Here is a 118,062-nt window from a genome sequence, read left to right as displayed (position 1 = left end):
AAAACAAAAAACTACTTTGTTTACATTTATTAATATTTAAAGACTGAATTAACTATGTTGGCTATTTTAACTAATATTATAAAAGTAAAATTGAAATTTTAGTTTCTTTTAATTTGAAATTTGGTTTAATATTCAATTATATATATTTACATTTCAGTTAATTTAATTTTTCTTTAAAACAAATGTAAAATCAAGGTTTGAACTAAATTGCAAATCTTTTACAGGATAAAGACTAAAATTGTAAGAGAGAGAGAGAGAAACAAGATCATGGATTAAGAATTAAAAGTGAAGAAAAAACATAAACTCATCTATGTTTTTTTCTGTTTTTGAAAAATGGGGTAAATATTTTTTTTAAAACAAATTTAAGAGACTAAAAATGAGTTTTTCTAAATTTGAAAATCAAAACTACAATCACTTTACATTTCAAAAACTAAACATATATTTAAACCTTTAATATATAATAAAAACAACACTGAATGTTCTAATGATATGAGATCATGCCATGCGTGTGCAAAGTCTTATTCTATCCACACCATGTAATAAATTATGCATAGTTTGTTTTCTCCCTTGATTCTAGTTTTCTCGTGCAGAAACGTATCTAAAATAATTTGGTAGGTAGTTTAACTACTATGAAAACGTTGACCTTCTTCCATTCAACTATGCATATAAGGTACATGCAAAAATATTATTGACTCTAAATTGAATAATAGAGTAGTCAAAAATCAATGTAAACATGAATACTAATATAACCTTGTATTTGACTTGACCACTGAGGCCTATCTCCTCACATGGCTTGGCGTCATAAATTAACGTACCTTCATTTCATCCACCATTAAAGGACCAACCCATTTAAATTTAAAGATTAAATATTTTTTTTTCTCTTAACTTTTAGTAAAAATTGAAATTGGTCTTTTTTTTTATAATTTTGACTAAATATAGTCTTTAAACTTTATAAATGCGTGAATTTAATTCTTTCAATCCATTTTTGTTAAGTTTATTTGATGTTTTAAATATATTATTTGTGAATGTTAAGATGAGTAAACTTATGAGTAGTATCCATGATTCTTATATGTGATACTGAATGGAATTTAGAGAAGTGACACTAATAATATGTGATAAATGTGATTATTTTCAAAGAGAATATAGATAAATTATCAATCATTCATAAATAGATTATTTTGGTTTGACCTACTTTTTTATATTTTTTATAATGAATAAAAGTAAATTTGAATGAATGGGATGAATTAGAGATGACAAAAAACATCCGTGTTCGTGTAGGTAAACATCGTTCTCTTTGAAAATAATCACATTTATCACAAATGAGTGTCACTTCCCTAAATTATTAATCATTCATAAATAGATGAATTTGGTTTGACTACCTTTTTTATATTTTTATAATGAATACAATTAAATGTGAATGAATGAGATAGATTAGGGATGACAAAAATATCTTGTGGATATGTGCGGATAAAATCCGTGACCAATAGTTAATACTTGCAAGTATTTGATACCCGCGAATAGCAGGTAGTAGATATTTTAATATTCGTGGATAGTGGATAGCAGATATTTAATACCCGTTTATAAACGAGTCGGGAGCGGGTATCAACTATCTATACATGTACCCGCTACCCATAAAAAATTAAAATTAAAATTATGTTTTGTTAAATTAAATTTAATATTTAAAATTAAAATTTAATTTATATTTTATTAGATTAAATTTAAATTTAAATTTAATTTATTTAAATTTTTTAACTTTATTTAAATTTAATTTTAAATATTTATAAAATATATTTTTTAAACATTTACATGTTTTAAACGAATATCAACAAATAACAAAACGGATAATGGATAAATTTTTTTATTATAAATAGACATTATCCATATCTAACTTAATATGCTATCATTCAAATAATAGATGATAATGGATAAAGATAAAAATCATAATTGTTAAATTTCAACAATAGGAGAAAAAAATATATGCATTACTAGCGAGGAATAGTTTTGAATTGTCGGTCACTAAATAACGTGATAAGTCCACGTAATGATTAGAAATTTTGACTAAGAAAATATTTAATGATTAAAATATAAAAATTAAATTAAATTGCAAAATATAAAATTAATCTTTTTAAAATATAGAAGTAAATTAAATTTATAAAAGAATTGCAAGGAATTCCTTACAGATTTATCCTAACATATACATATCCAGTAAAAACGAGTTTAAACAAATTTTAGTGTATTTATAAGTGAATATTTCCATTCGTTGTAGATCGGTGATTGGTGAAAGTGATTTTAATGCATGCCTACCCTATTCTCCGGCGAGTCAAATTGCATATATAACCTGCGTCTTTATTTTATGTTTTATGTTGACTCTGTTCACATGCTATCACGTTTAAAGTATTTTGTGAAATAAATTTATCGTATTATTTAAATTATTTTAATTTTAAAGAAAAATTGTGTAGTGATTAAATATGGATAGCATTTGATTCTTTTTTTTTTATTTTAAATCAGATGTAGGGATGAATATATTCTTCAAGTTCTCATCTCATTACTTATTCCTATATAAGATTTTATTTATTTGTTCTTAAATTACTAAAAAAATTATAATTCTTTCAAATCTTACAAACTTAATTATTCATTTTTTTAATAATTATGTTTAAAATATTTATTGCATTTTATGAAATACCAAACTTCAAGTTTATTAAATAAAATATTTTTTTATAATGATTTGATTATTCGCATTTTTTTAATATCTTCATTTATATACACAATTTCAATTTTTTTTAATATGATTTCAATGTAAATATTAATAAAGGAATTTGTATTTAATTCAATCTTATAAAATCAAGTTAAGACATAAAGATTACACTTCATTTATATATAATATAATCTTAACGAAAAAACCTCCCTTTAATAAACATCTCAAATGTACAATATATTATATATAAATAGGTTAACAATAATTTGATAATAATGGTATAATAACTTCAAAAAACTTAACTAAAATAAATTATAAATAGTTCTTAGAGGTTTTCAAATATTATCAATAAGAAAGTTTTAACATATAACATTTTCATAGTGAATACAGATGCATAATACTTTAAATTAAATAACAAAGTAATTTAATTTCACACTCCAAAAGGTCAATTTTGAATTCACCCTTAGCAACAACGTGAATCGAGGTATATATATTTACTTTTAACTTTTTGAAAATTTTAAATTTGGTATAAATCTAATTTTGATTTAAATAGAAAACTTTTTTTTATCAAAGTACACTTAGATATGTTTTTAATCACTGTAAAAAAAATTAATTCCAATTTCTGTAAGAAAATTCTTTTGCTTTCAGTCTTTTTAAAACAAAAAATTACTCAAGTTAATCTTTAGTATTACATTTACACTCATTAGATCTGTTTATGTGTTGAATAAAAAGGTCAAATTAATGATGATATTAATTAGTGTTATAATATTAGCATCTCACGTCTTCAAATAGTTTTCAAGATTCATAAAATAATTATTCATATTTATTTATTTTAGAATGAATATTAGAGTTTTAAAATAGTAATTTAAATTTTCGGATGGATGAAAATAAAATATCAAAGGAGTTAAAAATTGAGTATGGTTGTCGATGGAATAAACTCAGTGTTCCTTTAATTAATAGCGAAAACTTTGAAGATTTGATTTGAACATTTCCCCTTGTTATGATTGCACATGGAGAAAGATATGTATTGGTGGAAAGTCTAAATATTCTAAGAAGAAAATTGATTTTTTAATAATATTTCAATTTATGTTCTTAAGTTTTCTGAATTTCTTCTTTAAATTTCAAACAATAAAATATTATTTTAATTCTTTTACCTACTATAATTGATAGATCACGTTAATACATTAGTTTTTCCACAATTTTTTTCTTTTTTGAAATGTGTTCCGGTCTTATCAAATTGGATTCAAATTTAGAAAAACGGCTTGTCAAAACTTTCGGCTTAATAAGGACATATGCTACAAACAAACCCTATCACTAACTTGTTAGTTATGAGAAAATTATTAACAGTTTGATTGGATATAATAAAGTCTTTAGATATAACTTACTTTTATAAAAATGTGAAGTTTTGTGATAAAATATGTTATTGGAGTAAATTTTTTAAGAAAATAAATTTTGTAAATTTGCGAAAGTAATTCAAAATAAGAACTTTCACGTTTTATTTAAAAAATTTAAATTGAAAATTCTTGTTATTATCTTTCTTTCATATTTAAGTTTTACATAGTTCTTATATTGTTTCTCTCATTTAATTCCAATATTATAAAATCAATATTGGTTAAAGTGTCATTGACCAATTTTATTAAAGTGTTTGTCAACTATGTGATAATTAATATTTTGTCTAATAAAATTTTGTGGATCTGAGTTAAAGTTTTCGATCAGCTCATTTGTCTTAGTTTGTCTCTCACTAGCTAATAAGATGGAACAAGCTCACTAATTTATAGGATGGAACAAGTTGATCCCGTGGTCTGTTTCTTTTTCAAAATTAAAATTAAAATGCAAAAGTAATGTGAAAGATTGATTTTTCTATATTATATTACTCCAAGAAGAATGTAAATGTGTAATAATATTATAATTTAAATTATTAACACTAACAAATTAAATTTTAATTATTAATTATAATAAAATAAATTAATATCTAAGTAAAATAATTATTTTAATTTATAATACATTACTTAATCAATTAAGAACTTAAAAATATTTATATGATTAAATATTATTTTAATATTATATATATATATATATATATATATATAATAATTAAAAAAAATTGTCGGCTAACATGTCAATTGTAACGTCCCAGAAAAAATAGATAAAACCTATTTAATAAGAACGTCAATACATAATATTCAGAGGGTATGAAGGTTTGGAACATGAAGTACTCCGTACTCCGACATGTCCATAAACGAAAAAGGGTCCCACACGGCCCAAACAGAAATACACTAAAAAAACAAATGATTGTACTAGGTCTTGTTCAAGCAAGGAAATCAAGGCTAATAAAATCCTTCAGCGATGGGCCCCATAGTGGCCTAGTACCGTCCAATCCATCAAGACGTAGCATTTCCATCACCGTTACCACTGCCAGGAGTCCTCCCATTTGCTCACATCAATAGAATCGATGATCATCGCAATAGGAGAAGAACCACATACAAGATAACCAAACAACAAACAAGGGTAAGCTACTGTACAAAATTCTTATATCACGACAGTCAACATGCAAATCTCAAAGTCAAACATGAACAACAAACATTCACACATGGATTACCAAAATCAATTTAGACTCCCAAGACTTGACTATCCGGATACGCATAATGAGGCACCACCACGTGACAGTGGAATTATGTCCTAGCAATGAGGCGTCACCGCGAGGCCTTCGCGGAATTATACCCTTACAAGAGGCACCACCACGTGGCCTTCGTGGAATTACGCCCTGGCCCTGAGGCACCACCACGACATGTGCGTGGAATTACGTCCTTATGTTGAGGCACCACCAGGGACTCCTCTTACGAAGGTCCATGGGATTACGTCCACCCGATGAGGCGCGACCAAGAATCTCTCACTACGAGAGTCATGAAATTACGCCCTACCCACACTTTATACATGTTCCATCCACTAATCAAGAATTTCCCATAGGAGTAATATCATGTATAAACAACAAATCATACAACTCATGCTTCCCTATTCATATCCAACAAAGTAACATACCATTTCCATCTCAAACTCATATATTACCATGGCATCATCACGCAACCCCTCAAGTACAACAATTAGACCAGACAAACAAGCCACCACAGTAAACTATTCAACGAAAACACCCAAACCTGCCCGCGGTCTCGCCCAAGCTAACAGATCTCGCCCAGGCGAGAAGGACCCTCTCGCTCAGGCGAAACCCTTCTCGCCTAGGCGAGAGCGCGATAGGGAAACAATGGGTTCTGCGATGTCTCGCCCAGGCGAGCCCCATCTCGCCTAAGCGAGCCTGCACCTCGCTAAAAAAGAAACCAGGTCGTCTGAGTGACCGCTCGCACAGAAATGCTTAGGCGAGCCTCTGTTAGTCTCGCCTAGGCGAGGCATGCTCGCTTGGGCGAGAAAACCAGTGCCCGCCACTGCTCATTCACACAACAGACATGCAAACACCAAATTCAAAGACCACAACGACATTTTCATCAAATCACAGCAGCACACAGTACACAGAATCACACAATAATATTTGTGTAAGCTAAAAACGACTAGACGCACGGACTCTAGCTTCCCTTACCTGGAAAAGGGCTTATACGAGGCCTCAACACCAACTGCGAAGAGCAACAGTCTGAGAAGCAGTCTCAGAAACTGAAAGGACAGCGGGACAACGAAAGAACAAGGTTACTATGGAACCCTAAAAGGAAGTACACGAAAAAGAGCTTCAGGGAGTACAGATACAAGCTTAAGAAACACTTACATGGAGCGAAAGACAAAACTGAGCTCGCGAAATCTTTGGCCAAGATCGAAGTCAAGCCCTTGCAGAGCGTTCTGGAAGGAAGGGGCAGCGTTTAAGGTTCTATTTTTGCAAGAATGAGTCAGAAATGGAAACCCTGGCAGCTTTAGGGCCTTAGCACCCTATGGGCCAGCCTTTAGGCCCAACAGATTAAGGTCAGCCCTTAGACATTAGGGCAGAAAATAAAACTGGGTCTTACATCAATCCATCAACTAGTTAATAATTTCAATTTGTTTTAATATGATGGACCGAATTGGTCTATTTTTTCACTGTTATTAGATGTCAATAATTTAAATTGGAGTTTTTACAACTTAAAACTCCACAAAGTTCTCATAAGGGTAACTCAGACTCCTATCAAAATTCATGTCTTCCTTGCATTATAAGTACAATATTTTTATAAGTAAAATAATGTCAAATTCTAAATTCCACGTCAATTCTTATTAAGGTGTCTTTAATGTCCACATTATATTACCTTTAGTTCCTATTAAATGCATCATTATTTTCCACCATGAAAACATGAATTATTTCCCTTCTTGTAGTTTTTTTTTTCTTCCATGTTACTATTCAACATCTTAATTGAAAGTATAAAGAAAATTGAAAATTATATTAACGCGTTAATACACACTCACACAAAAATAATTGATTATTGTTAAACAATCATTCTACTCAAGCACAACCAAGATTATAGTTAATAATTATTTGCCTCGCTCAATGAATTAAGTACATGTTGAAATTTACTTAGATAAAATTCTACTCGTTTAGCCAAAGACATCAACACAATAATGAATATTGACTCATCCAACGAAAATTCTACTCATTCAGGGAATCACCACTAGAAGATTTTATAAAAAGAGTTTTTCTGAGTGAGAAATATGACTCATCTAACTACTCCAAAGACTAGGATGGGCTCACCCAGTGAGACTTGACTTGCTTGGTGACTAATCCTTTGAACTCTCAAGTTTTTCACAAAAAACTAATTTCGCACAAGATATTGGCTCACCAAACAAACCAAAACAACGAAAGTCTTACTTAAAGACTCGCCTAACGAATTTTAACTCACCCAACAAGTTTTGGTTCACTTAGCGAGTCTATATAAATCAGAACCCATTAACAACTTATCAATTCATTAATTTGGTCTAAACTAGGTTTTTTCTACTCATTTTAAGTATCTAACATGTCATTTTTAGTTTTAAGATAACATTCAACTGAACCAATTTGACTAAATTGATATATTACAATCACTCAATAACGCACTAACACAAAACCTTCAAATTAGACTTTTCATTCAATTTTCAAAATCTTATCCATTTCCATTCAAAACAATATCACCATGAAGTACTACTTAAAACAACAAAATATGTTTAATATGCGATCATTTCAATTTCCAGAAATACACACGTTCAATAATCTAAAGAACCTGTACAAAAATCAAACTCATTTTGAACAATCTCATCAAAATCAACTACTCAAAACATACATTAAAAAAGTGCATTCATCAAAATATCAAGTCTAGAGACCACATCACTCCTTACAAACAAATCATCCCATTTAAAATGCTTATCACCAAAATTATCAACTTCCCTTACCTACACTAAACTCTATGACTCTATCATAGCTCCAAGAGTTTCCACTGTCATACCATATAATACTTGTACACAAAAAAATCATATCAACAATATAAACATACTCTAAGAGAGGTTTATCTTAAACCCTATTGAGTCACATGCATGTAACCTAGTACTCATGCATGCAAAACTTTTAGAATATCTCACTTAAATGGAATATAAAGATGAACTTATTCCGATGAAAATTCTATTATGTTAGAATTAGTATATTTTATCTTAAAAAAATATACTATGATTCTTAAAAAAGATCAACCACTTCATCAATATTTAAAGAAGATTAAGAAAAAAGAAAAATAGTTTTAAAGAAATAACTATTTTCATACTTAAATATTTTTATTTATTTATATGTTCAATGTTTTAATAATAAAATATTTAAACTATGATTATGAAAAAAAAAATATATTCTTACTTATTTTCTAAATCCTTGAACAAATATATATGTAAGCGATTATAATATATTAATATATCATTATTTTTGTTAACTTATATGACAAACTTATTTGATTTATAATAATTATTTTAAATTATATTTTAATATAATTTTAATTATTTGGTAATATGAAATTTTTTAAATTGATAACGTATCATATTAAAGTGAAAAGATTTATATCTTCCACAATATATTATATACGATTGTCAAAAGATGAATAATATGGCTAAATAACACCGAAATAATTCACGGCATTTATTAATAGTAAACATTATGCTTTTTAATCACTATTTTACTGATTAACACTTGTTTTATTTTTTATAGTTTGGTGGTGATCTAGCCAAGTTTTTAAGTTTAATTATATACAGTCTTAGTTCTAGTAACTTTTTACTCTATTATTTATTTATGATAAAAAACATTTTACCCAACATGAAATTTATAACATTAGCCCATTTAAATTATTATTTTTAACGCAACTTATTTAATAAAAAAGTAATTAAGTAAGGACTATTAATTAACATAGTATATTTAAAACATTTTACAGGTTAAATTATATTAAAAATGATTAAGTCTAATTTTCAATAAGATTATCATTAATAAAATTACTTTGTCATAAGTTCTGGTTTGACTTTTAAATTATTAAAATAAATAAATATGGTTTTTCTAATTTTACGTTAATAATTTTATGTATTAAATGACATTTCAGTTAGCATTTAGATTATTTATATTAGTCTACACATTTCAATTTAAATATTATTTAATATATAAAAAAATTTAATATCTTCTGATTAAAAAAATTATATTTATTTATTTTAAAATTTAGATAAAAATATATTAAAAAAATGAATTCTAATTCTACGTTTAAAGTTAAAGAGTACAGAGGTGTTGACCCTAAAGAAAATGTTTATTAGTTGATAAACTTTGCAATTATTTTTTATAGAAGAAACCTCTGCTACTAGACATAGACGTTATGATGATCTTGCTACTGTTTTTTTTTTTTTTTCTTTTTTTCAAGGTTATTGATTACTATATTGTAAAAGTTGTATTGTACTGTTTCTACCTTTGTCAAAAAAAGTGGGTAAACTTTCTCGTTAACGGAAAAAGAAAAAAAAAACACGAAAAATGAAATAAATAAATATTAAACCATTCTTATAAATATATAAAACATGTATTGTATCAATATTTGTATATGTTACGTTATATCGATAATATTAAATAAATAACTATTTATAGCTTTAACGTTTATTTTTTTAATTATAATAAAATAAACAGTTAAATAATAATATTAAAACAAAAGTAAAATATTGATAATTAATAAATATATTTTACTTTTTTTTTTCTTCTTCACTCTCTTTTTACTATCATTAATATTTGAATCTGTGCAGATCCAGCTTTACCCTCTTACGTAGATGAATTCAATTCATCTACAACTAATTCAAATTCAAATCCAAAGACACTTTCATGTGATAAAGTTATACTTTAATGAAATGCAGTGAACATGTCCCATTAATTGAAACTCGTTTTTTTGTCTACTAAAACATGAATTCACACAGACATGTTTTTTCGTTTTTTCAAAAAATCGATCTCTTCCTTCACGGGTCAACACGAACATGAGAAAATAATAAAAAAATGGTCGGAAACAGCACCATAGCTGGTACTATACATATATGTATATATATACAGAATCCATGCACGAATCTATCTATATTAACAAGAACAACAACAAACCTATCTCCAAACCTAAGATGGATAGTTATAACAACAGCATAACCACGAATGGTAGTTCAGGATTTGATGAGACATTATTTTCGGACACTATTGAACATTACATGGTTCATGACGATGGTTTGAACAACAACAATGTGTTTGTGTCGAACGAGGAATGGTTCTCAGGGGAAGGTGATAAAGCAGAAGAGCTAGTTGGAAGAGGGACGAGGTACAAAGGAGTGAGGCGTAGGGCACATGGAAAATTTGCTGCAGAGATAAAAGATCCGAACAGAAGTAATAGGGTTTGGCTTGGTACTTATGACACTGAAGAAGAAGCTGCTTTGGCTTATGACAATGCAGCTTTCAAGATCAGAGGCTCTAAAGCCAAGCTCAATTTTCCTCACCTCATTCCACCGTTGGATGCACCCATCGATCACCCTCCTCCTTCTTCTTCTTCTTCTTCATCATCCTCATCTCAGGATCCTTCCAAGAAAAGGAAGGGACTAGCTGGTTTGCTCAATAAATTAGCACATGAAAAAAACAGAATTTGATGCTGTCTTTCATTTTCGTCTACGAAAAAATAAATGTCATTTTATGTTGTTCGGTAGATTGATGATAATATGATACATCAGTATGTAGAATGTTACGTATATCCAGCAGCTAGCATAGTGGAGCTGAGTGAAAATGTAGCAGAGTGAGACATGTCACTGTTTGGGATGTTTCTTTAAAGGGATGTTGCTTTTTCTTACACAATTAATATCCTAAACTAAAACTGTTTGTATAAATAAGAGTTACCTATTTGTGTACTACTATATATGATTGCATTTGTTCACATTTATATTATATATATATATATATATATATAAAATTTATTACCTCAAAAACATAGTAATTTCATAGTAGAAAATTATTTAAGCAACACAATCTCAATTGACCAAAATTTAATAACGAAAAGGAAAATTAATTTCTGTCGGAACTTTTAGCTAAACCAATTTTTTTTTCTTTAAGTTGAGAATATATATATATATATATATATATATATATATATATATATATATATATATATATATATATATATATATTTGTTCTGTTGTTAAAAAGAAATGTAAGTAGTTGTAATTTTTTTGATCACAGAAAGAAATAGCTTGCATGAAGAAGTTTGCTAAATAGCTGGGTTTGTTGGCCCATGAGTGCACAGCTATTCCGGCCCATTGGATTCTCTTCACGTAGAGCTATTATATATATATATATATATATATATATATATATATATATATATATATATATATATATATATATATATATATATAATTGTAAGACAATTGCCCATGCCAACTCTAATAGAAAAAAACAAATAATAAGTGAATGTGGGAAGTGAGACCATAATAGATGAAAATCGAATATGTCGTGGAGAATAAATTGGTTTGATCGGGAGAAATCCCAAATTGAAATATTATTGGAAAATAAATTTAGCTAAATTGATATTTAAATTGGTTTTTAAATTTAATTATTAAAGAGAAAGAAATTCACTAAGTATTAGTTATCAAAATTTTTGTTACTAAATGATTTGATTTTTAAACTAATCTTTAATTAATTAGTGACTAATTTAGTGACCAATTATAATTTTTTTATTAATAGTGACTATTTTAGTAACTAATAACATTTTATTTTATAAATTGGTATCTAAATTGATCATTATAATAACTAATAATATTTTATTATTAAGATTGATTGTTTATAAAATATTTTCTTATATTATATTTTATTAGTTAAAGATTCACTACATTTACATTTATGTTGTTTATTCAAAATAAAAAATATTATTTTATTAAAAAATTTATTTTAGTATGACTTCACAATCCAAAAAATCCGATCCGACCGAATTAACCTGAAATCTGTGTCTGACTAATCTAATGAATTAAATGTTCGAATTTATTTTATATACGCACAGTTTTTTTTATCAGCAAAAACATATATATATATATATATATATATATATATATATATATATATATATATATATATATATATATATATATATATATATATAACGAATATATTAAAAAGAGATCAACCGATGTATGGAAAATTGGAAAAAAAACAAAAAAAAAAAAAGAGAAAAGAAATTATTGTGACGTTAAGGTTGATGATCAATCGAGCTTCTCTGTTTCATACATCATAATGTATTTTGTTTTAAAAAAGTAACAGAATATTATTGATTAATTTTTAAATATTATTCAGACAAAATTTAGGTGGAATTCAACCAAAATAAGGACAAACTTTAGGTAGTTCTAGGATAGTGATTGCCATGTGGGTTGGCATAAATCTGTGTCATCTCTTGTTTTGTTATTCCCTTAATTTCTTTTATAATCCTTATAACATTTTTTTAATTTATTTATCAATATGATTACGTTTTTGTCTTTCTCATATACGTAACATTTTTAAACAAATGTAATAATATATATTTTTAATGTATATTTGGCTATGTGCGTGACGTATGGAGCCTGATAGGGGCAATGTTTCATCACTCAACCCCATGCCTGTTTAATATTTTAACCTTTTTAAAATATAATTAACAACTTAATCCTGCGCATAAAATTTCCATTATATATAAGAGAGAATCTTGCTAAGTGGAATACAGGCTAACCTTTCTAACTTTAAAATTTTAAAAGTTGACACTATGTCATTGTCATTTTAAATAAATAGATAACTTTTTTTTTTTAATTTCCAATTGATAGATGATAAAACAAACTAAAAATAAAATAAGTGTATTAAGCAATATCTATTACTTAAAAAACACAAAAATCCATTTGAAGCATACTTTAGCAGTAGTTAAAAGCGTTCAATAGATGGTATTTTAACATGTGTTATGCACACATTATAGTAATCTTTTTAATGAAAAACGTAAAGTATAAATTTATAGAATTTATTCTACTTTTGTAATCAATTATTTTCTCGGCACTATTAACTGCTCACAATTTAATGATACTATTGTTATATTTTTGAAATAATAACTAATAATATTTTTAATTATTAAATTTCATAAAAAGAAAGATATACATGAAATTGTAGATTTAACTGAAATTACAAATTTAGAAAATACGAAGACCAAAAAAAGTAATAGGAGAAGTAAAAGTTAAAAAGGGAATGAAACTATAATTTATTTAAATGGGTATATAATTACACTATATTTATGCGTTCAATGATCGAAAGTAAATAATATACACATTAACGATATAAAGAATTAAAAGAAGAGAGCCAATTAAACAAGAATAATCGTATATTATACGTTTGTTAATCAACTTTTATAATATTAAAGAAATTGTGTTTGTGTCAGAAGAAACCCTTTTGTTCCCTACAATTTTAATTTTTATCATTGTGGTTGGTTCTCCTAACATATTCATTATCATTGCCTACATAACTTCTTAGGCCTCTAGCCAATCATGATCTCCACCACACACACACACCTGTTAGAAAAATGTATGGATAAGTATGGTCACTAATAATAGAGAAGAGGCATATTAAATATTGACTTATTAAGCTAACGAATCTTAATAAGGAGAAAATGTGCTACAATTCTCATGTTTAAAAATAAATACCATTGTTTTGTTTCTGCAGTAATAAAAGTGGTATTAATACTTTATATGAATCCATCTCTCTAGATAATTATTTTTTTAAAAGACTCACTCCAAACTCATATTAGGTTTATTTATAACTTTAGCAGGCTTAATGTTGACCAAAACAAAAAAAATTAATGGTTCTAGCTTTGTGTATTGTTATCAGAATCCAAATTCTTTATTTTTTTTTATCATCTGTTAGATATTAAAAATTTATTATACTGATATTTTAAATATTGTTTTAATATATTTTAAAATGTTAAAATTAATAAAAATCAGTATATTATAAAAATATAATAAATAAATAATATACAAAAATTAACAGAAAATCCAAATTCTTGTTAACGTTAACAAAGACTACTTTGACGTATAAAATTACCATTCAATATTCATGTATAAGGTGGTGCTTCGTTAGTTAGATTAGATGAGGTGTGACTCACTACAATTTAAATATAATTCAATATTTAACCATAAACTTATTGCTAAAGGTTAGAACAACAATTCCAACAGAGTTTGCTGTGAGAGTAGCATTATTTAAAGGGAAGAAAAAGGTGACGACAAATATTGCCACTTCAAAGTTCAAACCATGCCAAAATCCATGGAAGCTTCAAAGAAGCAACCATAACCATTGCAAGAATATTTAAAAAAAACCTGCACGTTGTGCCATAGTAGTTAGCAGAAAAATACAATTGTTTAAACAAATTCGATGCTATATATGATGCACGGCACCATGTAGTTGAAGGCACAAAAACCGCAAAGTTAGCTGAGCATCGAAACATGACTTCAGCCACCACAGATTCCGACTTTGCGTTCTTGGAATCCGTTCGACAGTACCTAATTGGACACGATTCCATCAATCTCATGCCTGCAACTTCTCACGATCCACTTTCAAACCCTAAACGCGATGGCGATTTCGAGAACATTGTTTTTCGAAGTGAGGACGCAACTGCTGCGGTGGCGCGTCATGTCTACGCACCACCGGCATGGAAGCATTACCGAGGTGTGAGGCGCAGGCCATGGGGGAAATTTGCGGCGGAGATAAGGGATCCAAAGAAGAACGGAGCTAGAGTTTGGCTGGGAACTTTTGACACGGAGGAGAAAGCAGCTTTGGCTTACGACAAAGCTGCTTTCAGGATGCGCGGTCAAAAAGCGAAGTTGAATTTTCCTCATCTTATAGATTCTGATAATTTTGAAACATTGTCAGAACCGGTGATGGAAACAGATCATAAGAGGAAGTTGTCGGAAAGTTTTGAAGCATGTTCACCGTCATCGTCGTGTTCAGAAGATAGTTCAGAGTCACAAGGGACAAAGAGGAGGAAGAACCTCACTGATCTATTGAATAAGTTAGCAAAGAGTAGAAGCCAAGCCAGGGTAGTGGGTTAGAGGAGTGTGTTGTACAATTTGATCAATTGTTGATTCAATGATTCTGATGCAATCTGGTGTTCATAGAATTTCATTTTTTGTTCGCAATTTCACAATTGCCAATTTGATTATCGTTATTGATGCTCAAATTCGGATGTTTGACAGTATAAACAAGAATTATTGACCATAAAACCAATAAAAGGAGTTGACATATATTTTTAACTTTTAACTTGCACTGTGAGGGATCATTAGTAGAAAAATGGAAAAGTGTAATATTATAAATGTGTAGAATCTTAATTTATTAGTTGAACCTCATCCAAAACGATATATGTGTATAATTTTTATGCAATACTTAATTGTTCTTGTAGTGTTGAGAAGCTTGATTTGAGTTTGAAAGGGGATCAAGGGAAGAGGTAAGAGGAAAAAATATAATCCAGTGTTGTAGGAGTGATACGGTGATATAGTGGTTAGAAGAAAGAAAAATGAAAGAAATATGGCATTTATGATTTGAACAAGTTCGAATAATGTGTCAAGAGGATCGTCTAGAGAGAGAAAAATATTTTTTGGTTAAAGATTTTTTTATCGATGCAATTTTAGTGTTTGGTGGAAGAGATTCTTATAATAGATGAAAGATTCTTAATATTAGATGACACCTCATCCTTCAGAGGTACCTCTAAACCTGTAACTTCATTTGCTTCTACTGAATAGGTGATCATCGCAACATTAAGAGACAAACAAACACAAAACACACAAAAGGGTAAATTAGTGTTAAAAAGGAAAATTCTAGAAATAATTAAATCATGTCAAATGCACATAACCATATATAGGTATAATAGATATACAAGGATATATGCACACAAAACAATTGAAACTAACTCAGCTATTCAGATACATGCATTTGACATCAGACTCATTAGTGGTGTGCACCTATGGTGATTTTCAAACTCTGCAGAGCTTGACCTCAAGGGATTATCACCTAACCACACACAAGGTAAATCCTAGGACCAAACAAGTTCAGTGACTAGGACCTCCTACGAGTCTCATCACATAACCTATTCTATTGTACTTGAGTGTGAATAGTTATTAAAGTACAAGATACCTCCATATTGAATCCATATGTTAATGCATACAATACAATTATCACCACATTAAATTTCTCCTTGAAATTCCTTAAACACCATCGTACATGCTCACCACAATATATTCATTTCAATTTATAGTAATGAAAATCATAAAATAAGCTTCACATCAATCACAAAACATCCAAAAACAGCCAAATAGGAAAAATAGGCAACACAGGGCACCAGACGCTCAACCCCATTTGCCTCGCAAAAACTGGCGCTCAACGTGAAAATTTGTCACTTAGTGCCCAAGGGCCAAACTGCTCTCAGACTTGCAAAGGAGCTAGCGATCATTGCCGCCTAGACGACACTTAGTGCTCATCAACTCACAAAAAGTGGCGCTCAACGGTGGAGAATGCCACTCAGTACCATAGTAGATGACAACAATTTCAATTTGTGGGTTTTGGGTAATCTGGACCTATGTCACAACTCAAATTGGTACTCCTACTTTAGGTATTGGTCCAAAACAGTTTTTAAAACGTAGTCCAATTTGATTAATGACTCAAATTTCACTTTCTCCCAATTATCACTAGATCAAACAACAACATACAACAATTAATCAAGCAATCCAAATTACTAAAAATCATACATACTAATAAGATTCATCATATAACTAAATTTCATCACCAAAAAATCAACCACAGATATGCAAAAATATCAATTTCTATCAAACTCACGCACATAGACATAACTAGCTTCCCTTACCTAACCAAGCAACTCATAAGACCTAAACAACTCTAAGAACACTAAAACACCTTTAACGCCATAAGATTGTCTATTTATACCTAAGAACAACACAAGAAGAATCAAGACATATCGTTATGATTATTGATCAACAAAGACTCAAATTGATAATTAAAACCTCACATATGCAACTAGAAGAAGGGTCATATATGCAAGCTAGGACAAAAGACCCACAAGAAAACAAGCAGAAAATAAGTTACACGATCGAAGAAACTTATCGATCCAAATTGAAGAGCTAGCCGCGACGATTACTTTTGTAGTCTTATATTTGACGATTACTCCTACGGTCTCAGATCTTCAATCAGACAAGTAGAAGACGACGAGAACTCCTAGAGAGAAGTTTGAGAATTCTAGAATAATAGTTTCTAGAGATAATGTGCTTTAAAATAATGAAACTTGTTTATAACAAATTTATTTATATTAAAATCTTTTAACAATAAAATAATCGAGTCACGTTATTTTTAAACCACTATCACTTCTAAAATACTATTTTATAGGGTTTTACATCCTTATCTTAGATTAGATTATTATATTCTTTAACCCAATAACATCATCCTACTTTAGATGACTAAAATAAAACAAAAACAAAAAACAAACTAACTAATCCAATTTAATTAACTTAATTCGATTCAACTATTATATAAAATCTTCTAAATTTATTTGTTGTTAAACCTAAACCATTTTATTTGGAGCCCACTCCTAATATCGAGCTTCCCAACCACTCCTACGTAGCTTTGCATAACCACAAAAGGAAGAACCCTTATCTTCCATTCCATTCCTTCCTACTTTCAATTTATTAGGTTTTCTTTACTCATTAAAGGTTCGATGTTGTCTTTCTGTACACTCAAGGTTTGGTTCATGTGGGAGTAGGTGTTGGGATTTGGTAATAGTATATTCTAGAAGAGGTATGAATTGGTCGAACTTATAATATTAAGGTGCTAATATTAAGCTGAATAAATAAAGAAGTATTTTGGGTAATTGAAATATTCTCTTACATTGAAGTAATATATACATATTATAACAATATAAATTACGCTTTTTTACTCTAGACCACATATTATGGATGTGTTTTTAAAAAAAATATCATTTACTGAGTATCCTAGCAATTATAAAAGTATCCTAACATGCTACAATTTTAATTTGTTATAGAATACTTGAAATCTTTCGTTTGTTAATATATTTTACTAAACATGATTAACGAGGATAATCAAATGAAAATGGTTAATGAATCAATTTGGGTGGAGTAAAAACGCAACTTATATGTTTATCATATACGATAGTTCATAGATCTTATAATCAAATGCCAAATGTTAACCAATTATAATTAGGTAAAACACAATTACATAGTGATCAATACATTTTTTTCCTCTTAAGAACCATAACTGTAGTCACATATACCCAACATCCTTTGTACTATACAAACACGACGACATTAATTCAGATGCGCATTAAGGAAAGAAAGCTCGTTAAACAGAGGATTTAAAAAGTTAATTAATTTAATTTTTTGGACTAAAATCTTTATATTTCATATTTGTAGAAGATATTACTCGTCCTAATAAAATGAAATTAATAAATAGTGAAATGATAAGAAGATGGATAATGTCGTTTTCTGTCTCCAGCAAAAGCATTCCAATCACGAGTATTCATTTTCTGTCTTTTTTAAACCATCGTTCTTTTTAAAGGAACACACTTACCTAAAATCATGTTAAGAAGATTTTCGATATAAGGACCATATTTCACTTGAATTCTCAACACATAGAAGCTGTAAACTCTTTCATCAACGACCATATTCCACTTGAATTCTCAACTATAGAACCTGCAAACTCTTTTCTCAAAGCTCAATTCTTTGATAGATTAGTAAGAGAATTAAAATGATAGAGTCCTTTCTCAAAAAAATGAAAACCCAATATCCATTAAGTTTAGTCTATCCCCGGCTAATTCTTCATTTTAAGAAAGCTACAATACAAACAATATTCATGCTAGAAAAATCTATTTAAGTATGCTATGTCCACGTTTCTTAATTTGTGATGCGATATAAAAAATTAATAAAACATAAACTAATATAATAAAGTACAAACAATATAGATTTGAAAGTTAAAATATTGATGAGAGTGGACCTAGCTAACTTTGCTAGTTTCACCCAAAATACGAGAAGAGGGCCCAATTTCGCACCCAAACGTTCACATTTTTTATTTTAAAAAGACGATGGTAGCATATCTGTTGAATGTATTGTATTTATTCAAACACTTCGCTCGTTTTTTAATTATAACTACTTTAAGTTTAATTTTAAGGTTGTTGGAGGGAATGAAATATATTGATCTATAATGTTAAATCTGACCATTTTTCTATCAGGTGTTGCAGTCATCATCGGCGTCTTTATTATATAGAGTAAATAGAATATATTTATTACCAACTTAACCATCAATTATATATATATATATATATATATATATATATATATATATATATATATATATTGTATTCTTTATTTCTATTTCAAATTTAATCAAAACTAATATATAATAACGGGATTTGGGATTAAATCTTGATATCAGGTTTTTTAAATAATATAACTTACATTTATGTAATTTTAATCCGGTGCATTAAACGCAGTAACTCTCAAAAAAAAAAAAAAATTGGTCCAATAATTATCTATTTATGAACTATATGTTAGAAATTTAAGTACCAGTCTAAATTCCTTATATAATTAAGTTCAGGTATTATTTCATTCCGTAAACTCTTATCTTTTATCTTTATTTTCATATTTTTGAATTTCGAAACTTCAAAAATATACAAAAAGTTAATTAAATTACCTATGTACAATAATGTGTACTGATTATTACTTCAGTAAATCACTTTTAATCACACAACTTCTCATTGCCAGTTGGGCTGAATGTTTTTTAGAAATAAATTATTGGCTACAAATTTTTATATATTTATTTTATCTAACGTGCAGTAATCATTACACTCACATTGTATGAAGTTATAATAGCTGAGCTAGGTTAAAAGAGTTAGGTAACCCAATTACCTTCTATTTATATATGTCTTTTTCTGGTAAAAAAAAGATTATCATTTCTTAGTACAGGAATTGAAGTACCATTTTTATATAAAAAATGATTAAATTATAGTGGTGTAATTTATATTATTTTACAGTAAAACCTAAATTGATATTTTCTTTCTCAGAGTATACTTTTTTTTACTAAACTAAAATAATTATTATAATGTATATTCATTAATAAAAAAAGATTTTTTTAGCGTTATGTCATTATATATGACATATATAACAATCGTAAAAAATGTAAAATAAAGATACAAAAAAAGTTAGAAACTAATTTTAGAACAAAAAATAGTTAATCATTTATATACCAATTTATAAAATTAAAAATTATTGGTTACTAAAATAGATACAATTATAAATATAAAATTATAATTGGTCACTAAATTAGTCATTAATCAATTAGAGATCAATTTAAAAATTAAGTCATTTTGATAATCAATATTTAGATAGCTAAATTTCAGTGACTAATTTTCTTTGATAACCAAAATCATAGTAACTAATCTTAAAAACTAATTTAGTAACTAATTATAATGTTTTATTTATAATTGTGACTATTTTAATAATCAATAATTTTTAATTTTGTAAATTATATAAATTGATTATTATAGTTAGTGATAATTATAAGTCATTAAAATTAATTATTATTTAGAAGTTTTATTATAGTAAAAGCATAAACTTATATCGTATATAATATATATAAATTTATGTCTGTTGGTCTCTTGGATATGTAATAATCATGTTTATTGTAGAGGCAACAATGATATGTTTCTTTTTTATATTTTTTGCCAAAATTTATGTTCACCGAAAATCAATATATATAATACAAAAATACATTACATAAAGTTTCATAAAGTTTCAAAATTTTGTAGTATAAATATCTTAAATAATATATAAAATATAAAACAATAGATAAAAAATATTAAAAAAATAAAAAATAATCGTAAATAATTAAATTTTTAAAATTACAGACCACTCTGGGGTTTATTATTATTATTTTCTTAAATATAAATTAAAAATTCCTTTCACTGCATATAAAAAAGAGAGTAATAGTAACGATAATCACATGGTGGCCTTGAGATTAGTTTATTGAACAAAATAAAAAAATGGCACGTGACCAAAACCTAATGAACTTTCACAGAAACAACCTTCAAAAGAAGATCGGAGGAAATAACCCTTCATTCACTGTTCCATAATCAGAAAAAAAATTGCTATATATAATCACACACAGTGTCACAGTTCAGTGCTCAAGTTCTTTCTCAACCACCAAACTTCACCTCAACACCATTGCTCCTTTTCACTAACAAATCATGTCATCCACCACCACGGATTCAGAGTGTGCATTTCTGGAACAGATTCAGCAGTATCTCCTTCACAACGATTCAACCATTGTAACACCATCTCAAGCTTTTCCTTGCCCTATGCATGACAGTTCTTCGGATGCAAGTGTCGACTTTGAGCACCCCACTGAAGCGCGTGAAGTGAACGCGTCGCCCAAGTGGAGGCGTTACAGGGGTGTGAGGCGACGGCCGTGGGGAAAGTTCGCAGCCGAGATAAGGGACCCTAAGAAAAACGGTGCTAGGGTTTGGCTGGGAACTTACGTGACTGAAGAGGAAGCAGCTATGGCTTATGACAAAGCTGCTTTCAAGATGCGAGGCCGAAAAGCTAAACTGAATTTTCCACATCTCATTGACTCCGATGTGTCATCGGAGCCACCATGTGCGGCGGCTTTGAAGCGGAACTTTCCAGAACCTTCTCCACCGCCACCACCACCATCGATGGATGATAGTTGTTTTAAGTCACAAGGGTCAAAGAGGAGAAAGAACTTACTAAATAACTTAGCCAAAAATAGAAGAAGCCAAGCCAAGGTGGTTGAAATGGCTTTGGAGGGAAATGTGGTTGAACAATGGGTGAATGATTTCAATGATTGCACTCTAATCTGGTGTTCCTAGTGTTACTCTTGTTTTTGTAGTTTCAAAAGTCGTTGTTTTTGCTGTGTCAGTGCAGTTCTTGAAACGGTTTTTGCATAACCTGGGATACTCAATTTCTGATGTTTGTAAACAATTATTAAACATTGAGAATGTTGAAAATTTTTCATTATAGAATTTTGGACTGGTTTATTAATTGAAAAATACAGTTATTTTGTTTGACTTGTGATTATTTCAAACTTATCTATTCTAAGATTTTGCCAAAGTATACATCCAACATATAAAATTAAAGATAAGAGATAAATGAAATTATCATAAGAAAGTATATTTACTTAACAATAACCTCGAAATTTATGCATCCGCGTGTAACCATCGTGTTATTATATATATACATAAATGATGACTATCTGAGAATATGTGTAGATTAGTGAGCTAATTAATAATTAATTTTGCATAAACAAACTGTGATTTGAATGGATTCTCTCTTAGAAAAGTGTGGAAAAGGGTATCGGCATGTGGTGTTGTGAGTTTAAAATGTCATTGCCCTGTGTCATCAATGATTATTATACTACTATACTAATAACACGTGAATATATTTTACTATTCAACTTTGATCCATTAATTTATTATTGCTTATGCACATCACAATCTGCATTATCAGATTTGATTCCTTATGTTATCGAGGAAATTAGTGCAACGCGGCAAAAATAAATCGATCAGGTTCTCAACCAAGGAAAAACTGTTGTCGGGATAATGTTTCTTAATATTTATAAACATAAATAATAATTTTCAACATACTTATATATTTAAAGTATTTATCCTTACGGGATACAAAATTTAGAAAGCATGTTAAGGTTGTATTTCATGGACAAAAAGAAGTGACATTTAGAAAAGTATTGTGTATTTGATAGTTTTTTCGTTGCCGACCAAAAAAAAAAATTGATAGTTTTTTCGTGAAATACTCTAAATCAATTAATAAATTGGTAGTATTTTGCAGAATTAATTTATGACTCAACTTCCAAATACATGGTTACTTGTTAAACCAACAAAAGAAAAGGGATTTGATGTAAATATTAAATTTAATTACAACATGACATTATTAAATATAATTAAGATTGTCCATAATTTCAAATTTTCCGAATAGATAAAGTTAATTTTTTGGACTCTTTAAAATTATATTCCCAAAATTGATTGAGAATATACCAAATTAATTATATAGCATACAAACATACATGAGTAAATTTACATATAATTAGTTGTACACATTCACATGAACCAACAAGATATCCTCTCAAATATATTAAAGTAGTAGTGACCATCTTACGAAATGAGAACTAAAGTTAACATTTATGAAGACGAGTGAAATTAAAATATAATTTATAAATGAATTTTTTGAAGGAAAAAAAAGGAAAGCATATGCCATTATGATAGGATCCCACCACAATAAATATACTCTTGATAAGTATTTTTAAGTCTATAATTGTGAGAGGTTACATAATAGATTGGGTGAAATTAATATATACTTACTTTTAGATTGGAAGAGGGAAAAATTGTTATACCAAATAGAATTCCAACTATTTTAAATAGGATTAAATATTAGTATTATCATTTTTTAAAATAAAGAGATCAATATCATATGGATGTGCTTTATTCTTGAGCCCAATAATGCATTTCTTGTTTCATATCAATTGTTTTATTGTCAATTGAATAATAAAATATGATAGTTTTTAGTTGACAAAAATTGATAACAATTATTTTGATAAATATGCTAGTCAAGTAATTACAATTTCAAATGGGATTCTGTGATATTTATGAAACTATCTTTGGTTCGTATGCAAGAGGAAGGAATTTGTACATTCAATTATGATTTTGGCCTTTGATAAAAAAAAAAAAAAACTTTCTACATGAGACATTTCAAGAGGTGTCACCTCTATTCCCATAATTCTCCTTATACTATTTGATATTCTACATCTAACCAAATAAGGTATTCATATGAAATCTATAAAAAACTATGACCACTAAAATGAATACAGAAGCAAAGATAGTGTGTAATCTCAATCCAAAAAAATAAAACAAAAAGCTTATAACAATTTTATTATTAGTACCCACTTCCCATGTCAGAACATGTTTGAATGCAATCCATGCTAACTTCCTCGTGCCGTCCTTGAAGCCATTTGAAGTCATGCAAATGTTTGACTAGGTACTGTGATCTTCAGTTGTAGTTACCAAACCATCAGCATGGTCCTACACATTTGAAGTCATGCAAATGTTAAGTGCCCTTTCTCAAGCCATAACTTATCAAATAGTCCTAAGGAGCCTCCAAAAGTCGATTGAGTGAAGAATAGCGTAACACGATAAATAAGATCTGTTGGAGATTGCAGCTCAGTGCAACTTTAGGTATGAGAATAATTATTTCATAATAATTAATTATTTTGGTGTAAGGTTACTTCTATAACTATTTCAAATAGCAATTCTTCTTTTACTGTAACTTGTAAGGTTAACTAAAAGTGGATAATTTGGAAAGGGACTAGTGAATATGCTTAAATTTTACAAGTTAACATATAGAATATGTACGTACAAAGTGGGTGCTTTTATCAAGTTAAGAAAAGTAATTATCCTAAACTTGACCCTTTTTTTATTCAACAATTGTGTTAACCTCAATCACTCACGGGCTTTTGGAATCAAAGAGCTTTTGCTAATATAGAAACAAGAGAGCATAAAGATCGTTATTTAGCAAGAAATAAAAAAATATTTAGAAGTGATGAAAAAATTGGGGATGAGATCCTATTGTAGGGTTCTAGTTTTAAGTATCATCGACTAAATACAAAATAATGGAGTAAATAATGATTTCACGCATAGAATACAAGTTGAGCACTCAAAATAGACAGCCATTAAGAGAATTGTATCTGAATTGACAAACCTGCAGTGGAGTTGAACGAAATATGATCGTATATAGATAGTAAGTGAGAAGTCGCCATGCAAGCCTGTGAGAAGTCTTTGGTGTCATGCAAGCAAGCCGACAGAGATCGCCATTTCCCGATTATCCAATTGAGATATCCATTTCCCTAGAATAAAGAACCGATAATCCAATTGAGATATTCGTATCCCTACTCCCTACAATAAAGAACGGATGCACAGTTGAAGAAGATTTTCAACCTTATGCAGGATGTAGGTAATCATAATTTTCATAATTATCAAACTAAAAACATGTACAAACTTTATTTTGCAGTAGTATATGTTATTCAAGCTCCATTTATGCAAAAACAATACAAGGAAAGGAAAACTAAATGACAAACTACAAGGGAATGACAAAATAAAAAAATATCTTAATTTTGAAATGAAGGTCTGCAGATTCCAAACTTACTAGAGGTAAATGTACGGTGTTACATGGCGAATCACATAATTGATGCCCTTCATGACTCCATATGTTCATAAAACACGGTAACCCAGTGCAGAAGTCAGCATCTAGATGCCACAAATCTCACATCTCCAGCAAGTATACTTCCCAAATACTTCATCAAAACCCAACTAGTTACTGATCCAGATGTAACCAGGCTTACAAAGCGTCAAAGCACATCATAAATGTGTTATTTAGTCACTTCGATTGCTAAATGGGTTTCCTTGTATAATCTCGAAGACAAATCAGAAACAAGAGCATAGTTACTGCTTTCATAGCATGCAGTCATGAATGCTGCTAATGTTACACGATTGACATGAGGATCCATGTCTAGTAATTTGTGAAAGAACAGGGCTGCCATTCCCACTTTTTTCTCACTACATAACTTCCTGACCAGAGTGTTAACTGTCCGGATCCAGGGTTTCTTTTCTAGCCTTTCAAGAACCAGCATAGCAGAGCAACTGTCCTCTATTTTGCAATATTCATGAGCCAAAGTTACTCGAGTAACTTCACATGGAGTGAGTCCCTTCTCTATCATGGCATCATACAATCCACGAGCCTCATCCAACTTTGACTGTTTGTACAGCCCACTTATAAGAGCACCATAAGTAATAGAATCCGGAGCACAACCATGGTCACTCATCCTGTGGAAAAAGTTAAAAGCTAAACTCAAATTGCCTTCTTTACAGTAACCACATATCATTGACGTATAGGTTTGGTTTGTAGGAACAAGTCCAGATCTCAGAGCTTCTTCAAAAAGCATCTGACTTTCTTTCATTCTTTTTTCCCTACAAAATACTGCAATCAACGTAGTGTATGAATGAATGTCAGGTTGAATACCGCTCTTGAGCATCTTATTGAACAACACTAACGCTTGTTTAACTTCCCCCTGTTTGCAATGTTCAGACATGAGAATAGTATAAGTAAATTTATCAGCTTCCAACCCATTACGAAACCCACTCTTAAGCACATTGTAAGCGTCTTGCACCCTTCCCTTTTTACAAAGTCCATCAATAACGGCATTGTACGTACACACATTGGAACTAGAACCTTCCTCATTCATCACATTCATCAACTCATACGCCCTTTCAAAGTTCCCCGCTTTGCAGTGCCCATCAACAAGAGTCGTGTATGTGTTTGTGTTCGGCGCCAATCCCTGCTCCTTCATCCGGCTCAGCAGCATCTCAGCCCGATTAATTTTCCCATCCCTGCAATACCCACTAATCATGGCAGTATAAGTAAGCACATTCGGCTTGTGATTCTCGCTTCGAACAAGCTTGAGAAACAGTCTAAACGCCTTCTCAGTCCAACCTTTCTTGCACAGGCCATTAATCAAAGCCGTATGGGTGTATACATTCGGTTTCCAACCTTGCCCAACCATCTCCTCCAACATCTCAAACGCCTGTTTCACGCTACCCCTCTTGCACAACCCGTCAATCATACATGTGAAGTTAATCAAATTAGGCCTCAAACCCATCTCACTCAACCTACGAAAATACCATAATGCCCTGGTCACAAAACCCTTATCACAGAACTCCCTCACTACCAACGTAAACGTCCTACTGTCAACCACAAACCCTCTCTCAATCATGGCTCTCAACCACCTATCCGCCTCCAAAACATTACCCATTCTACAATAACCGACAACCATGACCCTAAAACTAACACAATTCGGCTGCACCCCTCTCGCGGACATTTCATCAAACACGTTCTCTGCAAACTCAACCAAACCCATTTCTATCACAATCATAATTACCCAGTTCAGCGTTTTCGTACTGGGAACCAATCCCTGGTTGTGCATTTCGATGACCATTTCCACGGCCTCTTTGACCCTCCCGATTTCGGCGAAACTCTTCACCATACATTGCAACACGTCATTGGCCAACTCGAAATTTCTGTTTCCGATGAGAGACGTTGCGCACGCAATGTAGAGGCGCGTGAAGTGGCGGAACTTGGAGTAAGCAATGACCCAGTTGAAGAAACGGTGAGCCACCACTGAACCGCCATCGGAGGCGAGCGAAGCGACGATGGTGACAACTTGGTCGTGGGTTAGGGAATTGGGATCGACGTCGAGGTACAGAGGGGAGAATCTCCTTTGGCCGTGGTGGTCTTCGAAATAATCGTATACCAGTGAGCACACTTGTTTTACCTTGGACTGCACACATGATGATGATGATGATGATGACAATGACGAGGACGACGATGCGTGGGTCAGTGATCTTGTGCGGAAGATGAAAGCGGAGGCGAGAGTGTGAGGAGATGCACGAATTCTTCTGCAAATCACAGAGGAAAACATGAAAAAAGTGTTAACTGCAACACTGCAAGCCTTCCGAAATTGCACCGTTCCTCTTTCAAATCATGTGTTCTTTATTCTTACTATAAAGCTAAAAAAAAAAGTTTGGTCTTTTTAACCTAATCTCTGAAGATGAAAACACAAAGGTAGTTCTTACAGGTAAAAAAAAAAATCATTAGCTGGTTAAAGTTCATGACACTATCTCTATAAATCACATATTATCCACCAACATCGTAGTTCACATTTTATTAATGTGGTAGTTCACATTTTACACATGAATGGCATGTAAGTTAACGTTACACAATTTATTTGATTTGATTAAAATGATTTTCTTTTTTACTTTTTTCAAAATTCGTAACTTATATCTTATTTTTAATATAATCATTAAACTTAATTATTTACTATTTCAACTTCTAAAAAAAAAGGAAACTTCTAAGTTCTAATCATGGTTTTAATATTTGATTATGTGAGTAATTAACTCAATCAATAACATAAAAATTCATAGAAACGATGGCGTAGAAATTCACACTTCAAAAACAAAATTAAGCGAAGACATATAATTAATTTTATCAATTAAACTCATAAAGTACGGTTTAACAATAAGCTCTCATGCAAGTCAAGCCGTACCATGTAAATACTGTTATAAGTCAAATACGTGAAATATGCATATCGATTAACGAGAAAAATACGTATACATTGTTTTCATTATACAACAAAATAACCACTAAAACACCGGAAAACTAAACAATTATCTACTATATATTAACATTGCACACTCTAAACTAGTCAAATAATATATAAACATTTGCTCAATATTTTTACTAAATCATTCTTCATATATTATCTATTATATATATATATATATATATTAAAGCTAGACACATATTTTTTATGTATAGATTTAATTTAATTGTTTTTTTTATCTAAAAAAAACAAATAATAGATTCAATATTTGGTATGAAAATGAGCTCCAATTTGATATTAGTTAAGTTTGCATCGATTTTGATTTTGGTGTATCAATTGATAAAAAAATATTTTTAAATACATTTACATGTATATAATTGTTTTTTGAAAATAAACTTTGCAGAACACACGTATACTACAAATAATACAATAATACTTAACATAATAATTATCGTATAATAACCAAAATATTTTGTTTATTTATAAGAAATCGTTCAGTCTTCTTTCTCTCTTATTGTCTGTCCCCCTTCTCTGACAATTTTCTCAGTCTTTCTATGTTCCAATGTCTTCTACAGAGGTGGGTTTGCTTAAATTCCTATACAGTGTTATTTATTTACCCGATTCACACTAATTTTTTTTTTCTGTTTATTTTTATTACTATCTGGTATTGTGTACCCTTGCTCTCTCAGGAGGATAACCGAGGTTCCTTTAGCTCAAAAAGATTTCGCAACGACGGTAAAAACATAATCTTTGTGGAGTCTCACACTGCAAGTAGTTTCTTTTTCTTTATTGATGTATTTTTTTATATCTGGGTTGCGATAATGTTATGGTTTTGGTAATTTTTTTTTGGCTATGTGAAGAAGAATTTGCTCTACCCTTTTGTAGTCTGGGCATGTGGGTTTTAATCTATGCGGTGAAAATTTGTTTTTGATTAGGCATGCAATGTGATTTAGCGTGCCAGTGTATTTAGAGCTGTCTGTGGTTACGAAAATAAGTGTATTTTGAGCTGTTTGTGGCTATAAGGTTGACACTTGAAGGTGGGAGTGTACAAGCTGAATTTCACTTACGAAAAGTTTAAATCATTTTACCTCTTTGTCTTCTTCTTTTACAAATGCCTATTGAAGAGTTGTGTTCTTCTATATGGATTTACTGCCATAGTGCTTCATATCATGTTTTTCTTTAGAGGTTGAAGGTAGTCAAGTGAAACTAACCTGTGATCCTTAGAGGGAGAAAAAAAAAATTCTCTTCCAAAAAATATATAAATATATAAAGGGAAAACATTTGCACTAAGAGGGCTTGCATTTTTATTCCATGGTGTTTAAAGATTGCAATAACAATTAAACTATAAACAATTTTATGTGAATTGTTTTTGGTTTAAACCATGAAATCCATGCTAGTTAATTTGTTGCCATGTAGTGGATATAGAAGATAGGAGAGACCTTCTTTTTAGCTTATCTGTAGTGCATCAGAACTGCTTCTTTATGTAGATAACCTGATGCATGAGCCTACCTTCTTAACGCAGTGCTCTAGTATACAAATTTTCAGAGGTTATAACGTTAATTAGTTGATTTTTCTTTTATGGAATCAGCTTCGCGTAAAGATGGAGACTGGACCTGTCCTAATTGTGGGAACTTAAACTTTTCTTTTAGAATTGTCTGCAATCAGGGACGTTGTGGTGCTCCAAGACCACCACTAACTCCGGTGAGTGCAGGCTTGTTTAAGGTGGTCATCATGTTCTTCCTTTTTGATGAATGACTAATTTTATTTGAAAAACTATCCAATGAGCAAACTTATGTGTATGTACAAATTGACCCCAGGGACCAAAATAATAAAAACTAAAAATTTATTATATCTACCAGGCTTATTCTTGTTTTTGTTTATCATTGCCTAGTAACTTTTAATTTTGATGAGTGTTTAATTGATTGGATGTGCAGCCTGCCCTAATTACAAGTCCATATAGAAACAGTCATCCCTTCTACTATGGTGGATTTGCCATTCCTTCCCCCTCATATAGTATGCCTGGTCAGGTTGGATCTTTGGTACCACATCTTGGTATTCAGTATGATTATGGTCTGTATGCAAGGCCTGGTGCACCATATGGTCCATTGCCCATGTTCCCACCTGGAAGCTTTGGAGGTACACTTCCTATGATTGTATCAGCTATTTCTTTTCAAGCAATGGGTTTTTTTCTTATTGAGAAATTTGTTTGTGGACAACTTTTTTCCTATATAAAGAACATTGCTTTATTTATGTATGACAAAATTATTGTTGAAATAATAAAATTCAGTTTAATGTAATCAATGTTTAGCATTCTATAAGAATGGAATACTGAGCAAGTAGATAGATATTGATCCTTCAAAAGATGAGGGAGACAATAATTAGGTGAAAACATAGAAAAACTCCTCTAGGAGTGAGAACTTTCTGTTAATGTTTCAGTAAGCAATAATAAACATTTAGCAGACAGACCATTTTGTCTTTCAAATTGAAATTTCAGGTATCTTGTTTTTTAAATTTCATGTACCTTATTGTTGATTTCTTTTTGTTCACATAATATTATACTTACGGTGGAGTAGGTGACCACATGATTTAATTTCTCTTGTATTTTTCTGATGACATTAATATAAGCATATGTAAAGTGCACAATACCTTTGCAACTTGAGGCAAGCTTCAATGAAATAATTACTTATTCTATGTTCCAGTGTAGATACACAAATCTTAAATGTTACACTGATACCAAATCTTGTAATTTTATACCTGCATTTTATGTGGGAGGTGGAAAACTTAAAATTGCCAATTCATATTAAAGTGTGTAGTTGCATCATTCTTAGTTTTGAGTTAAAAATTCATTTTGATGTGATACTGTGATAGGTAGAATGATTAATTTGAATACTAAAATTCTAATTAGTTTGAATGTTTAATGCTGCTGACTAAAATTGTTTACAACATTCTTATATGATCATATTCAAGATTTTTATTTTATTCTTTCATACTTGAAAATGTCAAAGTGTAGGAATTTATCTATTCTTTAACAAAAGGAAAAATTAAAGTAGGAATGAGACAACTAGGGTTCTAGAGTTCTATAAAATAAAATCTTTGAACACAAGAGACCAGAGTGAAAATAAGGTGCAATTTTGTTTATGTTTGAAAACAGGAAATGTCTTCTCAAATCAAACAGGCTCTTAGTTTTAATGTTCTAAGGAAATTAATTGTAGACTAGGATTTTGTATTTTAGCTGGACAGGACTGGGATTTTGATTACTCATTCTATAAATGCCTATTTGGGTGCCTATGTTACTTTGGTTAGAATGTGTTTTGGTTCTTGTTCAAATCACAAAAATATGTGGTTCATTTTGGTTTTTAGTTCATTATGCATAAATATCTCTTTTGTTGTCCACCTCTAGTTAGTTAAGTTACAATGGATCAGGTGTTGATGGCTATGGATATGGCTTTCAAAGTCCTCAATGGGCTGATGGTTTAGTAGCTGATCATTTTGCATCTCGAAAACGCCGAGGAGGTATCTTCAGGATCTATTACTACTTGATCATCTTTACATACATTATTTTTTATGTCCTTGTTTTCCAACATTGAATTATTTGTTTAGTCTAAAAATACTTTAAAAGTCTCAATGTTTTGAACACTATTTACTAATTATCATGGTGTCTTTGTTTTCGTCCTGTTTCATGTGCCAATTCATCTCATGATTTATACGTGATTGCTTATTTAGAGCTTAGCCTTCTTTCTGTCCAAACTAAACTTATAAAACTTTGATGATCTAATCTCTGTCATAACATCTCTGACACAATTGAGCAGCAGAGGCAATCAGAGTGTGTTTTATTTTGCATTTACATGAAATTTTTCCATAAGATTACATCATAACCGTCTTAAAATGAAAGAAAAAAGTTGTCTTTACAGGACCTGATGGTTTATCTGAAGGGGACTGGATTTGTCCAAAATGTGAGAATGTTAACTTTGCCTTTAGAACCACTTGCAACATCAAACATTGTGGAGCTGCCAGACCCGTAAGTGTTTTCATCAATCAAACATTAAAGTTTTTGTGCCTAACTTCTCCATTTGAAATCTGTAAACAGTCTTCATTATATGACTTTGTCTATTTCATGTTTTGTTGAAGAGTTCAAACAAACCAAGTTCAACAGTTATTCCAGAAGGTAGTTGGACTTGTGAAAGATGCGGTAACCTCAACTATCCCTTTCGAAATGTATGCAACCGCAAAAACTGTAGAACTGATAAAAAGGGTTCTGTCTAGTGACATCATGTAAATACAGATTTCAGTGCATTTGTCTCTTTTTGTAAAGAAAGTTACTTTTAAATGAAGATGAAATTGGATAGCACCAACTTTACAAGGGAGGATTTCCATACAATTACTTTGCCTTGATTATTGATTATAATTCTTTTTTCTGTTCATTTAATATGACAATTTATATTGAAAGGATACCAAAAGTGGTAGCATGTGATGGCATGAAAATACTATTTGGGTTCTAAAATTTTGGTCTTTAATTGAATTCAACAACGACTTCTGTGGTCTTATGCAGAATTTCGTTCTAGTTGGAAACTTATGTTCTAGCTGCCTGTTGAATTGGAGAATTAACAGATAGTTATCTAATATCATGATATCATCTATAAATTTGGCTATTTCAATTTTTGAAGAGTTGCATAATTGCTTCTGAGTACGAAACACTGTTCTTTACCTGCTAAATCAACAATAACACATACCTGATGCACCTTAACCAGGAAGTTTGCACACTCATTATTCGTCCCATCATCTCCTTGCTCAACATCTATGATTCATAAATATTTATGATCCACAAATACGATAATTTACCAGATACGATACATGACGATATATTTATTAATTTTAAAAATAATAGAAAATGATATGTAATATATATATATATATATATATATATATATATATATATATTAAATATATAATACAAATCGAAGTATTGAAGTATCGATGTATTATTGTTCAACATTCTTCGTTATAACATCTTCACCAAACCCATTTTGATCCCACATGTCTTGATTGGGGCTGGACATCACAAGAGATTAGGGTTGAATTTTTTCAACTTTCGTGAACTTTGTCATACTTGGGAGCTCCTGCATTAAATAACTAACAACATTAAAAGCAAATTTGTTAAAAAAAAAGTAATAAATTTGTTTTACCTCATATTTGAATTTAAGTCATTTTATTCTTGTTACTCCCATTGTCCCACTTTAATTGTCCCACTTTACGATTAAAATATTTGTTTGCTAGGGTATTAAATTATCTATTTTTGTATGCATTTATGCTTATAATTATGATATTATTAAATAACATATTTAATTTAAATTTAAATTCAACATATAAAATCTAAAGTGATTAATTTTTTTTTTTTAATATTTCAGATCAATTTTATTGAATTTTATCAAATTGATGAAGAGAATTCGATCTTGATTTAAATCAATTTAAATTAAATTTTAAAAAATTAAATCTAATTAGTCTAATTAAATGAATTTGGATTATAAATCTGATATATTTTATTGGATCTAGACCGAATAATATTTATTTATTTTAACTTAATTCAATAATATTTATAAAGACACCAAAATAATATATTTTATAAAAATCTCCTCCTCTTTTATTCTATTTAATTCCTAATTTTTCTACTAAGTTTCACACTCTCTTGTCTTCTGGTTTGATTTTTCTCTATTTCTTTTAATCTTGCTCATAATTTATAAATACTTATACTATTTATCAAATTTTATCTCTAATTTTAATTATATTTGTAAAAGTAAAAGTTATCTTTCTCTTCAATAAATTCTATACTTGATTAATTTGTTTTAAAAAGATATATAAAAAAGTTTGTAATATTTAATTATATAATGAATATATATTTATTAATTACAAAAATAATATCAGTTTTCATTTGTTTCTACCGGAAAAACATGTTCTCTGATCGAAAAGAAAAATATTTTTCTAAAATCAAACTTGAATCTTACCTAGACCCTGACAAATCAAACCCATAGATATCTATTGGTAAAATATGTGAATGTTAAATAGATATATACCTAGCTAGTAGGTACAAGTATTTAATCATCTATTTGTTGATGGAACATGTATGAGTATGAATATCATCTTAATGAGACATGTATGTGTATCATGTTATCTGACCGGTGGATATTATTGTCCATTATAATAATTATTAATGAATTTATTTGAGTTTTTTTTTTTAATTCAAGTCTTCAAAATGCAATTATTAGAGAAAAAATATTAATCAAATAATTTAAAACTTGAATTCATATATTTTTATTTGTTTTATTTAGACATGTGAGATTAAAGTTATTATGTAAAACATTAATTTTTTAAAATTTATATGTTGACACAACCTATTTAACTTTTCTTTTCTAAAGACTAGAGTTATTTGCATCAATATTTTATTGAATAATTTGATTTAGACGGTAGTTAAAAATTATTCCTTTATCTAAATTTATATTTTAAAGATTTATTTTTAAATAATTTTATTTAAAATAGAAAAAAATGAAAATATTCATAGATATCTCATGGCACGTATAACAATATATTCACAAAATATTTGTTCACAAATACCCGACATATAACGAGACAAATAATATAATGAATTTTTTAAACAGAACGAGTAACAAGTAGGTATTATTCGTAACTTATGTGTTATTATCCCTAATCTCAACAAAAATTAAAAAAAAAATATATAGTTGAGTTTGAAGTGAATGAGAAAATTGAGTGGATATATAAATGAATTTATATACCTAAGTATTTTATTTTAATACTACAAGAAAATGTCTCATTAACGACAAATTTTAGTGACGAAAAGTGGTTAGTCATGACTAATTTTGATACCAATCTACATAATAAAAAATTATTGACTACTAAAATAATCACTATTATAAATACAAAATTATAATTAGTCGCTAAATTGATCACTAATATTGGATCGAATCAAGTAGAACAGATTTTTTGTCCAACCTTACTACAAACACATTTAGAGTTATTCTCAAGGTGACATCGTTTATAAAGGTATATGCCAATGAATGAGTTGAAGTACTAGAATTTTAAGTTTCTTTTTAATATTAAGAATTTATACAAATATTATCATTAATTTTTAATATTATTAAATTTCAATCTACAAAATAAAAAATTATTGATTACTAAAATAATTATTATTATAAATATAACATTATAATTAATCGCTAAATTGATCACTAATATCGGATCAGATCAAGTAGAACAATTTTTTCCCAACCTTACTACGAACACTGTTGAAAGGGGGAGCCTTTCATCCATAAATGAAGAACAATTTTGATGATGTCTACTGATATAGGATAAAACATAGCTTGGTCCAGTTAGGATATGCATTAAGCAATTAGCTTCTCTTTATCAAATGTATTTCAGGCCTGCTGTGTAATTCTATATGATTAGTTCTTTAACTAATGGATTAGCTGTGAGTATTGTATAAAGTAAGTGAAAATATACTCACGATAATCGATTAGGTAAATTGCTAATCGAATTAGTGACAGCAAAAACCTTTGTATAAAAACTGTTTTGGAATCTGTTTTGGGTCTGGAAAAATCAGAAAGATCACGCAGTCTTCATCTGAGATAGAGCCATCTGAGAGACACAAAGTTTTAGAAGATTTTGCAAGATAACTCAAGTACAGATCCAAGAAGAATTGATGGTTGATTCTACCATGATGGATCTTGCTTGATTCAAGGAGCATCAAGTCAAATTTGCACAGCTTAGGTGTATTCGTTTCTTGTTTTGTTTTATGTATTTTTGATTACAGTTGCTTCAGTGTTTGAAGTGCGGACCTAGGTGCAATTGTGTGGATGCATTGCTCCTAGGGGGAGTTCTTGATTGTTGAATCAAGTTCTTGGGTTTTGAGGTTAGAATTACATAGGTGTGCTTGTAATTCTTGGAACCTTTCTGTTTAGTGGAATTCTCCTAAGTGTGTTACTTAGGAGAAGACTGGATGTAGATTCGCCTTGAATCGAACCAGTATAAATTGTGTGTCTTGCTTCTTTCTCTTCTCTCACAACTTTTCTTAATTGAGTTAAAACAGTTAGAGATGACAAATAAACCCGTCCCCGTGGGTATTGCCCAAACCCGTCCCCGTTTTGACGGGAAATCCCCGAATTGACTGGGTATGGGTATGGGTATGGAGAATTCCCGACTTTTTCAGTTGGGTATGAGGATGGGTATGGGGATGTACATATACCCGCCATAATACCCGTCCCCGCCATATCTCCATTCTCGTTTAAATTATTAAAATATTCACAATTAATCAAGTAACTCATATATATATATATATATATATATATATATATATATATATATATTCTTTTTTCTTTTAATTATTTCATTTGTCATGAAACTCATTCTCATCTCCAATATATTTTTTATCTTATCATAACCTTTATGTAATTATGTTAAAATGATGTATGTTAATAAAAAAAAAATATTATGCCTCACATTTGAATATTTATATTATTTTTAATATTTTTATTTATTATAAATTTTCCTTTCACATGAGAATGTTTATACTCTCAATTTAAGGTAATATAAAAAAAATTCTTTACTTATTATTATTATTATTATTATTATTATTATTATTATTATTAATTTCTGTTTAATTTGAAGAACTCTTTTGTTTTATTAAAATAATTTTCGTTATTTTTCAACCATTAAGTATATATGTTGATATTTGAAAAGTTTTCTTAGTTCTCTAAGATATTTTTCGTCTTATCATACCTTAGTTATACATTTGATTTCCTTTGTGTGATTTTTTTCGATAGTCTCTCAAATTATTTCTAAAACACACATTTGTTAGTTTTTTAATATTTTTATTTATTGTTTTTATTTTTATCATGTAGAATAATATTTCGATATATTCTATCTAATTATTTTTTATTTTATAACTCATTATTAATCATAATGTAATTTTTTCACTTTAAATTCTGTTTGAAGTGGTTAAAATTATATATATATATATATATATATATATATAATGATATTTAGGAATAATATATGATAATTCACTACAAGAAAAACATGCAATGGTGACTGATTTAGTCAGTAACCCATATCAGTCACTATTTTTCGTCATTGGCGGTAGTAGTTGATTTATTGTCTGAATCAATGACTAAATTAGTGACTAATTCAATGATCGAATCAATACTTGATTTAGTGACCAATTTAATTACTAATTTATTTGTAATTTAATGATAAATTTTTTGGTCACTAATGATATTTCTATTTAATTTTAACCACTTCAAACGTAATTTAATAATTAGTTCTCTAAGGTATTTTTCATTTTATCATACCTTAATTATACATTTGATTTCCTTTGTGCGATTTCTTTCGATAGTCTCTCAAATTATTTCTAAAACACACATTTGTTAGTTTTTTAATATTTTTATTTATTGTTTATTTTCATCATGTAGAATAATATTTTGATATATTCTATCTAATTATTTGTTATTTTATAACTCATTATTAATCATACTGTAATTTTTTTCACTTTAATTGTATAAATAACTTTTATTTACTACAATATAAAAATTTAATGTAATTGCTATGAATATTTTGTTGTCACTATCCAACATATATTGAAGTTCAAAAGATACAAAATCTATGTCAAAATTTTATTATTATGTTTATTATTTGTTCTTTGTGTCATTTTGATCAAGTGATGTATTATAACTTTTATTAGTGTATAAAAAAGAGATTTATTATAATTTAAAAAATTGAAGTAAACAAACATTTAAAATATATTTTAATTTGAATATTTGTTTTCCTTTTATTATTATGTTTATTATTTGTTCTTTGTGTCATTTTGATCAAGTGATATATTATAACTTTTATTAGTGTATAAAAAAAGAGATTCATTAGAATTTAAAAAATTGAAGTAAACAAACATTTAAAATATATTTTAATTTGAATATTTGTTTTCCTTTTATATTTTTTTGAAATATTTTTTAATTTTATCAACTCAGTTCATCAATGTTGTAGTTTGCAAATTTAATAAATGTTTTGGTTCACATGAAATTTTATTTGGCATTCTAATATAAAATGTAAACAATTATAATTTATTTTAAGGTATTTGGCATCAAAGAAAATCCTCCTAATATTGAATATTTCATAATATTATGTTTTCTACCGTAATTTTTTTTCTTTTATAAAAATTAATATTGAAGTAGTTAGAACACGGGTATGGGTATGGGTACGAGATTATACCCGTTACCCGGTGGGGATGGGGATGAGAAAAAAGTTTGATACCCGTTGGGTTTGGGTATGGGGATGGGGATGAATTTTTTATGCGGGGATGGGTATGGGATAGCGAAACCCGTCCCCGCCCCGCCCCGTTGCCATCCCTAAAAACAGTCCATTAACCCAGAACTGCGAAATTGATTAATTGATCTTTAAAACCTAAAGATTTCTTCAAGATTCATCTTAAACCAGATAAAAGTGTGTTAATCAATTCTAATCCCCTTGTGGTTAAGAGTATTAGACAGATCTGTTTTTAACAATTGGTATCAGAGCTGGTTAATCGCACGCTAATCGATTAGAAAGATCCTGATATGTCTAATACATCTCAAACCTTTGCTGAAGGGGCATCCATCAACAGGCCACCTCTGTTTGCTGGTGAAAACTACCCTTTTTGAAAAATTAGAATGAAAATTTTTCTTGAATCAGTGGACAAAGGGGTCTGGGATGCTGTAGTTAATGGACCTTTTCAACCCATTAAAGTTGTGGAAGGCAAAACTGTTCTTAAAGAGTTCTCACAGTGGACTCTTGATGAAAATAAAAGGGCACACTATGATGTTAGAGCCAAAAATATTATATCCTCTGCACTAACTTTGGATGAATTTTACAGGGTATCTGTGTGTGAATCTGCCAAAGAGATGTGGGATGTTTTGGAGGTCACCCATGAGGGCACGAATGAGGTAAAAAGAGCAAGGAAGAATACTCTCATTCAAGAGTATGAAATGTTCAGAATGAAGGCTGGAGAAAGCATATGTGATGTACAGAAGAGATTTACACACATAGTAAATCACCTCCTAGCTCTTGGCAAGACCTTTGACAAAGAGGAACTCAATATCAAAATTTTGAAGAGCTTAAATAGGACATGGCAGCCCAAAGTGACAGCAATTTCTGAATCTAGAGATCTCACTAGCATGAGCATAGCCACTCTCTTTGGAAAATTGAGGGAACATGAATTAGAGCTTAGAAGACTCAAGGAAGAAGAGGATGGAGAAAAGAGGCACACTATAGCCTTGAAGAGTGCTATAAAATCTGCAGCAAAACTGAAGAAAACAGAAACTGTGGATGACTCTAATGATGATTACAAATCTGACAGTGAAGCCTTGAGACTAATGGTGAAAAAGTTCTCAAAATTTCTGAAGTATAAGAATAAACTAATAACAGTCATGCAGGAAACAAGAAGCAGTCCAGATCTGGAACTCAGACCTGCTATGAGTGTGGCAAGACAGGACACATCAAGGCAGATTGCCCTGTGCTGAAGATGAAGCAGAAACTGGAAGAGAAAAATGAGGCAGAGAAGCACCTGAAGAAAAAGAAAGCCTAAATTGCTTGGGAAGAAAATGATTCCAGCACATCCAATGAATCTAATGACAGCACTGAAGAGGAAAATAATGTGTCTGATGGCTAAAGTAGAATCATCCAAAAGCAGTGTGAGTAGTTTCACATCTGAACATGAGGAAAATAATTACTATGAACTGCTTGATGCATTTAATGAACTGCATAAGGAAGTTATAAAACTGCAAAAGTGAAATAGCAAGCGTAAAGGAGAGATTAAATGGCTTGAGGGTAGGATAAAACAGTTAGAAGAGGAAAATGAGAATCTAATAACTTGCTTGGAGAAATTAGAAAAATCTGAAAAGCATCCTAGGTCCAGATGTGAGCACTGCCCAGGACAGCTAGAAAAGATAGAGTATTTGATGAAAACTCTCTCAAAATTTACCCTAGGAAGATCCAACCTAGATGATGTACTAGGATCTCAAAGGAGTGTGCTGAATAAAGAGGGAATTGGTTACAGTGGCAACTCTAATCGATTATCGTGTAGAAATTTCCTCAACATCAGTAAACCATCCTCTATTATCTGCACTTACTGTTCTGAACCTGGCCATTTTTCTAATTCTTGCTACTTTAAAAATTGTGGGGTTCCTAAAGGAGAGTACAAATGGGTACCTAAAGGAAAACCTCAAACCACTAACATGAAAGGACCCAAGTTCAATTGGGTACCTGCATCTTCTCTTTAATCTTTGTTTCAGGTGTGTCTTGATGCAAGGAAAACAATGTAGCTTTTATATAATGGATGCTCAAGACACATGAAAGGAGATGTGAAGAACTTCTGCAGGATATCTTACAAAGCCAATTATTGGTCATGTTACAAGAGGTGATAATAACAAAGGTCAAATTTTTTATCCATCACATTAGTCTTGGTTTCTATTTGCTTTATACTTCCATAAATGTCTGCACTCTGATGTTAACCTGTGCTACTGATTTCACCTGCTGCGTTGTTAGTATTGTCATACTTTGTATGCATACTGTGTTCAAACTGTGTAGCTGCTTGCCTAACCTTGGCCTTAATCCATTATCGTGTTTTGTCTGAAGCTTAGTCTGTGTTAAGTTCTGCATCACATAGTTGCTACTTAATTTCTCAAAAGGAGCCTGCTAATCCATTATGCGAAATTGTTATGCATCCTGGTTGTTATGAATTATCTCCTGCTGCATCTCTTACATTGTTGCGCTATTTAGATACAATTTTCCTGCTGTCCTGTATTGCATCCTAAATCTGTCTGATTTTTTTGCTAATGTCCAAAAAGGGGGAGAATTTGATATATTGATGGTTTATTGGTAGGGGGAGTATGTAATGAAAATGATATATGTTATATGCCTATGCTGTTGTTTGCTTTGTGCGCTTGTACTGTTGTTGTGTTTGCTTAATGTGCTGCAGGTAGGCTTATCACAGTCCATGTTTTGGACATCATCAAAAAGGGGGAGATTGTTGAAAGGGGGAGCCTTTCATCCATAAATGAAGAACAATTTTGATGATGTCTACTGATCTAGGATAAAACATAGCTTGGTCCAGTTAGGATATGCATTAGGCAATTAGCTTCTCTTTATCAAATGTATTTCAGGCCTGCTGTGTAATTCTTGGAACCTTTCTGTTTAGTGGAATCCTCCTAAGTGTGTTACTTAGGAGAAGACTGGATGTAGATTCGCCTTGAATCGAACCAGTATAAATTGTGTGTCTTGCTTCTTTCTCTTCTCTCACAACTTTTCTTAATTGAGTTAAAACAGTCCATTAACCCAGAACTGCGAAATTGATTAATTGAGCTTTAAAACCTAAAGATTTCTTCAAGATTCATCTTAAACCAGATAAAAGTGTGTTAATCAATTCTGATCCCCTTGTGGTTAAGAGTATTAGACAAATCTGTTTTTAACAAACACACTTAGAGTTATTCAGAAGGTGACATTGTTTATAAAGGTACATGTCAATGAATGAGTTGAAGTACTAGAATTTTTAGTTTCTTTTTAATATTAAGAATTTATACAAATATTATCATTAATTTTTAATATTATTAAATTTCAATCTACAAAATAAAAAATTATTGATTACTAAAATAATTATTATTATAAATATAAAATTATAATTAATCGCTAAATTAATCACTAATATTGGATCAGATCAAGTAGAACAATTTTTTCCCAACCTTACTACAAACACACCTAGAGTTATTCAAAAGGTGACATTGTTTATAAAGGTACATGTCAATGAATGAGTTGAAGCAGTAGAATTTTTAGTTTTCTTTAATATTAAGAATTTATACAAATATTATTATTAATCTTTAATATTATTAAATTATAATATTATTATATTTTTTAATATTTTCATGTATTTATGTATTAAATTAAATAGTTATTTTATTTTTAAAAATATAGATTTAAAATTAAAATTATATTTATAAAAAAGTTAATTTAGAAGTAAAAATATGGATTTAGAATTTCGTCCAAATATTTGCATCTGAATTTAAAAAAAAAAAGAAATCCAATATGATCTTACAAGAAAATCAGATATAGATTCACTATTTAATTCAATTTTCTGGATCTGAATCGGATCTTAAAACATTTGATCGATGATCACCCTTACATGCCATTCAGAGTGGTTGGTTTCATTTTCAACTTCCTCATGTTTTCTATAACGTTTTTTTTTTGTCAATCAAAGATACTTTCCTTTGTCTGGTTTTTCATAGCTCAAATCTGAACTTTAGCCTTTAGACTTTAGACTTTCAATTTTGCCAGTTTTAGAAAATATAATATTCTTCTATGAAACTTTTCACTATTGATTCTTCAACGTAGAATAAAAACATGAATGCAGATAGATTAATATAATCTGCATTACTTAAACAAGTTATATTCTGCTTTAAGCATGTGGAAAGCTATTCCACGCCAAGAATCACACAATAATAAACAAAAAATTCATAATATATTATTAGCTTTGAAGTGTACAGAGAAATTCATACTTTGCTTTCACAACAAAGTTATGAGATACCATTAACCCACACCACACCGTTTTCTAAGTTAATCTTTGTTTACAGCTTTTTTCTTAATTCTCAACAACAAAAACAATTATGGCGATGAGCTTCATCACAGGAAAAGGTTCTTCATTCATATTTTTATTTTTTCCTTTCACATATATGTAATAATACTGATAAATGCTGCATTTCAGGTCTATCAACCACCCAGTTGTTGAAGTTGGTGGTGAATACACTGTATGATAAATTTGTTGAGAAGGATATCAAAGGATTTGATGGGTTCAATGTTGGTATTCTTGATACCTTCAAGTAAGCATGCACTTCAATTCCAATGAAAATGTTATCTTCTACCATAGTTGGTTTCCTTGGAATGATAATGAAGATGATGAAAAATAGTTTTTCCTTGGAATGCAGCACTATCAACATGGCCTTACCCGGGAAGCATTATGTTGCACCTTCATATAAGGATGTAAAGGTTGGTTATTTCCTTTCCATGCACGTCTTTATATTCTAAGCCAATACATTTAATTAGTTTAATTTTTCTCTCATTAACCTATAATATAAACTAGACAAAAACAAAACCACTATTTTTTAACGCAGAGGAGTTCATATATATTAATGAAGTGCGAATAGATATTTAACACTGGTTACTAATATTGGAAAGAGTTCTATTAGAATGTTGTTGTAGATCCCATGTCAACTAGAAATAAGGTGCAAATCTCAACTTACAAACTAGTTTTATTTGGATGAGTTAGGTTTAAAGTTCACTTTTTAACATGTCAGAGCCATGAATTAGCATCTATCCTATTATCTCACTCGTTTTCGAGTCACTGTCATCAGATCACCAATTAATATATAGTTTTACGCTGTAATTTGTTTTGTTGTGTTTTAAATTTTGAAAAAAATTGTTTTATTCCACAATGTCTCAATTAAGTTATATGTTGTTGTATATGATAAATATGTCATTAGATTACTGATGTTTATGAAATAATATTTATCAATCTACACGTATACTTTAATTTAACTATATTATAAGTTTATATGATATATCCAATACTCAGTAAGTGACATTAGATCATGTGATATGTTTGTAATCGTGGAGATAACTTTAACTTTCTTCTCCTCTAAACCAAGACTCTAATCTCTCTTCATTAACCAATTAAAACTTATATAGTAAAGTTATAACAAATATTGTAATATTTCATATCACAAACTCACCATTCTTATGTCTCAAACTGCAGGCAATTTTAAATCCCTATAATATATAATGGGTAATGTTTTTTACTGGACGAATATATCTTATAAAATCATCGATATACTCATACAATACTCATAAAAATATAAAATCATAGAATTTGATCTTAGAAATATAAAATAAATCTAGAAAAGTTAATATTTTTACTTCATGTGTTCACCTATTTATATCATTTGTTATTAGGTCTTTCATTGTTGAAGTATTTAGGGAAAGTCCAGGTATATCTTAAACATGATTAGAGTTTTGATTTGTGCATAATCTTGTTTGATCGTGCTTATACATTAACCCTTGATTGTGTTGCAATTTGTTGTTGCTCTAAACTAAACTTTCGTAATTAACTTAACTGTTTGGAGGTATGATATGTCAAATAGTCAAAATCTATCTCGGTCACTGGCACAATTCATCAGGATAAGAGGTCTAAGATACTCATGAGGCTAAAAGATTGAGAATACTCCCATAAACACCTTAGTCAAAAGTTTGGATCAAAATATTAAAATGTGAATCACCCGAGTAGTTAACCAATCATGTATCAAGTAAATACATAGGGTTTTGAAAGAAAAATTCATTTCTTTATCTAAGATCATGTCAGGACCATATAATAAAGATAGAAAAATTAAACCTTTAGATATTACATTTTCCAATTAAATACAACATGATACATGTATTATTAAATTATGAACATATAACTAATAATTATATAGTGTCATCTACAACTGTAATAGAGGAACAACCTCAAATTACACCTGAACAACAACCTCAAACTGAAACTACACCTGAAACTGAAGTAGAAGAACCTCAAACTGAAACTACACCTGAAAGTGAAGTAGAAGAACCTCAAACACCAACTACACAACCTGAAATGGAAGAAGAACCTCAAGTTGAAACTAGACAAGAACCTCCAACTGCAACTATATCTGAAGCTAAAATGGAAGAAGAGCCTCAAACTACAACTACACCTGAAACTCTGAAAGATGAACCTCAAATTGAAAGTAAACCAGAAGCTTTAAGCACAATGACACCTGAAACAGAAATAGAAAAGGAACCTCAATCTCAAACTACAACTGCGCCAGAAACTACAGTACAAGGACCTCAAATTCCAGTTCAACCAAAACCACACTTTATAACTGGGCATGTCCACAAGGACAACACCACTTGTTTCTTATGTAATGAATACCACATTTATTGAGTAACTTTCAAATACCTTTTTCTCAATAAACACACACACACATTTGTCAATCTCTATGCTCTTTTGATTATGATTAAAGGTAGATTACCAAGTTGTGAACTGAACATGTGATTTGGTTGCTTGGGTGAGGAGCTAATTGCTAGGATGAAGGAAGGACTGAAGGACTGAAGGACTAATGGTATATGACTTAAGAGAAATAATGTCAACAATGAAAATGAAGTTGTAAATAGCAAGTTTAGTGGTGCTTGAAACAAGGTAAAAATTTGCTCCTTGGACACTGCTTCAGCATAGGATATGCAATTTGCATGATATTTGGTTAGCAAGAATACTCATAGGAATGAAGACAGTCTAGCACACTGTTTTGCAAAGGATAATCATAGGCATCAAAGAAACATTAATGAAGATAGTTTTTTCTTCCTTCTTTTTTCATGAATAGCTAAATTTCTATGATGTAGTTTAAATAGATAATATGATGTACAAAAATGGTAAATGTAAATAGTGTGCTTGTATTTTGATATTTCTAATTAATTAATAATAATTATATCTTATCACTTTAGCCTCTATATTTTGAAAATGATATCTTCGATCTTTTTTTTCTTGTAATCTATGAATTTTGCCCTTTATTTTAATATTCTAATGTTTATAGCAAGAACCAAATTCATCAAAGATGAATTGTCACTTTGGTTGTAATTCATTGTTTAAGCAAGTAACAAATTTCAAAACAAGTTCTACTCGTTCATAGTGTCCATTAAAGATGAGGCTTGTATCCATGTGCGATATACACTTCTTACCATTTTAAATTTTAAAAATTAAGAAATTAGTCTCATTTTAATCTTTGGATGTAATAATTTATTATTATTATTATTATTCACTATATTTTAGTTCCAAAAATATATTTAAGATTTTAATGAAGTTTAGTAAAATGACCTTATCCGATTAAGTCAATATATTAAGAGTATTTTCAATTTGCTTATTGTTTGACCAATAAAAATATTATTTTACAGTAGATTCTACAAAGAAAATAATTTTAGTGATGAAGACTAAAAGAACATATTTTGTTTCACATTTATAAATATGTGAAGAATTGAAAGGATGCACTCTTCATTAATCTGCTGGTTCAGTGTGTACAGAAGGAGACAAGTCAAACCCTACATGAAAGAGGACGTCTCAGTCTTAGAAATGTAATGGCGACTCTTTGAAATGTAATTAACTTATATAGAATCACCACTTAAAGAAACAGATATGAAAAAATAAAGAAACTAGGAGAAAAAGAATAGAAAGAACACAATCACCTGAGTCAAAAACCATAACAGCATATGTATTGACTCTTCAAAGACAGAGAGAAAAGACTATTCTAATGCCCAAGCAAATCAGAAAAAATTGCACAAATTAAGAATTCTCCAATAATTATAAACACAAGCTTTCTTTGTACATAGAGCATGCTACTTTTTTTTACGTCATGTACAATTGAACTCATTTGTCGATGCAAGAACTCATCTTGATGACAGAAAACGTATGTCCGACGAAAACTACCATTTACACGTCATGATTGATAAATTCTGAACTCCTGTAGTTATCTAAGAAACAAATAATCAGTTCATGTAGATTCAACTTATGCAGACTATCTCCTTTTCCAACCCTTTGAGACAATTTTTCTCCTTCCCCTCCTTTTGCTCCTGCGAAGATTTAAGTTCGATGCAGAACCAACTTGCAAAGCAGAAACAGGATTCTCAGTGGACATGGATTTATGCTCTTCAACCGATTCCTTGGCTTTCTCCATAAATTGGTTTCTAATACTCTCAAAATCATGCAACTCTTCCTTAGCTGCCTGATTTTGTATAAGAATGTCATCCTTGGTCTGCATGCAAAGGATTTGACATTAGAAATTTTCAGTGTTTATCATGATCCTTAAACATACAGGTAACAAAGTTCATGATTCACATATAAACTTAGCAGATGAATTGTTTGGTACATGACTAAAATTCTTGTTATCAGCTCAAAATTTCAAGTAACAGTACATATAAAACAACACAGCAGAGACAAAACAAAGCACTCGCAAGAAGCACTTCTAAACAAGGGATGATAAACACATCATCGCATGGCAGCTAGGACTAGGGATATGCCAAATTTTAGAAACCTAGAATATGAGACGACATATATTTTACTATACAGAGACATAAGAAACATTTAAATTCAAGTTTCAAGAACATTCATCAATACGTACGTCTCAATTTTCTACTGTGAACTGCATAACAACAAATGGGAACAAAGATAAAGTGGACTACAGAAGTTCAATGACATCTCAGCTCTTGTGAACAACTTCTGTCCAGTAACAGAAACTAAACAAAACCAGCAGCCTGGTGTAAGCATTGGGCAACTCTTTCCACAACAACAATCAATGCCCCATATCAAGCATAACCACAAATTAATGCAAGCAAAATAAAAAACACAATAACGTACAAGTTGAAATTACATTTGCTTAGGAGACAAAAAACTCACATTTTCCTGGAGAAACTCATGCTGGGGCATACCGGTGGTTTCAATAAAGGGAGTTGTCATGGGGCGGGTCGGTAATGTATTTTGAGTCAAAAGTAGATCTTCTTTGTCTAACTCAGATTTATACTGTGATGAAGCACGAAAAAATCTGGCCGGAAATGTGTTGTCATTGCCAACTAAAGAACTAGAATTATGACCAGAATGATTAAGTCCATCAGATGGTCCAGTCATGCCCAACTGAGTTACAGAACAGAACTTTCCTGGATTTTCTCTAACAACATTATCAATCCGGGTTTTCAATTTCCCAACATGTGACTGTAGCTCTTCAATCCTTTTAATGACGTCAATAATAGTTTTATCATTGTCTTCAAGATCAGTAGGAGACAATGTATCATTAAACTTGACCTCCTCAGTAAAATCTGCATTGATTCCAGATAAACAAAACAGAATTCAAATTTCAGTCATGAAAAGTTGAAACATATAACAGCGGATTAAAACCTGTTTCACAAAATGGTCATTAAAATAAATAGCAAATACAGCATTTATGTAACTACAGTTACTCACTCAAGGTATCACCACAAGAATCTTCTACACAAATGCCCCGGTTTTTGTTCTCTGGAATTTCACAAAAAGGAGAAAAAGATTAGGAGTGGCATCACATTAGCAAATAGTACAACAATTAACCAAGAAATGCCATACCATAGTAAGAGAATATGTTGTGCTTAGAGACGTATGATGATAAATCACGTTCTTCAGCTTTGTTCCTTTTCTTCCTCTTCATAACTTTATTTCTGCCAATGTCATCGTATATAGGTACTGACTTCACATTAAGATCATCAATTGTGAACTTTGAAAACTCAAGCTGCTTTCTATGTTCGTATGCGGCAAGCTCTTTATCATATTTCAGTGCCAGAGTGTTAAGTTTCTTCACTTGCAATTCTAGCCATTTAGAGCGCCACCTAACAGGGTGAATGAAGCTCTTCCAATGCCAAGTTGTCGCTTTGTTCTTTCTGAATGATTAATATTGTAAATTGTTAAACAGGCAATTGATATTCTAATCAAACGCAGCCCAAGAATAAGTAATGCTGAAATATGTTTTTGCCCTTCTTTTTGTGTGTTCAAATGTGTCAACGTTTTCGTCAGACTACACAATAAGATGCTCGAGACTGAGTCAGAAACATACCTATATAAAGAAGTCTTACTTTGATCACCATCACACATTGGCAGCGATTCTATTCCATTGTTAGTGAATGTTGATGCATCCTGTGTGTCAGAATCTGTATCACCAAAAGAACTGGAACTGGAACATTCATAATCAGTGGCATCCTCACAAACATCTTCCACTGCCTTGCCACCAAATACTACGCTCCCACTCCCAACTATATTAACCTGCACATCCTCTTCATTTGCACCAGACTTAGGAATATTCTCAATTGGCTGAACCGTCTTTGGCTCTTTTGATTCTAAAATGGCTGAGACAGGAACCCTTCCATTCTCCATTTCTAGATCATCTTCTTCTAGCCTCACATCGTCAGAACTCATTTTTCCAAATCATTCAACCTTCCCTATTCAGAGATGAGAAAGACCTGACCACAATGTCAAGATGGGAATCAGAAGCATGTTAAATCGCCCACCCAATTTCAATCAACTCACCCCCACAAACCCTTACGAAGAAATTGAACGTCGCTAGTTGTGAAACTATCAACAATCTTGCAAGAAAACATGGAAAGCATAAGCAAAAGTAGTGAAATTCAATCTTTATAGAACTAGGTTAATACAAGAACGAGTCTTACCTCAAAAGGGGCCTCGAAAAATTAACACAGATAGCAAAGAATCAATAATCACACCAGAAAGACAGTGACAGAGAGAAAGACTTACACCAGAAGAGAGATAAATTTTGGTTTGTGGATTTATAATTAAATTGAGGAATAAAGCTTATTTATCTGGTGGTGCAGAAGACACAATCCAAATGGAACATGGTCTGCGTATATTAAGGTTTTGGGTATCTATATGAATTTTTTTTGCTGGGTTTCTTTCTTTCTATGTTATAATATTAATATCCTCTCTCATTATCAGAATAGTATTATTAATCGTGTTTGACCGTTATTAATTTTTATTAGATGGTCCCGATATTTTAGGATTCTGATATTAAAAAATATATATATATAAGTTTATATACTATTATATATATTAACAAATTCGAGAACTTTAAGTTAAAATTATAAAATAATAAAATTATATGTTACTGCAACTCAATAAATTAACATAATAAAATAATAATCATATCATACCGTCCACCTAACGATAAATCATTCACTTAAGGAAACAAAATTAATAGTAAGAATTCAATTAAAAAATTTAAATTTATTAACTACTCAGTAAATTATAAACTTTATTAGAAACTTAAATTAAAGTTTTCAAATTTATTATAAATCTAAAATAATTAAGTCTTTATTATATTAAACAAATAATATTTTTTTATTTATAAATTTTACAAACCTATATATTTATCTATTGATTTAATCTTTTCTGTATTTCTGGTTTCGCTCAATCCTACTATATCTCTTTCACATATAATCACATATAACTTAAATAGATATATTTTTTAACATTTTAACATTCTTAATACTGTCAGACGCGGGAGGGACGGGACATGATACGAGACTAACAGAATTTGCTTGTAGATTCCGCCAGAAATTGGTCTGATATTGCATATGTTCATGACTGTTAAGTTTTTTTTTTAACATATTCATGAATTACTCCCTTCTTTTTCTTTCTTTCCTTTGAATTTGATAAATGAAAATGGGAGTATACAGAAGAGGAAGAGAATAGTTACTCCCTTTTATTTCTTTGTTACAGATATTACATATTTTTTGTTGTAATTTTATCGATAGAAATATAATGTATTTTTTTTTATTATCAAATATTATGTATTATAATAATATTTTAGGTTTTATATTAAACAAGTTTCTAATAGATCAATATGAAAAAATAAAAAAACTCTTTAAGTTACTTTTCATCAAACACTTTTTGTACATATTTTTTCTTGTCATGATTTATACATATCTAATATGGTATCAGATGAAAAAAAATATTATCTTCCACATTTACTCATTTCTTGTTGATTTCTTGTCATGGCGAATCCTACTTCATCTTCTGGTTCATCGCCTTCCACATGTTCTCGTGATTTTTTAAAAGTTTTTGTCAACTTTCTCCATGTTCCCGTGACTTTCTTCGTGTTCTCGTCGACTTTCTACATATTCTCAACGACTTTCTCAAGGTTCTCGAATTTTTCAAAGTTCTCGAATTTCTCAAAGTTCTCGAATTTCTCAAGGTTCTCAAAATTCTCAAAGTTCTCGAATTTCTCAAGATTATCAAATTTCTCAAGTTTCTTAAATTTCTAAGTTTTCGGTCTTCTCAAGTTCTTAAGAATTTTCTTTGTGACTCTTTTTCAAAACTCCTACTTGCAAGTTGGGTCTTCATAAACTTCATGCCCATCTTGAGAGGAGTATTATTACATATATCTTGGTTTCACTAGTGCAAAAATGGGATATTAGATCAAGCATATTAGATAAGTTGTATAGGAACTGATCTAACAGATCACACGGTGGCAATTTTGAAAATAACTTCATTTACATTAGATTGGTTGTGTGGGGAACTGATCTAACATGTATACATTAGATCGGTTAGAATTATAACTGATGTAATGTTTTTCTGCACAAACCCGCGAAACCATTTTGTCGCAACCGGGATCGCGACGGGACGACGAACCGAAAAAAGAAAAACGGGGTTTGAAAAGAGATTTGGAGTCGCCACCATAGTTATTCTGGAAAACTATGGAAAACCATAAAAATAAAACAAGTCTGCGAAAAACCAGATTTTGGATCCGGGAGTCGGTTACGCGTAGGGAAGGTGTTAGCACCCTACCGCGCCCGCCCGAGGGCGGTACCTTTAATTAAAAATGCAGAGTTGATGTGATTTTCAAAATATTAATCTTCCCCAAAAATAACAAGACAAAGATGTTAAAAAGAAACAAAAATATTTTTTTAATTTTTTGGGCCCGACAAGGATTGACCTTGGTCCTACGTATTCTCATTCAAGATGAGAAATCAGGGTTACGTAGTTCTTTAAAGATATTTAAAAAAACAATTGAGAAAATGATTTGATCTTTTAGAGGTGAACCTGACAAGGACTGGCCTTGCTCCTACGTATCTCACAGGGGAGAATCAAGGATCACGTAGTTCTTACAAAAATGTTTGTTTGAAAATGTTGATATTTTTATATTTTGAAATTTATATTTTTTTGGTATTTTTGAATTACTTGAAAGTATGTGTCACACGACGCGAGCGGTCGAACAGACACGAAAAGAGAAAGAAAAACTATTTTTGGTGTTTTTGAAAATGAGTGTCACGCGGTGCGAGCGACCGGAAACACACAATAAAGTGGAAGAGAATATTTTTCATTTTTTGGATTTATTCTATTTTTTGTAATTTTTTGTAATAATTTTCAAATATTTGGTTTTTTTGAAATAATAAATAAAAAATATGGAAAACGAAAATAAATGAAAAAAGAGTAAATAAATACAAGAAACAAATTAATTAAGAAGGACGAAAGTGTAAAACAAAACATGGAGGTACATGAATAATTAGTGAGAGGGACAAAACAAATACAACAACAAGCCCAAAAATAAAAGACAAAGGAATGGGGTGCAGGAGTATCACATGTGGGAGGTGCATGTAGTAACAGGTGGGGTGCGTGCAGTAAATAAAAGGGTGTGCTAAGGAAACACAAAATGGAGGTGCAGGAATTAAAAATGGGGGTGCACGAAAAGAAAGGAGGAGGGTGTGGTTGAAGTAAGAGAGGGGTGTATGTGGTAAATCTTAATAGATCCAAAACAGGAGGGGTGAAGCTGAAAAGAGGGGGTGCACGGAGAGTGTTCAGCCCCAATTTCCATCCGAACTACCCCTAATTAAAAGCTTCTTCTCTCCACCGTGCGGCAGCCCCTTCCCCTCGACACCACCGCAGCTCCGACCTCCGGGACCACGCCTGCACCGCCTGAATCAACGGCGACGATGCTGACCACAGTCGCGAGCCCCGCCGGCGACGACATCGCTATTCGATTCACGCGCCCCTGCACCAACGTCCGCAACGCCCACAACGTCTTCCCCAGCGCGTTCCAAACAGGGGCTGCACCGATCCCCTTCACGGCCGCAAGGTTCAGCTCGCCGGAGGTCGCCGCAGGTCGCCGTCAGCAGCTCCGGCCGTCGCAGACGCCCACGTCGCAGCCATTCATCTCCAAACCTTGATCCACTCCTTCCGCAACAGAGGAAAAACGCCCTAGACCCCGTGACTCGCTGCCATCGTGCCACCGTCACGCGACTACACTCCCATTCAGAGCTTCAAATTGCCGACGGCCTCGCTTCTGATTTCTTTGTTTCGATTGGATATATGTGATTGGGAAAAATGTGAGGGTTTGTGTGCTGCTTGGGGTTTAACAGAATATGAAAAGCGGTGATGAAGTGCGTATGCTTGATCTTCTGAGTGCAGGTTGAAGGTGATGGTTAAGGAAATAGGTTCAGGATGAAGGTCGGAGGTTGTTGATGGTGGACAAAATGTGTGTTTCGTTTTTGAATATTCCAGCAACAACAATGATCACATACAAACATATAACTAGGTTCAAATAAAGTTAAAGCATCGTGACGCTTACCTCCTATCTTCGTTCACGCTTACCTCCCATCTTCGTGCAGTGATTTTGGCCTCGCATTGATTCTTTCCTCACCTTGGCTGGCTTCCCTTCTCTATCCTTTTTTTCTTTCTGTGCTCTCACCGTGTGTGCTCTTTTGATGCTTGGAAGTTGTGTGTGTAGGTGGAGAAGGGGAGAGTGGGGCTTTTGGTGTTCACATGAATTGATGGTGTTTTCTCTCAATTCCGTAGAGGAAGAGAAAAAGTAATGAATGAATTCTCCCCGGTGGTTCTCTGTGGATGGGTTTTTTTTGAAAAAAAAAATGGAGAAGATGAAGTCCCCTTTCTTATTTTTAGATATGTGATGGTGATAAAGGAGAAAAAGGAGATGGTGAAAAAGTGAAGGTTACGTGTTGAACAGCTTTGTAAAAAATTGATGGATTGATTTTGGTTGTAGCGTGTAATGGCTAAGGGAATAGGCCGTGATGATTGGGAAGGGGCGTGGGTTCCCTTTTTAGGGTTGCAGGTGCATGAATAAAATAAAAGTAGTGGTTTGCTTGTGGGCCCGGATGTGATTTAATTTCTTTTTTCAATGAAAACCTCTTTCTTCCTTTTTTTTCAATTCGGTGCAGGTGAGTAATGAATTGGTGAACCATTAGAAGGAAGAGTGACACGAGTCACTTCTTGAATGGAGGAGAATGGGGGGGTACGAATAGAAAAAGCATATGAGTGAAATATTGGACTATTAAACCATTAAAGAGGAAAATAGAGATTCGTCTCTTTGTCTTTTATTTTTTATTGTATTTTTATGTTTTCTTTTTTCTTTGTTTTTCTTTTACTTTTTGTTCTTTTTTTCAAATATGTTTTTTTTTCTTTTTCTTAAAAAAAATGAAAAATAAAATAAAATAAAATAAGATAAAAAGATGAAATAAAACAAAGTAAAATAAGAAAAAAAGAAAAAGAAATATATATATATATATAATAATAATCCGGACGAAATTGGGTGTTGACACATTTCCTCTCACTCGTGCCTCACTGTGCATTTGCTCTCCATTATTCATCTTCTTCTCTGTTCTGCTCTGCACATTTACAGTTGCTTTCTTCTCTGTTTGCGAACCACGAAACCCTCTCTGTTTTGCTCTACTAGCCCCCACGCCACAAACCACCACCTCCATGTCACGAACCGTCGTTGTCGCTGTCGTCGCACCATGAGCCTCCATTGTCACCGCACCACGAACCACCTCGACGACATTCTAAAAGACCACGAAGGACCTCGACGGAAATCCTTGTCTCGCGTGGAAGTTGTCGCACCTTAACATCACCGTCGCCGCACCTCCGTTGAAGCTGCTTGAGCTACTGTCGTCGTTGCTTGACGTCCTACATCCATTTTGAAGTTGCTTGAGCTATTACCACCACTGCTTTGTTTATTCCGATTTTCGCCGCTCCTACCTCCATTGGAAGATTACCATCACTTGCATTGATAAAGGTCAGTTCCTCCAAACTTCATTCATTACATTGAAATTGTTGGTTGCCGTTTTTGGGGTTTTGAATTTTGGTGAATGCGTTAAATTGGTTCTTGTAATTTTAATGCACATAAAATTGGTCGGTTCGTCCAAACAATTTACTTTGAAATTCAAAGCATAAGAGTGAATTTTTTGCTTGTGCCTGGTTTTATGAACTTGATCTTTTATCAAGTTCATTATTTATCTGTTTGCAAAAGCAATTAAGAGCACTGGTTGAGTAACTAAATATAATAAAAGTATATCGTAATTATAGTCACTAATGAGAGCACCTATTTACAGAAGCAGTTAAGTCTTTATCACATCAATAATATTTATTTAAATCAACTTCTCATGTCGATGAATGCAATTCAAATCAGTGATGTCTATGAGAATGACGTTGAAGAGTTTTTAAAATTTGCTGAACAACACGGGACTGCATTGATTGGAAAATATTATTCTCCTTTATTATTATTATTATTATCAAATATTATGTATTATGATAATATCTTAGATTTTACTTTTTCCTTTATATCATGGGATATGGTACTCTATATATTAAACAAATTTCTAATAGATCAATATAAAATATGAAAAATCAGAAAATTCTCTAAGTTACTTCTCATCAAACACCTCTTATATATATATTTTTCCTTCTCATAACTTATTCGTATCTAATATTCTTTCCTTTAAATTTGATAAATGGAAATGGCAGCAGTATAGAGAGAAAAGGAGAATAACTCCTACTTTATGGACTGCATGAAAATATTATTTTTTTACCAAATAATATTATTTAATGTTGAGTCTACAACTAGTCTCATGCTTATATAACAAGCAAGCTATAAAAAAAGATATTTCATAAATTTTTTTTAAAAATTAAATAAATTTACAAAAAAATATAAAGTAAAATATAAAATAAATTTTAATAAAATAAAATAAAATTTAATAAAATATAAATAAAAATTGCATTTTAATTAAATTTAACTTAGTAAAACATAATTTTTTTAAAAAATATTTCTAGGTATGGATAATATGATAATCGCACCTGATCCATTTATAAACGGGTATTAAAATACCCGTTATTCATGAAAAATAATTATCTGCTACGAATTCCTACAAACACGATTATTTTTGCCATATATATATATATATATATATATATATATATATATATATATATATATATATATAAAAGTTTATATACTATTGTATATAAAAGTAAACATCAAACTCCATTAAAAATAATATGTTTATTATATTAAACAAATAATATGATTTATAACTTTTCCAAACATAATTTTGTAAGTATATTTATGTACACATATAACTTAAATAGACACAATTTTTAACATTTTTGGAAGATATTTTATGTGCTAATGTTATTTTTAAAAAAATAAACATAATAAATAAATAATTTTTACGGATTTCTAAAATAAATAATAATAATAATTTTTCACATCAATAATTATGTTCAAATATATAGCATCCCATTTAGTAGTATAAAACTAATAAAATAAGACAATTTTATAATAACATTCAAAGAAAGATTAACAGAATAAAAAAATATTAATATAGTGCTTTTAAGAGTTCAGACTAACACTATAAAAATATATCATTTATACAACAACATTAAACTTACAAATATATCCCATATACCGAACATATACAGACTTTTTATCCTTCATATGTGTCTCTAAATCTACATCTTCATCTACTCCCACAAAAATTATGATCATCGTAAGAGAAGAAAACAACACAAGACCACACACTGCAAGGGTAAGCTACTATATAAAAGAGTTATTCTAAGACCATTATAACATATCAATTATAAGCCATACATAGACAAAATACAATAATTCACATAATTACAAATATATGGTATACAATAAACAAATATAATAATATTAAATTGTAAATGCAAGAGAGTGACTCTCTCAAATATGATTTTTACCATAACTATTTTAAAATTGTAGTTTTTCATGAGTTAAATATATTTTTATTCTCTTAATTTTAATTTAAAATTAGAATTAATGTCTCTTTAAATTTTTGAATCAACTTAATTTTCATTTTTAGGAATACATAAATTTAGTTTTTTTTACCAAATTTTGTTAAATTTATTTGATGTTTTAATTTTTCAACGAATATTGGATGTAAAACGATGTAAATAACTCAAATATTGTCATGAAATGCCTTTAAAACTTCAAATAAATTTAATAAAATTTAATTAAAATCATTAAATTCACAAATTTAAAAAATTTGGACACTACATTTGGCCAAAGTTATATTTAAACTTTTTTTTTAATAATGTACATCTTTGTTAATCTTATTACTTCTCTCTATTATCAGTGTGGCTCACTTTAACTAAGATAAGTATGAGTCTTACTTAGAGTGATAATGTTAATATTATAAAGTATTACTTTATTCATTCAGAAAAACTTAAATAAGAAAAAAAAAAAAATATATATATATATATATATATATATATATATATATAAAAGATTGAGGAGATTATGTCCCCAAAAATTAATAAACGAGTCATATTTGAGTATTTTTCCAAATTTAACAATTAAAAATTAATTTAATATTTGTTTCCTTAATACAAACAGTTTTTTAGTTGAACAACTGAAACTGCGCAGCATGACTTGGTACATCGAAAAACTACTCCCATTGCTTTCGGAGAGTTATGAGAACAATAATAATCTCTCAATCAAATCACATCACAGTTCTTCCTCACACACCAAGGTTTTGGAACAGTTTCCTTTGTTCAGGTAAGAAAGAAATTGAGGCACTGTTTCTTCCAACACTTTTCTCATTTTATATGCAATAGTTTTTTATGTTCACAGTTATAAGAGGTTCTGTTATTCATAATTTTTGTTGATACACAGCTATCATGGATCCCTTTAAAGGACAAGGAGGCATTCAGATGCTGCTATCTGCTGAACAAGAAGCACAACACATTGTTTCCAATGCAAGAAATTGTAAGACCTCAAACTCTTTCATACAATGTTGTTATCAACGTTTTGAAAAAAGAAAAAAGAAAAATGTTTCTTGTCAGCATTTAATATGAATAAATGGATGAACGTTGTGTTCCATTGTTCAGTGAGGACCCAAAGGTTGAAGCAGGCAAAGGATGAGGCTGAGAAAGAGGCTGCACAATACAGATCTCACATGGAAGATGAGTATCAAAATTCAATTTCAGAGGTAAAAACTGAAGTTTAAGGTATTATAGGTCAAAATTGAAAGATACGATGTTTTGATTCGATTAACGATGTTTTGGTGTTGGGTGAGTTTGCTTAGACCACAGGGACTTCTGGATCTAATGTAAAAAGGCTTGAGGAGGAGACAGAGGACAAGATTAAACATTTAAAGAAAACAAGTTCAGAGGTCTCATCAGAAGTGGTTGAAATGCTGCTCAAGTGTGTTACAAATATCAAAATATAATGACCAAAGGTTAGATTTCACAGAGATCAGATAGGGGATTCTTATTTATCATCTCTTTCATTTGATATGGTTTGTTTTTTATGGTTCAGTAATTGCTGAAGATGCAAACACAAAGGGTTATCATCAATAAAATGAAAAGACAAAGCTATGAAGATTCATGTTAAGGTTGTTTTTTTTTTGTCTAGGCTACAAAACTTCTGCTACAAAAGTGATCAGAAGCAATTTTTTCTCTCTCATTTGATATAATTAAATGCTTTAGTGATATCATTATATTGTTAAGAATGTATATGGGAATATGAAACTCTTTTATCATTTCTGTGAAATAACTGTAATCATCTGGGTCAGTGGTATTACATTTGTTGTAGTACAAGTCCATTCATTTTTCTTTCTGAGAGTCGAGAAATTTCATGAGAAAGAGATAACCAGCAAAAAGAAATCAAACATTGGCTCAATTCTAACACATATATATTAGATTAAAGAATATTTTCGGTAATCTTGCATGCTTTGAAATTAATAAATAAAAATTGTTTTTAATTTCCTACAAATTGATCCCTTTAAATATTGTGAGCATAGCTTCATCAAAGAAGCTTGTGATATTACCTTTTCAAAATATAACATGAGAAAGGAAGTTTATGATATAGTACATAATATGATACCATTATGCATTAGAAAAACTACAATGGCAAATGTACTTTTAATAAGCATCTCTCTCTATTCTATATATATATATATATATATATATATATATATATATATATATATATATATATATATATATATATATATATATATATATATATATATATGTATGTATTTTTTTAGCTTAGAGAGACAACTGTAAAAACAGTAGTTAAAAATGTTACACAATAATAATTGCATTAATTTTATTTATTAAAAATAATTTTAGAAATATATTTCAGACTATAATAGAATGTGTTTTTACTAATAACTTAAATAATAGTTTGTTGGACTAACTTATAAGTTAATTTTACTAATATATTAAAGTGATTGATTTTAAAAATTGAGTTGCTTATTTAGTTTTTTTTATTGCCTATAATGTTTTGATATTTTTTTATTAACCTTAATTTTTTTCTCTTTTTTTATCATTAGTGTTTAGTTACACAATATTATATGAAAATTACTTATAAAATAATAGTTAATGTTAAGTAATAAAAAATTTAAAATTAAATTAAATTAATATTTATTAGAATGATTTGTCCAAAACAAATTAGACAGATACAACTTTTAAAAATAAATTTAACTACTTTTCTAAAAGCACTCAATTACAATTACATAATATGTCTTTATATTGAAAATATAACTTTTATTATATAGCAAAACTTACATCTATAAATCACTTTTCATTTTTTTCAACTTATCAAATAATCTTAATCGGATAAAGTAGTTTATTACTTCTGCTATTTTTCCCAAACACATTCATAATCTAATTTTAATCATTCTATGTAAACATTTTAGGAAATGATGATCATCCCACTTTTGATAAGAAACATTTTCCACAAACTAACTCTGTTCCTGTCTTTTATATATGAAAAATATATGCTTTTAAGAAAATAAAAACCAAATACAATATTTTCATGAGTCAAAATAGAAAATTCATTTCTAAAAAAACAAAAGTAAACATTGGTCTCTCTAAGGTGCAAGTGAAAGACCTACTCTAAAACTTCTTATTTAACAACTCTATAGACTAACATAATATGTTGCAAATGAAGGAGGAAATGATATCATAAATGTATTTAACTGAGATTCTATATATTTCAAGGTGGTAACTGAAGCGAATCGAAACTCTAACAAGTCTCTCTAAAATAGCTCTAAAAGTTTAATTATACAGAATGCTTAAGAATAATACAAAAAAAAAAAAAAAACCATCAAGGCAGTGAAATTTATGTCAGTGTGCCTATCTGTTGCAGCCTTGATATGAAAAGATTGATACAAGGGAAGAAATACATCTGAAAACAAGAACTGTTTTTGTTTCTAAGCAGTTCCAAAGATGATGAAAAATGAGAACCAGTTAATGTATAACTTGCTTCACATCACATGCATCACGCTCACCTTGAAGTGTTCTTATGACACTGTGCAGTCCAAAATGATTTGAGAAAGAGGACTGTAAACAACAAATGAACTGATCTACACTGTATGCTCTATCTGGTGATGCTCAAGATTCCGAAGAACAATTCGAGCAAAGATTTTTGCTTCAAGTGGTGCGGTTGCTGCTGCAGCCGCACCACGCAGAACTCGGGATGCTCCCAAGTTCTGCATCAGGTTAGCGTGGTGCATGGCATGTCGTCCGCCAGGAATTGTAAACTGTAATTGAAAGATCAACACATAACAACGTCAGAGTTCAAACTGGAATTGGATAAAAAAAAAAAAAAAAAGCCTATGCTGCTACTTTGCTGTAGTTACCTGGAGAAGTGCAAATGCTGCACAAGCCTTGAGTATAGATGATGAATTTCGTAGCATAGCTATGAATCTTCCAATTTCAGCACCACTGAGAAACAAGAAAAGAAAAATTGGTCAAATTACCTATATATGCTCATACTAAATATATATAGCTGAAAAGAAAAGTGTTAAAAAATTAAAATTACATGCACTATTGCAACATCAAATTTTGATGCCAAAACAAAGAATACAGGAGAAGCAAGCAACTGACAATGACTTTCTATCATCAGAAAACAAGACCATACATGTGGTAGTAAGGTACAACAATACTGAAAAAGAGCAACTTTTACAAGGTATAAGGAGGAAAGGAAACCTGCATCTTAGATGTCCTGCTTCTGGAATACGTGCACCTTCAGTAACCTGTGTTAATGCAGCAGGGGCAGATGATGCAGCAGCAGCTGCAAATGCTTGTGGATCAGAGAACATAAGAACAAAAGCTTCAATGTGTTTCAAAGCCATCCTTCTGGCTCCATCCAAGCTCACACTCTTAGAAGTACTTTCAGATGGAGTGCCTACGAGAGCATATTCATCCATTCTGCAAAACATGTCATGATGCTCAAATGTTACGCATAAAATGATCTCTCATACCAAGTTTCATTGGTTAAGCAATTATTTTACAGTAAAGTCATTTTCATTTTTTTCATATATTCACACTATAAATACAGAACAGATCAAATTATAACAGAAACAAAATAAACCAAAGATCCACCATGTCTTCAAATAATACGAATGAACAAACTTCAATATGGGACATTAACCAAATATAAAAAACAAGCATTCTAAGAAACAAAAAGAAAGAGTAACAGGGACATAGCCGATTTTAATCAAATTAATTACCTCCCGTCAAACATGTAAGCCAATGCCAATGCAGCCATGAAGCGTGCCATTTTTGATACCGATGAAGAACAGAGATCAACAAGTGCAGATACTCCACCTTCCTCTACTATTCGTAGAGCATTACTAGCATTGAAAGCAAGATTCCATAGTGCCCCTGCAGCAGTTTCATGAACATCCTGAAAGTGGAAGGTGATTTTGAATTTAATCAGAATTTTACATATATAAATATAGATAAAGATGTAAAAAAAATAGAGACAAAAAGGCATGTAAATACTTGTGGGCAAAGTATGAAGGAGCCAAAATTCACATAGTATACAAGACAAAGTATCTCCCACAAGAGGCTAAGATACAAATAATGAAAGCTTGAAAACAAGAAGACCAGATATTCCTTTAGTAAAATGTTCAATTCAACACATGATAGGCCTGTGAATTATACGCACTTCATGCCCTAACAACTCTTGCTTGAGAGGGAATGTGATATTCATGTGTCTTCACTTGATAGCTTAAGTCCTTTGGGATTGTTAGCTCACGGCAACAATAACTAAAGTAAAAAAATTATCATATCATAACCTAGAAAAGTCACTATTAAAAAACAAAGCATCCTAGTAGCTAGCAACAAATAATAGTTGTTCTGTTTAACCACCTACTTAACCTACATAACATATGCAGTATGAATTTATACGAAAAACTAAACCCAAAAGAGAAAAAGGCTTACGGAACCCGACCAATATAATTGCAAACAGCTACTGTAAAGCAACTTAATTAAAAGACTAAAATAATAACACCACCAACTAGGAACGAGTTGATCCACCAAAATGGAATACTTTTTTGGAATTGCTATTTACTCGTCTAGCATTGATTTATAAACATAGGCGTAAACATCAAACATAAAGGGAATAAATTACCTCTGCTTCAGACCGTGCAAGTGCAATCAGAGGTGCAACACCTCCTTCTCGTCCAATGGCAACACTACGCAAACAAAAACCAACATTAATGAATACAGGCATAATCTGATACAGAAAGATAATGAAATTTTATAATGACAACTTTTTTAACCAAGCTCAAAACCATATATTAGTCAAAGAAAAGAAACAGAAAGTTAAAAATCTTGCATTACAAGGATTAAAAACATAGAAAGGGCACATTGAACTAAAATCATTTATTTTATTAGTGAAAAACCAGAACAGGTCCTCTAATTCGTTGTTTGCTTTTAACAAAGTAGGTTGGAAACTATCTAGGATGCAGCTAAGAGGGTACATTTACACCACAGAGTCTGATGTGATGAATACACATGCAAATTACATATCCAATACTACATGAAGTTGGAGCATATATAATGAACTAATTTTAAAACCTCAGGGGAATTGATAAAGACCTTGGTTTTGCAACACATCTCACAAATTGTGGCTTAAATCGCATGATTAATTAAGTTTCTCGTTTCCTTATTTTAATTTAGTTTCTTGCAATTTGATCATAATATTCAGTTTCCTATAAGATAGCTTGATCATAATCCATAAACTTCATGGATGGATTTAGATTTTGTGCATATAAGTAATTGTACAAATCACTAAATATACAACAAGAGAAATCATCCCTTCCGTCATTCGCGTCATTCATGAATTGAGGTTTTTCGTTTCACTACACAAGACTCTCGAAACTCATCTTTCTTCTCTTTCTTTTTCTATTCTATTCTCTCCAATCAATATCTCATCGTTAACTTTGTCTAGTGCCACAAATCTATTGTTCCTAAGTGTGACAATTGTCAAAATCAAAGATTGTCAAAATCTGAGATCCTACCTAAGATCAAGAAATGAAAATTTTTAAATCTTGAGACTGTAGGATCCTCTACTAAAAATAGTCCAATTTAAAATTTAGAAAAGAAAAAAAACAACTTAAGTAACCAATACATAAAACGAGCTCACTAAAATACAATTGTTTAGATATTTACCTAGTATTTATTGTATTATTAATATCTTAATATTTAACAATGATTATAAAGGAAAAATAAGAAGAAAAAAAAAAGGGGGACCCAAAATCAGAAGACTTTATTTCAAAGGCCAAGTATAAGAAAGATCAGCACAAAACTAATTGTAATTAGAGAGGGTTAAGAACCAACAAAAATAAAAGGAAAGAAAGAGAAGAAAGACACAACTAATGGCAATGGGGACGAAAAATCGGAAAAAAAAAAGTTATTAAAAAGAAAAATATGATTTTTAAGTAGACAAAAGTTTGTACCCCGACACTATCTCTCATATATGACGAATTCCAAACAAGTCTTAAGAATCAAGATTCAGGGAGATCAAACACAAACAGAACTCTTAGAAGTACCTATTAGCTTCCGAGACTGACAATCCCCACAGAGCTCCAGCAGCCCTCTCTTGAAGTCCAGGGGAGGCATTAGCACAAGCTTGGGCAAGAGCAACCTATAGAAACCATAATGTCAAAACATAAACACACTAAACTTTTCAGTCAACCAATTCCATTCTATCTCCCAGTCTCTCTCACCCTATATATTCCTCTGCCTCCCCCTCTCTAAATTTAACAGTGGTTTTAAAGTGCAGGTTTCTCCCTTATTTTCTGTCACCGATTTGCATTTTCTTCGGGAATGTTTCTTATCATCCCTTGTATCTTTCTATTTCTATTTAATGCTACAACTTTTTCTATTTAAAAGTAATAGCTTAACCTGGTAAGAACTTACCAAGGCCTGAACTCCACCAGATGCGGCAATGGCTTCTCGATTTCTATCATCAAATGACAAATTCCAAAGTGCACCAGCAGCCTCTTGCCTGTATAAATATCAGGGTCAAAGCAAAGTTACTGCAATAATATTTTTCAAGGTACAAGATCACAGGCTAAAGAGAAAAGACATCAATTGTAAATCAATTATCCCACAAGCTTAAACTGTTGTATAAATGGTTTATGAAACCAATTTCTACAAGCAATGGCCATTTTCTTTTATCATATTGCAGTTCAGATCATTGTTTGTGAAGTCCGTAGTTACAGCTTCTAAGATTAGTATTGGTTGGCAGATCTTCAGCCAATATTTTGGAGTGCCAAAATTTTGATTGAAATACTCTTTTGGTCCATTTTTTCGTCCAAAAATGTCATATTGGTTCTCTAGTTTTTTTAGTCTCAAATTGACCTCGATCTTTTAAAAATTGATGCAATTTAATCCTTTTTATTAAATTTCTTGAAGCGAAGCAAGAATTTTTCATCAAAATTGACACTGGTATTATGTCAATTACATTAACAAAAAAAAATTATTATTCACAACTACAATTTTTATGGAAAAACATTGATCCAATCCAAGAAATTTAACAAAAAAAGACCAAATTGCTTCATTCTTTCAAAATTCGGAACCAAACTAGAACTAAAAAGAATTAGAAGACTAACTTGATATTTTTGAATTAAAATAAAAACCAAAAAAGTAATCCCAAATTTTTTCTATAAAGTAGTAAAAACATTGTATTTATTTTTGTATGGTAATAAAAAATAATAAAATTATAATTATTGTTATCGTTATAATTATAATTATAAAATTAAATAAAAGTAATTTTTATAATTTTATTATAATTAATTTTCATTTGTAGTGATTAAATTTTAAAAAATAATTAAATAAAAAGATGGTTAAATTAAATAAATGATCACTTAAAAAATAATATTAAGAAAACAATTATTTTTATTTAAAAAATATTTAAAAGGTCAAATTGAAAAATAAATATGGACAATAAAAAAAACTTTTTTTATGTATTGATATATAATTTTTTTTAGAATATTAAATATATAAAATATATTAAAAATATTAAATTTTTAAAAAATATATTTAAAATTATATAATAAATAATATAAATATAAAAAAATTTGGGGGGGCCATGGCCCCCCTATGTCACAACGTAGTGAGTTTATTTGTAGTAAACTTTAGCAGTTGCGTTGATATAAATAATTTATTAAAATAGACGTGTTAAGTCAGTGTTTTGTTTCACAATTATTCATAGTCTTATCTCATACAAATATATTCACTTGGGTTCCCTCCATCTATATTTCCCCTCTTCCACCTAATCCCTATTTTTTTTTATCAAAAACATACCTAAAAGCAATACACAGGTACAATATTACACACATGCAAAGAGCAGTTAAACATTACCTGACACCCTCGTGGGGAGAACGAGTAAGTTGAACAAGAGCCTCAAGAGCACCTGCTTCTTGTCCAACGGCAGCATTGTTACTGTTACTATCTCCATGAGCAGCTAAGTTAGCCAATGCACGAGCAGCCTGATATTTAACAGTAGTTATTTTAATAACCCCACACCAGTGCACTTGCATCCCTCCATGGAAAGTAAAAGATTTGAAAAAACATATAACACATTCTGAAGAATCACTATATAAGTTAAACAATGTTCATGCATCTGTATTTAATGTAAACATGAAGAATTCATACGAAATTATATAAAGCATTTGCAACCATGTGGCACTAGTAAACAACCATTGACAAAAATAAGACATTGTAGACTACAACACCATCAAAACCAGAAATGACATCGAACTATTCTTTTTCTCTCGATATATACAAATAAATTACATACCTCTGTGAGGTATAACTTTTAGCAGAAAACTACATATGGAAATAGATCCATGATTCTTGTTCCACTTATAAGGGTACTTATCCAGAATAGGAAAGATGCACCATTGTTCTCAATCATGGTTATCAAACTCGAGTTTTAACTCATAAAAATGTACAAGTTCACAAATCCACAACCCGTTTCATGTTAACTCATTTGTAGGTTTGTTTTTTAGAGTGGGCTCGGTGGGATCATAAACTCAGGTGAACACAGCCAAACCCCCAACTTAGAGAGTTCAACTGCCGTTTTTTAACTGTAAATGATTCTCCTTTGTGTCATTTTGGCATGCAAAAATGGAAGAAAAGGGAAGACCCACGATTAGGGTTCTCCACAATTCCTCAATTTGTTGTTTCTCTTTGCTGTTGGTGACAGAGCTACTCTTCTCGTCATGCTGCCCATCTCGCTGCTGATGACAATGCCCATCTTGACTCACACTGCATCCCTTCTCTATTCGCTATTTGTTCTTTGCACAGAAGGTTCAAGCAAGTGGCAGCTATCTTCTCCCTACAGTCTTGTGGTTTGCAAATTTCTTGAAGCTCCATTCTCTCTATACAATTTGCAGATATTTCTCTTCGTTTAGCTATTAAATGTTATCATATAAGGAACCTGTTTTGTATGAACTTATATTCTATTTAGTGTTGTTTGAACTTATTTAATAGCAATTAACTACTTGACTTGTTACTTTATCGTTGAGGTTAAATATTTTGCATTATGGAAGTAAAAAGTTCAAAGTTATTACAGTTATTTTAATAATTTTTTATATGAAGTAAATTGGTAAGAGTTCACGATTCAAGTCTATGGATCAAACTTACAAACCTTTCACTAGTTTGCATAAACTCTAGATTTTTGGCAATCTTGTTATTAATGGAAGATGGCAGAAGGCAAAAATTCTGCCATACAAACATACCATTGTAGCCTATGGCGCTGCCATTGTGAGCCTCCCTTCACAAATTGCCTATGGCAGTAGGTAAAAAATCTGCCATGACTGCCATGGCACCAAAAGTTAACACTGAGAAAAGATAGAGAATATAAGTCCAGAAATTCAAGGAACCTAGAATCAGACTGAAATTCTAGATTCAAGTAAACAACCTTGTAGTGTGATGGCACCATCAATGTCAAAAGGATTTAGCCATTGCTAAGCCTTCCAACTTCCAAACTAAGGACTTGTAGGTAAAAAAATCAAATAATACCACCGACAACACAATTTCATAGCCCCACCCCCACACCTTTTCAGGAGCAAAAAGTAAATAACAATTATTGTTGGAAAGCCGCCTTAATCATGGTCACTCCTAGCCCGCCTTAATTTCAGGTTCAAGGATGGTGTTTAGCCTTGCATCAACTAGATATATGAATTAAATAGAGTTTATAAAGTTTGGATAATCTTCCCCTTACAAACTAATTTTATGGAATTAAATTAAGCCCAAATTCTAAGAATTCCCAATCATGTACACAATCATAAAAGCATTTTTTAAATATCTACGATGGGTTCCAATATTGAATTGGCAGGTATTATCAATGAAATAAAAACAGCTTCAAAGATTTTAGTAATTGAATTGGATGGTACCCAAATACTAAAAGGTGGTGCTACCTGCTCTTGCACACCCTCAAATTTGCACTTACGTGCAAGCATCACCAGAGCATGTACACCTCCTGCCAGCGCAACCTCTGTACTACACTTGTCATCAGCTGCCAAATTAGCCAATGCACCAGCCGCCCGTTCCTGAAAAATTAAGACTATCTAATCAACCAACTGCAATACATATTATAAAACAGCAACATTACTGGATATAAGAAGTAATATAGTAAAAGTAACTTAAGAAGTTCATAACATAAAACCAGAGAACTTACTAAAACTCCATCTCCACTAGAGGACCACTTGAATATAAGATCCACTAAAGCTTGTATTCCACCAGCTTCAGCAATAGCACCCTATGATGGAAGGCTTTTAAGTTTATAATTTAAACTTTAAGCATTAAATATCAACAAATGAAAACTAAATAACATACAAAATCCAAATTCCAACCTTGTGCTCCTCTCCAACAGAGAGATTCCATAATCCTCCAGCAGCCTCTTCAGCCACCAGCTTGTTCATAGACCTGGCCAAACCAGCAAGAATCTGAATCCCACCTTCTTCTGCAACAGCTTTGGCCACATTGGCATTGACAGACAAATTTGCAATGGCCTGCAGAAATTTGAAAATTTAGAGAAATAAATCCACATTGATCATGTTAGATTGTTCTTAGCTCAGATTTATAGTGAAAAATGCATCTTAAACACACAAAATATCAAGACCACCTCAACAAAATGTAAACATTAATTTTTCTCACAATAGATCAGGTAAAAAATGACTACAAATTATCAGATAGACCGTATTTAAAAAAAGGGGTAGAAAGAGTACCTTAGCCGCCTCGGATTGAAGCCCTTCCCTCCAAGATTTTGCCAGGCCAAGTAGGAGGCGTATGCCTCCATCTCGCATAACTGCTTCAGCCCTTCCACAATCTATGCTAGCATTTTCGTCATCAATTACAACAAAAGTGGCAAGTCCTGTGGCTGCCCTCTCTTGAACATCCTCCTGAGAACTCTGCATTAGACTAAGTAAAAGTGCTCCACCTTGTTCAACCCAGAAATTATCAAGACCCTGCTGAGGACTCTCAGCAGAACGCAAAAGTGTGTGAGATAGCATCCACTCAAGCCAGGGTATAATTTCATTAAGATCCTTATCATTATTCTTTGAGGTCCTCCAGTCCAAAAACACATTTTTTCCTCTCTTTGTATTATCAAAAAATAAAGAAGCCAGTCCTTTAAAAATATCAGTATGAAGGGAAACTAATAACTTGTTTTTATATTTACTAGCAGAAAAGCTAGTGTCTTCTTCAAGGATAGGACAATTCAGAGCAATCAAAACCCTCAAATTCTGTGTTAAGGAAAGCAGTCTGAAAACAGCAGATGGTCCAATATCAGTTCTTGAAACATCTAACCCAATCAAGTAAGGAAGTTTATGCCAAAGATGGGAAACCACACCCCACTTCATACTTGAAGTCCCCGCCACAGAAAGGAAACGAACTGATAACACATTTCCCAGTGCAACCTCGTCAACATTCAGACAGTCAATGAACCCAATGTCAGTCAACTTTGGACAATACTTAGCCAAAGCATTAATAGCATCAGCATTTACATCCCTGATACCCGAGAGTCTAAGCTTATTCAAGTTAGGACAGCAATGAGCTATTGCTTTTATAGCATCACTACTTATTCTCTCACAAAAATCTGGTCCAAGCTGAAGGCTCTCAAGTGACTCGTGCCGAGCTACAATCACTGAAAGAGTTGCATCACTAATCTTCCTGCAATAGTCACCGCTCAATTCACGCAAGTTCTTAGCTCGAAGATGAATTATTGCATTAGCAGATTCCTCTCCCCGAAACCTGAGCTTCTGTAGATGCACACACCTAGGAGCAAGTGATGAAGCCATGTCAGCATCAAACCTGTGCGAACGAAGATCCAGAGAAGTCCACAGACACGGGGAGCTACCAAGAGACCTCCATGTCTTACAAGTTGACGACAAGCTAGCTCGATCTCGGTAACTCAGACAAGACAACAGCTGAATTACTGTGTCATCAGGCAAGCAGTTCCAATCAACAACTCCTTGGGGTTCCAAATGCAAAACCTCCTCCTGAACTTCAGGGGAACTAGATTGCACCACATTCCCTTTACTTTTCCTTGCCACCTTCCTCCTCACTCTACGATTCATTTCTCAACAAAATCACACAAAAAACTTCAAACTTCAAACCCCAAATCCCCAAACCACTGCAAGAATTCACCAATACAACATCTTCAGGCACACAAATCCAAAAACCATTGAAAAAGATAACACCAACCTCCAAGACACAATCACCCCTCCACCCCCAAAAAACCCTAGTCTTCAACCAAAGTTAACACATCAAAAACAAGATAACAAACAGACCTGAAACTCCACAACACAACACAACCCACCCCAGATGCCTAAAAACGGATAAAACCCAAAATTCAAATACAGGTAAGAGCACAAAAAATAGAATAATAAAATGTTATTATTTTCTCAAACCTGTGGACTCAGGGTATTTGGTCTTTGTTGAATACAGAAATCAGATGCATTCAATAGAATTTTCAATGAAACCCATCAAAGAAAAGGGAGTAAAGAATTAAGTTTGTTGAATGGGGTGCGGAGAGAAAGATAGATAATTCAAAGGGAAATTCAAAGGATGAGAAAGGTTGTCTTACATGAGAGGTCGAAGGAAGAAAATGATAAAGAAAAAGAGACGGTTGATTAGGTTAAATAAGAGGAAAATGTGAGAGAATACAATAGAATTCCAGCATTGGGGAAAAGGGAGGAGGGACGAAGGATGGGAGGGGAAGGAAGGAGATCAACAATGCTGTGAAACTACAACTCACAAAATCACCATCTTTTATATCCCTTCTTTCATAAATAATTTCATCCATTTGCATCATAAATAAAATAATATCATATTATTTCTTATTCTTAGACATCATTATTGATCTTCTCAAATTATAATGTAATGATTTAAAATATGTAATAGGATACTTAAAACTGTTTCTATATCTTAATTTCTCTTGCATGTTTTATTCTTGTACTTTCTTGCAATTGTCTAATATGTTAACTTATGTTAATATTATGACAGCCATGTCTATTAATTTCACTAAACTTTATTATTCTCCATGTAGTTATGGTGGATTAGATTCTTAAGTAGTTCATTGTGGCAAAGAACTTTAACTGTTACATTAATCTCAACACTATAGTTAGTTCAGTGTACTTCAAATGTCACATCAGTTGCACACCACCTCCATGACAACATAGCCAAACATAATTTCTAAAAGTATAACATTATCTTCAAAGTATGTGACTTTTTTTTTAAATTAATTTTATTAATTCAAATTTAAAGATGAGCCTATACATATTAAATAGATTTGATAAGATATTTGAAAAAAAAATTATAAATGTCATCCACTTCAAATTACAACAAGATTGGCTTTGGCACTCTAGGGTTGTTGCTTTAAAATACTAGACAGAATCAAACTTGTACTTAACTGAACATTACATTAATAAAATGTAATTATTTAAAAAACATGTAAATTCTATGGTTGTTTGAATTTAGTGTTAGAAGTTAAATTAATCATTAATAATTAATTTAGCTCATATAAACTCAATTTCAATTGAATATTGAAAAAGAAAAAATTTAATTGTCACCTTCCATATTAGACAGACAAAGAGAACCGATATAGTAATATAAATTATAATTGTTGTTTTAGTGATAACTTTTTTTCGTTTAGTATTACTCAAACCTAGTTGTTATAACAAAATTCATGCCCTTATAGTTTAGTTTTTGACATTTTTTTCTACAAAAAATTGTTGAATCTTCTGTATGTTAATCGTTTGAGTAGTTCAAAATTTATCTTAAGATTATATTAAATATGTCTTATATGTATTAAAAAATGTTAAACAATTATATTAGTCTTAATTATATGAAATATGATACCACTTGTAAATATATTAATTGTTCATTTTTTTTTAAGCTTTTTATTTTACTGTGAAGTATATTTAAGAGAGTGATTAGTTTGGTTGAGTTGAGTTTAGATTAGATTTCAACTCAATTCATTTAATTATATCTAGTAGCCCTACTCTTAATTGGTTGGATTAAACCAGAGTTTGAGCAGTTAAAAAAAATGTGTTACCTCTTTCTCATGTTAACAACAAAAATGTAAAAGTTAACAAAGTAATAAAAAAATTTAAAACAATGATCATAATATAAACCATAAATGTTTTGCAATTTAATGAATGGTGGATCCCACGGAAGAATGTCAATCCTATTTTCCGAATGTTGATGAGTCTTATTATTCCAGTAACACTATTGAATAAAATTTAAATAAGTGAAAACGTAATAAGTTCCTATTCATGTGATGATTGAAACAAACTAAATAATCTTTTAACCCTTATATGAATGTCCAATATGTATATGTATATAAATAAATTATGATAGTTATACCGAATTTTAACCGTTAATATTATTTAATAAGAATATTTTAAAATTAATATTTTTTTAAACTGAATTTTAATATTTTTAAATTAATGAACAAATAGTTAAACATAACTTGTGCACGCTATAAATCTAACACCATAAAACGCTTTCAATATAATATTCTTTTCAAAGTTATCACATTCTATTAAGAGTACTGACAATATATTCTTCTGAATATATATTTTAAAGAAAAAACAATTGAAATCATATTGAAAGTTTTCCAAAATATATATTTTTGTTTCATATAATCTTTCCGATGTTCAAATGATAAAGTGAACATTTCCCTTTTGTTTGGATGAAAGATTTAAATAATTTTAGGAAATTGAAATATTTTGAATTACTTATAATTGAATTCTCTCATTTTTTAAATAATTAGTTTGAATGAAGTAATTAAAATATCTTAGATTTCAATTTTGTTGTTTGGATAAGACAATTTAATTTCTATTTTAACTCAATTCTACCTTTGAGTCTAACTTAACTTAACTCGACCTTCAATTCGGTACAACTCGTCTTGACTTTTGGTTCAAGTCAATTCGAGCCGACTCGACCACAGCTAGTCTGACATGGGCCAATTTGAATCAATTCGGCATCGACACAATTTGAATCAATTCGACCTTAGCTTATTTGAACAAATTCGGCCCAAGTTGACTTGACTCAACCTTCAACTAGGGTAGATTGGTTTAAACCTTATGTCTTGGCCAACTCAACTCAACCTTCAGTCAGAGACGACTCAGCTCAGAGCCACCTCGTCTGGACCTTCGGCCCATAGCGCCTTGGCTTGAACTTCGACCCGGGTCAACTCGACTTGACCTTCGACTCAGGCTAACTTAGCTTAACTAACAACACGAGTTGAGTAGGCTCAACTTTCGGCCTAGACCGACGGTCTAGAGCCACAACGTCTCGACCTTTGGCCAAGGCCAATTTAGCTCAACCTTATGTTTGGGCCCAACTCTGTCGATTTACGGCCCCAGTTGACTCAGCTCAACCTAGGGCTCAACACGACTCATCTCGACCTAGGACACGAGCCTACTCGACTCGACCTTCAAGTCAAACCAACTAGGCTTGACCTTGAACTCAGGTCGACTAGTTTCGACCTTTGGCCTAGGCTCACTAGGCTCGACTTACTGTCTGAGCCAACTTAGTTTGACTTGCGGTCAAGGCCGACCCAACTCAAATTTGGCTTGAGCCATCTCTTCTCCACCTTCGGCTAGGTCAACTCGAGCCGGCTCATCTCGTCTTTTAATCCAGGCCGACTTGTCTCGTCCATTGGGCCGAACCGACTCGTCTCGACCTTTTGTCTGACCCGACTTGACCTTTTGGACCAATGCACTTTTTTTGTTTTAACCATTGAGGAATTCCATAACCTAGGGAATTCCAATTTCCTTCTTTTTTTAGTGAATTTTAAATTCTACTATTTTAGTTATTTGAAATACCTTTTTAAAAAAATTCTTCAATTTCAATTTACTTTTAATTTTCTCATCCAAACATTTCATTTTTTGAAAGAATTAAAAATTTTCAAATAAATGAATTACTCTCTTAAATTGTTTATGATATTTTTTCAACTTGTTGGATTCAAAAGTCTCCGTACTTAAATGCTTATTTGATGTTTGAGCCATAAAAAAAATGGTCAATTGATTACGGATAGGATATTCAAGCAAGAGAGATATCCTATAAATTATTTCTCCTCTAGAACTGATGTAATTTAAGCGATGTGAGACAGTCAAAGTGAGTTGAGTTCACTCAATTGCTCTGCACCCAATGGTGGTAATATTATTTTGGGATGTTCATGGTTGTTTTGATAAAGAAACAAAGACAGACATTTAGGAAGTGGAAAATATACTTCTTCGTTTTTAAGTATTAGGACAGATTTTGAATATTTAAATTTCATGACATTTTCACCCTGCAAACTGAGTTAACTTCACTTTGAAAAAACCGTTGAAAAATTCTTCATCCTGTGCTTTCCATATACTCAAGGACTTTGTAATTAATCATGAAAGAGGACTTAATAAGCAGTATTTGGACACCAGGATGAAAAAGGCTATATCGTACATAGTCACATGTTTGTTTTCCATAGCATTATGAAGGAGTTTTTCCTTCATATAAAAATTTGAAGTTTCATCTCAGACTCCAATGCTTCCATACCCTTTATAGTAAAGGATGATTTATGAGAAAGTAAGAGAGATAAAAAGAATGGGAATGTAGTAGACACAAACACTCAAATCAATCAAGCATCAGTTCTACCACAGGAGCAAGTAAACACATGCTACCATGATGGATGAACATGCCCAAAAAGAGAGAGTATGAATATAAAAGCATCAGATCTGTAATTTGCATAACTAGTTTGTTTCTTAATACAGTAATCTGTTAGTCCCAATTGATAAATAAATTTGCTACTTATTACTCATCTCAAGTCTCTATCACTAGACAACTGGAAGCAAGATCCTTCTGGCTGTTTGACTTTGACCTACATGAAACTATCATCTTTAACAGTGTTGCTTTATTGGAACACACTTTTACCACACACCATTATTTGATATCTATTAATTTTTTCTTTCAGACTTATTTGTAGTTTCTTAGCTTGTAAGTAAAATAATCAATTCTATCAACCAATGTTTTCATGCTGTTAAAAAATTACATGGGACACTGGATTCAGCTACTCATGTAATCTCACACAAGGTTGAAAAACAATTTTTGGTTTGACACGACATCAATCATCAAAGTTCTGAATGTTTATAAGGTACTACAGTAACCCTCTTCATTTCACTTCAAATCATTGCAGTTCTAAAAATGATTTTAATTCTTATGCTGGTAGTAAAGAAAAGTCCTAGTAGTCACTAAAATTGAATTGCAACATGCTAGACTCTAATTGCCGTGCTTTTTATCGGCTAGATAAACAGATATCAGATAGGTATTGTTTTTTGGTCACAGACTGGACCACAACTAGCATAACAAACCGTATTTGTTCTTAACACAAAGATCACCACCACCTCAGAATCTCAAACAATTGTAGTAAAGCACCTAAGTAGCTGCTAAACATACATATACACTAGAAAAAAAGACTAGGAAACAGATTCCCCAAATCCATTCCTTTGATTCTCTCTAAATCCATGCCTCCAATAGCAGTTACAAAAACGAAATGTCGTCCCAATGCTTAACCCCACATAGGCATTGAAACCACCCATCAATACATAATTTCATGCAAAGAGACACTGTAGACAAAATTTATCAAAGGCCACTGAAAAAATTATTGCACAACAAGCCATTCATTTTCTATGAACTTTTGTACTGAGTTACATGCTAGTAAATGGGACAAGATATAACATTTTCCTCCATTTCTTGGAGAAAGTACACAACATTTTATATACATTGTTCAAAGTACATAACATTTCTTTTATTTACTGGAAGACACCGCACATGAGAAATAGAAAAAAGGCTTTGCCAAACTAAAAGATAATAAAAACAAAAGCGAGCAAGAGTCAAACACGCTACTTTTCTCTTACACCAACTTATAGTAACAATTATTTTCCGAGAGGAGAACCTTGAAGCTTTTCCCACATGGACACGCAAATCCAAGGCTTAGGCACTGTTCACCCCACTCAACACTAACTGCTTCTTCAGAATCTCCTCCTCCCAAATCATCCTGCAAAAACACATGGATTGAACATAAAACATTAAAATTAATCTAAGAAGCAGTCAAGCCATATATCCAAAAAATAATAACAAGTGACAACTTTATAATTACATATTTTGGAGTCTAACTTCTGTTCTCTTTCAATATAAATATTTGTGTGGTGTCAACCCTGAAAATATCATTTCAAGTGTGATTTTTAAAACAGTTACCATTCATAGTAATATGTAATGGATTATTACAAACATGTAATTACTCTTTCTTCCCGTCTTATTTCCAACCTATTTTTCTTTGTATCCCTTTCTGTACTTCTCTGACATATCTCATTTCATTTATCACTTTTCTTCCCTACACTTTCCTTTCTTTTCTATCGTGTTATTTCCTAAACCCTATTCCCCCCACGATGGAGTGGATGTGCAATTTTTCTTCACTGATAGGATTACAATGTAAGATACTTTACAACATGTACATTCTAATTAACTTTTATATTACGTATCTTAGTAGAATTACATAACCAAACAAATTAAAGGTAACACAAGGTAAATCTATTACAGTTAGAATTGAAGGATGATTGATATTCTTGATCCATACATACACATACCTGAGGCAGGACTTTGTCTTCTTCAGCTATACACTCTTCTTCCCTTCCATTTTCTTCCTCATCATCCTTCATAACCTCATGCCACCATTGCCACATCTCTTTCAATCGCTCCTTGATCCTTCTCAGTTTCTGCAATTACACGCACAAAACAAACAAACAAAAAGCAAATCCATTATTCCAAACCCTAAAGATCAAAACTTTTTATTCCCTTTCAATTTCCCAACCCTCCATACCACTGACTCAGGAGCGGCGGTTTCCTCGTAGTTCAGACTCGGAGAAGGTGTGGAGAGATCCGAGACGCTCCTTCTGAGGCCCGGCGGCAGGGGCGGTAGCCCGGAGCCTCTCTCCGCAGGAGTGGGAGGCGCCGGAGCCGGAGGGCGGTAAGGGTCGGAAACGCAGCGGCGGAGGACGGGGAAGGAGCCTCTCTCCGCAGGAGTGGGAGGCGCCGGAGCCGGAGGTCGGTAAGGGTCGGAAACGCAGCGGCGGAGGACGGGTAAGGAGCGGCGCTTGTTGACGAGGGAGTGGAGGTTGAGCGGAATGGGGACGGCGGAGAAGCCGTAATGGGAGAGGTCCTCCTGGTCACAGGATAGCTTCTTGGCGGAGGGCTCTCCGGAGAAAGAACACGACGGGGGCGATCGGCGCTTCATGGGGTTGTTGACGGCGGAGCAGGGAGGTTGACGGTGGCAGCAGCCGTTGTTGTGATGCATCATGGACAAGAAGTCGGTGGGCTCAACCACTGTCGTGGAATCAGCGTGATCGTGCATCGCTTGTGTTGGCGTTGGTTGTGGAGAAACTGCGGTGACGGGTTCGTTCTGAGCATGAACGTTTATTTCACCCATTTTCTTGAACTCTTTCTTTCTGATTTGGCCCTTTCTTTCTCTGGTTTTGCTATGAGAAAATGGGACTCGCCACGAAGAAGAAGGAGAAGGCCTCTCGGTTTTATATATGAGTGAAGAGTATTTTGAATTTTAACGGCTATTGGCGGGTTCTGTTTAAGCTTTTAGGGTAAACACAATTTATTAATATTACACCTTTTCTAAACACAGATAATTAGTATAAATATAATTTTTTTAATAAGTCAGATTAACGATTAAATAATTCTTTTTTATTACTGAAAATTGTGAAGAGTATTTCTAGAAAACATGATTACAGAATAATCATTAATTCTAAATCTTAACAATGGATAATTCTAGGCAGAAGCATATACATGTATTTGTGTATCTTGCATAATTGCTAATTGATGAATCAATTATATTTTAAGTGTTCAAGCTGGATTCCACCAGATTCAATTTTAGTTTAAAACTTTTAATCCTTTAATAAAAATTATTTCAATAGTATTTTATTTTTTATAAAAAAATAGAATAATTTGTTTGAATATGAAATCAATGAAATTAAAATCTAAGATATATATAATAATATTTTTATTATTTAAATTTTGAAATAATATATCACTCTTATAGTATCTTTTTCACTTAATTTAATTGAGATATTTTCCGTTTAGATTTATTTAAGTATTATTAACCTAATTTAACTCAATATTTTCAGTAAATTTTTTGAAGTATCGAAAAAGAATATACAAAATTTCTTAAAATATCGTATATATATATATATATATATATATATATTATTAATTTATAAATATTGAGAGAGTCAAAACCTCTAAAAAAACTCCGGCGGCACTGAACTCAACAAAAATTATGATATCATCAACTCAATATTGGGTTGATTCAATTATAGTTTTTTAAGTGATATTGTTATGATATATTTAAATTAAAGTTGACAACTATAATGATCAAGATTATTTTAATGTAAATGAATGTTATTTCTTATGTAATGTCAAAATAGTTAGAATGTTTGAATGCTAGTAAAATGGAATTATTTTTTGGTAAAACAAATTTTTAGTGAATGCGAGGCACATTTTTTTTTTGCAGTCTTCGGGTCGTCTTTTCTTGTCTATGTCGTTTTCTGTTTGTGTACGAGATTTTTTTCCCATAAACATGTTATTTTGTGATACTTCCTACATTTAATGCTTGCTGCATTAAACTAACAAATCTACAACTTCAAATTATATTACTTAAACAATTAAACATTTAAAAATAAAAATAATTCAAGTTCTTACATTTTCTAAAATTTGTAAAATTATCTTTCCTATTACAATGATCAAATTTAAAAAAAAAATGTGGATACTTTTCAGATAGCTTATGACGAGATCAAACAAATTTAGAGTATACAAGTTAAATTACAATTGCAATTTATAAATAGCTTGTGGGGTATTTTGCAATCGATTGATATTTTTTAATAGTACAATTATGCTATTAGGCTCTTGTTTTACACGTTTCTTTGTCCTCACACATTCAAACAACAAACTTTATGAGATCATCTTAAAAATAATCGATGCAAGAGAAAGAATCACATTGAAATGATTTTAAATTAATAATAAATTAAAACTAAATGTGTTTTTATCAAATAAAATTATATTAAAAATATTAGCAATGTTACGAAAACCAATTAATATTTGAATAAAAATATTCGAATGGGAAATTGGATAACGTAGAAATCAAGTCCGTGCAATTTAAAAGTTTTTTTTTGTTTAAATTTCTATTTATTGAGAAATTTTTAAATATTGTATCATAATCTTGGAAACTATAATTTAAATGTGAAATTATGTAATTGGACTGAAATAAGGCCACATTCAAATTGACCCACGTGTTGTCTTTACCAATATAACATGTGTACATCATATACCCAAAAAAGATAATTATTGAATAAGAAAAAAAAAATCCAATTTGTCCTTTTTTAATTTATTAATAATGATAATAATAATTTTATTATTATTGTAATTTTGTTTTGAATCAGCTTCCATCTACACTCTTTTTCTATCAGTATGCAAATTTTTCATCACTCTCTCCCTCTTTCTCTCTCTCAATCCAAAATCTCTGTGAATCTGTGACACGTTTTTTTTTTTCCTGTGTTCTAGTTTGACCTTGTTTTCACCATGAGAATTGCTAGCCATCCTTCTTCTTCTTCGTCCTCCTCAGGTTGGTCGCATTTCTGGTCGTCGGCGCGCCGATCGAAGCGCCTAGCGACGCCGGCGGAGAAGGCCTATCGCGACAGCACTGAGCTCGGCCTCTCCCGCCGCCTCGGCGTCATCGACCTCATACTCCTTGGGATTGGCGCATCCATCGGCGCCGGCATCTTCGTCGTCACCGGCACCGTCGCCCGCGACGCCGGACCCGGTACACCTCTACTGTTTTAGCTTCTAAAGCGTTGTTGAAGTTTATTTATATAATTAAAGTGCATTTTTGTCTTTGAGAAGTAAATTAATGTCTGAAGTTACATTAGTTTAATGAATTATTAATTACGGGCATAAAGGAGGTTATGAAATAATAGTAGTTATTTTCGTCTCTGAAATACTGAAAAAAAATTACTTAGTAATAGTTTTAGATTGCTTTAATAAGTAATTATTTTTGCGAAATTTTAGCACCGAAAAGACTTTTTAGAGCATTTTATTGCAAGATCTTATTTGAACTACTTTTTTTTTTGTAGCTCCCATACAACTTAGGACATTAGTTTTCTTAAAATTCCATTTAAATTTTTACTCTAATTTAGATCTCACCTTTAAATCTTATGTAATTTTCTCTAAATCTTACTATCAATTTTTTTAGTAAGAAAGGATGTAAAATATGACACTTTTTTATCATTCGAGATATTGAGAATTCTTATAGGAGAGCTCATTCTTCGTGGTGGAGATATATATTCCTCTAGTCAAGGTCTTGTAAATAATAGATCTCATGTTTAAGATTTTTGTTGAAGGTCAGCTATTAAAGATTCCCTTGCTACTTGTAACCTTTTTTTTTATTTAATTTTGGAGAAAATTTGGGTATATTTCTCTAGTTAAAATTAAGGTTTCACCCGGCTTGTATTTTTGTGTAGGAAATAACATAAATTACCGAAATAAATCTCCAAAAGCAAGCATTAATGCAATTATTGTTTCTTAGTTTTACGTTTTGTTCTTTTATCCGCTAGGTTTGTTGTTGAACTTGGAGGTACTAGTACCTGGGTAATGGGAGTTGAAGAGTATCGAACTTCATGTAGCAATAACCTTAAATGACATGGAAAATGAATGCAGTACTACACTCACACAAGGATAACACAAATTTTAAATATTACAAAACAGGACACATCATATAAACTTAATATCAGATTAAGAAGAGACACAGATCTTATTGAAATCGAATAGAGATATCACTGTTTCAAAAGTTTGAATCAGTTATTACTGACATGTCAAATACTGTGAATTTGATTAGAAAGTGCCGGTATAATCTGATACTTTAATGGATTTTTACACTATTATTCAATCATAATAGCATGTCTTGTAAGATTGTTGATTTTTGCAATAATTAGTTTAAAAGACGTCTATGGGGATTTCTGTTTGGCTGGTAGTGATAATCCTTACAAATATATGAAAATTGAACCCAAATACTATCTGCTGCGAGGCTTGATATGCACTGGTTATTTTCCAGTTAAGATTATTCCAAACCTAGTGGCTTATTAAGGTTTGTTTCTGTGATACAGGAGTGACGATAAGTTTTATGCTTGCGGGAGCATCGTGTGTTATAAATGCACTCTGTTATGCTGAACTAGCTTCTCGTTTTCCCGCTGTTGTTGGAGGAGCTTATCTATATACATACACGGCTTTTAATGAACTTACGGCTTTTCTTGTTTTTGCACAATTAATGCTTGACTATCACATTGGAGCAGCGAGTATAGCGAGAAGCCTAGCAAGTTATCTGATAAATATTCTAGAACTCTTTCCTGTTTTCAAAGATAACATTCCAAATTGGATTGGGCATGGTGAAAGCATTGGAGATGTGTTATCCATCAACATATTGGCTCCTATTCTGCTAATACTTCTCACTTTAGTTCTATGTCTAGGTGTTCATGAATCGTCAATTATGAATTGTATTATGACAGTGACCAAGGTTCCTTTCCATCTTACAAGTTTTCAAAATACAGTATTAAGCGCGTGTTAATTATGGCTTATCTGATACAGAATCACAGGTTGTTTTTGCTGTTTGTTGCAGGTAATCATTGTTATCATTGTCATTTTTGCTGGAGCATTTGAGGTTGATGTTTCCAACTGGTCTCCCTTTGCTCCAAATGGTTTACAATCTATACTTACAGGAGCTACAGTAGTCTTCTTTGCATACGTTGGTTTTGATGCAGTTGCCAATTCTGCCGAAGAAGCTAAGAGGCCTCAGGTATCTCATTTGAGATTCCTCCCGTGGTTTATGAATTTTCCAGATGCTATATCTCGTCTCATTTAACTGTTGATAATGATAGTTTTATTGGAAGTAAAATACAGACTGTTTTGAAGATAAGTGATGTGATGATTAGTACATAAGAAGAAAGACTTAGTGACCCATTGCCTTATGATGTGTTTGGATGAGGCAATTCAAGAGGGTGATTCATTTATTTGGAGAATTTGAAATTCTTTGTAAAGAAATGCTTTGTTTGGGTAGAGACATTAAAAAACATTTAAAATGCATGCATTTTTTTGAAGTATTTCAATTAGCTAAATTAGAAGAAATTCAAATACTCTAAAAAAAGGTGGAATTTGAAATTCTTCTCACTCAACCTCACACTTTGGACTCAATCCCAAACGGACCCGGCAAACCCGACAACCATGACAGGTTCGGCTGGCCAGAAGATCTAGATGGATCAGACTGACTTGACGACACAAACGGGTCAAGCAGGCCCGACGACCCAAACAGATCGAGCGGGCTCGACGACCCAGATGGGTCGATCAGGCCCGACTACCTAGACGGGTCAGGCGGGTCTGTCGAAAAAGACAGGTCAAGCATGCCTGACGAGCCAGACGGGTCAAGCGGGCCCAATGACAAAAGACGAGTCAGGTGGGCTTGACGACTAAGAAGGGTCAGGTGGGCCTGACTACCTAGACGGGCGCGACAACCTAGATGGGTCAAGCGGGCTCGATAACCCAGACGAGTCAGACGGGTCTGGTAGGTCTGACGACTGTCGGACGGGCCCGACGACCCAAACAGACAGGGTGACTTGATAACACATATAGGTCGGACGAGGTTGAAAACTCAAACAGGTCGATCAAGCCCGACAACCCACACCACCTAGGAAGGCCAGACGACCAAGATGTATCAAGGGGCCCAAACAGACCGGACTGGCCCCATGTTATAAACGGGTCGTGCGAGCCCAACGGATTTGGCGAGCCAGGCGACCGAGAGGTGTCGGGCGAGCCTGACGACCTAGATGTGTCGGGCAGGCCTAGTGACCGACCGACCGACCTGTTGACCCGACAAACTTGACCGACCGACCTGTTGACCCGACAAACTTGACCGACCCATTTCCAAATTTATCATGAACTCAAAACATAATTAAGCCTAAAATAAATATTGATAAAATGAAATTTTATCTCACAAGAAATTCAATTATTTTATCCAAATAAGAAATTAATGTAAGGTATTTTAATTTCTTTATCCAAACAAATTATTTAGAGATTGAAGGGAATTTAATTGCAAGCAATTCAAATACAATGCATTTCAATTTCTCAACATTGTTGAAATGCTTCGTCCAAACACAAGGTTAAGGTTCTAGGTTTGAGGTGATGTTAAAGTCTCTTATATATGGGGTGGCTTATGGCTCGAGACTCGTTAGGATCCCAACTCCTAGGTTTTGTAGATTGAATATTAGTTAATATTAGTTTATATTATCTCACAATAATATATTTACTTAGGCTAATTTATATTTACACTTTCACTTATTTGTTATTTTCTTTCTATTCTCAGAAATTAGTTCACCATGACCTTTTGTATTTATCTTTTCTGTTTGTGAAATTTCAGCGGGATTTGCCAATTGGCATAATAGGAAGCCTCTTAGTATGTATTGCATTGTACATTGGAGTATGCTTGGTTATTACTGGAATGGTTCCATACAATCTTCTAGGAGAAGATGCTCCTCTGGCTGAAGCTTTTACATCTAAGGGATTAAAATTTGTTTCTGTTCTGATTAGCATTGGTGCTGTTGCGGGACTTACAACAACACTCCTTGTTGGTCTCTATGTTCAGGTAAATCCCTTCTGAATAATGACACGATTGCTGTGCCTGACATGTGCTAATATGTATATAAATGGAATGTTTCTGATGAGCAGTCTCGGCTATATCTTGGACTTGCCAGGGATGGCTTACTTCCCTCAATATTTGCAAAGGTTCACTCCACACGCCACACCCCTATTCATTCTCAGATCTGGGTTGGCTTGGTTGCGAGCGTTCTGGGTGGGCTGATGGATGTGCGTGTGCTCTCTCACATTCTTTCCGTTGGTACACTGGTAAGAGTTGACTTCTAATCTGTTGGTAGTGGACTTGCCAACAAAATAACTGGCTTATTTTGTATCATCATATAGTATGTATATACGTTTGCTTTGATTGACATGAAATACGTGGACTAAGGAAAGGTGGGGCATTTCTTGTTCAGTGGGTGTTGGATACATTAATCTAATCTTACCATGTTTTGGTATGTGTTAAGATAGTGTGCATCATATTTTCCATTTAGGAAATAATATGGCATGATGTGCCTTGACAAAATGTATAATCTATGTTTGATTGGTGATTGAAAATTCTTACTTAATGTTCCTCACATGATATATTATTTTTGTTCAGACTGGATATTCAGTTGTCTCAGCATGTGTTGTTGTACTTCGCTGGAAGGATAAGACAAGTAGTCAAGTATCGTCTTCTGCTGAGCGGGAAGGTGTAATTTGCCTCATTGCCGTTGCTCTTTGTGGATTTGCTACTGGGCTCTTGTACCGTTATGATGCTTCATTTATTTTTTTGATTCTCACCATAGTTATCGCAGTTGGTGCTTCTGTTGCTCTCATTTTCCGCCAGGTGAGGGTTATTTTATATTTTATTATAGTGTTATTTTGATAAATTTCTCTAAAAGTATTTGAGGAGAAAAAAATTAGATTAAATGATTTAAGTTTTGTATAAAGTCAAAATCAAATTTTGAAGAAGATAAAATGAGAAAGCTTTATAATTAGTTTATGCTGAGTAATTTTAACTTACGGGTTCACTTCATCTTTTTATTTTCTTTTCATATAAGTATTTATTGAGAAATTTATCCAAATAGTGCTCAAATGCATGCTGCGTTGGGTCGAAATGCTTTAGTTGCATAATATGTTTATAATAATATATAGTTATATTCTATGGATTGAAGGTTGTTGTATGATGAATGAACATGTAAAATTTCCGATTTGGTTATTGGACAATGTATAAATACTAATCAAAGTCACGAGTTTTTAATTGAGTCTCGTCATTAATGGAGATGGAGAGAGTAATCTGAAACTGTTTGTTGCCTTCTTTTCCTGGATCATACCACAAAATGAAGAACACATTGATGGTTGTATGTGTCAAATACACCAAACGGAAAGGCAATCCGAAGGTCAACAACTCTGCTTCCCGGATTTCATCACAGACCATGTTAAAATTATTGAAACTGACGTGCTTGCTGGATTTTGATGTCAATTTCTTTCACTAATTCCATTCTTCTGTCATTTTTCTTTATAGGTTTACGCAGACGCACCAGGGTTTTCCTGCCCAGGGGTTCCCATTCTGCCAAATATTTGCATATTTTTCAACATGTTCTTATTTGCCCAGGTATGCCCATTATCTCTCCTTTTTTAAGACAGCCAAAATAATCCATTATTTGAAAAGTTTTTCAGCTGATTATTTGTACATTAAAACAACATAACGACGAACTTCTGTTGGCAGTTACATGAAGAGGCATGGGTGAGATTTGTGGTTCTTTGTATTGTCATGATTGGTGTTTATGCAATATATGGGCAGCATCATGCGAACCCCAGTGCAGAAGACAATCTCTATATTGAGGCACCTGTGGAAGAAGATCCGTGAGTTATCTGTTCAATATTATAGAATTTATTTCCATTTTTGGCCTACCAGGGCGTCGTTAAAATGTATGTTGTAGTAAATCAGCATTTGTAGCTTCTGTTAGGAATGTCCATTTTGTATGAGTAACTACTATCTGCCCATACTTACTACTAGATAGTATATGATTTGGTCAGGTAGCATGTATGATGATGTATCTCTTCTCTACTACTTCATAAAAAAGAAAAATCATGGTGTATCTTGTGCTAACTTCAAGTTGATACTTTCCGAGGGTGATGCTGTTTCCCTCTGAACCCTTCAAAACCCATTCTGTGTTCTTAAATAAATCTTGCATACGCATGTTATTTCTTCTGTTATGTTCAGAGCTATCATCTTTCCGGCCACACCTCGTTGAAAAAAGGGTAATAATTGAATTTAATATTATATTCCTAGGCTATTATGAGTTGCCAGTTGAAGGTGAGTTTTTTTTTTTTCTTTAAAGCATGAAATCATCAAAGCAGGCTGTCCCTTTTATGTTTTTTATTTTTTCTATACACAATTAAAAGATGGTATGATTTTATACGGTAAAAACGTATTTTAAATATTTTTTAATATATTTTAAAATGTTAAAATTAGTAGTAATCAGTATTATGAAGACACAATAAAGAAATAATACAAAAAAATCAGTAAGATATTTTATGTTAGTGAACATATTACTTTCTCAATCATAAGAAATTTTATGAGTTTTATAATCTAAACAATACAATAATATATATATATATATATATATATATATATATATATATATAATCATTTTATCATGTCTTATTGTGAGGCCTGATTACATTTTAATCTCCGAGGTTTCATGTTTCTCCCTTCTAAAAAAAGTTTTAGACAACAAGAATAATGTAGTCTTTTTTCAAGAGAAAATTATGGAGGTACAAAACTAAATAGTACGTCAAGTTATCACTTTTAGACATGTTTAGCCTTGTCATTTTATACTTTTTCAAAAAAGAATACCATTACAAAAATTAATTTGTATTAATTCTGTTTCATATTATTTTGTGTGTACTAAAGCTCTTTTCGGCTGACATCTGAAGGTGTTGTGTAAAACTAAACTTAGTTGTCTTCTTACCTGGTTTTTTCTATACACAATTAAAAATCAGATCTTAGTTAACATAAAATAATTTAGTTATCCCTGTATGACAGAATAAAGAACTTTTGTTAACGTAGACATTTTATTGATTTGAAAAATAGTATCAAACTATTTTCATTAAACCATTTTATTTATTTTAAGAGAACTTTATTCTCTGTTTGTTTTTAGGTTTGGAAAAATTAAAAAATCGTTTCATGAACTATTATAGAAGAAATATAGGTAGATTAAATTTTGTCGAGCAGTGCTTTTAATTTTTAGCTATAATATTTTATAAAAAATGCATTTACATTCAACATATTTTAAATTATAATAATCTATAATTAAAAGCTTGCCAATAAAACTCGAAAAAAAAAATAATTCGGGCATATAAATTAAACAAATTCCAACATCATTTTTGCATTACTTTTATTTCATAATTGAAATATCAATAAAATGGTACATCAAATTTAAAGGTATGTTAGTTCTATAATGTTAACACTTTAACAATTTGTGTTATTAGGAGACTAACATGCATTATTCCCTTTTTATAAATAAGTAATGGCGAATCTTAGCTTTTCCACTCAGCAACATCACAATATGCTAATCTTCTAAGTGCCTGTTTGGCATAAATGGAAAAGAGGGGTCTTCTACCTTTGCCCCATCTTCATCTTTATTCCATGATGACAGATAAACCTTATTCAAGTCACATGGTTATTTGTCTAATCCATCAGTTTAAAACAAACTAAAACAAAATCAAAACTGCTTGTAAATACTAATGTATTCCAGAGGCTAACTCTTAAATATAAGAACATCTGTATCTATATATGCTGCTGACATTTTTGTATTTCATATAAGCCATGCATATAATGTTTGTCATCTCCATCTTTCTTCTACAGTGAAAATACAAATCTATAACCATGTTAAGTAAATATTCTAAAGGGTAAAAATTTGCTTTACAAACAACTATTATCATATTTGTGTTTAAAATAACTGGTGAATTTCATTCCTCACCCTATTATCCAAAGGTCCATAAAGGGATAAAAATCATCAATTATAGAAAAACAGAAACCAAAGTCATTTTTTTAAAATATAGGATCCAAGATAAATTTTGATCAAAATAAGGGCATTTTATCCTATTCTAAATTACAACATGATTTTTATTAGTCTTCAAGCAAATAGACTAAAATATCTCTCCTAAAGTTTAAAATGTTAAGTGAATGCTTAAGATTGACTCACATAAGACCATCTCTATATTTTCAAATGATGTACAGAAAATGCATTTGATAATGTAAACTATGATATCATGTCAAAGATCAACTCTCCTAAAAGCATAAGCTGCAAATAATGACAACCAGTTAGATGAAGCCATTGCTCCAAAGAAACAGCACACTATATGAGTAACTAACACAAAAATTCAAATGGTGAAGTTTAACATGAGAAAGATACAGTGGCACCAGAAGCAATATCCATAGATATTTTGTTGTATGTGAAAATAAATAAGTGGAAGACCTGCTGCCACAAAATAACAGAATTTCAACTTCAGCAGTTATGTAGAAACATAAGAAGAAAATAAAATCTCCTAAAATGAAGGAAGCTGAATGATGCATGATACTATTAAGATCTTTGATGAACTCCATGTTCATCGGGTTAGAAATAATTGGATCACAATAGTTTACAAATCACCTAATCATCTTGTTTCCAATGGTCTTTTGCTCTTTTGCTCTATCAATAGATCCCATTTTCTGAAGCCTGATTTGAGCTTTGAACTTAGCTATAAATTCACTGGCTTTCTTATCTACTTCAGAATCCAGATCTGAATCATTGACAAATTCAGGTACCCCACTTTCATCTGAGCTCATCCGAGTATTTTCAAGCTCGATATCTGAGTCTTGCTTTGACAAATTCTTGGTTTCTTCTAGCTTATCTCTTGTTCGATGATTGGAAAATTTAATCTCAGGCTTAGGACAATAAAAATCCAGAGTTTTCTTACTGGCTCCTTTCAATGGTTCTCCACTTTTCATTTTATCCTTTTTCAATACTGACTCTACATTGTTAACATTCTTCTCAACCTTTTCATCACTTTGCTTGCTAGATGTTTCTCCTATTCTCATTGTCCCTGAAATCAGTCCACTGGTTCTTCTTGTTCTAACTGATTTTCCCCTTGATGGAGCTTTCACTAGGCTTGCAGGTTTTTCTGAGTCGGATTGCAAAGCATGAATCCGCGACTCTTTATTGCTAGGGGGATCCTCACCTCCAATCTCATTTAAACTTCTCAAGTCATCACTCAAACTGTTCTTTATGTCATCTGGGAGTGAGGAACCATTACCATACCCTTGCAATGAAGCTTCACTATTCCTTCTAGCCAGAGGTGATGGTGAACTAGAAGAAGATCCATGTGAGCTCTTCTTTTCCCCTAAATCTTCCTTCTCCAAGTTCATATTCTCTGATAAAACAGAATCCAGGGAAGAAGATAAACTTGACTGTGATGAGAAAGATCCCATAGACTGGAAAGACCGTGAGCTGAGCAATTCAAGTTGAGTTTCATCAACCGGCATTGACCTTAAATGTGAAGGACGGGAATCAGCAACATATTTTCCCTTAGATTCCAACATGTCATTTCTAGAAGACATCTGGAAATTCTTCTTTCCCAAATCCACCTCTTGGAAATTCATATTTTCTGAAGCAGGCACGTAGGAAGTCTGCTTTTGCTCCATATCTTCCGCTTGGAAATTCACATTTTCTGAAGCTTGCAAGTATGAGGTCTTCTTTTGTCCCATGTCTTCCTCCTCAAAATTCATATTTTCTGTAGCATGCATACGGGAAGTCTTCTGCCCCATATCTTCCTCTTGGAAGTCCATGTCTGATGAAATTGAATCCAAGGAAGAATAAATTCTTGTGTGGGAAGAAAAGGGTCTCACAGACTCGAAAGATTTTGAACCAAGTGAGTCAAATTGAGTTTCATCAACAGACATTGGCCTGAAATGTGAAGGAAAAGAAGCAGCACCATATTTTCCTTTAATTCCCATCCTTCTATTTTTTGATGAAGACCCATGGAAAATCTTCTTCCCCAAATCTATCTTCTGAAAACTTGTATTCTCAGAAATAGGATCATAGGAAGCCTTCCTTGGACCCACATCTTCATCAAGGAAGTTCATAATTTCTGAAACAGACACAAAGGAAGTTTTCAATTGCCCTACATCTTCTTGTTGAAAATTCTTCTTTTCTGCGGCAGACACATAGGAAGCTCTCAGTTGCTTCACTTCTTCCTCTTGAGCGTTTATATTATCTCTTGAAATCGAATCCAAGGAAGAATACATATTGTGGGAAGGGAAAAATGGTGTTTCAAATTTAGTTTCATCAACCGAAAGAGGCCTAAAATGTGCATGACCTGTATCATTGCCATATATTTTCTCTCTATCCATCTTTCTATTCCTTGAACGCCATGGAATTGGGGAAGTTGATCCACCACCACCACCACCGGCATCACTAAATTGTGTCTCCAAATTGGAAGGTCCCAGATCCCTAAATTCCTTATCTCGGCTCTTATCTGAGGCCCTGGAAGAACCCCTTGAACCTGAACTGGAGTCACTTTCATTGGCATATTTAGGACTATCTACATCTCTTGCAACCGATCTTAAACTGCGAATCGGTAGCCCTAGAGGTTTATAATCAACAACCTCACCACACTCACCAGTGTTGTAGTTTGGTTGAGCCACAACCACCACTGGCTCACTATGATAGTACTCAGAATTCCAAGCTTGAACTACATTAGTTCCGTTCCCATCACATCCAACAGAAGAATAACCAAAACTAGGTTCAGAAATTGGCAAATGGGTTTTGTACTGTTCATCAAAAACACCAACAGCACCACCCCCATTGGAGCTTACAACCCCTGCCCCCGCATCAAAGTACTGAGGATTCCAACAATGCATCATCATCTTCATCCTATTCTCACCAACCCCACATGGATTTTCAATAGCATTTTCATTTTCATACGCATCATCAAAAATAGTGGAAACAGGAAACACTTTGGACACATAACTAGGTGCAACGGCATTATCGTCGGCACTAGAAAGAGTAGTTTCTATTTCTAAGTGTGTGTCAAGTTCTGAATTTCTCCTACTAAACAAACCATAAGTGACAGCAATGCCAATGAAGAGAAGGTGGAGAAGCTCCCAGAACTTGTTGAGTATGGTTTGGCTCACAAAGTCAGGGGCTTGAGAGGGAAAAAGTGGAAGAACAATGATAAACAGTGCCAAGAAGAGAGCTTTGACGATGAAACCGGAGCAGGACTTACCTTGGTTGTTGGGTTTTGGTTGGATCCGTGAAAGTGGGAAATGGGGTTTGGTGTAAGGAGTTGAATCCGCCATTGATGGGAGAGTAGAGTGAGTGCCCCTTTGCTCTGTGGTGTGAATGTGTTTGTTTGATTGTTTGTTGAGTGTGTGAGATGAGGAATGAAGAAAGGAAGACTTTGATTACAAGGAAAAGTGCATCTGGCACTAACAGAGAAAATAAAAAAACATTATGGTAAAAAAAAACATTATGGTAATTGTAATTGCCCAACACAGTGGGTCACAATTCAACAGGTGTCACTGTCAATCATGACCGTTTGCTTTTAATGACATGGTTACCCTTTTCTTCTGTGTTTGACCTTTAGCTATCGTATGCTTTAAAATGGGTTGGGCCATCACAAGCCCAACAGCCCGGCCCAAATACACTATTCTAAAATCTGTAGAGCTTCGATTTTTTGTTATTAAAAGTTTAAGTGAAGTCACATCTCTTGAGTTGTTTATGAGAGATTTCACAACTTAAAAAATCTTCATAAAGATGTATTTACAAGGAAATTTTCATATTAACAATCAAAGATGTAAATATTATACCCATATGATATGATGTTTAACAAAACCTACTTTTTTATATTTTATTCCCTACATCAAAATATTAAATCCCACTTAAAATCTCAATCCCAATTTCAAAATTTCAAACTATATTTTAAATGTTAAATCCTTTAGTTCGAAAATTTTAAGCGTAAATTTTGATAATTTTAAATCATCAAACATTTTGTTTCTTCAATATCCTACTTTAACAATTACACAAACACAAATTCTCAAAAATACTGTATATAACATAACATACTTCACACATTCTGTTTAAAACCATAAATGCAACAAATTCAAACTATACTATCACCTATCAAACAAAGGAGTCAAAACTGAAACAAGAAAAACAAAATAGTTTAGTATAATTCATTATGTACAAGATCACATTAAGCTCAACTAACGATATAACAAAGATAGTTCTAAAAACATACAAGTGTGAAAGATTTACATAAACACATGCACATGAAAACAACAATACGAATCAATCAATTGCAAAATTACATCTCACAACGCCAACCACAATTCAACAAACACCAAGAAAATCTTCATTTCTGAGTTTGAATGTCAATACTATTTGATTAACAGTTTACCATATTCCCTGCAGTACTGGTTGAGTTCAAAATGAAGTGCAAGGAATCCAGTTTCATCATCATGATCAACAAAACCATTGATATGATATCTATACTAGTCATGTTCTCTCATGAATAAGCAAGCTAGCATTACTATACACCAATTTTGATGAGAAATAGTAGTTAAAAGGCATTGAAAGTCATCAATTCCACTGCAGACACAGTCACAATAATTGATAACTAGGTCAAGGACTGTTGCAGCACTGATTTTGAGGTGATGAGGTGATGAGAACACACATGTATATACGAGAGTAATGTAATGTTTTACAGGCACCAACTGTAGCAACAAAATGATAATGGCATGCACATCCAAAATCTCATCAAAGAACAACTCTGTCACAACATTCATCCTTGGAACTCACGGATCATAAAACTGTCTTAAATGTAAATACTTCAACAGTGAGGTTGACGTGCAAATTATGAGTAGACAATGATATTTTGACTACTTAATTTTCATAATTTTTTCTTATAACATGATGTGTCATCTTTTAAATGGTCTTGGAATGTTAAGAATGAGAAAATGAAAAACTGAAAAATTACTTAGAAAATGACACATCGTGTAGTAAGAAAAAATTGTTAAAATTTAGTAGTCAAAAAATCATTTTTCTTCTCAATAATATACATTTTCTTTTAAATCCTTATAAAATATTGTTCAAACACATCTTAGAAAACAATCATAGCAAAACTCAAATTTGTGAGTAGTAAACTAAAAGAAATATATGTCATTTAATAAGTGTGTTCCTATAATTTGAAATCTGGTTCTAATTTAAGATGTTAAATGACAAACAAATAATGTTAATCGTATTATTTTCTGTAGATATTTTCTTTAACTTGAACTTTTAAATCTATTTTTGAAATAAAAAGTCAAATTGCCTTAATTTACTGAAGTGGTTATTATTGACTATAATATGGTGTTATAGTGCCACTATTTATAAGAAGTTTGGTATTGAAGTGAATGTAGGAGAGAGTTTAAAGTTTTTTTTTTTGTCAAGTTTAATATTTACCTTGAGCTGTTCTTTATGTTCCTTTCCATACTTCATGAACACTGTTACCCTCGTGGACTTAAGTGTCATGATTTTTGGAATTCTGTTATAAGATTTTTCTCTATCATTCTTTTTGCTTTATATGTATATATATATTTTCATTAATTTTCTTACATCATTGTTTGTTTAAAAATAAATATTATTTATTTGTTATAAGAAAATGTTTGAGTATTGCATACAACATATAAACTCTATTATATGCTATATTTAATAAAAAAAAGATTTTTTTTTCATGCAATATAAACATGTCATTTATAATGTAGGTTATTATTTTGTATCTATCATATTTTATTATGTTATACATCATCCATTTTATAATTTAGAAAAGAAGGAAAGGAGCCATCTTTTTTTATTTTCTTTGTTGTTTTACTTAATCGTTGGATCACTTAAAATAAATCCTTTAAGAAATTATCATGATTACGTTAGAGAGAAAATATACAGTGACCACTCTATTTAAGGAATTTAAAGAAAATAAAGAGAGAAAAGTAACATTCGTAACATGATAATAAGGAAAAATGAACCATGAGAAAAATAAATTGGTCTATCATTTTTCGTACAATTTTTTTTTTTACATGAAAATATATAAACTTAATTTTTTTTTAAAATTTATTTAGTTAATATTATTTACTTCATTTCAAGCACTCCTTTTTTTTCTTTTTTTTTTCATTTATTATATGATCAAATAAGAAATAAAAACATTTTTTACTAAACAATCTAAAAATTATCCAACTTTTTTTTTCTTTTTCAAGCTTTCTTCTCTCCATCTTATTTAATTTTTGTTTCTGTATTTCTGGATCCACGACACTGATCCTCTTTATAGCTCATGAAGATAGCTACAGTAAAATCTTGACCTACCCTACGCATCAGCACTTCATCTACTGTGTAAAAAGCAAACAAGACCAAACCAAACCAAACTCTTCATGTAACCAATGATTCAAAAACAGCAAAAGTATAGACACAATTCATTTTTTACTGTGTTTTTTCTTGCTTCCTTTTTTTTACAACTTTAAACTTTCTAAATCACGTGATATAACCATTGATATCAGTGCGTAGACACACACTTCTTTGCATTCTCACGTTAAACAAAATAATTTCGAAACTAACATGTGGTTTAATTTTAATTTCTCTTGAAATTTCAATTATTTTATTAGATGGACAAATTCATTAAGAAAAAAATCCTTCTTCTTAATGAACATTGGCAAAAAATCCTTCAAGAAAATCCCTTCATTTAGAAAAACAAAAAAAAAGGCAAATAAAATTATTTTCTAAAAGGTAAAAAATAGCTATTCCTTGATGGAACGTAAAGGGAAAATTTTATATTTTATTTACATTTGTTGTGCTATGTGTGGTATGAGCAAAAAAATCTCTAAAATGAAAAAAAAAAAAAAAATCACAATCATTCCTTCACGTTTAACCCTCTTTCCACCACCCCACCTTTTCCCTAGGAAGTGGCATCTCAATTTGATGAGAACTTCACGGATTCGGATTCTCTTTCTCTTCTTTTTAAAGTCTAAACTAATAAATGCTTCTACTATTTGCCATACGAAATCTTACCCCACTCAAACCATTAACGTATCTACCCTACACAAAAACCTTCAACTTCACTACAACGTATGCCATACACAAAATAGAACGTCAAGAGTTAACACCAAGTCCAAACTCATATATCCCTCAGTCCAAAAAAACCACAAATTAGTGTTTCCATAGCAAATTGGTTCTTTTTCTTTCCATTCCACTTGTCTAGTAACTAAAAATGTCTAGACACCCATGTAAATATCACATTGCCCCGACCATAATTATGGCCGAGGAATTGAGCCATCAAACGGCCAAGTGTTCACTGCCACCGGCCGCCGGATGTTTGCCCCAAACAGCTTGCGAGAAGTCGGCGGCACCACTACCGGGTGGCCGGCAGCGGTGGCAGGAGATGAAGACGAGTGACCACGCTCACAAGAGGGGCACATTGTGAGAGTTGTGGGAGGGTTCATGTGCATGTACATTTGTGGGGATGATTTCAATGCCCTAAGCTCTTGAACCTCCTTCTGCAACCTTCTATTGTCTTCAGTTAAATTCTCACAACATCTCTTCAAGTACTCACAATCCACTTCCGTTTGCTTCAACTTGGTTCTGTTTCAATTCAACTAAGATCATTACATTATAGTTCGTATGTTCTTTTCAAACAAACCATATCCCACAAAAGCAAAACAACCAACCAAATGAAATTGAAAATCTAATATATTAAACATGGATATATTCATGTGGCCCTTTGTATTTATTATCCATGTCTTTGATATTTGACACAATTGTTTTAATTCTTATTTTTGGTGACATAATGTGTCTACATAATTGTGTCGTTGATGATTGTCAAAGAGTGTAGTCAAACCCATTATTTGTTTTGACGTTATGCTAAAGTTGCTTTGAATGCATTTTAAACAGTTAGATTAATAATTAACATGGACGAGGAACAACAAAACCATCCCACATGAACATCTCATTCAAGAATTAATACTATCTATAATTGTCCCTTCATAAAATATAATACTTAGAATAAATTATAACCAAGCTAACAACAATTAGATGAGATATATAATGCCAATCCCTTATTCTAAACTTAAAACTTAAGGAAATAATGTCATTTTAAACCATTCACTAATACACAGTTTTCTAATATTTATCGAAAATAGCATCTTTCTGACCACATTATATTTTTCGTATTTTATGTTTTATGTATAACGCATTTCAGTTTGGCTTCAACGTATCATAAAACATGTGGCAACTCAGGCAACGCTTTGAAAGTTATATAAACAACTCAAAAGAAAAATAAAAGGCAATATAAAGTCAAAAAATAAATAAAATTAGATATTAATTATAATTATTGTAGACATCTTACCTTGCCCTTCTGTTCTGAAACCACACTTCTACTTGTCTTGGCTTCAGATTCAACTCCTCTGCCAAAGCTTGTTTTCGTTTCTAAAATTCAAAACAAAATAATTATCATTATCATGATTCTAATAATAATAATAATAATAACAACAAATTCCATTTACTAACAAATTTATTAACTTTTGAGATAAATTCTAATGATAATAAATAAAATAAATTTCAAAAAAATATCCGTATTCGTAAAGAATTTACACAAAAGCCACTAACTAACCGGATTGAGTGTGTTATGCTCCTTGAACGTTTCTTCCAACACCATGGACTGTTCTTTCGTGAGCCTCAGTTTCTTCCTCCCGCCTTCGCCGCCTTCGCCGTCTCCGCCGCCACCATCATCGTCATCGCTCCCCCGCGAGCACGACGTCCTCTCTCCGGCAACCAACGCAGCATTATCGTCGTCCCTCTCGCTCCGCTTGCCGCCGCTAACGCTTGACACGGCGCTGTTCGGCGACGAAATTCCGTTGTCTTCCTCACAGTCCGCCGTGGACTTCACGTCGATTCCTCGTATCACATCGGAGCTCCGATCTGTACATGCAAGAGTTTCAAATAGGTTTATTAAGGAATGGCAGTTTTTGTAATTAAAGGACATGCCAGAGGGTATTTCTGCAAATAACAGTATCTGTATTTGCAAATATCAGGTATAGAATAGAACAGAATTAAAAGGTAGAAATGAAAAAGAAAATGTTACAGAAATGAAAAAAATTAAAATAAAACTACAGCTAAATAAAAAAAATTATTAACATTGAAATAATAAATCAAATACGCTAATTTTGTGTAAATAATTTTTGTTATCAAACCTTATTAAACGGCTTTGTAATAATACAAAAAATAATACGACTGATTAATTATTCACTATGCAACGATAATCCCAGTCAAAGGCACCGAAAATATTAACGTTAGCGCCAAAATCGCGGCTGCAAAACGTTTCTACAAACCTCGTGCAAAGAAAACCTGGATCTGAGCTGAGTTTTTTTAATGAATGAGTTAGATATAACTATCGGCAACAAGACTTCAACTTTAAAAAGTCAGAGCAAGAAAATAACTTTTTATAATTTTTTTTTTCAGAAAAAGAAACAGAATTTGTATGTGTGAAGAGATAAACTAACAATTTTTTTTTTCAAGTGAATAAATAAATTCTATTTTTGGGTGAAAAAGCAGGGAGAATCTAGAAACAAAATATGAGAAAACACTGAAAGAAGAAGAACCTCGTACCTGGTAACTGAAACAAATCAGCAAAGAGAGTTTTGTTGTGATTTACGGGAACAGGTTGGGGTTGATGGTGTTGTGGTTGATGGTGTTGAGGATGTTGTTGAGGGTGGTGCATGTGATTCACCTTGAAAGGTTGTTGATTCACTCCCAAACTCAAACTCAAACTCAAGCCAACCCCATCATCTTTTTCAGCCATTTTTCTCTTTAGAAGAGAAAAACGAAGCAACAATGTGTGTGTGGTTGGCCACTTGAAAAAGGGAAGAGAAAAAAGGGAAGGCAAAATGAAGGAAAAAAGTGTGGTGTTTGGTGGCAGTGTGGGTAACAGGCTTTGGCTTTTTTGCAGTGAAGGGAAACTGATGGATGGAACTAAATATATATACAGAGAGAGAGAGAGATAGAGAGAGCAAAATAGTGGATGGATGGTACAGAGTTAATTATGACCTGGGTCAGAGTGACAAATTGGCTCAATCATCACTTAAATGGTTATCCTAGGCATTTTAATACTATTACCTCATTGCATACATGTTTTAGGATTTCGATTTTTCAACTCTACCTCGGGTTACTTTTTAACCCTGGTTAATTCTCTGGATGGGTGATAGTTAGTGTTGGGGAATGGATTAGGATTACTACTATACTTGTGTTAGTAACTGATTATGCCACAGCTTAATTAGCTTTAACTAGTTCTGTTAAATGAAAAACTGCTACTTTTTCGCTACCAATGTTGACCAGAAAGAGCAAGAGCATTTGTTTCACGTGATGTGCTTGGAATCATCATCATCATCGCCTCATCATCGATCATGAGTAAACTCACGTTTCACCTATTTATGTGTTATTATAAATAAATAAATATATTATTTTTATTATGAAAGGAAAGTGTTGAAATAAAATAAAATTTATTTTTATTTATTATTATTATTATGGTATGAAAATGTATAAACTTTTTGTAATCTAAGATGGTGAGAGTTGTGGCATGATGGGCCTTGTAGCGGATTTTGTGAAGGTGTGTGGGCCCGTTTGACATGGATTTTCAATGGCATGGTAGCCCCAAATCACGAGGCATAACAGTAGCAGAGGGATGGGTTTGAGCCCCACGCCGCGGCAGCGCGTGGACTTCATGCCCTTTAACACATTTTTTCAAAGGGCATAAAGATAATTTCCACTTCTTTGCCTTGGAAGTTCCAATTTTATCAAACTAAAGTAAACAAAATCCTGCTTCAGTAATGAATGGTTTGGACAAAACTTGTATCTATCCATTAAATTTTTATGAAAAAGTCATTTATTAATGCGTTAGTTTCTACTTCCTTTCTAGATGGTAGTACTCATTTTTGTTTTCAACTGCCAAAAAATTAAAAAATGTTTAAATTTATTTATTTTTAATTGTAAGACTATTTTTTATCCATACATATAGTTGTAAATAACTTATTATATATAATTTTTTTCAGTCACATTTAATTCAGAATGATTTTTATTACTTCAATTATATTAATTAACATTTAATAATAAAAAATAACCTAAAATGGGTGGGAGATATAAAAATAAAAGATTGAAATAAAACAAAACAATATTTAATTACACTTAAAACCTATTTAAGAATAATGTTATGTAAACTATTATATATCTCACCAAATTATTAAGAAGTGTAACATCTTTGCCATACTATGACAAAAACTGAAAAGAAAAAAACAATTTGAATATATTTATAAATTATTATAGGAAAAAAACATATATAACGACGAACAAAACATGAATCACAGAGATGGCCAAGTAACTTATTCTAAAAAATCAGTCCATAAATACACACTAAAATCATTAACAATATAAACAATATGTTTACTGAAAATAAATAATCATGACTAAATGGTCATAAGTAAGATTTTGAAAGTAGTAACTTTCAAACTACTAATTCAATTACATGGGTTATTAATTTTAAAAAATAACATTTATCACATTTTTTAAAATCTTTAAAACTTGAAGAAATCATTTCTTACAAATTTGAAATAAAATTCTAAATTTAAATATAATTGTTTAACCTCAATAGCTTCCCGTTTAACAAAAGCACCTATATCTTGGTTTTGTATGAGATAAAACTATATCAATTTTAAAATATTTAAGATAAACACATTTTGAAATGTAATTCTAATTAAAAAACAAAATTTTTGAAATTCTAATAAATACTTAGAAAGTTAAAATAATTAGAATTAATACCTATAAAGAGATGAAATTAAATAAATAAATAAATAACTATAAAAGTAACTTCAAATTTCGTCTGTGCATTATTAGTATCATAAGAATAATATATAGGAACAATGTATCCATGAGTACACAAGATAAAATAAGGATGCTTGTTTTGTAGACTTAGTTTTTATTTTATACAACCCTTTATACAAGTAGAATAAAATGAGCTGATCCAAACACATTTACTATTGTAATAATTTTGGAAAAGCAGTTAGTATTATTTGAAAATTTGAAAATAGATAAATGATAAAAAAAATCAAAATTTTATTTAAATACAAAAATAGTATAAACATCTATTATTCAATATTTTGTTATATAATCATGTTACTCATGCAAAATATCTACCAATTTTATATGAATATTTCCACATTTCAGTACATTATTATTTTATTTTTAACTCGCTCCAACTTCTACACACAGAAATTAAAATAATAAATATTCCAAAATTCACATAAATATTATCTCTATCTCGGAAAAAAAAAAATAAATAAAGACTAGATTTGTCTTTCATTCGCTGCACCTTCTGTATCTAAAATTGAAACCACTAATGCTTCACAATTAATTTTTCATTCATATCTAAGATTGAAACCTCTAACATCTTTTATTTGTTGTTGAAAATAAAAACATGTCCACTAAGTTACTAAAATGGTCAATTGACATTGTTCACAATTCAATGCTCTTTGTAAATTGAAATTATCATAAAGTAACTTTTAATTGTTTTAATTGTTAATTAAGCTATTTCTGTTATCGATTAATCCAACATAGGAAACGTACTTATATAGAAAGTCAAAGTTTTAAACTAAACGTCTCGTCTAGTTGAATTTGTCACCATTAATGGAGCATAAGAGATTATACTATGTATGACTAATAAAGGAAATCACCGTTTTAATTGTTTGATCAAAGTCAAAGAAATTATAATTCATAAATGGGGTCGGTGATAACGATTTATTTGATTAATAATGTAACATCCACAAATTTTGACATTAGGAATTAATTGTTTCATAAACAGAAATCATAGTTCCCAACACAAAAATAATGATATTAATTTCTATATTAAACAAGTTTGACTGTGTGTAAATTCAAGTTTTAAAATTATATGATGGAGTTTTTCATAAAATAAAACTTGAGAGATTATATATGATGAAAATTTTTATTATATATGATGAAGGTTTTATTGAAGCTTTCATACAAACCTATTTTACTGTAAACACTTGAGAGATGTATATATTTTCAGCACAATAATGCACATGTACGCGTATAAGGTGAGATTAGTGAACTTTTGAAAGTTTTACATATGAAGGAGTGAATAAGTTAAAATTAAATGTTAGTTGATGTTAGTAAAATTTGATTTTGAACCTTTCAAAGTTATATTATACATGATAATTTAAATTTATGAATAATTATTTATAGTAATAATTATAATTTGATGATACCAAAGATGTTGATAGTCTTTTATATAGATTTATTTTGAGTAAGTTTGATTTTTTATAATGTTTGTGATATATTTTGATTTAGAAGGTACAATTTTATGAATTTTCTTTGACTAATATTTAATTATTATTATTATGTATCAAGAGTTTTAATTTGTGAATTTAATTTTGGAGTTATATATAGATTTGATTTTAAGTTGGAATTAAGAATCTTAATATGTTTTCTCTAACCTGATCAAAAAACATATAATTTAAAATTCAAGTTGGATTATCTCATGTAACTTAAGAACCATGTTCAAAATTTAATATGATTTCGCATATTAGTTTGTAATTTAAAAAGTTGTTATATTGAAAAAAATTTAATTCCAGGTTATAGAAAATGTTTTGAATTTTATAGCTTTTTCTCTTTGTTTTGAGTTTCAAATTTGTTTGAATATACATAATTTATTTAAAATGTGTTAATGTGATACTACAAAGGATAAAATATAGTAACTTTTTGGTGGATTTTATTTATTAAAATAAACTTTTGTTTTGCTTAATAGAAATACAAATTGATCTCAGCATATTCCAATTCTCTTCACTAAATCGATCGGTTGTGTTAATTCACTCAATGAAGTTCTCCCACCTAAAGATGGTATATTCTTATATGTAAATAGAAGATGAGTTGAAAGTGAATTAAACATTGGTAAGACAATAATTATAATTGATATATTTAGTGTGAAAATAAGATAAAGAAAATGATTGAGAAAAAGTTGAAGATAAAATGAATATAAGGAGTGGGAAGAGTTTGAAAAGATGAATAAAAGATTTGGTGGTTGAGAGTTTGAAGAAATTAGAGTTTGGAGGGAACAATATCCACAAAGTTCATGCAAACTTTCCATCATCACAAACCCATGATGTGATTGCAACCCACTCCATAAATAATATCCATTCCAATATTTTCACACCAAAATTAATGGATGAAAGTGATGTAAGCAGAATATTCTGCTCTTATAAGGGGCAAACCAAATACAAAAAAAGATTCTTGTCATCTATATATGATCTTCTCATGTCCATTTGCTAGAGGTACATGATTCCTAAATTATTTATATTCATTTCACCTTTAGATTTTCCAATACCAAATCTACTCTCTCATTGCAAAACTTTACAATCCTCTTCAAACATCATCAATCTTACAAATATTTTGTTCCAAAAATAATCATCTCTATATGCTCACACATGTTTTTTCTTTCTGAAACAATTACTGTATAATAAGATGCATTCCTCGTTTACTTTTTATTAAACATGAGAATCATTATTATGACAAAAATAAAAGAAAAATACTTAATTGAATTCACTTAGTAAAGATAAAAAAAAAACTTGGACTAGTTTATTCACCGAAAAAAAGGGTGAGAGAATGTCAGTGTATGTGACTTGTCTTAAAATTATGTGTAAATTTTAATTCTTTCATTATCATGTTGCACAACTCAGTGAGGGCTTTATTCAATTACAATAATGTGATGAATCATTAGATTCAGATTAATGATGGGAAAATGACATGTAGATTTGTCCCATATTTTATATTTTTTTCTATGAAATGTGAAATTTTAGACATTTTGAGTGATTAAATTAACGGGTAGAAACTTTTTCCCTGAATTGGTTTGTGTGATGAATAAAAGAAATGAGGTTTGGAAGAGAAAAAGGGTGAGAAGTGGGGCGAGAGGGGGCATCCATAAAAGGGTGGGGGACAAAGGAAGAGGAGTCACGTGGGGAACACATCGAAATTCACGTGCATGAGCATGTCATGTTGTGCCACGTGGTCCCATCATTGCCCCCGTGCGTTTCACTTTGTGTCTTCTTAACCAGACACGCAATCCCCCAATAATCATTGGATACTCTTCTTCTCCATGCTTCATACGCTCTTTCCTGGCGCGTTCCTTTACGCAATTCAAATATCATAAGTTAATTCACTCTGAACATAAAATGGTGTTTTTAGTCATATAGTCACATCAAAACCAAAACCAAATATTTCATTACTTTGTTCACAGTAAAAATATGTCTTCCTGAATTAACAAAAAATACAATAATTCATTTTATTAAAAATATCATATATCACATTATTAAGAAGCTTTAAGTGACTTGTGAGTTTCAATTAAAAGTAATGGATATTTTTATATTTTTATTTTTTAATTTGTTAGTATCTTTTTATCAAATTATATCAGTTTTAATATTGATGTAGTAACAAATGATTTTAAAAAAACAATTGTTTGTCAATTTTACTTATAATATTATCTATACCTACTCATATTTGATTACGTCTCGACTGTCATGCTACTCGTCCTCTTATAGTATTTATTGAATGTTTATTTATTTATAATATTTATATAATATATTTTTTATGTTCTTATTTTCTTTTTTATTTTCAAAATTTTTAAATTTAAATAATTATATATACAATAGAAAAAAAAGAAAAATATCAAACAAAAGATTTTTAAATAGCAACATTTGAGATGTTTTTGTTGTGACATGAAGTGTGTTTGATTTTACACTACTTTAACAAATTACACCTTTCAATTGTTCATGTTGTGATACAATTGATTGTTTCTTATATATATACAATTTCAAAATATTATGATTTTTACATTTAAAAAAAAAAAATTGATTCTTGATTTTCCGTGTGTTTTAGTAGTACAAACATATATATTATTTTGAATTATCATACAACTTTAAATTAAATGTGTATGAAAAATATATCTATTACCATTATTGTAATATAATGGTATAATTTGTTAAGGTCCAATTTCCAAGGATTTAATAATAAGTTTTATGTAATATATTTTTTTTATCAGAAATATGATAATATTTGTATGATATAAACTAATTTAGTTATAATTAACGGTAATAATATATCATATATGTTATTGTATTATATATATCAATACACTTATAAAATCCATAAATACATGTTACTAAATCTTATAATCACTTTTATTTCCAAAAACTAATTCGTACTCTTTTATTCACTTCGGAGTCTTTGCATCTCATTTTTTTTTAATAATTCCTAACTCGATTGCACATCGAAAAATGCTCAACTAAATTCAATAAAAATAAAACAAAAGAATTATATGACACAAACAATTAATAATTACATTTAAGTTAGAGCAATAATTATAAATATTTAAATTTATTTATTGAAAATGTGAATAGTATCATGATGTATTAAATCTAAATAATCATTATATAGTGAAAAATGATTTTTTACCGTCCACATATAGTTGCGCTAAATTTAATTATACTACACCGTATGACTTACGTATAAATTTAAAATTTTTTAAAAGTTAAATAAATAAATACTTAACAAAAACTCTCAAATCTATTATTTTAAAATATTTTGAATTGAAATGAATATTTTTTAAATTTTGTTTTTATAAATTTTTATATGTGTCATTTTTTCTAAAGATTATATATATATATATATATATATATATATATATATATTTTTTTTTTTTCTTTTAGACAAATAAAATATTGCACAACTTTTAGATTTTCTTTTTCCTTATGTGATGTTACTAATATTTTCAGAAGTTATAATTTCAATCTTCTGTAAATATTTTTCATATTCAGTCTGTTGTCTTACTTAACTTTGAAACGTAAAACAAATGATTTGTTTTATATCTTAACTTATAATAATAATAAAAAAATACAATATACTTTAGTGTATAGTTTCCTTCCATTTGACTTTTTTTTTTTTGAGTTTGTAATCCAGATCTCAAAAGATTTTTGATTTTTCTTTTCCAACTATACTCAAATATAATAACTTTTAAATTGACATTAATATTCATTAAATTTATGTTAGTATTGATATAATTCAATATTATTAGTTATTTAAAGTTGAATCAAATCTCATCACATTAACATTTTATATTGTAATACAATAATTTCTAAATATACTCTTTGGCACTATATATGGTAAAACATGATAAATTTATAATAGATTTCTAATATAGCATAATATTTTTTATTATTTAAGTTTTAAATATATTCCAATAACATTAATATTCTATATAAATTGTCGTATAAATATATTTTTAACTTTAGTTATTTTTTTAAGTATTTTTCCTCAAAACATGAAACATTTCAATTAAATAATAAATACTCATATACAGTAAATTTATAATATTACAATGATGTGTTATAAAGTGCAATATAGAAGGTTAAATTACTAGTTTAATTTAAAAGATATCGTGGGTGACATATATATCTAAATATATTTGTTAATATTTTAGGATTATATTTATAACAATTTTTTTAAATAGTTGCATATTAAAAGTAATTAGACATTTGATATTTCTATAAAATATTAAGTGACCATAAAACACACGTGAATTTCTGTGGAAAATTATTGAAAATATATATACATGTATTTTTTTTTGTCTGTTTTCAATTATTAATTATAAATGTTTTACATTTTTTTAATATGTTACGTTTAATTAATTAAATTTAGTTTAAAGAATATTTACAAAAAAATATTATTGTTTTTAATTTTATTTTTTCTATAAGTTTTTAATTTTAATATATATTTAGAAAATGCAAAAGTTTTTAATATCCTTGTGAGCTAAAACCCTATACCCTCACCACAGCAAGCATCTCAAGGCTACAGTTGAAGACGGAAGAAGCCGCAACCTCACTTCATCGAGGTGTTCTGTTCTGCTCGCCTTAATCAATCTCAATCTCACTTTCGTCAGGTATGTATGTTGATCTTGGATTTAAAGCTCACTCTTAATTGATTTCACTGATTGTCATTCTCAATTTCTTAACAAACCCTAAACGCACTTTTAAAGTTAATGCACAAGTCATAGTAGAACAACCAAGAAACAAGTAGATTAGTAAAAGGAACCCTAGAAGGAACAGAGATGAGGAACAAAACAAAAAGTGGAAGAACATAGGCTAAGCGTTGCAGGTGAGCCCCTGCGACTTCAAGGGCCGTGAGCCCTGTGACTGCGAGAGGGGTTTAGGGTTTAGGGTATAGGATTTTAGCTCACAAATTAATCACCATTATATTCAATTTTTTCTAAAAAATATTTAAGTTTGTTACACCCATATTGACCCAAAGACAGACTATTGTTTTGTAGCCTTGCGTACTTCTTCTTTGCAATATCATAGTATTTTAGGTGTCTGTTATTAGTTCAATTTACTGTAATCAAGTAGCATACAGTTTCCACACTTTACAACAGATTAGTATGTTCACATATCACTCTAATAAATTCAAGTGACTAACTGTAAATAAAGTTCATGTTCTTCTCCACTCCTTAGGAGCCACAATACAGAGAAAAGTACTTTAGTGTTGAAAGTGGTTCATTAAAGACCTCACTTGTGCCATCTTTTAAATTCAATATTCATAATACCCACTGAATAATTTCCAGAATTTTCATTTGATTTTGAGGAAAAGGCTATAGATTAACTAAACCTGTAAGACTTGTGAGAAAATTTTCAACAATCAGGATCCAAAGAGTTAGAATAATGGTGTTAGTTAGTTAGAGGTGTTGTTAATTAGGTATCAATAGGGGAAGAAGAATAGGAGGATAGATTTTGATTTGTTGTCATTGTAAATTGAACCTTAGCACCAACTGTGAAGGGGAAACTCTTGGAGGAGATGTTTCTCTTCTATTCAATAAATATTTCTTTTCTTTTTCATTCTGATTCTTGGTTCCTAACATTCTTCAATTACTTTATGTAACCACCTAGTATCTTTCAGAATGCATGATATGAGTCAAAATACAGTTTATAGTGCTGTTGTTATTGAAATCAAGAATGATTTTGTAGGTCTAAAATCTTTAAAAAAGTCACTTTCATCCTACAAGGCTGATTCATGACAATTTGCTTGTTGAAATAGGTTTTGGAGCTATTGTTATTAAAAGTCTTCAAATCATTATTTAGGACTAATTTTTTAGTAAGTCTCTTAACTTCAACCTACAAGGCTGAAACAGGACAATTTGCTTGTTGAATGAACAGTTGAGGTTAGTTCATTTACATTTTCATCAAGTAAATTTAGATTTCTCAATTCCAGTGTCAAAAGGCTGGAGAATGTATAAACTAACATAGCATAGTTTAGTTTACAAACCCTGGATTTAATTTACAAACCTAACAATTTCATATCAACAGATACACATTTTAAAAAATCAGTACAACTTAAATCACAAAAAAACATTATTCATTTTCACTCTCATCTCTTCCATTATGTATTAAAAAATTGTTGCATACCACTGAAAGTTATCACCTAATTAAAAGTCAAAGTCATATGAAGTTGTAAATTCCCCATAAAATACACGAGTCACCTTTATTTGGAAAAACTGAAAATATATTAGTAATTTCTTAGGAAAGAAAAGCGCAATGGTGAATCTTTGTTTCAAAGGCCAGAGGCATTTGAGATACAACTGACAGTAGATTTATCAGGCTCTGCAAATGTGGGTACTAAACAAAAAGGGTAACTTGGTGCTACAAAGTTCCAGTCATGGTGGGGTCCAGGGAATGGGGGAATGTAATGTTTACTAAAAACTGGAACGTTCACTCTTGATTAATTATATTTCTATTGAATCCTTTTCAGCTTGTAATTAGTATACAACATTTTGATTACCATATTTGAAGTTTTCTTGATTCTTGTGTTTCAAATGACTGTATAGTATTGGTTTAGTGCTAATTTAGGTGCTTGATCAGGGCTTCACATGACCACCTACCTGTTTATTCTTCATTGACACCTGTGATTGTAGTTAATTAATTAGTTAATTAATACTTTTTAAGTAGATGTATAATGTGCTATTTTTTAAAAAATAAATTTAGGTGTGAAAATGGCTGCCAAAAAATCTCGAAAAAGAGCAAAAAGTGAGAGTGATTCAGATGATTACAATAGTGTGGAGTATGAAGAGGTATGGATTGCTGCAAAATTTTAAATTAATTAGTATGTTATATAACCTTAATGATTTTCTTATGAATTTTGATTTAAGGGTTGTTTTCCTAATGTAGGTGGAGCATGATTATGATGACGATGGTGAGGAGGATGATTTTGATGATGACAGTGGAGAGGAGGAGGATGGACAGAAGGTAACAGATGATGAGGATGATGGGACAAGAGAGCATAGTGAATGGAATAATGATGAGATGGAACAGCTTGAGAAAGAATATAGAGATCTTCATCATCAGGAGCTGTGAGTTTCCTTCTAACATTTGATATACATTTAGTTTATAAAAATAGATGGTACTTAATCTTTATGGCTATTTGCAACATTTTGGAATTATGTCACTGACAAGTTCCAGTGAAGTCTTCGTTTGGGTATACTGTACTTGTTTTGCTTGGGCTATTTTTGTTAAGTGAGCATAAATTTTATTGTGTAAAAAATCAAATACATTTTTGTTGTGTCAAATATAATTCAGACACACAAAAGTACTCTGTTTTAATGTTTTTTATTTGCTATTAGTACTTGTTACGAAATGAATAATACTCTTGGAACAATGGATCGTGATAAAATTGTTTTTTGCAAGGATTTTCAGTTATAATTGTATTTATCTACTTAATAGTTATTGTTCCATCATTATGTTGTTTTCTCTTAAATGTTTTGTTCTTCAATCTCTTGTATACTCGCCAATAGCATTTGACTTAGAGTTTTCACATTTCAAAATATTTGTAAGATATTGCTTCCCAGGTAACGTGTGCTTTGATGCTAAGTAAATTAATATGAGGATTTTGGTCAGCTATCAATCCGATGATTTGGATTCATCTTTCTAACCATTATTAATATCAATGGATTAGCAAAATACTTGATTTATTTATATCTTATTGAATTCCCTATAATTTCTCTACAGTATATATTGGAATAGCTGATTTATGCTGTATTATTTCATTAATTGACTAACTTGAATAACTGTAAATTAGTCATCTATCCGACAAAATTTTGTTGTATAGCTATAGGCAAAGTTTCCTTGTATAATGTTAAAGATTCTTATTAAATTGACTCTATTGATAATGAGAGAAATGCAGTCAAATTTAATCAGTTCCTTCTATGAATTATTTGAGTGATAGTGAACCTGTTTTATTATTTTCCTTCATCTTTAAATTGTGTGGATTCTGAGATATCTGAAATTTAACTTTCTACCTTTAGAGATACTTTGAAGAACTTGAAGCATCATAAGGATGAAGATCTTCTCAAGGGTCAAGCTGTGAAAAGCCAGAAGGTATACTTTTATTGTTTGAATTGTACCTGGACTATTTTTTTTTTTTTTTTTTTTTGTGTTAGTATGGTACATGCTATTGTCTTTTATTTTTTCTCCATTTATTTAATATTATGTTTCTCCTTTCGCTTTGCATTGTATTAATTTGAAGGATGTTTCTTAGTTGTTAATCCGTCCTTAGATGTTGTAGATTTAGTCAATCACCTTTCCTTTCAGTATCATTTTTGTGTCTTCTTTTGTAACAACAATAAGTAGTAACATAACCAAAAATTTGTTTCATCTTAAGGCCCTCTGGTACAAAGTTCTTGAGCTTAGGTTCTTACTTCAGAAGCCATTCTCAAGTTCAAATAGGTTACCGCAGGTATTTTCCTACTTCAGTTTTAATGTGATTTACTGTTTTATCTTACCTGAATGTCGTGGCTAAACATGGTAGAATTAAATTGTGTGCAGGAACCAATCAAGTCTTCGTTCTGTGAAGCAGATGAGGCAGTTAAAGTAGCATATTCAGATCTGGTGACTTCATCCAAGGAGACTTTAGATTCTATATTGGAACTGCAAGAGGTGCAATTTTTGGCTGGAAATTTAAATAAAAAAGAATGAGATTTTTTCTCATGCCTGTTTCATATATTTTATTTAGTGGACAAGGCTTGTTTGTGTTGGATGTTTCCTTTCTATATTTCACCAGTTTTTGTCTTATGAAGTTTTATATATACAAAATACTATATATGACGACTGATTTCATAGTCACTGATTTTTTTTCTTGCTCCAGGCTCTGTCTGCTAGGAACCCATCAATTACCCAAGCCACAGTTGGTAACTTGTTTCTCTATTGTTCTAATTTCCCTTTCTAGTTCTTTATACGATTTATTTGTCTCATCATTTTGTACTTGATTGATACCTTGTTTTACTTTAATGCTTGTTGACATATCTTTGGAGTTGCTATCTAGTGGTAGGACTTATGCATTATAACACATTCTTTTTAAGTAATGGTAAACTACCGTTGCAGTTCTTTTAGGAAAATGGACTTTATTCAAGTTTTCTCCTATTTTTTGTTGGTGTGCCTATTATATGGACCATGCTTCACTTTCATTTCAGTAATACGTGATATGTACTTGAAGCTTAAAGCAACTTATCCATTTTTTAGACTTTCATGAAATATTTGTGACAAGGTTCATATTATTATCTTTAACCAACCTTATTAATGAACACATTTGTGAATTAATAAAATGGTCCTCAAGCTGAAAATGGTTGGAAGAATTGAGAGAAGGAAAAGTTAGAAGTGCGACATGATAATCATCTAAAATTGATAAGTTTTGTGTCTATGTACTCCTTTACAAGAAATATTTTATTTCTTGTATACTTTAAAGTTTTGTTTTATTATTATGGTTGACAGCAGATAGAGAAACATCTAATGATCTAACTAAAGTTCACCACTTATTCTTTTCCCATTTCAAGAAATAGTTGAATTTAATATTGCAATTTTAGATCAGTTTCATTCAGTTCCCCTTTTTTGGTTTAGTAGTTTCTAAGTTGAACAATTAAAAATATTGTGAAACTATCATGTAATCAAATAAAATTGGGTTCATCTTTAGGCTCATTCTTGCACTTCTTGTACAAGTTATTCAGGTCCACTGAATATTTATGTTGTTGATTAATATTAATACTAATATTACTTCAATATTTGTTGCATGTTTGGTTGAACCTTGGATATTTTTTCTAAGTAACCAACTTTTTCACCCTCCACTTGAAGGTTCAGAAGGGTTATCAACAGATTTAGATGTTTCTAAGCATTTGAATGAGAATGTCGATCAGGAATGGTCACAAATTTCACAGATGCACAAGAGGTATTTTTATAGTGTTCTCAATGCAGCAGTATTTTGCTACGCATGTAATTCCTCTATCAAGCTGCTGCAGCATTGAAGCTTCTAAGTTTTGTTTTGTGAGCTTTTTCTTTGCATCAGCAATGCTCGAAACAAAACTTCTCTCAAATTATACATTTTTTGTCACTTTATACAGATTTATATGTTTGTGCATTTAATGCTATTCATGTTTGTATCTTGCAGCATAGCATCTTTCAGAGACAAGTCAATCAACAAATGGCAGCGAATGACCCAAGTAACAACTGGGGCTGCTGCCATTAAGGGAAAATTGCATGCTTTTAATCAGGTCAGGTTCTTTAACTGGTTTTGGGATTTTTCTTTTTTGTGATGGATGGGTGTTTACTCCTAATTTTTCCCCATCATAGGATATTAGCAATCAAGTCTCTGCTTATATGAGAGATCCCAGTAGAATGATCAAGCAGATGCGGCTGAGAAGATCAGTTGTGAATGTATTTGGACATGTAAGCCATTCTCTTAATCTTTAGTTGGTTTAAATTGTGTTTTTTCCGTATGAGGTTAGGCACAAGGAGTTTGTTAAATTAAAAAGCTGGTTTATTTATCTTTGTCATTGGTGCCACTTTTTTTCAGGTTCCAGAGGATGATGATAAACCTAAAGAAGCGGTAAGCCTTGTAAAGAAAGTACTAATTTCCAAGTTACGATTTATGTGCAGGATGTTCAAAATTCAATAACTTTTTGAGGTTATAGCATGCTGCTTAGCAGTGGGTCTTGAAACGTCCCTTTTTCTCAACATTTTTTTTTTTGTTTTATGATCAATAAGACCGGTGGTAAAAATGTTTTAATTGCTGGAAATTAGACTACTAATAGAGACATGTTTGAGGTTACATTCCAAATTGAGAATTAGGTTTGTCAACTGCTTTAAAGTTTCATCACTTTATACATTTTACTCAATTGGAATTTGTTGAGATCAGGTGAGATAGCCATGCAGGATTATGGGATAGTAGTGTGTGATTGATAAAACTTTCAAGTAAAATGCAGAGATGTATAGATGGCCTCTGACTGAGGACTTACTCCATAAGAATGAGAGAAAGAATAGGATTTTAAAATAAAAAGAGAGAAGAGGAAAATCCCTTTCGATAAGTTTTTTTCTCATTTCTGAATACCCACCTCCAATATATCATATGAATGCACAACCTGTAACTGAATAACAGAATTTGATAGCTGCTTGGTTCTCTATTTATTATCCTCTTCTCATCTGTTATATGTATGTGCAGTGCTTGTGTTTGCATGAATTTTGTAGGATCTTACAACGTGCGATATACAATCCTAACTTCCTATTCATTGCTTGCTTTGCAGGAGACACCTACTGACGGTGATCCTGAACTTCTGGATGACTCTGAATTTTACCAGCAATTATTGAAAGAATTTTTCGAGACAGTTGATCCTTCATCATCTGGTACACAATTTCTTTTTGGCTAATTAATCTTTTATAGCAACATTTCTATGTCAAATGCAATTTGATATTTTTGTAGCTTTTAATTGTCGTTGTACTTGATAACAACATACTGTCATGATAATGCACAAAATGTTCTTGCATTTTTGAATTATTTTTAATCGTTTTAAATTTCATAGTGGCTTTTGAAAGTCGCACACCACTAACATGCACAAATGACTAAATTTGAGTTTAGCTTAGCAGGAGTGACCAACATGACGGTTTTGAATTTTAACTTTCTGTTAGATCCAGATTTTATACTAGTACCAAGGGGTAGATACTACTAACATTTCCCTTCAACAAATAAATGTGAATTATTCACAATGCTGGCCGCTTCTGAAAATTATGCCATCTGAAAATTATGGCATCTTTTATATTTGAATAATCGGGGAATTGAAAACAAGGGGTTTAGAATTATCTGATTGTTGCCCGTTGTACAATCCTCTGAACAGTGAGTCCAGAATATCAGAGACTTGAATCTAAACATGTTCCTTTTTTTCACCGTTGTTCAGTTATCTACCCCTAAAATATGATTTAACTGTGCTTTCTTTGTGTGTAATTAATTACACTTCATTTTCTTGTTTTATTTGTGCAGAAAAAGCATTTTATGCTTTGAAGAGAATGCAACCCAAGAAAAGAAAAATTGTCGATCGCCGTGCATCCAAAAGTCGCAAGATAAGGTAATTGCAGGATGTAACATTTAACCGTTGTGTACGTATCTTGCAGTCGTTTATGAACTGAATAATCTTTTTAATTATTTGGTGAAGGTATAATGTTCATGAAAAGATAGTAAATTTTATGGCCCCACTACCTGCCAATATTCCTCCTATGGCTCCGAAGTTATTCGAAAATCTGTTTGGACTGAAGACACAAAGATCATCTGCTGCAGCCTCATAAATCATTATCATGGTTGGCCTCACAGTTTTGCCCTTAACATGTTGTATACTAATGTCTCCTACATTATGTTTATTATTTGAGGAATTTCATTATTTTTTCCTCCACGAGACAATGTAAATCTATTCAGATGCCTAGTTTCTCCTTCGATGTTCATCGAGTAGTGCGATACGGGCTCAAATGATGGTGATCAATGGCTTGGTTCTAACATAATTTCTGAATTTGCTCAATATGCCTGTTTAAAATGCATGTTTGCTACCTTATTCACTTTATTAGGGACAAATTTTTAATTCTAAAGAAAACCATGGAGATTATTGTCATTTGCAATGAATAGTTGAAGCAGTGAAATACCTGAGGACGCGAAAAGACATCATTTTGGTAAAATGTTCCTAACCAGCTTTATCTTTTACGGTGTGTTTGGAAAAATGAGTTAGACGCTAGCAACAAATCAAACGTACACCATAAACCACATTCATTTCGGATTGAGCTTTTAGGAATGAGAAATGGTTATTATTATACCAGCTTTCTTTTTTGGAGTGTCAAAAAACCCATTCCACGGTGACCTAACTTTTAATTTTGGGTCGATTTGATCCTCCATGACATTTTGTTAAGACAATTTCTTCCTCCACTCTCATATTTTCTTTCCACACCCCAGTTTTTAAAGTGTCCATCTCGCCCTTTCTACACCCTCATTCAAGTAGTCATCCAACGTATATTGATGTTCTTACTTTTGAGCTATTGTTTTTAATGACTTAATTAATAATTTATTTGGTGTATTTATATTTTTGATTAGTTTTGGTTTTTATATTTATTTTTTTTCAATTGAGTTCCTATTTTTGTAAGCATACTCAATATTACTCACACCGTTAGATTAATATTAATACTCTTTGAAAGTATCACATGTCAAAATTTATATCATGTGTCAAAATCAAAGTTATCTTTTACCTTAATTTTCCTTTGATTTTGATAAATGACACATTTTAAATAGAAAATCAAAATTGGAGTCATATTTTACTTTGAAATCCTTTTTTTTATTTTTTCATGTTATACCTTCCAAGTAGAAGATTACTCATATTTGATACATGACAAATCAAGAATTTGACGGTTGTACTTCCAAACGATACTAGTGTTAATTTAATGTCAAAGATTATATTAAGTCTCTTTTTCAAAATATTAAGTGTTTTTTTTAAAAAAAAAAATAGAAAATCAGTTGAGTAAAAAAAAAATAATGCAGAGACCAAAACAAATTAAAAAAGTTCTAAGTATATGAATTAAATTATTAATTAAACATTTTGATATTAAATTGTCAAAGAATATGGTTGGAGGTGAAGGTTTTGTAGGTGTTGAAATTAATTATCCTTTTTGGTGTAAGCTTTTCGTTTTTTTTTCACAAGATATTTGAACAATATATATTCAGTTTAAAAAAATGTTCTATCATTATTAATTAATAAATACTTATTTATTAATCTTGATTTCATTACTTATTATATTTTAAAAGTCTTTTAAGGATTAATTACAAAGTATAAATGATGTGACCCAATATATTATGAAATATTTCTAAATTATTTATATTTAATTCGAAATTCGAAAAGAATAATAAATAATTATAATTAGGTTGAATGATCAACCTTTAGACATCTCCGATAGTCACATCTTCTCGATAAACTCTTGAAATTATTTATTTTTTTAAAGAGTAATTAAAAAAATTGTTAAAATAAAGCTATATTTTAAATTTCATGAAATTATAAACTACCATATATAATAAATTTATTTATTATTTCTTACAACAATCACCTTAAAAACATGCTAACAATTATTTGTGGTTAAATAACAACTTACACTCTATATATTTAAAGAATCTTTTGGCCACAAAAATGCAGTCTTCTTTTGTCATTGAGAAGCAGTTGTAGAACATTTATTTTGGTATTAAACAGAATCAAAATCTATCACGCCATTCATGTTAATGTGAATAAATAATATGTGGTTTGTGTTTACACGCAACCATTGTTGATTGGCCAAGTTAAACTTTCATGAACTTTTCAAACGCAAAGATACAAATAGAAATTAATACAAAAGAAGGTGTATCTTGGGGTCCAAGATATTGGTTCTTCTTACTTTATGGTCAATTTGAGGTCAATGAGAAAGTGAGAAAAATTAGGCCTAAATGAAATGTCACAATCAAGAAACTTTTGAATGGTTGGAGAGAAAAATTAGGACAAAACAACGACTTGCCCAATAAACATTCAGATGAGTTACAGGAGGCAGGTAAAAGTCTTTGTATATTATTTCACCACATGTCAAAAATATATTTATGAATATAATATAATAATCATGTCATGTTTGAATCTAAAATAAAAGAACAATTTTAGTTTATATATAAAATTTGTATACGACTGTATAGTTTTTAAAAATTTATAAACAAGTTTATATGTAATATATATGATGTCCTGAATTATTTAGATTTAAACGTCCTTTGCATATTATTTAATAATTTACGAGATTTATCCTATTAATAGCCTCTTGCATTCACACAAAATTTTTTGTTCTTTTTCTTATGATTGGAATATTAGTCTAATTTTTGTTGTCTAATTTTTTTAATTACAGTTTCAAATTTATTAATGAATATTTTTTTATTAAGAGTTTGATTTATAAGTTTTAATCACGATTTGTCCGTCAGATTAAGTGATTTCTTTAATCACGATTTGTCCGTCAGATTAAGTGATTTCCAGAAAAGTTGATTTCTATTTTTTATTGAAAAATTATTCTTTTATGATCTAAACATAGAAAATGTCCACTTTTTAAAGATGCCACGTCACTCTCGTATTAGTTAATAGCCGCCGCGTATATACAAATAAAAATTTGATCAACAGGAACATGATTTTTTAATTATATACACAATCTTTGCTAATTGGGCAATTTTTCCATGCAAGTTTCATATGCACATAAACACCACAAATTAATGTAAATTAATACTTCTCTATCAATTAATTTTTATCTGTCATAATTTTCCTCATATTAAGAAGCATGAGTTTCTTAAAAGTGTATACTAGGTTCTTATTTTGTTCCTTACCTTTCTTGTTTATTAATTTAAATCATATTTACTAACCATAAAAATTGCATTGCAGAAAATAATACAAGTAAATTCAACAATACGATTATTGGGTAGCCAAATTTCGATAGAAAAAACTCAAATATCAATAATTTTAGTTTTAAATATTTATTTTTGATTTAAATTAAATCCCTTATTCATGTAAGTTTAGGTGAGACATTTTTCAACAAATGAATAAAATAGTTGAAATTAAAGCTAATATAAGAATTTAATCGCCAAAACATATTTTGAAACCGTCTTGAACTTTAAAATGTCATCATAAAAAGAAACAAATTTTTATAAAAAAAATGTGGCAGATGAAAACAGTAAAGTCTAATTTCTTGAAGTGTCATGTAATGTATAGTCAACTAGTATAGGGCAGTGAGAGTGAGACTATAAATATATTTATATTGAAGTGATGCCAGCCTGTCTTCTATAATAAAAAAATAGATGGTTAAATATGCCAGCCTGTCCTCCAAAACCAAAATTTAATGTTTAAGAATTCAACCATTAACTCAAACAATTTTAAGCTGTTAAAATGCTCTAAAAAATAAATTATTCGTAGAGATTCAGTGAATTAAGCCAGGTTTCTACTGCATTGTCACCATCCAGTAAATTTATGAAATCATACAAGTTTGACTATGTTTTTATTATTTTATATTTTAATCTGGTGTCATTTTAGTTTTTCTTGAAATCTGGTTTTGGTTTTTGTGATCACTAAACTAGATTCTTCTGTGTATTACTGACTTGTATCGAAAAATAAAGTAAAAAGAAAAACTATAGAAATGTTAAAAATTAAATGAGTTATATTCTCTAATTTCTTGAATTTGGATTCTGTTGATTTTCTTTTTACTTTTTATTATACCTTCGTAATATATTAATATATTTTAAATATTTTTTTAAAATATTTAAAATATTAACCCGGTATATTTTTAATAATCAGTTCACGCCAACACAAAAAATCAGCAAAAAAAGAGAGTCTAAACTCGTAATTTCTCTCAGTCTTATCATGCACAGCTTTCCCCTACCACAATTTTTATGTGATGGGATTGTATCATATTCGGATCTAATTTAATATTTTAAAATTTATATGTGATTATTTAATTAAATTTAAAATTTTCAGATTACAAGTTAAATTTGATCGATTTTTTTAAATTAAAAATTTTCAATAAATAAAATTATTTTTTCAAATAAACAATATAAATATAGTACATTTTTAAATAAAAAATATGACCTATATAATTTTAATAATTTTTATTATAACAAATAATAATTTTATATAATTTATTATTAAATTTTAACAAAAAAA

The 118,062-nt window shown here is 31.0% G+C and overlaps 14 protein-coding genes across 29 annotated transcripts; 8 read left to right on the top strand and 6 right to left on the bottom strand.

Moving 5' to 3' along the window:
• The first annotated feature begins 10,281 nt into the window (after positions 1 to 10,281).
• LOC114186313 (uncharacterized) lies at positions 10,282 to 11,068 on the top strand. The gene has a single exon (XM_028074370.2). The coding sequence runs from the start codon at positions 10,301 to 10,303 to the stop codon at positions 10,811 to 10,813; it is 513 nt and encodes a 170-aa protein (XP_027930171.1). The 5' UTR covers positions 10,282 to 10,300; the 3' UTR covers positions 10,814 to 11,068.
• A 3,383-nt stretch (positions 11,069 to 14,451) lies between these two features.
• On the top strand, positions 14,452 to 15,349 carry LOC114185576 (ethylene-responsive transcription factor 1-like). The gene has a single exon (XM_028073391.2). It carries the CDS (start codon positions 14,657 to 14,659, stop codon positions 15,260 to 15,262), a length of 606 nt encoding a protein of 201 aa, XP_027929192.1. The 5' UTR covers positions 14,452 to 14,656; the 3' UTR covers positions 15,263 to 15,349.
• Positions 15,350 to 21,309: 5,960 nt separating this feature from the next.
• Positions 21,310 to 22,268, top strand: LOC114186020 (ethylene-responsive transcription factor 15-like). Its single transcript, XM_028074012.2, has one exon. The coding sequence runs from the start codon at positions 21,472 to 21,474 to the stop codon at positions 22,111 to 22,113; it is 642 nt and encodes a 213-aa protein (XP_027929813.1). The 5' UTR covers positions 21,310 to 21,471; the 3' UTR covers positions 22,114 to 22,268.
• A 1,752-nt stretch (positions 22,269 to 24,020) lies between these two features.
• Positions 24,021 to 27,925, bottom strand: LOC114183353 (Pentatricopeptide repeat (PPR-like) superfamily protein). Of its 2 annotated transcripts, none has more exons than XM_028070356.2 (3): positions 25,454 to 27,925; positions 25,010 to 25,203; positions 24,021 to 24,333 (listed from the first exon to the last, which is right to left on the bottom strand). In XM_028070356.2, the coding sequence occupies exon 1, from the start codon at positions 27,780 to 27,782 to the stop codon at positions 25,677 to 25,679; it is 2,106 nt and encodes a 701-aa protein (XP_027926157.2). In that variant the 5' UTR covers positions 27,783 to 27,925; the 3' UTR covers positions 24,021 to 24,333; positions 25,010 to 25,203; positions 25,454 to 25,676. The 2 variants fall into 2 exon arrangements, with proteins under 2 accessions (XP_027926157.2, XP_027926158.2); XM_028070357.2 differs by having other exon boundaries at positions 25,010 to 25,154; positions 25,454 to 27,924.
• Positions 27,926 to 28,927: 1,002 nt separating this feature from the next.
• Positions 28,928 to 32,841, top strand: LOC114183733 (ranBP2-type zinc finger protein At1g67325-like). 4 transcript variants are annotated; one of them, XM_028070853.2, is made up of 7 exons: positions 28,928 to 29,040; positions 29,153 to 29,198; positions 30,052 to 30,164; positions 30,398 to 30,599; positions 31,887 to 31,976; positions 32,375 to 32,481; positions 32,592 to 32,841. In XM_028070853.2, exons 1-7 carry the CDS (start codon positions 29,026 to 29,028, stop codon positions 32,724 to 32,726), a joined length of 708 nt encoding a protein of 235 aa, XP_027926654.1. In that variant the 5' UTR covers positions 28,928 to 29,025; the 3' UTR covers positions 32,727 to 32,841. The 4 variants fall into 4 exon arrangements, with proteins under 4 accessions (XP_027926654.1, XP_027926653.1, XP_027926652.1 ...); XM_028070852.2 differs by having other exon boundaries at positions 32,363 to 32,481; XM_028070851.2 differs by having other exon boundaries at positions 30,052 to 30,185.
• A 6,328-nt stretch (positions 32,842 to 39,169) lies between these two features.
• LOC114186354 (uncharacterized) lies at positions 39,170 to 45,550 on the top strand. The gene is made up of 5 exons (XM_085674148.1): positions 39,170 to 39,273; positions 39,373 to 39,442; positions 43,176 to 43,366; positions 43,472 to 43,532; positions 44,938 to 45,550. The coding sequence occupies exons 1-5, from the start codon at positions 39,170 to 39,172 to the stop codon at positions 45,496 to 45,498; spliced, it is 987 nt and encodes a 328-aa protein (XP_085530274.1). The 3' UTR covers positions 45,499 to 45,550.
• Positions 45,551 to 46,878: 1,328 nt separating this feature from the next.
• LOC114185284 (uncharacterized) lies at positions 46,879 to 54,222 on the bottom strand. Of its 6 annotated transcripts, none has more exons than XM_028072926.2 (7): positions 49,788 to 52,187; positions 49,648 to 49,703; positions 49,178 to 49,580; positions 48,694 to 49,004; positions 48,559 to 48,609; positions 47,998 to 48,413; positions 46,879 to 47,356 (listed from the first exon to the last, which is right to left on the bottom strand). In XM_028072926.2, exons 3-7 carry the CDS (start codon positions 49,534 to 49,536, stop codon positions 47,120 to 47,122), a joined length of 1,374 nt encoding a protein of 457 aa, XP_027928727.1. In that variant the 5' UTR covers positions 49,537 to 49,580; positions 49,648 to 49,703; positions 49,788 to 52,187; the 3' UTR covers positions 46,879 to 47,119. The 6 variants fall into 6 exon arrangements, with proteins under 6 accessions (XP_027928727.1, XP_027928728.1, XP_085529884.1 ...); XM_028072927.2 differs by having other exon boundaries at positions 49,664 to 49,703; XM_085673758.1 differs by lacking the exons at positions 49,648 to 49,703; positions 49,788 to 52,187 and adding an exon at positions 53,702 to 54,222.
• A 3,587-nt stretch (positions 54,223 to 57,809) lies between these two features.
• On the top strand, positions 57,810 to 58,991 carry LOC114183035 (V-type proton ATPase subunit G 1-like). Its single transcript, XM_028069869.2, has 5 exons — positions 57,810 to 57,943; positions 58,061 to 58,153; positions 58,276 to 58,376; positions 58,473 to 58,625; positions 58,706 to 58,991. The coding sequence occupies exons 1-4, from the start codon at positions 57,859 to 57,861 to the stop codon at positions 58,614 to 58,616; spliced, it is 423 nt and encodes a 140-aa protein (XP_027925670.2). The 5' UTR covers positions 57,810 to 57,858; the 3' UTR covers positions 58,617 to 58,625; positions 58,706 to 58,991.
• A 1,350-nt stretch (positions 58,992 to 60,341) lies between these two features.
• Positions 60,342 to 70,945, bottom strand: LOC114184892 (protein ARABIDILLO 1-like). Of its 4 annotated transcripts, none has more exons than XM_085673781.1 (13): positions 70,611 to 70,945; positions 68,928 to 70,528; positions 68,553 to 68,711; positions 68,378 to 68,458; positions 68,094 to 68,249; positions 66,055 to 66,182; positions 64,609 to 64,696; positions 64,239 to 64,333; positions 62,816 to 62,879; positions 61,911 to 62,086; positions 61,387 to 61,608; positions 61,038 to 61,122; positions 60,342 to 60,938 (listed from the first exon to the last, which is right to left on the bottom strand). In XM_085673781.1, the coding sequence occupies exons 2-13, from the start codon at positions 70,275 to 70,277 to the stop codon at positions 60,762 to 60,764; spliced, it is 2,781 nt and encodes a 926-aa protein (XP_085529907.1). In that variant the 5' UTR covers positions 70,278 to 70,528; positions 70,611 to 70,945; the 3' UTR covers positions 60,342 to 60,761. The 4 variants fall into 4 exon arrangements, with proteins under 4 accessions (XP_085529907.1, XP_085529906.1, XP_085529908.1 ...); XM_085673780.1 differs by having other exon boundaries at positions 68,928 to 70,333; XM_085673782.1 differs by having other exon boundaries at positions 68,928 to 70,333; positions 70,787 to 70,944.
• A 4,899-nt stretch (positions 70,946 to 75,844) lies between these two features.
• LOC114185958 (uncharacterized) lies at positions 75,845 to 77,754 on the bottom strand. Its single transcript, XM_028073948.2, has 3 exons — positions 77,063 to 77,754; positions 76,830 to 76,958; positions 75,845 to 76,240 (listed from the first exon to the last, which is right to left on the bottom strand). The coding sequence occupies exons 1-3, from the start codon at positions 77,666 to 77,668 to the stop codon at positions 76,097 to 76,099; spliced, it is 879 nt and encodes a 292-aa protein (XP_027929749.1). The 5' UTR covers positions 77,669 to 77,754; the 3' UTR covers positions 75,845 to 76,096.
• A 1,941-nt stretch (positions 77,755 to 79,695) lies between these two features.
• Positions 79,696 to 86,121, top strand: CAT9 (cationic amino acid transporter 9). Of its 2 annotated transcripts, XM_028073269.2 has the most exons (9): positions 79,696 to 80,065; positions 81,405 to 81,811; positions 81,914 to 82,090; positions 83,705 to 83,929; positions 84,013 to 84,189; positions 84,521 to 84,748; positions 85,248 to 85,301; positions 85,427 to 85,516; positions 85,631 to 86,121. In XM_028073269.2, exons 1-9 carry the CDS (start codon positions 79,825 to 79,827, stop codon positions 85,769 to 85,771), a joined length of 1,740 nt encoding a protein of 579 aa, XP_027929070.1. In that variant the 5' UTR covers positions 79,696 to 79,824; the 3' UTR covers positions 85,772 to 86,121. The 2 variants fall into 2 exon arrangements, with proteins under 2 accessions (XP_027929070.1, XP_027929071.1); XM_028073270.2 differs by lacking the exon at positions 85,248 to 85,301 and having other exon boundaries at positions 79,698 to 80,065.
• Positions 86,122 to 88,273: 2,152 nt separating this feature from the next.
• Positions 88,274 to 91,370, bottom strand: LOC114183276 (cotton fiber protein). The gene has a single exon (XM_028070231.2). The coding sequence runs from the start codon at positions 91,247 to 91,249 to the stop codon at positions 88,559 to 88,561; it is 2,691 nt and encodes an 896-aa protein (XP_027926032.2). The 5' UTR covers positions 91,250 to 91,370; the 3' UTR covers positions 88,274 to 88,558.
• A 3,357-nt stretch (positions 91,371 to 94,727) lies between these two features.
• On the bottom strand, positions 94,728 to 97,988 carry LOC114184235 (homeobox-leucine zipper protein HAT3-like). Its single transcript, XM_028071515.2, has 4 exons — positions 97,578 to 97,988; positions 96,583 to 96,890; positions 96,319 to 96,398; positions 94,728 to 95,555 (listed from the first exon to the last, which is right to left on the bottom strand). Exons 1-4 carry the CDS (start codon positions 97,768 to 97,770, stop codon positions 95,228 to 95,230), a joined length of 909 nt encoding a protein of 302 aa, XP_027927316.1. The 5' UTR covers positions 97,771 to 97,988; the 3' UTR covers positions 94,728 to 95,227.
• Positions 97,989 to 105,822: 7,834 nt separating this feature from the next.
• On the top strand, positions 105,823 to 113,891 carry LOC114183247 (rRNA processing protein-like protein). 3 transcript variants are annotated; one of them, XM_028070185.2, is made up of 15 exons: positions 105,829 to 105,963; positions 107,112 to 107,235; positions 108,056 to 108,141; positions 108,239 to 108,420; positions 109,372 to 109,444; positions 109,728 to 109,802; positions 109,892 to 110,002; positions 110,211 to 110,253; positions 111,191 to 111,284; positions 111,504 to 111,606; positions 111,686 to 111,781; positions 111,909 to 111,941; positions 112,636 to 112,735; positions 113,367 to 113,451; positions 113,539 to 113,891. In XM_028070185.2, exons 3-15 carry the CDS (start codon positions 108,064 to 108,066, stop codon positions 113,666 to 113,668), a joined length of 1,203 nt encoding a protein of 400 aa, XP_027925986.2. In that variant the 5' UTR covers positions 105,829 to 105,963; positions 107,112 to 107,235; positions 108,056 to 108,063; the 3' UTR covers positions 113,669 to 113,891. The 3 variants fall into 3 exon arrangements, with proteins under 3 accessions (XP_085529027.1, XP_027925986.2, XP_027925985.2); XM_028070184.2 differs by lacking the exon at positions 107,112 to 107,235; XM_085672901.1 differs by lacking the exons at positions 107,112 to 107,235; positions 108,056 to 108,141 and having other exon boundaries at positions 105,823 to 105,963.
• Positions 113,892 to 118,062: the final 4,171 nt, after the last annotated feature.

This window comes from Vigna unguiculata, chromosome 5 (assembly GCF_037176805.1).
Source record: "Vigna unguiculata cultivar grain cowpea cultivar isolate G323 ecotype 2 chromosome 5, ASM3717680v1, whole genome shotgun sequence".
NCBI lineage: Eukaryota > Viridiplantae > Streptophyta > Magnoliopsida > Fabales > Fabaceae > Vigna > Vigna unguiculata.
This window is presented reverse-complemented; position numbering and strand designations above follow the sequence as displayed.

What these genes read in the sequence shown, in the direction of transcription:
- LOC114186313 (XM_028074370.2), top strand. Translation starts at nt 10,301, where the DNA reads ATGGATAGTTATAACAACAGCATAACCACGAATGGTAGTTCAGGATTT.
- LOC114185576 (XM_028073391.2), top strand. Translation starts at nt 14,657, where the DNA reads ATGACTTCAGCCACCACAGATTCCGACTTTGCGTTCTTGGAATCCGTT.
- LOC114186020 (XM_028074012.2), top strand. Translation starts at nt 21,472, where the DNA reads ATGTCATCCACCACCACGGATTCAGAGTGTGCATTTCTGGAACAGATT.
- LOC114183353 (XM_028070356.2), bottom strand. Translation starts at nt 27,782, where the DNA reads ATGTTTTCCTCTGTGATTTGCAGAAGAATTCGTGCATCTCCTCACACT.
- LOC114183733 (XM_028070850.2), top strand. An exon ending in TGAGTGCAGGCTTGTTTAAG is followed by an intron (nt 30,186 to 30,397) that starts GTGGTCATCATG and finishes TTGGATGTGCAG; the next exon opens with CCTGCCCTAATTACAAGTCC. An exon ending in ATCTCGAAAACGCCGAGGAG is followed by an intron (nt 31,977 to 32,362) that starts GTATCTTCAGGA and finishes GAAAGAAAAAAG; the next exon opens with TTGTCTTTACAGGACCTGAT.
- LOC114186354 (XM_085674148.1), top strand. Translation starts at nt 39,170, where the DNA reads ATGAAAATTTTTCTTGAATCAGTGGACAAAGGGGTCTGGGATGCTGTA. An exon ending in GGTATTCTTGATACCTTCAA is followed by an intron (nt 43,367 to 43,471) that starts GTAAGCATGCAC and finishes CTTGGAATGCAG; the next exon opens with CACTATCAACATGGCCTTAC. An exon ending in CTTCATATAAGGATGTAAAG is followed by an intron (nt 43,533 to 44,937) that starts GTTGGTTATTTC and finishes TTAAACCTTTAG; the next exon opens with ATATTACATTTTCCAATTAA.
- LOC114185284 (XM_085673758.1), bottom strand. Translation starts at nt 49,536, where the DNA reads ATGAGTTCTGACGATGTGAGGCTAGAAGAAGATGATCTAGAAATGGAG. An exon ending in AGTAAGACTTCTTTATATAG is followed by an intron (nt 49,005 to 49,177) that starts GTATGTTTCTGA and finishes TTAATCATTCAG; the next exon opens with AAAGAACAAAGCGACAACTT. An exon ending in TTCTTGTGGTGATACCTTGA is followed by an intron (nt 48,414 to 48,558) that starts GTGAGTAACTGT and finishes GAATCAATGCAG; the next exon opens with ATTTTACTGAGGAGGTCAAG.
- LOC114183035 (XM_028069869.2), top strand. Translation starts at nt 57,859, where the DNA reads ATGAGAACAATAATAATCTCTCAATCAAATCACATCACAGTTCTTCCT. An exon ending in GAACAGTTTCCTTTGTTCAG is followed by an intron (nt 57,944 to 58,060) that starts GTAAGAAAGAAA and finishes GTTGATACACAG; the next exon opens with CTATCATGGATCCCTTTAAA. An exon ending in ATCAAAATTCAATTTCAGAG is followed by an intron (nt 58,377 to 58,472) that starts GTAAAAACTGAA and finishes GAGTTTGCTTAG; the next exon opens with ACCACAGGGACTTCTGGATC.
- LOC114184892 (XM_085673781.1), bottom strand. Translation starts at nt 70,277, where the DNA reads ATGAATCGTAGAGTGAGGAGGAAGGTGGCAAGGAAAAGTAAAGGGAAT. An exon ending in CACCACCTTTTAGTATTTGG is followed by an intron (nt 66,183 to 68,093) that starts GTACCATCCAAT and finishes GTTAAATATCAG; the next exon opens with GCTGCTCGTGCATTGGCTAA. An exon ending in CAGCATTTGCACTTCTCCAG is followed by an intron (nt 60,939 to 61,037) that starts GTAACTACAGCA and finishes TTTCAATTACAG; the next exon opens with TTTACAATTCCTGGCGGACG.
- LOC114185958 (XM_028073948.2), bottom strand. Translation starts at nt 77,668, where the DNA reads ATGGGTGAAATAAACGTTCATGCTCAGAACGAACCCGTCACCGCAGTT. An exon ending in CCGCCGCTCCTGAGTCAGTG is followed by an intron (nt 76,959 to 77,062) that starts GTATGGAGGGTT and finishes GTGTAATTGCAG; the next exon opens with AAACTGAGAAGGATCAAGGA. An exon ending in AAGACAAAGTCCTGCCTCAG is followed by an intron (nt 76,241 to 76,829) that starts GTATGTGTATGT and finishes GTGTTTTTGCAG; the next exon opens with GATGATTTGGGAGGAGGAGA.
- CAT9 (XM_028073269.2), top strand. Translation starts at nt 79,825, where the DNA reads ATGAGAATTGCTAGCCATCCTTCTTCTTCTTCGTCCTCCTCAGGTTGG. An exon ending in TTGTTGGTCTCTATGTTCAG is followed by an intron (nt 83,930 to 84,012) that starts GTAAATCCCTTC and finishes TCTGATGAGCAG; the next exon opens with TCTCGGCTATATCTTGGACT. An exon ending in AACGGAAAGGCAATCCGAAG is followed by an intron (nt 85,302 to 85,426) that starts GTCAACAACTCT and finishes TTTTCTTTATAG; the next exon opens with GTTTACGCAGACGCACCAGG.
- LOC114183276 (XM_028070231.2), bottom strand. Translation starts at nt 91,249, where the DNA reads ATGGCGGATTCAACTCCTTACACCAAACCCCATTTCCCACTTTCACGG.
- LOC114184235 (XM_028071515.2), bottom strand. Translation starts at nt 97,770, where the DNA reads ATGGCTGAAAAAGATGATGGGGTTGGCTTGAGTTTGAGTTTGAGTTTG. An exon ending in AGCATAACACACTCAATCCG is followed by an intron (nt 96,399 to 96,582) that starts GTTAGTTAGTGG and finishes TTTGAATTTTAG; the next exon opens with AAACGAAAACAAGCTTTGGC. An exon ending in TTTCAGAACAGAAGGGCAAG is followed by an intron (nt 95,556 to 96,318) that starts GTAAGATGTCTA and finishes GAATTGAAACAG; the next exon opens with AACCAAGTTGAAGCAAACGG.
- LOC114183247 (XM_028070184.2), top strand. Translation starts at nt 108,064, where the DNA reads ATGGCTGCCAAAAAATCTCGAAAAAGAGCAAAAAGTGAGAGTGATTCA. An exon ending in GATCTTCATCATCAGGAGCT is followed by an intron (nt 108,421 to 109,371) that starts GTGAGTTTCCTT and finishes TTCTACCTTTAG; the next exon opens with AGATACTTTGAAGAACTTGA. An exon ending in AAGCTGTGAAAAGCCAGAAG is followed by an intron (nt 109,445 to 109,727) that starts GTATACTTTTAT and finishes TTTCATCTTAAG; the next exon opens with GCCCTCTGGTACAAAGTTCT.